Source organism: Pogoniulus pusillus, chromosome 14, assembly GCF_015220805.1.
Source record: "Pogoniulus pusillus isolate bPogPus1 chromosome 14, bPogPus1.pri, whole genome shotgun sequence".
NCBI lineage: Eukaryota > Metazoa > Chordata > Aves > Piciformes > Lybiidae > Pogoniulus > Pogoniulus pusillus.
Window position 1 is genome coordinate 1,674,380 of NC_087277.1, and position 139,037 is coordinate 1,813,416.

Genomic DNA, 139,037 nt, shown 5'->3' on the forward strand with positions numbered 1-139,037 from the left:
CCATCACCACTGTTTCCTTTTTACAGCCTATCCCCTAATTTCTCTCATTAGAAGGTTCCAATTAGCCTCACAGCAGCAGCCCAGTGTGGAGGAAGCAGCTGCTGCCTTGGTTAAGCTGTGCCATAGCAATAAACTCACAGCTTTTACAGAGTTCCCTTCCTTCCCTCCCTTATTTACGAGATCTTCTTCCTTAGGGCCAGAAAGGGTTACTCTTGCTGCACTCTCATCCCATGCTAACTGCCTGTGCTCTGGGAGTTGTCTGAGGAGCAGCTCCTTCCCTTTGATTCCTCGCCAAGGTGCTGACACAGCAACCGGTTGGTTTCCTGTGGAAAAGGAAGAGTAGTACAAAGGAACAGCCTTCAGATGTGCCAAAAAGCAAAGGGCTTTGAGGGCCTGAGGAACCCATAACCCAGCAGCCAGGCATGTAAGAGCCCATGGAGGCTCCACCGACAGCGAGCTGCAAAGCAGCGACCTGTGCCTTGCCAGCAGGGTGGCTGTTGGCTGCGGAGTGAGGGAGAGGAGGACCTGGCTGCAAGCTTCAGCTCCCCAGCAGCAGCGGCTTCATGGTCTCTGCCCCTCTGGTGCAGCTGGGGAGTATGTACTGAGGTGGCACTGCTACAGTTCAAGCTCAGAAGGTGTAATGTCACCTGCAGGACTGTCCACACGGTGTCCACAGTACGTGTTCATTCCACAGCCAGGCAAAGCTGGCCTCAGCTTGTGGAGAATCACTGAATCAACCAGGTTGGAAGAGAGCTCCAAGCTCAGCCAGCCCAGCCTAGCACCCAGCCCTGCCCAACCAACCAGACCATGGCACTAAGTGCCCCAGCCAGGCTTGGCTTCAACACCTCCAGGCACAAAGACTCCACCACCTCCCTGGGCAGCCCATTCCAATGCCAATCACTCTCTCTGACAACAACTTCCTCACAACATCCAGACTAGACCTCCCCTGGCACAGCTTCAGGCTGGGTCCTCTTCTTCTGTTGCTGGGTGCCTGGCAGCAGAGCCCAACCCCACCTGGCTACAGCCTCCCTGCAGGCAGCTGCAAACAGCAATGAGCTCTGCCCTGAGCCTCCTCTTCTGCAGGCTGCACCCCCCCAGCTCCCTCAGCCTCTCCTCACAGGGCTGTGCTCCAGGCCCCTCCCCAGCCTTGCTGCCCTGCTCCAAACACCTTCCAGCACCTCAACATCTCTCTGCAATGGAGGAGCCCAGAACTGGACACAGCACTCAAGGTGTAGCCTGAGCAGTGCTGAGCACAGGGGCAGAAGAACCTCCCTTGACCTGCTGGCCACACTGCTCCTGAGCCAGCCCAGGATGCCATTGGCTCTGCTGCCCACCTGGGCACACTGCTGCCTCCTCTTCAGCTACTCTCTACCAGTACCCCCAGCTCCCTCTCTGCCTGGCTGCTCTCAGCCACTCTGTCCCAAATGTCTTGAGTGAGAGAAGTGGGAAGGAAATCTGTCCTTGGCAGATTGTTTGGAACAAGCAGTTTTAGATTGCCATGGATGCCTGCTGGGGGAAAGAATAAGGTGGAGGGAGAAAGCAGAAGAGTGGTGTCACAGGCCAGGACTGAGCTGTGCTGCCAGCTGTATTAATTAGCCTTGCTTGCACACTCCTGCATTATAATCAGTATTATTCAGCTTTAATTTGATTTCCACTAACTTTTGCAAAACACCCACATGTTTGGAGACAGAGAAGTATGTCTGGGCACTGCTGCACGGGGAGAGAGAAACAATTTGCTCACAGTCAAAGAGCAGCTTGAGAAAAGGCACCATGGCTAATCAGCAGCCTGTTCTTCAGCAGCTATGAGCAGCTGTCAAACCCAAAAGGCATTAAAATATTTATGGTCATTTGCACTTGCTCATGCAGGGCAGAGAGAGCTTTCCAGGTCACACTTAGTGAGCAGTTTAATTTTGGGTTTGCTGACTGACTCAAGGGCTGATTTGAACCTTAAAACACCAGGTGTTGAGTCTTGCTTGTGTCCCTAAAGCACTGCAGTGCTGTGACATTCACCTGACCCTTAGATTTGTTCCCCCCAGAACTCCTTTTTCACTTCATCCAGGCTATTAATATGATACAACTTCTGCTGCCTGTCATTAGAAATGTTATAGAACCATAGAATCAAGCAGGTTGGAAGAGACCTCCAAGATCATCCAGCCCAAACTAGCCCTGGCCAATCAACTAGACCATGGCACCATGCAGCCAAGCACTCCTGTGACCAACATTTGCTGAAAAGCTGTGTCCCAGCTCTTTCTCCCAGAACTGCTCCTCTGACTCAACCACCTCTGAGTTGAGCACATCTCGTGACAGACACAAGTGATCCACACTCACAGTCTCTATGTCCTCCTTGGAAGATCCTGCAGTGATTCAAATGTGCCTTTTTCATCCATCAGAGAGCCTTCCACTGGTCACTGCAGCACACAATTTACATTGCAAAGCACTGAGAAGTTACCTCCAGGAGGTCAGTCATTAGGAACCAACAATGTTGGCACATCTAAAATCTTCATATTTGAATTATCTGCTGGAACATTGCACCAAGGTTTGTCTTAACATCACTTAAATGTTACAGATTTGTCAATTAGATAGTTGCTGATTTACAATAATTTGAAGCAGCACCAGAGAAAGGTCAGCAAATTAGCATCACATTAACTGAAATGTTAACAATACCTCCAGTGCCAGGTTAGCAAAGTACTTACACATCTGAGTAGCTGCATCCCTAACCAGCAACACATTTGAGCACATGCTTCAAGCACTTAAAGGATATTAAAAGGTGAATTGCTAGATACCAGTGAGAGTGCTCACATTCCTCACTCTGGTTAGTCAAGACCTTTGTAGAGCCAGAAACAAATATATTTAGATCACAGCTCTGAGAACCAACCTCTGGAATAACTTGTTTAGTGAGTAGGGTGGGAGCAAAGCAAGCCCATTAATAAGGTGATTGAAGAAAGGGCTTTCCTTTTCTCTGCCTTTTCCCATCATGTAAACATAGTAGGAGCATTTTTGAGCAGGAGAAACAATGTTAGTTAGCCATATCTGGCTTTCAGGGGTTTAATTTATATAGGAAAATGCTTTCTGGACACAGGAGGCTTCTGGGAAGAACTAAGCCATCACTTTATATATAATTTACATAGTGTGATACTTGAAGAGCTTACAGCTAAGGCTGCTACACTCCTCACAACAGCCTATTTTCAGGTGCTTGTTACTTTGCCAGAACCCAGCAGTCTGGCTGAAATCTCCACACCTTCTGTCTGCTTGTTGCAGGAAAATGTTCAGCTCTCATGAAGATCACATCGGTCAGGCTGGGTTTCCTATATCAAAGTTACAACAGAAGCTGAGGCTGAGAATTTGTCAGCCCCACACACTGCAGCAGAGGCTTTTCACCCGGTTCCAAAGAGCTCTGCTCTCTGCTTTTCCCATGAAAATGCCTGTAGGCTCAGTGGGTGAAACTAGAAGTTCAGCAGGAATCTGCTGGACTCTGAATCTGCGCTGAGCACGTCCTGTCCCTGCAAGGTTTCAGCATATCCAACAAACTGAAGGTGCTCCTGGAGCAGAGAGCAACTCAGCAACCTCGGCAGAGGCTGAGCAAGAACTTCCCTAGTTTGGCTTCTGCAGGTGTGGGGTGGGGAGACTCTTGCGTAGTCCTGGTGCCCTCACCACCAGCCCTGCAGAGTGTGTGCCCTCTCGGAGCTCATGAAAATAGGAATGTGCTGTTCCTAGGATGGCCAAAGAGCTACTGAGAGACAGCAGGGCAGAAGCCGGCTGGAGGATGGGAAAGGAAGCAATGACAAAGGGCAATCCAGGTGAGTGTTTTCTTACAGCAGAACACATTCACTTGCACAGCCTGCAAACAACGTTTCAGTTAGCAGCACCTGTGAAACCTGCTGGGAAAAAGTTAGTCACCTTCTGACTCAGCTGTTTGTGCACACAGCAAATTTAATGCCAGCTATCAAATTACTCCATTTGCCAAAATGGCAGAGATCTGTGGGTCTGCAGCAGGCAACTCTAATCCTCCTCATGACTCATGCAGGTGCTCAAACAGCAGTCTCAGGGGGCTTCGTCGTTCCGTGGGGTGATAGGAAATAACAGACCTGAGATCTGCACGAAGGGAGAATCTTTAGATGCTTGTGGTCTTCTGAACAACCCTGTGCAATTTCACACTCCCCACACCCATGGACAGATTCTCTGGGTAAATCTGTTTGCCTCTGCATGGACTACCCCGGGGCACAGCAGCAGAAAGGCAGCACTGCCTGAGCATTAGCAAAGCGTTCCTGGTTTGCATGTCTCGGCATCTGGTGTTTCCTGCTCCAGTCCTGGAATGCAGGGCAAGCTGCACGGCTAAAGAGCAGCCTGATGAGACCTTGGGTGGCTCCACACAGAGAAATTCAATTAAGTCTGCCTAGTAACCTTCAGCATTTCTGTTGTTAGGCCTCATTAGCTCAGGCCTGTGTTTGCAAACACAGCCAAGCACTTCTGTACATGTACCGGACTGGCATGTGTGGTGTCAGCCAGCAGACCTGGGCACAGCAGGACAGATCACACATCCTTGAGCCGGGTCTCTGGAAGACAACAGCAGCCTGAGCATCAGGCTGCAGGGCTCCTCCATCTGAACACTGCCTTCCATTTGTTCTCACCTCTGCATCCCTTTTCTGTGCAAATACCTGAAACGGCTTCCCTTTCTTTCAGTAAATTCACAGAATCACAGAACCACAGCACCATGCAGGCTGGCAAAGCCTCTCAGAATCACCAACTCCAACCTAGAACCCTACTCTACAAGATTCACCTTAAACCATAGCCCTAAGCACCACATCCAAACCACCCTTAAACACATCCAGGCTGGGTGACTCCACCACCTCCCTGGGCAGCTCATTCCAGTCCCTGACCACTCTCTCCATAAAAAACCTTTTCCTAATGTCCAATCTAAACCTCCCCAGCCTCAGCTTGAGGCCATTCCCCCTTGCTCTGTCTCCATTTACCTGTGAGGAGAGTCCAGCAGTAGCCTCTTCACAATGTCCTAGCAACGAGGTCTCCCCTCAGCTTCCTCTTTTTCAAGCTCAACAGCCGCATTCAGTTATCCCACACCGATTTGTGACGCCAGCCCTCTCCTCAGCCTTAGCCTCGTGTGAACAAGTGCTCACAGCTCTCATCTCATGAGCGTTCGGGCACTGGGCAGGACCACGGCGGTGCAGGGCGCAGCCGCCAGCTGCCCTCGCAACTCCCGCGGAGCCCTTGCCGCTACGGCGGAGCTCTCCCGCCTGTTTGCGGTGCCCTCCCTCGCTTTGCGCCTCCCGCAGCTGGCTGCGCCCCAGGTGGTTTCCTCGGCAGCAAGCCTCTGAATCGCTCGCACAGGCGGCACAAATGCCTCTTGCCATGCTTGGCGGTCTGCGAGTGGCATCAGTGCTTCATACAACGATAGAACGGTTTGAGTTGGAAGGGAGCTCCAGAGGCCACCTCGTCCAACCCCTCCGCAGTGTGCAAGGGCATCCTCTGCTACTAGATCAGGCTGCTCAGCGCCTTGTTGAGCCTGACCTTTAGTATCTCCAGGGATGGAGTCTGAACTACGTCCCTGGGCAGCCTGTTGCAGCCTTCCGCCGCCCGCATAGCTACTGGTGAGCGTTTCCGTGCGAGGCTGAGTGCCGGGCGTTGCGGGAAGAGCTTTCCACGCCTTTGCACCTGTGCGCTCAGCCGCCAGGACGCTCTCAGCCCAGCGGGAGCGGGGCCCGGCGGCGGCGGCGGGGTGAGGCGGGTCACTGCCCCCCGCGGCGGAGCCCGCGCCGGGACAGCCAGAGGGCGCGGGCCCGTTCCGAGAGGCGGAGCGGAGCGGCCCGCACCGTCCCGGCCCGCCCCCACCCACCTCCCACCTGCGCACGCCACATCCTGTCGGTGGCGCGGGGCGGCTGCCGCCATCGCGGTGGCGGCGGGGAGGGGGCAGCTGCTACCGGGCTGGCCCGGTGAGAGTGCGGCTGGGAAGGACACGGGTGAGTACCCGTCCTGCGGTCGAGCCGACTCCTCGGAGCGGCGCCTTGGGGCAGCCGCCCGAGGGGGTAAAGCGTCCCGCCGGGAGGCGGGTCCCGGTGAGGGGGCGGTGGGGGGCGCGTCCCGGGCGTGGCGGGGGATGCGGCGCCGAGGCCGCGCCCGGCGAGCCCTGACTGTTGGGCCGAGTTCTCGGCCGGCTGCCCGCCCGGCCCCGCGGGCGCCGCTTCCCAGGGCGGGGCTGGGAACCGAGCGCCGACGACGGGGGCGTTGGGAGCAGCGGTGGCTCCGGGGCCCGGACGGAAGCGGTGGGCGCGGCGGCGCACCGCGGGACGGGGAGCAGCGGGAGCGCGGCCCGCGTCCTGTCGCGGCCCCTGCGGGGTGTGTGGGAGCCGGGGCCGGCCGCGGGCGCTGCCTTGGCGGAGCGGAGCGGAGCGTGCGGCCGCGGTGCGAGCCCGGCGGGAGCTGCCCTGGTGCCCGAAGGCCTTCGGGGAGCCTGACTTGGGCCGTCCGAGCGGTGTTGGCGTCGTTCTGCTGGTAATTGCTCTGTCCCGTCTTTCCCTGCCTCCGCAGCGTGCGGGCCCGGGGAAGAAGGGGTTCAGTTCCATCGGGGTCAGCCAGCATGGGGAGATGCCGCCAGCCGCGGCGAGCAGCGTGACCGCCGCCTGCCTCACTGCCCGCTGGAAGGAGCGCAGGAAGATGCGAGGTTTGCTCCCTTCGCCCAGCCGCTCCGACTGACTGCGCAGAGAGCTGTGCGCTGAAGGTGGGGTCCTGGCAGAATGGGAGCGCTCACGTTCCTGGCGGCTTGCAGTTGGCTTCTGACTCTGGTGCGGGGACACAGCCTGTTCACCTGCGAGCCCATCACTATCGCCAGGTGCTCGGGAATGCCTTACAACATGACTTTTTTCCCCAACGTCATGGGACACTACGATCAGGACACGGCCGCGCTGCGGATGGAGGTAGGTCCCCTCCTGCTGCGGTATGTAGATGAGCGCTGTGAAAGAACCGGTTCGGGCGCTGGGAAGTGGTGTGTGGTGTCTGTCGCACTGCACGGCCAGACAGGTAGTGCTCAGTGACTGGGCGTTTAGCTCCTTTCGGAGTGTGCTGCAGCCGCTTGGCTGTGTCAGGGAGCTACAGACACCCTTCCTTCCTTTCGCCCCCTCCCTTCCCCGCTTGGATCGGGTGTTACAGAGGAATGAGCGCGGCGCAGCAGTGTGGCTGTTCAGAGCTCTTCGGCAGGGCTGGCACATCTAGCCCAGGCACCTCGCTGATAGGCAGAGCAATTCTTGACATTCTCTGGGGCCAGGGCTTGTGATCTCCTGGCCTGCCTCAACGCGAGCAGCGCAGAAATGATGTTTAGAAGTTGCTCTTTGATCCTTTCCTAGCTTAGGTCTGCTAAGGAGAGGTGCCCGAGCTTATTCTTAGCCCTATTCTCCATTATAGCTTTTGCATTCTGTTGTCTTCTGACTGCCTACCGAAACTTCTGACTGAAGCAAAACTTATTTATCATAGAATCAGTCAGGGCTGGAAGGGACCACAAGGATCATCTAGTTCCAACCTCCCTGCCATGGGCAGGGACACCTTACCCTAGATCAGGCTGGCCAGAGCCTTTCTTCTCTGTAACTGAGAACAAACACTTCTCCTACATGAACCACCTAACCTGTGTCTCCCTGGAGAATGGCTGTGCCACCCTGTGGAAAGGCTCTACCGATAGCAGTAGCTCCAAAGGGCCGGAGCCTCTCTGGGTGAGAGGCTTGTAAAACAAGTTTTAAACCTGTTTTAATGAAGGCTCCTCGGTGCTAAGAGGAAGGGAAACATCTTAGCACACGTCTCGAAAAGCTTACTGTTGTGCTGTGCAGAGAGTGAAAGAGAAGTGAGCTGAAAACTGGGAATTTTCTAGTTAAATCCCCGAAATTAGTTAATTATAGCTGGTATTAGAGGTAGCTTATTTGCATGTCCTTTCCTGAGCTTGGTTCAGTTACCCGAGCACACCTTTATTTATTTATTTATTTATGAATGAACTCCCTGCTGGGCCTCTAGCTGCCAGCCTGGAGTGGCACAGGCTTTTTTTTGGGGGGGGCGGGGGGCTTGTGTCAGGTTTCTCAGCCCAGTGGAGGTGTTAGCAAATTTTAAGACAATATGGTATGCAAGCAGCGGAGTTCTCTGCAGATCTTGGGTAAGTGGCAGGCGTTTGGAACGGAAGGCAAGCTGTAGGCTTTGACTGTAAACTCGGGAGGGTCTTTTCCTCTCCTCCTTTGTCAGGAATGCTTTTCACAGTGCTTTAACTTGCTGGGCACTCAGTGAGTTCTTACTTGATGTGTCTTAACTACAGCCTTTGTCAGTGTTGAGTAGCCTTTGTCGGTGTTGAGCAGCCTTTGTGGTGCCTTCCAATCCTCCTGCTGTCACCGCAGAGACCACAGAGCCATTAGTTTGCTGTGACCTTTGTGAACTGACAGTAACTTGTTCCTAGTTGTATCCCTTCTGCATGGAGAGACTTCCCTTTGTGGCTTACCTGTTTTCACATAGCTACTGGTGTGGTAGTGACAAGTTTTGCTGTTTCCATCCTGTCTGCGACTGGGGAGGAGTAATGAAGTGCACGTTGGGAGGTGATCTGCTGGAGGGCACCTGGGAATGGTGGTGGAGAACATCCATGGCACAGCAATGTGCCCTTGTGGCCAAGAAGGCCAATGGGAGCCTGGGGTGCATTAAGCAGAGTGTGTCCAGCAGATCAAGGGAGGTTCTCCTCCCCCTCTACTCTGCCCTGCTGAGACCTCGTCTTTAGTACTGCCTTCAGTTTTGGGCTCCCCCAGTCGAAGAGGAACAGAGATCTGCTGGAGAGGGTCCAGCAGAGGGCTATGAGGATGATGAGGGGACTGGAGCACTGCCTGGTGAGGAGAGGCTGAGGGCCCTGGGGCTGTTTAGTCTGGAGAAGAGAAGACTGAGAGGGGATTTAATAAATGTTTATCAATATCTGAGGGCTGGGGGTCAGGAGTGGGACAGGCTCTGCTCACTGCTCCCTGGGATAGGACAAGGAGCATTGGATGGAAGCTGCAGCACAGGAGGTTCCAGCTCAACACAAGGGGCAACTTCTTGACTGGAAGGGTCCCAGAGCCCTGGCACAGGCTGCCCAGAGAGGCTGTGGAGTCTCCTTCTGTGGAGCCTTTCCAGGCCTGTCTGGATGTGTTCCTGTGTGCCCTGAGCTAGATTGTGTGGTCCTGCTCTGGCAGGAGGATTGGACTGGATGATCTCTGTTGAGTCCCTTCCTACCCCTGTGATCTGTTATGCCACCTCAGCCACTGCAGTGGGTCAGCCAGCTGACTGCGTGGCTATGTGGAAGACCTGCATCTTGCTAAGATTTGCTTTCCCTGCCCTCTTTCATCTGCTTCCTTGGTGTCCTGTCATTGCCTCTGGCTGGCCTCTAATTTGGTATCACTACTCTAGTGCAGACATTTCTAACCTGCCTGATGTGCATCTGTGCTCATCTGCCTGCCTTCATGTATGATTCAGCAGAGCTGATTGACTGCTTGGTCAAACTGAGTTTTGTAGACAGCTGCTTTACTGGTGAAAGGGTAAGGAGGTCTCCTCCTGTTCTGTGAGTAGCTTGTGTTGAACCTGCTGTTGGACAGTTTGGTGACTTCTGGGTGGTTGTTGCTGAGACACTTTGTCTGAGGAAGAGCACTGTGTACCCATGCCCCTTACACATTTGGGTGAGATTCTACATGCTATTTGCCAGTGGTTCAGTGTAGTTTGTCTGTGCTTGATTGCAGCAGAGAACCTTGTTGGGATTGTTAAAGGGTTCACAGAATCAGTCAGGGTTGGAAGGGACCACAAGGAGCAGCCAGTCCCAACCCCCTGCCATGCCCAGGGACACCCTACCCTAGAGCAGGCTGCACACAGCCTCAGCCAGCCTGGCCTCAAACACCTCGAGCCATGGGGCCTCAACCACCTCCCTGGGCAACCCATTCCAGCCTCTCACCACTCTCCTGCTCAACAACTTCCTCCTCACCTCCAGCCTCACTCTCTCCACCTCCAGCTTTGCTCCACTCCCCCCAGTGCTGTCACTCCCTGACAGCCTAAAAAGTCCCTCCCCAGCTTTTTTGTCACCCACTTCAGATCCTAGAAGGCCACAAGAAGGTCACCTGGGAGCCTCCTCTGCTCCAGCCTGCACAGCCCCAACTCTTTCAGTCTGTGCTCACAGCAGAGCTGCTGCAGCCTCTCAGCATCCTCCTGGCCCTGGTCTGGACACTCTCCAGCATCTCCACAGCCCTCTTGTCCCAGGGGCTCCAGAGCTGGATGCAGGACTCCAGGTGGAGTCTCAGCAGAGCACAGTAGAGGGGGAGAATCCTCTCCCTGGCCCTGCTGGCCACACTTCTGCTGCTGCAGCCCAGGCTCTGCTTGGCTTTCTGGGCTGCAAGTGCACACTGCTGGCTCCTGTTGAGCTTCTCCTCCAGCAGCACCCCCAAGTCCCTCTCCTCAGGGCTGCTCTCCAGCCTGGCACTGCCCAGCCTGGATTTGTGCTTGGCATTGCCTCCACCCAGCTGCAGAACCTTGCCCTTGGTCTTGTTGAACCTCCTGAGGTTGGCTTGTGCCCACCTCTGCAGCCTGTCCAGTCCCTCTGGCTGGATCCCTGCCCTCCAGCCTGGCTGCTGCACCACAGCAGACACATTCTGCTGTTTTAGAGGAGTTGGATACTGACTTGGGGGATATTATTTAATACCACTTGGCAGTGGGCTGGGAGATGAAGGCAGACTTCTGTGGTTTTAAGAGCTCGAATTTTTCTGTAATTGGTAGTCCAGACTTTGTTCATGCCAAAGAAGGAATTTTAATAGTATGTTGGCTAAAACATCTTTCTTTTGATCCCCAGCAGGAATGCTTAAAGGCTTTGTTTTTAAATTCCATCTCAGTCTTCTCCCTCCCTCTTCACAGCCTGCTCCCAAGGCTGGGCATGGTCTTGGGATGTAAACACTGCCTTCTGAGATTGAGACTTGTAATATTTGCCTCACTAGGTTGCAGCTGGCTTTCAGCAAGCTGCTTAATCATACAAGCCTAGGGTACACGGTGGAGACCTCTTCTAGAAAGCCAAGTGTTCTGTGCAGAAGAGGCCTTGACTGGGGTCCTGGTTTCACAGAAAAGGTGAGGTTGGAAAAGCCCCTCAGGATGGCCAAGTCCAGCTGGTAACCCTGCTCTACAAGGTTCACCCCTAAACCATACCCCCAAGCACCACATCCAAATGACCTTTAAGCACATCCAGGCTTGGTGACTCCACCACCTCTCTCAGCAGCTCCTTCTGAGGCCTGACCTCTCTTTCCACGAAGAAAAAAGTCCTAATGTCCAGTCTAAATCTGCCCTGGTGCAGCTTGAGTCTGTTCTCTCTTGTTCAATCACCAATTACCTGTGAGAAGAGACCAGCACCAACCTCTCCACAGTGTCCTTTCAGGTAACTGTAGGGAGCTCTGTAGAGAATTGTAGAGAAGCTCTTTTCAGCTCCTGTCCCCTCTAGAAGGTTGTTTCCACTCCCTATTTGGAGTGTTCAGTCCCAGGATGAATGACAATTAATCAAAGGCACAGGTTTCACCTGAAGGTGAAGTTCACTCTCCAAAGTGATGGTGACTCTGGCCTGTGTCTCACTCTCAAGACTCTCCATGTGTAGCCAGAAGAGTTGCACTTTCCATCTGCTGCAGCACAGGACCTTCTGCACAGTGTCTCAGCTTTTTGGAGAGGTGTTGAACTGGCATTTGTGGAATGGTGTTTTCATAGTAGCACTCCAGGAGAGGATGATGTAGAGCCACTGTCACAGGTGGCTGTTGTCCTGCAGGAAGCCAGGTGATCCATGGCCTTGTATCTGTTGGAGAGTAGCAGAGCCCTGCAGAGGGACGTGGCCAGGCTGGATGGATGGGCAGTGGCCAATGGGATGAGATTGAACAAGGCCAAGTGCAGGGTTCTGCACTTTGGCGACAACAACCCCAAGCAGCACTACAGGCTGGGGCCAGAGTGGCTGAGAGCAGCCAGGCAGAGAGGGAGCTGAGGGTGCTGGGAGAGAGGAGCTGAAGATGAGGCAGCAGTGCCCAGGTGGGCAGCAGAGCCAATGGCATCCTGGGCTGGCTCAGGAGCAGTGTGGGCAGCAGGACAAGGGAGGTTCTTCTGCCCCTGTGCTCAGCACTGCTCAGGCCACACCTTGAGTGCTGTGTCCAGTTCTGGGCTCCTGAATTCAAGAGAGATGCTGAGGTGCTGGAAGGTGTTTGGAGCAGGGCAGCAAGGCTGGGGAAGGGCCTGGAGCAGAGCCCTGTGAGGAGAGGCTGAGGGAGCTGGGGGTGTGCAGCCTGCAGCAGAGGAGGCTCAGGGCAGAGCTCATTGCTGTCTGCAGCTGCCTGCAGGGAGGTTGTAGCCAGGTGGGGTTGGGCTCTGCTGCCAGGCAGCCAGCGACAGAAGAAGGGGACCCAGCCTGAAGCTGTGCCAGGGCAGGTCTAGGCTGGGTGTTGTTAGGAAGTTGTTGTCAGAGAGAGTGATTGGCACTGGAATGGGCTGCCCAGGGAGGTGGTGGAGTGGCTGTGGCTGGAGGTGTTGAAGCCAAGCCTGGCTGGGGCACTTAGTGCCATGGTTGCTTGGCCAGGGCTGGGTGCTAGGTTGGGCTGGCTGAGCTTGGAGGTCTCCTCCAACCTGCTTGATTCTGTGATTCTCTGCCTGATATCCTAAAAAGTCCCTCCCCAGCTTTTTTTAGGCCCCCTTAAGATATTGGGAGGCCACAAGAAGGTCTTGGAAGGCTCCACCTGGGAGCCTCCTCTTCTCCAGACTTGAAGGGCCCCAACTCTTTATTGAAACAGAAGTCAAATCCATGTGCTTTCAACATTTATCTTTTACCTCTGTCAAACTGGGATGCACTCCTGGTGTGTACTGAACTTACACACATGCACTATCTGAAATACTTTGCAGCTATCAGTGACTTTTAGTCCTCCAGGACTTGTGTTGTGGAGGGATTTTAACTGAGTTCAGAAAATACAGCTGCTGCTGACAGCAACAGTGAGTTACTGCCCACAGGTCAGGGTCAGGTAGTGGCATGGAATATGTGGGCTTCCAAATTCATCCATTCCATCTTGACTGGCAGCTTGAAGGGTGGTTGACATTGCACTGATGTCCGTGAGCTGCACCTGCATGAGCAGGAACTCCTTGCAGGCATGTAGTAACAAGACACCCACACTTAACCTGCCTTAGTCTCCTGCTAAGTAGTTCCTGAATCCTTACACACCAACTTAAAAATGCCTTTAACTTGCCTTTGATCTAGAGATCCACCAAGGTAACTTGCACTAGGAAGAACCTGCTCTTTCCTCAGCCCTGCTTTGAATCTAGCTGAAGGTGGAAAACATCACTGTTCCTTTGCTTTCCTGTGTTAGGGCTTCAGTTTGTCACCACTGAATACATTGTGCATGGATTAGAAGTCAGAGATTCTTGGCAGCAGATTGCCACCCTTGCCAGCCCATCTAGGAGTTGCATGAGGGCTTTAGCCTCTCTGGGTATCACAGTATCACAGTATCACCAAGGTTGGAAGAGACCTCACAGATCATCAAGTCCAACCCTTTACCACAGAGCTCAAGGCCAGACCATGGCACCAAGTGCCACATCCAACCTTGCCTTGAACTGCCCCAGGGACGACGACTCCACCACCTCCCCAGGCAGCCCATTCCAGTGTCCAATGACTCTCTCAGTGAAGAACTTTCTCCTCACCTCCAGCCTAAATCTCCCCTGGCACAGCCTGAGGCTGTGTCCTCTCGTTCTGGTGCTGGCCACCTGAGAGAAGAGAGCAACCTCCCCCTGGCCACAACCACCCTTCAGGTAGCTGTAGACAGCAATAAGGTCACCCCTGAGCCTCCTCTTCTCCAGGCTAACCAATCCCAGCTCCCTCAGCCTCTCCTCATAGGGCTGTGCTCAAGGCCTCTCCCCAGCCTCGTCGCCCTTCTCTGGACACGCTCAAGCATCTCAATGTCCCTCCTAAACTGGGGGACCCAGAACTGAACACAGTACTCAAGGTGTGGTCTGAGCAGTGCAGAGTACAGGGGCAGAATGACCTCCCTGCTCCTGCTGACCACACCATTCCTGATGCAGGCCAGGATGCCACTGGCTCTCTTGGCCACCTGGGTATGATGCTTCCAGTCCTGAGCCACTCTGTTGAAAGTGTAGGATGGAATCAGCCATGCCCTGCTTGTTTCACTAGTTTTGAGTGAAACAGATTAGCATTAGACAAGTGGCCAAAGGTACTGTGGAGATGAATTGTTAGCACAGCTCTGGTGAGTATAGAATCATAGAACCAAGCAGGCTGGAAGAGAGCTCCAAGCTCAGCCAGCCCAGCCTAGCACCCAGCCCTGCCCAAGCAACCAGACCATGGCACTAAGTGCCCCAGCCAGGCTTGGCTTCAGCACCTCCAGGGACAGTGACTCCACCACCTCCCTGGGCAGCCCATTCCAATGCCAATCACTCTCTCTGCCAGCAACTTCCTCCTAACATCCAGCCTAGACCTGCCCTGGCACAGCTTGAGACTGTGTCCCCTTGTTCTGCTGCTGGCTGCCTGGCAGCAGAGCCCAACCCCACCTGGCTACAGCCTCCCTGCAGGCAGCTGCAGGCAGCAATGAGCTCTGCCCTGAGCCTCCTCTGCTGCAGGCTGCACCCCCCCAGCTCCCTCAGCCTCTCCTCACAGGGCTGTGCTCCAGGCCCCTCCTCAGCCTTGCTGCCCTTCTCCTGACACCTTCCAGCACCTCAACATCTCTCTTGAATCAAGGACACAAGACTCAAGATATGGCCTGAGCAGTGCTGAGCAGAGGGGCAGAAGAACCTCCCCTGTCCTGCTGCCCACACTGCTCCTGAGCCAGCCCAGGATGCTCTTGGCTCTGGTCTCTCTTGAGACTCTTACACCACAGTTGACAGTGGCTGTAACACAGGAAGGCCATGGACCTGGTGGAGAAGGTCCAGAGGAGGGCCACAAAAATGATGAGAAGGCTGGAGCACCTCTTCCATGAAAACAGACCTGAGAGAGTTGAGACTGTTCAGCTAGAGAAGAGAAGGCTCCACAAAGACCTGATAGCAGCCTTCCAGTACATGAAAGGAGCCTCCCAGAGAGCTGGAGAAGAACAAAGGCAAATAGCAGTAGGCTGAGGGGCAGTGGTTTTCAACTAGACTAGATTTAGGTTGGGCATTTGGAATCAGTTATTTACTATGAGCATGGTGGAATGGTGGAAGACATTACCTAGGAAAGTGGTAGATGCCCCAGACCTGGAGATATTCAAAGCCAGGCTTGATGAGCCTCTGAGGAACCCAATCTAGTTAAAGATGTCCTCCTCTCTGCAGGGGGATTGGACTTTTAAAGGTCCCTTCCAACCCAATGTGTTGTATGATTCCATGAAATACCACCTATGGAAGTGTTGAGTGTGTGGTGTTTAGGTTTTGAGGTTACACTTCAATTCTATAGTGACCCTTACTGGACACTGCTGCTGGTTTAAGTTTGGCACTGTAAATTATTAAGCATTAATTGTGAAGTATTCATGATTCAAAAGTTCTGCAGGGGAGTTGGAGTTGATGATCCTTCCAGGTCCTTTCCAACTTGAGCTACTCTGTGGTTTAATGATGAATCCTTGGGGTAAGGTGTGTCTTCCTGTGGAGCAGGTAGAGATTCTTCTGAGTGGCAATGTGTATCTGCAGTAGAGGTAGGAGCCCAGTGCAGTCTGTCTGAAGAAAATTAGATTTAAGCCCATTTTTGCTTCCAAGATTGGCTCCATAGCTGTGTGGTATATGAGAAGAGGCTGAGGGAGCTGGGGGGGTGCAGCCTGCAGCAGAGGAGGCTCAGGGCAGAGCTCATTGCTGTCTGCAGCTGCCTGCAGGGAGGCTGTGGCCAGGTGGGGTTGGGCTCTTCTCCCAAGCACCCAGCAAGAGAAGAAGGGGACACAGCCTCAAGCTGTGCCAGGGCAGGTCTAGGCTGGATGTTGTTAGGAAGTTGTTGTCAGAGAGAGTGATTGGCATTGGAATGGGCTGCCCAGGGAGGTGGTGGAGTGGCTGTGGCTGGAGGTGCTGAAGCCAAGCCTGGCTGGGGCACTTAGTGCTATGGTCTGGTTGGTTGGGCAGGGCTGGGTGCTAGGTTGGACTGGATGAGCTTGGAGCTCTCTTCCAACCTGCTTGGTTCTATGGTTCTGTGTAAGGGACAAGGCTGTAAGGTTGCTCGAGATGACAATATTCAGATCAAACCCTGAAATGGATATCTTTGGCTCAACTCTGAGAAAGTTGATGTCTCTCATTGTTTAACTTCGTTAACCTCAGTGCTAACTGGGTTAACTAAGCTAAATGCTTTAGATTGATAGCCAGACCTCAGTGGTTAGGAGTGGGTAGGTTGTTACTGTCTTAAATAAGTGGCTTCAGTAACTTCAAGAGCTGTCTTAAGTAATCCTGCATCTGGGTGGAGGCAATGCCAGGCACCAATACAGGCTGGGCAGTGACTGGCTTGAGAGCAGCCCTGAGCAGAGGAACTTGGGGGTGCTGGTGCATGAGAAGCTCAGTCTGAGCTGTCAGTGTGCTCTGGCAGCCCAGAGAGCAGCCAGAGCCTGGGCTGCAGCAGGAGCTGTGTGGGCAGCAGGGCAAGGGAAGTGATCCTGCCCCTCTGCTATGCACAGGTGAGACCTCACCTGGAGTACTGCAGCCAGTTCTGGAGCCCCTGGGGCAAGAGGGATGTGGAGGTGCTGGGAGGTGTCCAGAGAAGGGCCACAAGGATGCTCAGAGGGCTGGAGCTGATCTGCTATGAAGAGAGACTGAGGGAGTTGGGACTGTTCAGTCTGGAGAGAAGGCTCCCAGGTGACCTTCTTGTGGCCTTCCAGGATCTGAAGGGGCCTACAAAAAAGCTGGGGAAGGACTTTTTAGGCTATCAGAGATTGACAGGACTGGGGGGAATGGAGCAAAGCTGGAGGTGGGGAGAGTGAGGCTGGAGGTGAGGAGGAAGTTGTTGAGCAGGAGAGTGGTGAGAAGCTGGAATGGGTTGCCCAGGGAGGTGGTTGAGGCCCCATGGCTGGAGGTGTTTGAGGCCAGGCTGGCTGAGGCTGTGTGCAGCCTGCTCTAGGGTAGGGTGTCCCTGGGCATGGCAGGGGTATTGGAACTGGCTGATCCTTGTGCTCCCTTCCAGCCCTGCCTGATTCAATGATTCAGTGGCTGAACAAAGGCTCTGCTCCCCTGTGTATCGCAGCAGTTCAAGGTGTTTCCTGTCTCACAGTCCAAGTGTGCTCCAGCTGACTGCCACAAAGACTTCGGTTCTTTGATCCACTGTTTTCCATAGCATGTAAATATTTATGTGGCCTTAGTCAGCAGAGTACAGGAGAGCATTTTGATTCCCTTGCCTTTGACATGGGTTAGTAGTTACTGTACATCCTCACCCTGAAGACATCTTTGGAATGAAGCTGTGATGGAGTAGGAGGCAACAACTGCCTCTGTCTGCTTGTTTCTGTTGTGTTTTGAGCCTGTCAAGCACAACCTCCAGAAGCATGCTGAGCATGAGATGTTTTTACCAGCTGAGCTGAGCTGGAGGTGAGAGGAAAGAGGCATTGACAGCAGCTGAGACCATTTCCTTATTTCAGAAGTAAACTCAGTTCCTGTAGAAGTTGTATATTACCACTCCAGGCAGTTATTATTCCATCCCAAGTGGCAGGAGGGACAGAGTTTACATAAACTAACTATTGGAGGAAGGAAAATGTAATGGAGAAGGAAACAAGCACCATCATTATGCAAAGGGAATAGAACTCATCTAGGCTTAACCCCTGACTGTTTTTTGTCATCTGAATCTTCACAGCATTTAGAGGACTGAGGGAGCTGGGGGGGTGCAGCCTGCAGAAGAGGAGGCTCAGGGCAGAGCTCATTGCTGACTACAACTACCTGCAGGGAGGCTGTAGCCAGGTGGGGTTGGGCTCTTCTGCCAGGCACCCAGCAACAGAAGAAGGGGACACAGTCTCAAGCTGTGCCAGGGCAGGTCTAGGCTGGATGTTAGGAGGAAGCTGTTGTCAGAGAGAGTGACTGGCATTGGAATGGGCTGCCCAGGGAGGTGGTGGAGTTGCTGTGCCTGGAGGTATCACAGTATCACCAAGGTTGGAAGAGACCTCATAGATCATCAAGTCCAACCCTTTACCACAGAGCTCAAGGCCAGACCATGGCACCAAGTGCCACGTCCAATCCTGCCTTGAACAGCTCCAGGGATGGCGACTCCACCACCTCCCCGGGCAGCCCATTCCAGTATCCAATGAAGGTGTTGAAGCCAAGCTTGTCTGGGGCACTTAGTGCCATGGTCTGGTTGCTTGGCCAGGGCTGGGTGCTAGGTTGGGCTGGCTGAGCTTGGAGCTCTCTTCCAACCTGGCTGGTTCTGTGCTTCTCTGTGGTTTAACAGCACTACAGGGACAGCCTACCTCGCAGACTCTCAGGGCATTTATCCAGAAGCTGCCTGGTGAACGTGGGCAGTTCATGTTGCACCCTATTCTTTTGAAATCTGGGGCTTTCCCAATAGCTTTTTGGGTATTTTAGTAGTGTCAAGTAGGAAGGATCAGAGTTGGATCGTTGAGGTTGTCCCAGGTCCCGAGGCAGGGGCTGGGCTGGCAGCGTTCGCGGAGCCTCTCGCAGCTCAGGCTGCTGCGCTTTGCTCTTTTCACAGCTGCTGAGCAAACACTATTTTCCAGCAAGTATCTTTTCAAACCTCCAGGGGAACAAACCTTAAGCCACAGTGGTGAAAGATAGTTTTGATGCCTTGAATTATCTTTTTTCCCTTTGGAAAAATGTCTAAGCAGAGCCTTTTCCTTCCCCACAGCCTTTTCTTACACTGATGAACCTTCACTGCTCCCCAGACGTCCACACGTTTCTGTGCAAAGCCTTTGTCCCTGTCTGCCTGGAGCAGGTGAATGTGATTCTCCCTTGTCGAAGCCTCTGTGAGAAAGTCTATTCTGACTGCAAGCAGCTGATGGACACTTTTGGAATCACTTGGCCTGAAGAGCTGGAATGTAGCAGGTGGGTTGGCTCTCGTGTTGAGGGATGGTGGGGGTGATATTTTCATACCTGACATAGACTGGGTTGAAAATCTAAAGGCAGGATGTGAAATATGACCTTGCTGGAGCTTCCTCCTGCACCTGGGAAAAAACAACCCTATGGAACAGGATAGGCTGGGGACTGACCTGCTGGAGAGCAGTGAAGAGGAAAAGGACCTGGGGATGCTGGTGGATGAAGCAAGTAACAATGATGCTTCTCCATCTGAAATACTGGAATGAATCAAGCCATTGGCTGCACCTGTTAAAAAAAGGAAGGAATGAAGACCTGAGCAAGCCTTACAGTGCCAGCACTTCTTATGGGCACTGCTGCTTCCAGATGAGAGTGTTCTCTCTCTTTTATTTCTTGATTATGTTGTTTTAATCTTAAATACTTCATTAATTTCACACATCTTTGGCTGCTCTGCTACCTCCAGATAGCAGGCTGGTTGGAGGGCAGTGAAAGGGAAAAGGACCCAGGGGTCCTAGTGGATGGAAGTTCACCATGAGCAGCAATGTGCCCTTGTGGCCAAGAAGGCCAATGGCATAAAATCATAGAATCAACCAGGTTGAAAGAGAGCTCCAAGCTCATCCAGCCCAACCTAGTACCCAGCCCTGCCCAACCAACCAGACCATGGCACCGAGTGCCTCATCCAGGCTTTGCTTCAACACCTCCAGGGACGGCCACTCCACCACCTCCCTGGGCAGCCCATTCCAATGCCAATCACTCTCTCTGCCAGCAACTTCCTCCTCACATCCAGCCTAGACCTGCCCTGGCACAGCTTCAGGCTGTGTCCCCTTGTTCTGTTGCTGGGTGCCTGGCAGCAGAGCCCAACCCCACCTGGCTACAGCCTCCCTGCAGGCAGCTGCAGACAGCAATGAGCTCTGCCCTGAGCCTCCTCTGCTGCAGGCTGCACACCCCCAGCTCCCTCAGCCTCTCCTCACAGGGCTGTGCTCCAGGCCCCTCCCCAGCCTTGCTGCCCTGCTCTGGACACCTTCCAGCACCTCAACATCTCTCTGCAACTGAGGAGCCTAGAACTGGACACAGCACTCAAGGTGTGGCCTGAGCAGTGCTGAGCATAGGGGCAGAAGAACCTCCCTTGTCCTGCTGCCCACACTGCTCCTGAGCCAGGCCAGGATGCTGTTGACTCTGCTGCCCACCTGGGCACACTGCAGTTAACTATACCGTGGAACTAAGTGCCTCACCTAGCCTCCTTCTAGGTACTTCCAGGGATGGAGACTCCACCACCTCCCTGGGCATCCCATGCCAATGCCAATCAGTCTTGCTGTGAAGAACTTCTTCCTAACATCCAGCCTAAACCTGCCCTGGCGCAGCTCGAGGCTCTGCCCCCTTGCTCTGTCCCTGGGTGCACATTTTGCAGTATCTGTGAAATTACAGAGTGCTTAGAAAGAGATTTTTGTCTTCTCCTGTTTCTCAGCAGTAGCCTCAGCTGGGCATTAAGGGCAGTAAGAGATTGCCTCCTGTGTTTACTGATGCAGGCTGACAGACTGTGATGAGACCGCTCCGGCCACCGCTGCTGTCACCGCAAACGTGCATGGAGCTCTGAGGACCCCGGGCCAGACGCGAAGGGATTATGGCTTCTGGTGCCCACGACACCTGCACACCACCAACGGGCAAGGCCACAAGTTCCTGGGCATCGAGCAGTGCGCACCCCCCTGCCCCAACATGTACTTCAAACCCTACGAGTTGGATGTCGCCAAGAGCTTCATCGGCATCGTGTCCATCTTCTGCCTCTGTGCCACGCTCTTCACCTTCCTGACCTTCCTGATCGATGTCAAACGGTTCAGGTACCCGGAGAGGCCAATCATCTACTACTCTGTCTGCTACAGCATAGTCTCCCTCATGTACTTCATTGGCTTCTTGCTGGGGAACAGGACTGCCTGTAACGAGGCGGACGAGAAGTTAGAAAGGGGAGAAACAGTCGTCCTGGGCTCGCAGAACAAAGCCTGCACTGTCCTCTTCATGGCTCTCTATTTCTTCACCATGGCAGGCACGATCTGGTGGGTGATTCTTACCATCACTTGGTTCCTGGCAGCGGGGAGGAAGTGGAGCTGCGAGGCCATTGCGCAGAAGGCCATGTGGTTCCACGCGGTGGCCTGGGGCACCCCTGGCTTTCTGACCATCCTGCTGCTCGCAATGAACAAAGTGGAAGGGGACAATATCAGTGGCGTTTGCTTCGTGGGGCTCTACGATGTGGATGCCTCCCTCTACTTTGTGCTCCTGCCCCTCTGCCTTTGTGTGGTTTTGGGTCTCTCCCTGCTTTTAGCTGGCATTATCTCTCTGAACCACGTCAGGCAGGTCATACAGCACGACGGCAGGAACCAGGAGAAGCTAAAGAAGTTCATGATCCGCATTGGAGTTTTCAGTGGTTTGTACCTGGTGCCGCTGGTGGCACTTCTTGGGTGTTATGGCTATGAACTGGTGAACAGGAAAATCTGGGAAACCACTTGGGTGTTCGACCACTGTGACCAGTACCACATCCCCTGTCCCTATCAGGTAAGCAGCAACTTCCTTTACAAAGAATACTGGCAAGTTAGCTCACAAAGAACCCCCCTCGTGCATAGAACCGTAGAATCAACCGGGTTGGGAGAGAGCTCCAAGCTCAGCCAGCCCAACCTAGCACCCAGCCCTGCCCAACCAACCAGACCATGGCACTAAGTGCCCCAGACAGGCTTTTCTTGAACACCTCCAGCCACAGCCACTCCACCACCTCCCAGGGCAGCCCATTCCAATGCCAATCACTCTCTCTGACAACAACTTCCTCCTAACATCCAGCCTAGACCTCCCCTGCCACAGCTTGAGACTGTGTCCCTTTCTTCTGTTGCTGGCTGCCTGGCAGCAAAGCCCAACCCCAGCTGGCTACAGCCTCCCTGCAAGCAGCTGCAGACAGCAATGAGCTCTGCCCTGAGCCTCCTCTGCTGCAGGCTGCACCCCCTCAGCTCCCTCAGCCTCTCCTCACAGGGTTTGTGCTCCAGGCCCCTCCCCAGCCTTGCTGCCCTTCACTCAACACCTTCCAGCACCTCAACATCTCTCTTGAATAGAGGAGCCCAGAACTGGCATTCATTTAGGAAGCTATTCTCACATTAATCACTTCAAGAACATGCAGCCATTAGTTACTGTCAAAGACAAAATCAGAGGTGTGATGCTTTGGGCTTTGATAGTTTTTGACTCATCAGACTGATGGCACTCAGCAATTAAACTCCAACTCACATCCACATCTCTGAGGGGAACACATAATCTTTATGATACTCGAGCTTCATCTTGCAAATCTAGCTGGGGGCGGGGGGGAAGATCAGTCTTCACAGTGTAGACTCATAGAATCATAGAGTGGTTTAGGTTGGAAGGGACCTCAAAGCTCATCCAGCTCCAACCCCCTGCCATAGACAGATATCTCCCACTAGAATAGGTTGCTCAAGGCCTCATCTAACCTGGCCTTGAACACCTTGAACAGCAGAAACTGAATGAGGCACTTAGTGCCAAGGTCTAGTTGATTGGACAGGGCTGGGTGATAGGTGGGACTGGATGATCTTGGAGGTCTCTTCCAACTTGGTTGATTCTATGATTCTATGAAAGACCTCCCTGGGCTACCTGTTCCAGTGTCTCACAGATTTTAACTCACTTTCCTCCTTCATTGCTTTGGAGGTTTTTATTTTTCATAGTGTAGAAGAAACTGCAAAACAAATTTCTGCTACATCTGTTCCTCAGTCCCTGTCATTTGCAGGCTGATTTTCAGTGATGTGAAGACATCTTTAAGGCAAACCTAGGCAAGCAAAGAGGAGATAGAAAACAAACAACCCTGCAGCACTTTGAATTGCTGAGGTGTTCATATTTAACATTTGACTCGTAACTAAAAACAACAAAACAACTTGGGAAGGCTTTTAAAGTAAATCTGCCCAGGGATTAAATCTTTTACAAGTACATAAACCATGCTGCAATTGCAAGGAATTTCCATTTAAGAACAAATATAAAAGCAGGCAGCAGCACTAAGAGAGGTGCAAGCATCTCATGTCATCATTCATTGCTCTGTGCTTGCCATCTTTGTTTTTACTGCAATAAACTTAGGGTTAAATGAAGAGAATCAGCACAGGCATTGTGGAATGATAAGGCTTGATCCATCTATGTACTTGCACATCCTCTGTGTCCTCTCTGTTGAAGGCAGTGTAAGATGAGAGCAGCACAGCTCACAGACTACTTCTCTTGTTCATGTTTGCTTCCATGACCATTCTTAACAAGTGCACTTGTTTTACACTGAGCTCTGGATTGACCTACATGGCCCAAAATATACAGAGTTTAACAAAACCAAACCACCCAAAAAAGGGCATTTGTGCTTTACTCAACCCCCTCCAGGGCAGCTAAGCATAAGAGCACAGAAGGAGCCTGTGCTCTCAGCCTTTAATTAACCAGTTGGAGAAAGTAAGCAGCAACAGGGAGTGCTAGGCAAAAACACACTTAATGGGATCTGTGCCCTAATAGCAGCCAGGGCTAGCTCCAAGTGGTGTGCTCAGCCTTGGCTTACCTGACTTAGCTTGTAGGCTTCTGTCACCTTGGCTGCATCAAACCCAAACGAAAACAAAGTGCAGCCTAAGTATCCAGCGTTCCCTGGCTAACAAAAGGAATGCCTTTCATGGATGGGGCTGGCAGCTAAAGCCAGGAGAGGTAAATTAGCTTTGTAGCGTGGGAGCAGGAGATAATCATCTTTCACTGAGTTGAATGCCTCAGCTCCTGTGATCCTGCTCTGCAAAGGGATGGATTAATTTTGCAACAAGCAGAGAACTGCTGTGCAGCTCCCTGCAGCTCCTCGAGGATGCTGTCTACGCTGTGATAAACTCTCCACTCATCCCCTTGCTGTGTCTCTTCGTTGCAGGGATAAACCTTCCAGACAGAAACCGTTCTCTGAAGAACAGGGTTACTAATTCCTGCCCCCCACCCCAGACTATCTTTCAATTTAAAAGAAAACTATTTCCTTCTGCCTAATCTCCTCTCTGTGTATTCAGCTGTAGGCATTAACAAAGCCTGACCTGACTGTACATGCCGAGGTTTGTCCAAGCCTGGACAGCAGCCAGAAGGAAAAGTCTCCCTTTTACATCGTTCCTTTGCTTTCTGTGTTGAAAAAAGCATAACTCACCAAGTATGTCCTCATCTTCACCTGTGTTAAACTTGGTTATCTTCTAGGCAAAAGCGCTGGCAAGACCAGAGATATTCTTGTTTCTGATGAAATATTTGCTGACGTTAATTGTTGGCATCTCTCCAGTCTTCTGGGTGGGAAGTAAAAAGACTTGCTCTGAGTGGGCCAATTTCTTCAACAGGAACCGCAAAAGAGAGTAAGAACAAATTCTTTTATTCCTCTATGCTTTAAACCAAGGTGGGTTTCAGATGTGTTTCTCTTAAAGTAGCACAGAATCAAACAGGTTGGAAGAGAGCTCCAAGCTCACCCAGCCCAACCTAGCGCCCAGCCCTGCCCAACCAACCAGACCATGGCACTAAGTGCCCCAGCCAGGCTTGGCTGCAACACCTCCAGGCACAGTGACTCCACCACCTCCCTGGGCAGCCCATTCCAATGCCAATCACTCTCTCTGACAACAACTTCCTCCTAACACCCAGCCTAGACCTGCCCTGGCACAGCTTGAGACTGTGTCCCCTTGTTCTATTGCTGCTTGCCTGGCAGCAGAGCCCAACCCCACCTGGCTACAGCCTCCCTTCAGGTAATTTTAGACGGCAATGAGCTCTGCCCTGAGCCTCCTCTGCTGCAGGCTGCACACCCCCAGCTCCCTCAACCTCTCCTCACAGGGCTGTGCTCCAGACCCCTCTCCATCTTCCTTGCACATAGCTCAGGTGATCAGTGCTGCCCTGAGCTTCTGGCTTTCTTTGGAGCCTAAATGCTGCCTGTGGGCAGCAGCAGAGCTCCACTGGACCCTGTGGAGGTTTTGCATGTGTAATGTCCTTTTTGGCTGCACTCATCAGAAGATAGGAAGTATTTTCCCCTGCTGATTTTTATCCTTTCCTAGAGCAGAAAACCTATTGTTGTTTACCACTGGCTAACACATCCCTGGTCAGATGAGAGAAGCTTCTTTCAGCCACCACTTTAGATCCTTCCACATGTTCTGGCTGCTTCATTTGGCAGGGTGCTTAGCTGTGTTTACCATCAGGCAATAATGACATCCTTTGCTCTTCTCTTCTGCCAGGCTTGTCTTCTTTTAAAGTTAATTTCCATTAACCTCTCCTTAGTGCTGCTTTCATTGTATGGATCTTTTGTTCCTTGTTTTTCTTCCTGAACAGAGTAATTCCACTTGAGGAAATGTATAGACATGAATTTAAACCTCTTGTTAATGTCATCTCCATTTCTTGCAGTTGTCTTTTTCTTTTCCTTTTTGTTCCTCGATTATTTCTTTCTAGATTATCTGTGTTACTCATACATTTCATTTCTTTGGACTTCCCAGGCCAGCAGCCCCTAAGCTCCTTTTATTTTATACATCTGCATTCCTTGGTGGTGAGCTTACAGCTTCCTTTCCCTCTCCCTTTTCTTCCCTCCCCTCCTTGTCCTGTGTCATGTTTTTCCACTTCAGATGTTAACTGCTTTCAGCTATAAGAATTTAACAATAATTAACCCAGCTTTATAATGCTTACCTTTTTTTTTCCACTTGAGCAGGGCTTACTCCATGTAATTTGGTGATGCAGCTGCTTATGATCTCATCCTACTTTCCTCTCTTACATAATTCATCTACTGAAGTCCTCTCCTCTTTTTTTCCCTTCCTTTTTCACTTGCGTTCATCACCAACCTTGGATGTGTTCAAAGGTGGTTTAGGTATGATGCTTGGGGATGTGGTTTAAAGGGTGCACTTTGGGGAGCAGGGCAAATGTTGGACTTGATGATCCCAAGGGTCACTTCCAGCCTGAATGAGTCTGTGATTACTGTCCAGCTCAGATCACAAACTCACAGGCTGTTAGAGGTTGGAAGAGACCTCCAGAGATCTATACAGTCCACCCCTCTCTTCCTGCCAAAAGCAGGATCACCCAGGAAAGCATCCAGGTGAGTTTTGAAAGTCTCCAGAGAAGGAAATTGCATCATTGGTTGCTTTTCCTTTTGTGTATGGAGCTATGTGCAGGTTTGGGAGTTTCCCTCCCCACCCCCCCAAACACACAGCTAGGAATTCACTCAGATTAACTCAGTTGGCTGGAAGTTAAGGAATGAAGCTGTATTTATAGCTTGGCACAATTTATAAGCAAAATATATACAATATATCCAGAGATTTACAACTATCTACAGTATTATACAAGTTAAAGGTAATACAGAGACACAAAACCCCTCCCAGCAGCCAGACTGCCCAGGAAGGGCTTCTGACCAACCTCCCACCTTCTATATGATCATAGAATGGTTTAGGTTGGAAGGGACCTCAAGGATCATCCAGTTCCAACCCCCTGCCATAGGCAGGGACACCTCCAGGGAGGTTGTGGAGCACAGAATCACCCAATGTGATCTTTGATCCCATTGGGTGATTCTGTGCTCCACAACCTCCCTGAGCAACCTGTGCCAGTGTCTCACCACCCTCGCTGCAGAGAACCCTTTCCTAACATCCACTTTCAATCTCCCCTCTGCCAGTTCAAACCCATTCCTCCTCATCCTGGCATTACCAGACCTTGTCAGTAGTCTCTCCCCAGCCTTCCTCTAGGTCCCTTTCAGACACTGCAAGGCCACTCCAAGGTCTCTTGGAATCCTTCTTTTCTTCAGGCTGCACAGCCCCAACTCTCTCAGCCTGTCCTCAGAGCAGAGCTGCTGCAGCCCTCCGAGCATCTTTGTGGCCTCCTCTGGGCTGGCTCCAGCAGTTTGATGTCCTTCTTGTGCTGGGGGCTGCAGAACTGTATGCAGTACTCCAGGTGGGATCTGAGGAGAGCAGAGGGGAAGCATCTACTATTTTCTTTCCACCCTCTCCCTTACCTCAGAATCCCCCTTGTGTGCCAGGAAAGCTGTGACAGGTCAGTAAGGGATGTTAGAAGAAGACTGATTTGTTCAGGTTATGCAGAGATAGTGAAGTAGGTGACAGCCAGGCAAAGACTGCCTGTCTTTGTTATGGTCTCTTGCTTTTACATCCCTGAGCAAAACCAGTGGCTAACGTAGACATCACTGTTATTTTCTTTTCACACCCAACGATCTAATATATCTCAGTGAAATATGCCAGTTAGCCTCAAACCAGCCCAAGCTATGTTACAGGCTAACTGAGCTGCCCCTTTCCATTTAGTGAGGTGCTTGTGTTTTCTTCCAGCCCAATCAGTGAGAGCCGAAGAGTGCTGCAGGAGTCCTGTGAATTCTTCCTGAGGCACAATTCCAAAGTCAAACACAAAAAGAAGCACTACAAATCACCCTCACGCAGGCTGAAAGTCATCTCCAAGTCAATGGGGACGAGTACAGGGGGCACAGCAAACCATGGAACTTCTGCAGTGGCCATCACTAATCATGATTATCTCAGCCAAGAAACTGTGGCAGAAATTAAAACCTCTCCAGAGACATCTGAGAAAGAGATGGAGGCAGATGGAACATCAGCCCGGAGAGTGGAGGAAGGAGAAACCAGCGGAGATCAAATGCTGCCTGCTTCTAAAGGGACTGTGGATCAGGTGGAGAAGAGGAACAAAGCAGACAGCCCATGTGAGATGAGTAGCCTGGCTGAGAGCATGAAGAGAGTGGGTGAGGGAAGGTAAGGCTCCTTGGCTCAGTCTTCTGCTTATGTGTGTAAGTACTTCTGCATGTTGTCCAGTTCCTCTCTGAGGAGTTGGGGTACTCATACTGCACAGTAGCTGCCAGGAGTGCTGTAGTTAGAATCATAGGCTCAGATTGGTGGCACTCAGCAGTTAAATTCCAACTCACATCTCTGAAGGGAGTGCATCATCTTTATGATACTTGAACTTCAGCTCACAAATCTTGCTGGGGTGAGGGGAAGATCAATCTTCACAGTATAGGCTCATGGAATCACAGAATGTTTTAGATGGGAGGGGACCTCAAAGCTCATCCAGCTCCAACCCCCTGCCATAGGCAGGGACACTTCCCACCAGAACAGGTCGCTCAAGGTCTCATCCATTCTGGTCCTGAACACCTCCAGGGAGGTCGTGGAGCACAGAATCACCCAATGTGATTCTTTGATCACATTGGGTGATTCTGTGCTCCATGACCTCCCTGGGCAACCTGTGCCAGTGTCTCACCACCCTCACTGCAAAGAACCCTTTCCTAACATCCATTTTTTAAGTCTCCCCTCTGCCAGTTCAAACCCATTCCTCCTCATCCTGTCATTTCAAGACCTTGTCCATAGTCACTCCACAGCCTTCATATAATCCCCCTTCAGATACTGGAAGGCCACACCAAGGTTTTCTTGAAGCCTTCTCTTCTCCAGGGTGAAAAGCTCCAACTCTTGTAGCTGACAGCAGAGCTGCCCCAGCCTCTGTTCTTACAAACTATTTTGTCTGACCATATATCTGGAGCATGTGGGCTGCTTTATGCTTTTGTAGGGTTCTTCTTTTAGTGCTGAATGCTGGAGCTTTGTCTGGGAGGGTGTTCTTGTGCTGTTGAATCATAGAATCAGTCAGGGTTGAAGGGACCACAAGGATCATCCAGCTCCAACCCCCCTGCCATGGGCAGGGACACCTTGCACTAGATCAGGCTGTCCAGAGCCTCAGCCAGCCTGGCCTTAAACACCTCCAGAGATGAGGCTTCCACCACCTCCCGGGGCAACCCCCTCCAGGCTCTCACTACTCTCATGTGAACAACTTCTTCCTAACATCCAGTCTCAACCTACCCATTTCCAGCTTTGTTCCATCCCCCCAGTCCTGTCACTACCTGCAGCCTTCCCCAGCTTTCTTGTAGTCCCCTAATATACTGGAAGGCCACAAGAAGGTCACCTGGGAGCCTTCTCCTCTCCAGACTGAGCAGCCCCAACTCCCTCAGCTTCTCCTCGTAGCAGAGCTGCTCCAGCCCTCTGAACAGTGAGCCTGAAGAATTCTATGGCTGCAGTGCCATCGTTGGCAGAGGTGACAAGTCTGCAAAAGAACAGTGGTGGTCCTGAGCTTGGAAGAGTGTACAGAACTGTACCACAAAGTCACAGAACTTGGGAGGTTGGAAGGGACCTCCAGAGATCATCCAAACCCACCCCCCTGCCAAGGCACCATCACCCAGGGTAGTTCACACCGGAGCGCATCCAGGCAGGTTTTGAAAGGCTCCAGGGAAGGAGACTCCACAACCTCTCTGGGCAGCCTCTCTTCACAGGAAGGTAGCTTTAAACACAAAAAGGTGTTTTGTTTGTGTTTAGCCTCTCCAGTGCAATGCAGTGTGCTTAGAATTCACCCCTTGCCTTTTGTTTTTCATCCCTTACAGAACAACTCCTAAAGCCGATTTCATTGAGTCTCCTTCGTTCCAAAGCAGCTGTTCCCAAACCCCTGAGGTCTCCCAGGCAGCCTCTCTACCATTGCTTGTCTACTCTGCTTCAGACACCAGGAGAGAGTTGGATTCAGGAAACAGTTCAAACCTTTGAAAGGTGGACATTTTTGGTGCCTAAGGCTGGTAGGGATTCTGTGTCCCACAGGATATTCTGTGCCTTATGAAATTACATATCTTGCTTTGCACTTAAGGAATGTAAGTTTGGTCTCTAAGTACTGTATTGTAATCCTAACCCAGGAATCATGGAAGTTAAAGCAGGACACAGCAGCAACTGAGGAAAAAGGTGAGAGAAGCAAATATTATTCCAAATATAAAGACCACTTCCTGGTGAATTGCATTAAAATAATGCTTAGAAAGCACTGCTACTTTTCAAGGCATAAAAGTTCCATTTTTAAACTATTTGTTGGAGGAAAAGAATTTATCTTTTACATTTTTATTCTCTCTCTTTTTTTTTACTGTCTTAAAGAGCAGTATCACTTAAATAAGGGATCCAGAAATGTAGAGTTCTAAATGATGTGTGGTGAGGTATGGGTTATAGCACTGTCTTTGGGTAGCTTGTACACTGAGTGTGAAAGGGAAGGTGGAGTTCCACTGATGTATCTGGTACACAGAAGTGGGTTTTGTAAATAGCTGACTGCATCAGGTCAGTATTTAGAACTGCTGTGGTGTATGCACTGTGCCACCCCAGGAGAGTTACCCTGCTTGCATTAAGGTTGTTACTAAACCAGGCTGGCCTGTAGTGATCTGACAGTCGACAGAATCACAGGTTGGATGAGACTTGCAAGATCATCCAGACCAACCTTCCACCCAGCACTGAAGGGTCACCACTAAACCATGTCTCTAAGCACCAGGTCCACACAGTGCTTGAACAGGGGTGGTGACTCCAGCACTGCCCTGGGCAGACCATTCCAATGTTTGAGAACCTGTTCAGTGAAGAAGTATTTCCTAGCATCCAGCCTGAACCTCTCCTGCTGCAGCTTGGAACTAGCTCCTCTTGTCCTGTTGTTTGACACCAAGGAGCAGAGGCTGCCCCTCCCCACTCCTGCCTCCCTTCAGGGAGCTGTGGAGAGCTATGAGGTCTCCTCTCAGCCTCCTCCAGACTGACTGCCCCTGGCTTCCTCAGCCCCTCGTCGTAGGGCAGGTGCTCCGGGCCCTCCATGAGCCTCCTTGCCTTTGTCTGGACACACTCCAGCACCTCAGTATCCTTCCTACAGTGAGTGGCCTTTGTCACTTAGTTCTGAGTAAAGCAGATTATCCCTTTCTGTGTAGCCTGCACCATGCACTCTGCATTTTGGGGCAAGACTGCTCAGGCATCTGTGCACCTTGGTGCAGGGATAATGTGTTAGATGCAGCACTGCTTCAGAAAGATGCTTCCTGGAGCCCCTCCTGCTGTGCTGTTCCAGTGCATTGTGCCAAAGATGGAAGCACTTCATACCACTGGTGGCTTTGGGGGCACAACCTGTGTTTTGTACTGAGCTGCAGGGAGGTTGTTTCACCTTCTATGCAAGTAACCAATTATCTAAACTGTAGGGAAATCTCTTGCAGAAGATAAACTGCTGAATTATTCTTAAGCAAGCCTATGCATTAAGATGTTAGTTAAAAAAAGGCCTTCATACTTTTTCTACCAAGCTTAAATTTCTATATGCTGCAGCAAACTATGTTCTTTGAATCCAAAAAAGGCCTTAGTACAGGTGGGTGGCTCTCAGGAGTAAATACTACTGACAATGGTTAAAGATTTCAGTCTTTGGCTGGTAACAAATCCTGGCTCCAGTGAAGTCAATGTCCTCTGTTACTTGAGGTAACCAAGCCAGGATTTGGCTGTTTCCTAAAGCTATGCATTTTGTCAAACTGTCAGCATCTTGCATGTGATCACTGAGAGAGGATTTCTCACTATTGGGATAGCTATGCAGAGAAATTGTTGTTTTCCAGCTGGGACAGCATTCATGGTAGTGCTTTGAGCAACCAAGCACAACTGCGTGGCGCAAAGGTCAGGTAAATGCTGAACCAGCAGGGACTGCAGAGAAACCAAAGTTATTTAGGATCATCTTTTTCATCCTCTTCCTTGCCTTGGAGGCTGCACTTAGAGAATCATAGAATGGGCTGGGTTGGAAGGGACCTCTGAAGGTGATCTAGTCCAGCCCCCTCTGCACTCAGCAGGGACATCCTCCACTAGACCAGGTTGCCCAGAGCCCTGTCGAGCCTCACCTTGGATATCTCCAGGGATGGAGCCCCAACCACCACCCTGGGCAACCTGTTGCTGTCTTCCACTGCCCTCGTGGTGCAGAACTTGTTTCCTCTCATCCAGTGTTTTATCTACCATGTCTTAGAAATGGAGTGCATTTACCTTTATGTTACAGCATCTGGATGTCAGCATTTGTAGTGGATTGCCTTCAGCAGAACATGCTGCTTCTGTTCCAGTTTCCTCAGTAAAGATATGCAGAGCTCTTGCTGCTGAGGACAGTGAGAGGATGTGCATTTCTCACAGGAGGCTTTGAGGTCTTGGGAGCCACTATGCACACGTTCAGCAGCTTTGTTATTGCTGTTATTGTTAGTAATAAACCACACTATTGTGTAGTAAGAGCCTCTTGAGTTCCTGTTTCTTACTAACCAGATGGAGCATGTTTGTTGCTCTGTCGCTGCTGTGTTTTTGCAGCTGAACACTTGAATGTTTCTTTTTGTTGTTTGATTTTGGTTTGGTTTTGTGTTGTTTTTTTCCTTAGAGCTGTGTGAGGGAATAAGCATTGCAATGCTTTTATCCCTCCTGTATAAGTGAGAAACTAAGACAAAACAATGCTGGGAATTGTTGACATGGACACAGAGTTGTGGAGGGGTGAGAAGCTGCACCAGTTCTTTAGCCTAACATTTAGAGCATTCTTTCTTTCATGACTTCTGGTGAAAGACCTCCTTTGGATCACACAGACTCTGTACTTGCACAAGCTGTAGCATCACAGTGTTTTCCTTGGCAGCTGTTAATTGATTTACAGAGAGTCACAGAATCAACCAGGTTGGAGGAGGTCTCCAAGCTCATCCAGCCCAACCTAGCACCCAGCCCTGGCCAATCAACCAGACCATGGCACTAAGTGCCCCAGCCAGGCTTGGCTTCATCACCTCCAGGCACAGTGACTCCACCACCTCCCTGGGCAGCCCATTCCAATGCCAATCATTCTCTCTGCCAACAACTTCCTCCTAACACACAGCCTAGACCTGCCCTGGTACAGCTTGAGGCTGTGTCCCCTTCTTCTGTTGCTGGGTGCCTGGCAGCAGAGCCCAACCCCAGCTGGCTACAGCCTCCCTGCAGGCAGCTGCAGACAGCAATGAGCTCTGCCCTGAGCCTGCTCTACTGCAGGCTGCACCCCCCCAGCTCCCTCAGCCTCTCCTCATAGCTGCAGGTCCTTTAGCCTTGGTTTAAAGGCAGTCAGATCCAGTTGAATTTCAGAAGAAAAAAAAGATAAATAAAGAAAAAGCAACCAACCGACCCAAACCCAACAACAAAAAGCTCCATGAGCATTTGAAAGGTTTGAAGCCCTTTAGGAGGAACATGTTTAGCCTTCTGCAAAGCACCCAAGAATGCCGGAGCTGAGCAGCAGGAGGAGCCGCGTTTCCCTTTGAAGTCTGACCACCCGGTCTCAACGGTGCACATCAAAGGAGAAGGCTGCAGCCCTCCCTCCACACTGGCCACTCGTGGAAGCAGTCTCTGAAGGTATCTCGCAGCTCTGCTTGGCTGCCTTCGCTGCTGGAGAGCGCCGCTGGCATTAACCGCTGGTATTTGCAGTAACTCGGATGGCTGGCACCGAAGGGACTTCAGAGTCTCACCTGGAAAGAAATGGTATTTCCTCTGCCTGCCTTTCTTCTGCACTTATTCTTCCACTCTTGCTTTTGTGCCTTAGCAGACTCTATTTTTCCTCTAATTGAACTAGAGTTTATCATTGAAACAAAAAAAACCATTGAGCAACTGCTACCACACCTTCATGAGCTGTCTGCTTTGGCTCTCTGGAAGCAAAGCTCGGGGTGCCTTTCTGATGTGCAGCTGTGAAATCCACTTCTGTGTATTTAACCAGGTTTTAATTCCTATTTAAAAGCACTTGAGATGCAAAGTGTAATTAAAAGATTAAAAACGTGCCTGGGCACTTTAGATCTGATCTCTTTCATGAATGCTTATTCTCTGTGTTTCAGCTTTTCTTCATCAAAAGTTTGCTCTCATTTCAGGTCTTGCTAAGGTGGTGAGAAACATGAGGTATCTTTAAGCATACAAGGATCTACCTTCTTTAGATGGCTCAAGGCTGGTTTCTCCACATGAACAGGAGCTGGGGCAGTGAGTAGTTCCTGCAAGAGGAGCTGTGTGCAATACAGCAGGGTTTATGTGGAAGTGCTAAATGGGCACTCAGTGCTGGGTGTAGGTGAGCTGGAGGCTCACAGCTCTCCAGCCTAGGCAGCATACTCTCAGGGCAGTCAGGAGAGAACATCAGGGGGTGTGGAGTGGAGCGGACCACACTGATACTTTAGGACTCAACATACAGAGTGAGGAGAAACAGCAAGAACCCTGTACCAGATTTCCCTGAGCTCTTACTTGGGTTCTCTTCCACAGCAGCACAGGCAGCTCTTTGTCTCCTTAGTCGGGCAGGCTGCAAAGAGTCACTCAAGAAATTCAGCAGTCTTGTGTCTGATCTCAGCCTTTTAAGCCAACTTAAAACTCACTCTAAAATATCGATTAATAAACAAGACCTAAACACTCCACAGTTAAAAGCACCAAAGGTAGGTCAGGAAAGATGCTGAGCATTGTGGTGCTGAGTAGAATATTGCTGAGCCTGAGCTCTCTGCTGCTTAGCCCAAGGTATGCATGTGTGCCCCAAAGCAATGCGTAGACAGGACTGGCAGGCAGAGTTCTCAGATGTCACCAGAACAAGCAGGAAGACTTAAAAGCAGATGAAAGGTCCAGGTCTTGGCAGTTACCTTACTGGGCCTCTTTTGGCTCAGGGTCCTCAGCCTTGAACTCTCTGGAGTATTTTGACACTCCTGCCTGGTTTTCCTGGTTGTGAAAAGCCACAAGAAACACAGCTCCCAGCTGAGAAGAATCTGTTAGTGAGTGGTTAAAGCTTCTCCTCACTGTGCAAAAAGACTCTTCCACCAGATCTTGGTCATTTCCACCAGATTTGAAATCTTGGTGTGGTCTCTGATCCCAGGCTCTGAATTAACCATGGGCTGTGAGTTCCCATGACAAGCTCCTGATCTCTCCTACTGCAGTTGCTTTAAGAAGACCAAGGAATTAATGGCAATCACTTGCTGGTGAATTGAAAGGACTGCTCTAACAAATAGCATTTACAGACTGGAAGAATGTGCCCAAGAGGAGTGGAGAGACCCCAGCAACCCAGTGGGCAACTGCCTGAACTGAAACACTTTATAGCTGAGGTGAGTGGAAACACCTGCATAGGAGCACACCCCCCTGCACGTTTGGGTGGCTGGTTTGGGGGATGCTGAGAGGCTTTGCAGGAGAGCTCAACTCATATCAGAGGCTCCACTCATGAGCCCAGCCTGGTGATGTGAGATCTGCTGCATGTGAGGCACTGACAGCACCCATGAGCCTGCCCGGGCTGTGCAGCAGCAGTCTGATGGTGTGGAAGATCTCAGTGGCATTTAAATGGTGGAGGTAGGCAGATCATCACCTTTGCTGATGTTTGTAAAGCTACATATGAAGGATAAATCCTATAGCATATGGCAGTAAGGGTAAGAGGAAGGAACTGATAGTTGACTTAATACAGATCCTGGTTTGAAGATGCTTAGGTAAGTTCATGAAATCAGCTCCTTTTATCGGGGAACATTTAAGGCAGAATGTATCAGTACTTTTGGTTCAAGTACCTCAGCAGCATGCAGCAACAGTTGCTGCCCTCAGAAGCATTTAAATGCATCAAAACCCCACAGAACATAAGCCTAGCAGATGGCAGGGCTTGCTTGGACTGAAGCAGGCTAAGGAGGATGTTGCTGTTCCTGTTTTCCAGATGGTAATGCACATTGCAAGTCAAATGAGCACTACAAACCGCACGGTGCCCAAAGCAGATGTCCCACCAGCATCTGCTGAGACCTTTTATAGAGTTCCTTAGCTTGCTTCCCCTGGCACAACCAGCCATTTGGCCTTGAAAGCTTCTGGCCTGGACTCGAACTCCAATAGTGAGCAAAGCCAAGTGCAGAAATGTGTATGAGGCTACCTGCAGATTTTCTTGCCCAAAAGACAGAGGAATTGAATGAGGAAGGTGCACGGCGCTGTGTGCTTCATCTGCAGCACCTTGCCTGAAGAAATGGGCTCTGTGATACAGAAGCTTGGCAGTCTGAGCAGGAATGTGCCTTAGCCCACTTTGGTGCTGGGGATCCCCAGCCCCTTGGCAGTGATGCTTGTGTGAACCTGCATGTTGCAGGGGGGGCTGGACCAGATGATCTTTCGAGGTCACTTCCAGCCCCTGACATTCTATGATTCTATGCTGCAGTCCACAGAGCAGGAGCCCACAGCTGGCTGGTGTCAGCCCCAGGGTTGATGGGAGCAGTGTGACCTGTGGTGCAGCTCTCATGTCACTGCTTCATTCAGGAAGTATGGATGTGGAAAGGGGATTAAAGACAGAAGCACCTTAAAGTGTAGAGGTAACTTCAGTCAGAGCAACACAAAGAGGTTTAGGTTAAACAAAAAATGGGGTTCTGCATTGTCTGGCATGAATGGCCCAGCAGTTTGGAACATAAATTCCTATGGGAAAATGTGGGTTTGTTGTATTGGAGTTTATCTCCCTTTCTGGAAATTCCACCTCGGCAAAGATCTAAAAGGTCGGGAGGATGGGGCTGGGCTCTCTTCAGTGGTGCCCAGTGAGAGGACAAGGGGCAGGGGGTACAAGCTAGACCACAGGAGGTTTCACAGAATGATAGAAAGGTCTGGGTTGGAAGGGACCTCTGAAGGTCATGCAGTAAGCAGAGGCATCCTCAACTAGACCAGTGTTTTGCTTGAAGGTAAGGAAAAGCTTCTTTACTTTCAGGGTGCCAGAGCAGTGGAACAGGCTGCCTAAGAGAGGTTTGGAGTCTCCTTCTCTGGAGTCACTCAAAACGCATCTGGATGCATTCCTGTGCAGCTTGAACAAGGCAAACCTGCCTTAGCAAGGGTGGTGGACTAGACAGTCTCCGGAGGTCCCTTCCGACCCCTGCCGTTCCGTGAGTATGTGAAATCCCAGGAGGATTGCAGCATGCAGAAGTTATCTTTCAAGGACTTGTTATTCTCATTTGTAATGTTCGGGGCCGTCCAGCACTCCTGATTTGCTAGTGCTGCCAGGTCTAGTATGGGGTAAAGGAAACCATTCTTCTCAAGGGCAGCAGAACAGGAGGCGCTAGGCTGGCTCGCCGAGGTCTTTGCTCGCGTTACTAAGCCGACAGTGTTCATCGGGACAATACTAAGTTCTTCGATGGAAGCCCAAACACCGCTGCCGTTTGGAGGTTTTCGTGCCCTTTTGTTGTGCTTCTGTTCAAACAAAGCCTGCGGCTTAAAGCCGTCTGCTGGTTTATCTCACGGTGCGGCAGGCTCCGGCTGTGGCTCTGGTGATATGCTGGCAGCAGGACTCCTGCATCAGAGAGGGGCCCGCACAGCAGCTCCCGGCAGACCCGAGGAGGGCTGCGTGGTGCTCCGAGGGGAGGTGTCTGCAGCCCCTTCAGCCTTGTTGCCTCTCGGCACGGCACGACCAGGCCTGCTGGCACAGCCCGGGGAGAGCTCGTCGGGGCTCGGCCCGAGGGGGCGGGAGCCCCCCGGCCCCCGTGCCAATGGCTGCGGGGGGACGGCTCTGTCTGGACGTTCCCGCTCGGTTAGGGGATGGAAATTCCCGGCCTCTCCGGGGAGGGAGCTTAGGCGATGCTCTGAAAGGCTCATTTATCCCCGCGCTGCCGCCCAGAGCGGCGGACACGGGCCCCTTCGCAGCAGCCTCCCCTCCGCCCGCACCATGCTCCGCGTCCCGGCCGCCGCCGCCGCCGTCGCTCCGCTGCTGCTGGCGCTGCTGCTGGCGGCCCCTCCGGCCGGCCGCTCCGACAGCCCCAAGGGCAAGCAGAAGGCGCTTCGGCAGCGGGAGGTGCTGGACGTGGTGAGGGCGAGCGGCGGGGGCCGGGAGCGGCAGGGCGGGCGGAGGGCAGCGCGGGGATGCTTCATCGCAGGGCGTGGGGAAGAGCGGAAAGGCAGCGGGTTTGGGGGAGCCGGCTGCGGCCCGGGCGCCCCTTCCTTACGCTGCCCCCCGGCCCTGCTGAACCGGCAAAGGGCTGAGCTGGTGGGACGGGCTCTGGCTGCGACCGCGGCGGGTCGGCTGCTGGGTGCCTGTCTCCGTGGTGCTGTCGCTCGGCTCCGAGCCCAGGGGTGCTGCCGTTACAGCCGGTGCGGGCTCGGGCTGCTCCCGCATCGCCGGGGAGGCGTCGCGACGGGAAGCTCTGCGCCCAGCCCGGCTCTGCCTGCGGCCCGGGCAGCGCTGGAGCGCACAGCTGCTGCGGCAGCATGGGCGGTAGGAGCTGCTTAGCTCCTGCCGGGCTGGTGGAGAGATCACAGACCACAGAAAGAGCCGTGGAAGATCTGCTCTTCAGGTGCTGCGAAGGCTGTGTCTGCTCCTCGGATTTCCATTAGTGCAAATCCCCTTTGGCTCCTGGGCTGCGTACCTCTGTTTGCACTTCTGTTGCAACTGGAAACGTGACCGCGTTGGGACTATCCCGTCTCAGGGACAGCAAAAGGAAGGAGATTTTTTTCCAGTCATTGGAATGTAGAAAGCAGCTGTGAATCTCGTTCCATGGGCTGCTGGATGGTTGTTCATCTCCTGTGGATGATGAGTGACATGGCCATTTCTTCCATGAGCTGCAGAGAGATCCCCTAAAGTGATGTGCTGGAAGTGCCATGGCTAGCAAAGTTCCTTCCCTTCCACACTACCTTTTCAGTTGCACTGTGGGAATTGAATTGCGTCGAAGGAAAGGTGCCTGCACACATGGAGGAGCTTACATTTTCTGTGGGAGTGGTGATTTTGGGGTCTCCCTTTTCTCTTGCGTTACTCCATGCCTTTGGGTGCAGCAGTGAGCAGCAAAGTGCAGTTAAACGGACGGCGGCTGAGTCAGGCACAGCCTGGTAGCACAGAGAGCTTCAGCCTCCCAGGGCAGAATGAAGGCATGGCCCAGAGGGGATCCTGCCTGCAGCAGACACTTTGAAATGTTTCATTTCCAGCTTAAGAAAAGATGAAAAAGGTTTGGTTTAGCAAGCACAGATGCATTTAGTTGGCGTGGAGCCAACATGAGAGTTTTGGGGCGTGCGGTGGCTAAGCTGCGCTGCCTAAGGAAGCTGTAGGGCTGGTGGGGGCAGCGCCTCTTTCCGAGTAGCCCAGAGGGACAGGGAGGTGGCAGGTCTGAGCCTCAGCCGGCTCCAGCTTTCGCTGATTCCACGTCCTCAGGATTTCTGCGGTAACAGTGACTGCTCCTGCGGTGAGCCAGGCACTGTTGCAAATCCAGCCCGGCTGGAAAACAGCAGCGGGAGCAGATCAGCAGCGCTGGGTGAGGCAGAAAGCTCTCTGCGTCGTTCCCGCAGCCCCTGGGTCGCTGTGTGCCTTGCCAAGAAGCTTTGTCTCCAGCTAACTTCTGTCGAACGTAGCCATCTTGCTTACAGTATCCCACTTTCCACTGCTCCTTGCCAACACTGTTTTCCTTGGTGCAGGCAGAGTCCAGCTCTTGTCTTTCATCTTGCTTGACCTCTTTATACAGTCACCAGTTTTATTTATGGAGTGCCTCCCGTGGAGCCTGTGATGCCCATGCTGGGTTTTCACAGAATCACAGCACCAGCCAGGTTGGAAAAGGCCTCTAAGATCATTGAGTCCAACCTATCACCTAACCCTTCTAATTAACTAACCCATGGCACTAAGTGCCTCATCCAGCCTCTTCTTAAACACCTCCAGGGATGGGGACTCTACCACCTCCCTGGGCAGCCCATTCCAATGCCAATCACTCTCTCTGCCAACAACTTCTTCCTAACATCCAGCCTAAACCTGCCCTGGCACAGCTTGAGGCTCTGTCCTCTTGTTCTGTTGCTGGGTGCCTGGCAGCAGAGCCCAACCCCATCTGGCTACAATCTCTTTTCAGATAGTTGTAGGGAACAGTGAGCTCTGCCCTGAGCCTCCTCTGCTGCAGGCTGCACCCCCCCAGCTCAGCCTCTTCTCACAGGGCTGTGCTCCAGGCCCCTCCCCAGCCTTGCTGCCCTTCTCTGGACACCTTTCAGCACCTCAATGTCTTTCTTAAATTTTGCACCAAAGCACAAAGGAACAAGCCCAGAAGAAGGACGTTCTTCAGTCTGGCAAAGGAGAGAGGGCAGGGGCAGCAGCTCAGGGCTCCTGTGGTGCAGCTAGTGGCATGGCTTGCAGGGGAACAATGGTTGAAAGAAATGGCTGTGAGAAAGGGGAAGAGCAGAGTGTGAAGAGCTGCCATGGAGGTTGGACTTCATGATCTCTTTGGGTCCCTTCCAACCTCTAACATCCTGTGATCCTGTGAAGGTTGGAGAAAGCTGTCAGTCACCTGATGGAAGAGCATTTAAAGTGAAAGCTGTGGCAGGTTCCTGCTCGACCTTTCTGTGCCTCCTCCACCAGCTCCCTACGTGGGTGCTCGCCCTGGCATTCAGCACAGTGCCACTGTGCTGCCCAGGAGCTCTGGGCTGCCCAGATCTCATATGATGTGAAGGCAATGTGCATCAACATGCAAGCTGGGAGTGCAGTGCTTGACCTTGCCCAGTGGTGTGATGTTAGGGAGGGCGTTGCTGTGCCATCCTCCCATGTGTGCTTTCGTACTGCTGCCAGAAGGGATCCCAAGTTTGGGGTGATTCTGGGGTGCAACTTCCCACATTCCTATTAACACCAACACACTGGGTGAGATCTGGAGTCTGACTTTCATGCCTTGACTGTTGTGATGTGATTCTGTCCCAGAGGAGTGGCAACAGAAAACTGATACAGACCTTGGCTCTCTAATGACTTGCAGAAGCTTCTATTATCATCACCATTATCATTATAACTGGTACAGGACATCAGTGGTTGGAAGGGACCCAAAGAGACCATCGAGTCCAATGTCCAATTACTACTTCTATTATTATTACTATTATTATTGGATATCAGTGGTTGGAAGGGACCCAAAGAGACCATCGACTCCAACCCCCAATTATTGCTTCTATTATTATTATTGGATATCAGTGGTTGGAAGGGACCCAAAGAGACCATCGAGTTCAACCTCCAATTACTACTTCTATTATTATTACTATTATTATTTGATATTAGTAGTTGTATTATTGGATATCAGTAGTTGGAAGGGACCCAAAGAGACCATCGAGTTCAACCTCCAATTACTACTTCTATTATTATTATTACTATTATTATTTGATATTAGTGGTTGTATTATTGGATATCAGTAGTTGGAGGGGACCCAAAGAGACCATCGAGTCCAACCCCCAATTATTGCTTCTATTATTATTATTATTGTTGTTGTTATCATTTTGTTGTTGTTGTTTTAATGAAAGCTTCTACTAGCTGAGACAGTTGCAGAGCTATCAACGTGTAACTGAGGTTTTCCAACAGGTTTTAGTCCTTGGACTAGGGCAGTCTTTTGTTTCTAGGCTTTATGCCTCTTCTGCTAAAATCGTTAGGTTGTTAATTTAGCGCAAATCCTGCTGGCACTGCTTATCTTTGCGACGTTCTCTTTACGTTTGCTTTTGCTCTGTGGGATCATTCTCTCGGGGCTTCAGCCCAGCAGCCTCTGTCTCCGCAGGGGGTTTGTGCGCTGCTGCTGCCTGTGCCCAGCTGGGGCAGCCGCCCAGCGAGCAGCGGTAAGCAGCCAGGGCTGTTCTGTGTTTCAGTACAACGGTGTGTGCCTGCAAGGCCCCAGCGGTGTTCCGGGACGGGATGGAAACCCGGGAGCCAACGGGATCCCGGGGACACCTGGGATCCCGGGGCGGGACGGGCTGAAGGGGGAGAAGGGCGAGTGCATGCGAGAGAGCGTCGAGGAGGCCTGGACGCCCAACTTCAAGCAGTGCTCGTGGAGTGCGCTGAACTACGGCATCGACCTCGGGAAGATAGCGGTGAGTTGGCTGCGCCTGGGCTGCTGCGCTTCACCCCCGCGGCAGGCTCTGCTCTGCCTCCCTCACCTGGGCAGTGCCCTCGCACGGATCTCCTGCTGGAAGCCTTTTCCTGCGCGTAAGGCTGGCTCAAAGGTTTAGCTGCCCTGGGTATGTCTCAGCTGTGCTTCCCAAGCCCGTTGCACTCCTGTAGCAGCACTTCAGCAGGGTGCTGTGACTGTTCCAAGAGTGCCTTCACAAGATCTGGTCTCTAACTGGAAGGCTGCAAGGCACAGCCAGAAATGGACTTCCATCTCCCCTTCCCTCTCCCTCTGCCCTTCCCTCTCTTCTCCCCTTTCCCCCTTTCCCTTTCCCCCTCTCCTTCCCCTTTCTCCTTCCCCTTTCTCCTTCTCCTTTCTCCTTCTCCTTCTTCCTCTTACCCGTCTTCTTCCCCTTCTCATCCTCCTTTGCTCTTCCCCTCCCTCCCCTTTCCTTCTCCTTCCTCTTCCCCCCTTCCCCCTTCCCCTCTCCTTCCCCTTCCTCTTCTCATCCCCCTTTGCTTTTCCTCTCCCTCCCCTTCCCCCCTCCCTTTCCCCTCTCTTCCCCCATCCCCCCTTCCCATCTCCTTCCCCTTTCCCCTTCCCCCCTCCCTCCCCTTTCCCCCTCTTTCCCCTTCCCCCCTTCCCCTTTCCCCATCCCCTCTCCTTCCCCTTCCCCTCTCCTTCCCTTCCCCTTTCCCCATCCCCTCTCCCCTTCCCCTCTCCCCTTCCCCTCTCCCCTTCCCCTCTCCCCTTCCCCTCTCCCCTTCCCCTCTCCCCTTCCCCTCTCCCCTTCCCCTCTCCCCTTCCCCTTCTTTCCCTCCCCTGCCCCTCTTTTCTTTTCCCAGCCGGGCGGCCCTGGGCAGTTTGGCCGCAGCGTTCTCGGGGAATTAGCGATCTCTTGGGCGCGTTAGGAGCGCGGCAGCGGCGCAGCTGCCCCGGTGGCTAGCGCAGCGCTGTGCCTCCCCGCAGGAATGCACCTTCACCAAGATGCGCTCCAGCAGCGCGCTGCGGGTGCTCTTCAGCGGCTCGCTGCGGCTCAAGTGCCGGAGCGCCTGCTGCCAGCGCTGGTACTTCACCTTCAACGGCGCCGAGTGTGCCGGGCCGCTGCCCATCGAAGCCATCATCTACTTAGATCAAGGAAGCCCAGAGCTGAATTCTACTATCAACATACACCGAACGTCTTCAGGTAGGTGTGCCAAGAGGTGGAGCAGCAGAGCCTGGCAGATCCGGACAGCAAATGCAGAGGACAGGCTGCCTTAGAAAGGCAGAGGGCAGAAAGAGGAGGTTACAGAGTGGCCAGCTGACACTTGGCACCCTCACTCTGCTGTCCCACAGGTTACTAGGAATAGTAGCAGTGTTAGCATTATGAAGAGGGACTTAATTACTGTGGTACCTTTCATAGAATCAACCAAGCTGAAAGAGAGCTCCAAGCTCAGCCAGCCCAACCTAGCACCCAGCCCTGGCCAACCAACCAGACCATGGCACTAAGTGCCCCAGCCAGGCTTGGCTTCAACACCTCCAGGCCCAAAGACTCCACCACCTCCCTGGGCAGCCCATTCCAATGCCAATCACTCTCTCTGCCAGCAACTTCCTCCTAACATCCAGCCTAGACCTGCCCTGGCACAGCTTGAGGCTCTGTCCCCTTGTTCTGTTGCTGGCTGCCTGGCAGCAGAGCCCAACCCCAGCTGCCTACAGCCTCCCTGCAGGCAGCTGCAGACAGCAATGAGCTCTGCCCTGAGGCTCCTCTGCTGCAGGCTGCACCCCCCCCAGCTCCCTCAGCCTCTCCTCAGAGGGCTGTGCTCCAGGCCCCTTACCAGCTTCTTTGCCTGTCGCTGGATGAGCTTGGAGGTCTCTTCCAACCTGGTTGGTTCTATGATTCTATTCTATGATTCCATCTGGCCTTGTTTTTGTCTTTAACCAGTGGAAGGTCTGTGTGAAGGGATCAGTGCTGGCTTGGTGGACATTGCCATCTGGGTTGGGACTTGCTCAGATTATCCACGGGGAGATGCTTCTACTGGATGGAATTCAGTCTCCCGGATCATCATTGAAGAACTGCCAAAGTAACTGTCCCCTTCTTTTTTTTTAATATATATATATTCTTTTTTTTTTTTCCCCTTTTTTTGGGTACAATTGTCTTCAGAATGTATTTCTGTAGCACTGGGTGGAAGCATCTGACTGAAAGGCACCAAGCGCTTGCATCTGTAGTCTTCGCCTAGCTTTATTGGTTTGTGTTGTGTTGCACAGTGCAGAGGCTTTTCTATAGTCCTCCTTTCAGAACAGGAGTGTCAAACCCCAGTGCATTAAGGTTTGGAATATACCTCCATTTAAAGAACCAACTCTAACTACTTTTTTTTTTGTATCAAATAAATAAGACCTTTTACAAGAAGAAAACCTATAAAAATCCAGGCTATTTTATTGATCACCAAACTGTTTTCAGGTATTTTACAGGAGTTATGAGACATCATTGATTATGTTACAAGACTTCATAGACAGTGCTAAGTAACCTCAAGTCTTGGTTTTAGTCTTTGGAAACTGTATGTAACATCTGCTCCTGTCAACCTGACTGCACAACAGGATGCTCTGCTGGCACAGCCTCAAGTCTCTTAGCAAGCTCCTGATTGGGGACTGACCTGCTGGAAAGCAGCATAAGGGAAAGGTAGGACAGGTACTTGACAGGTCTGGTGGACAGAAGGGTGCCCATGAGCCAGCAATGTGCCCTGGTGGCTAAGAAGGCCAAGGGCATCCTGGGGTGGATCAGAAGGGCTGTGGTGAGTAGGTCAAGAGAAGTTCTCTCTCTCTACTCTGTTCTGGTGAGGTCACATCTGGAATATTGTGCCCTGGTCTGGGGTCTCAGTTCAAGGACCTTGGGGAACTGCTTGAGAGAGCCCAGCCCAGAGCCCCCAGGCTGCTGCAGGCAGAGAACATCTCCTGTGAGGCCAGGCTGAGGCAGCTGGGGCTGGCAGCTGGCAGCAGAGCAGCCTGAGGGCTGCCCTCAGTGTGTGCTAAAGCTGTGCAGGGCAGTGTCGGGAGGACGCAGCCAGGCTCTGCTCAGGGCTGTGCAGTGACAGCACAAGGGGCACTGGGGGCAAGCTGGGGCAGAGCAGGTGCCAGGGGAACAGGAGGGGGAACTTTGTTGCTGTGAGGGTGTGAGAGCCCTGGAGCAGGCTGCCCAGAGAGGCTGTGGAGTCTCCTGCTCTGGAGCCTTTCCAAACCTGCCTGGATGTGTTCCTGTGCATCCTGCCCTGGGTGCTGCTCCTCTGGCAGGGGGCTTGGACTGGCTCATCTCTGGAGGTCCCTTCCAACCCCTGACATTCTGTGATTCTGTGACTTAATTCTGACCTAGATGATGTGGCAGGAGTTCATTCTGAGTAATGCAGTAGAAAGAGACTATGCAAGGTCTCTTTCCCTAAGGCCTTTGATGGCTGGATTTCAGTAGCAACATTTCTTACTGCTCTCCATTACTACCATGCAGATGATAACTTTTCAGTTACAGAACTTTAATTGCTCTGAAAAAAAAATCGTTCTGGATTTAGCTATTCAGGTACATCTCAATGGTTTGGGTGTTAATTAAAAGCTAGGTAGAGCAAATAGTCTGGAGGATACAGAAATAAGGCAGGTTGAAATGCCTTTCAAAAAGGTGCTAAAGGGGAAAGATGATGTCACAGCTACTTGACTGCATCTTCCAGACTGGGCAAGTCTCATCACTGATCATGCCAGCACAGTTTGCTTCAGTGTTGTTAAGTATTTTCTTCCAAATGCTTTATTAAACCCAGCTGTCCAGATTCTGAAGGGGAACAACAGCCCTGTTTAGGTCACCAAGTCCAATTAAAATGAATGAACTAAACCAAAAACCCACAAGAAAAATCATGTGTAGCATGCAGAAATCTATATCCTTCCCAGAAACTGGAAGGGAAAACCCACTAAATCTGAGATGAGGAATTCACTTCAGCAATTTGTGATTGAATCTCAGCTTTATTTATGTATTAATTCTGAAGAGGTTGTAAGATTTTCTCTCACCTTGGTAGCTCTTGTCTGCAGCTTAAGGCTGAGAGAGGAGTGGAGCACACCTGCAGCTAGCAGAGCATTTTCAGGCTTTCCTAACTGCATGTCTGAAGTAGCTTGTGTGTGATAACTGCTGCAAGCCAGCAAGTCACACAGGCAGCATTCTGTATCTGAGGAGCTGTAATGTTTTCCTTGGCAGGGAGGAGAGGTTTGGAGGTATCTGAACACAAAGGAGTTACTGTGAGCTAAGCTGTAGTATGAATGCACAGAATGCCAGCTCACATAGAGTAACTGACTGTGTACATACAGAGAATCATAGAGGCAACCAGGACATGCTTGCAGCCTGCCTTTGCACTGATCCTGCTGCACAACTAAGCTGTTCTGGGCTAAGAGCAGACTAATCCAGGGCAGGAAGTGCTCAACTTTTAATCTTTCCTTTTAATTTATTCATAGGTCTTCAAAAGATTTTTTTGGACCCTGGGTAGCAGAGTTAACTTTTGTGTTCCATTAATCTCCTCCTGGGTACTGAGAAGCACAGAAACCCAAGGGAGCAGCCTGCAAAGGCAGAAATTAGTAGCTGCTGGGGAGCTGTGCAGTAATTTGCATGCTACACTTGCAGTAAATTTGCTCTTCAGCTAAGTGCAGGTGAAAACTTCCATCATAAACCCCAAAGCTAGCCATAATGACTGCATGCCATTTTCAGGTGAGATTGGCTCAAGGGCATAGGATCTCCTTCTCTGCTCTCCAGCACTAGGTGATATTTGGTCAGCTGTTTCAGTTACAGAGATGGATTCCTGCTCAGCGAGTGACAGAGAGGGCAGGCAGGGAAGAGGGACAAGGAATGAAGTAAGTGGCAGCTACGCATCCAAGAGACACTTTGGGTCTGGTGCTAAAAGCCAGCCAAAAACCCCAGTGGAAATCTGCCCTCGTGTGAGAGAAGAAGTGGGTTTCATCAGCCTGGCACTTACTCAAACCCAAGAATGTACAGCTGTGCTCCAACACGACTCCACTTTCCAAACGGCACCCCCCCACCGAGGCAGCATTTCGGTGTTGAATAAGCAATGGAATTCGGAGCATTCCATATCCAAGGATCTGACAACACAGAGGTGGGGTCAGAAGAGTGCTGTTAACAGCTACATACATACTTTCTTTATGAGGCTCAGATGAAGACTTTCAGAGAGCTCTGACAGCCCCCAGAGCTGCTTTCATCTATTTCCCACTCCTGCAGGAGTAGAATCTGGCCAACTGTTATCTTGAGGCTTGTCAAAACAGTTTGGTCTGCTATTCCAGGCAGGCCAGGACGAACTGAATTGCTGCACAGCTGCCTTCACCCAGTCACAGTGCTACTCTTTCAGTTGCAGAGACATCTGGTCCCAGCAGACACAGCTGATGGGGAGAGGAAGGCAGCAGAGCAGGAACACTGAGCCGAGGAGCTGTTGGCAGGGTGCTAGCGTCTCCAGGTTCTTTCCTCGAACCCACCAGCTCAGTTCCCAGGGTTGAAGGAGACTGCTGAACTAAAGCTCTCCCAGGTGATGAACAGAGCAATAAAAGATAGATTCCTCATGAACACAAGCCCACACCTTTTAATCATTTGCTTTTCTAAAAGCAAGTAGAAGAGAAGACACGTTCTCATAGACCACAAAGGTGATGCAGCAGGCAGGAGTCACTCTGATCACGTTGGGAACAATGCCTTTGTAAAATCCATGAAGTCCTTCTTTCCTTTAAAGACACAGAAAGAAAACCCCAACCAAAACCATTTAGTTTTAATTGATATATGTTCCTAGAAATCAGACAGAAGACAAAGCCTGACATTTTTCTTCTCCTACCCTCACTGGGCAGGGGACTTTAGGTTAGGAAGAATGATTGCAGAAGACTTTCTCACGCTAGTGTCTAAAGAACCATTATCTGCCAACTCTTAACCCATCATTTTCTCCTTTGAACACATAATAGTCGTCTGTAGGTCAGTTACTTAGCCTGGGCTTTGAGTGGGTTCTTTGCCAATTTGATTGTCTAAGTGGGAGGCAATTGGAAATGAAATCACTTGAAATTGCTGCAGCCTGCTCCAAAAAGCATTTACATATTTAAGCTCCCTGAAGGCTCCAAGGATCAGTGGTTCTGGGGCATGCAACAGAAAACAAACTGACAGTCAACATAAGTAAGCCACCATTTATTTTCAGGGCATTAAAGCTCCTCCTTCAGAATTTTGATTCCACTGCCAATAATTGAGAATCTTAACTTCTCCCAACTTGCATCTGAGTAGGGGCTATTAAACAGTTTCAAAGGCTTTTCATCTCAGCTCCCTATTTTCTGGCTTCACAGAGCAATGGAGTAATGAGTACAGTTAACACTGGGAAGTGCTGGGGTGTGGCTTATGCTAAGCCCTTCACCCCAGGGCTCTAGGCTGCACTTGTTTCACAGCGAGTACAGTAGTGGCCCCAGAATGACTGCAGTCACACTTTATCAGACCTATTAAGCCTTCCTGCAGAGTGCAGCACTGAAGGGCAGAGTGCTGAGACATCAGAGCTATTTTCATTTCGAATTAGCTTCAGACAAAATGGTTGCACTGCCTCTGAGCCAGGGCTGGTCCTGGAACAACTCAGCCTTGGTCGCTCCTCAGGTGGCATCTCTTAATACCTCAGGAATTAGCTGACTCCAGTCACATCTTTCTAGCAATATGCTGCAACCCAGAAACTGTCCAAAGCAGGATCAGCACTGGCAGCATCCTGCACAAGTTGGCCAACTCTAGTCACTACAGGCTCTGGACCAAAGCTCCCACATGCCCTGCAGGGCTGAGGGAAGAGGGTTTGGTGGGAGCTAACAGTTCTCCCAGGGTTCTATGGATGCTGGGACTAGACCACAGATGCAGTGAGGTCCCAAGGTAACCCAGGGACATCAGAATAAACAGCTCTGGCCAGCTCACTTCCTCCTGCCAGGAATCTGCATTAGTCACAACTCCCAGCAGCACAGTGCTGCTGTCTTATATGATAATCTAAAGCAGCTGAAGTGAGACTTCATTGTTTAAGAGCCCAAAATAATCAACTCAGTGTTGTTTGTTTAACCTGTAAGTGAAGTTTGCTAAGGAAGAGAGAAGGGAGACAGAATAAACAGAAGCTTGCAGGCTACCATTGACCCCCTCCTAGCTCCTCCTTTGTCTTTAGATTATTGCTGTCAGTGGCATCTTGCACAGAATGGCTTTGTACAGCTGCCCTTTGGGGTGCTCAGTGGCACCTTGCACAGAATGGCTTTGTACAGCTAACATTTGGGGTGCTCAGTGGCATCTTGCACAGAATGGCTTTGTACAGCTGCCCTTTGGGGTGCTCAGTGGCACCTTGCACAGAATGGCTTTGTACAGCTAACATTTGGGGTGCTCAGTGGCATCTTGCACAGAATGGCTTTGTACAGTTAACATTTGGGGTGCTCAGTGGCATCTTGCACAGAATGGCTTTGTACAGCTGCCCTTTGGGGTGCTCAGTGGCACCTTGCACAGAATGGCTTTGTACAGTTAACATTTGGGGTGCTCAGTGGCATCTTGCACAGAATGGCTTTGTACAGCTGCCCTTTGGGGTGCTCAGTGGCACCTTGCACAGAATGGCTTTGTACAGCTGCCCTTTGGGGTGCTCAGTGGCGCCTTGCACAGAATGGCTTTGTACAGTTAACATTTGGGGTGCTCAGTGGCATCTTGCACAGAATGGCTTTGTACAGCTGCCCTTTGGGGTGCTCAGTGGCACCTTGCACAGAATGGCTTTGTACAGCTGCCCTTTGGGGTGCTCAGTGGCATCTTGCACAGAATGGCTTTGTACAGCTGCCCTTTGGGGTGCTCAGTGGCATCTTGCACAGAATGGCTTTGTACAGCTGCCCTTTGGGGTGCTCAGTGGCACCTTGCACAGAATGGCTTTGTACAGCTAACATTTGGGTGCTCAGTGGCACCTTGCACAGAATGGCTTTGTACAGCTAACATCTGGGTTGCCCTGAGCTGCACTGGTTCCTCAAGTCAGCATGGAAGCCAGCAGTCAGAAACCTGATTCTGCAAGCCTTCCTTTCCAAGCTGCATGCCTACCTCCAGGTCCTGCTGATCACATCAAAGACACCAGAATAGACATTGTGCTGATCCTGGAGACGAGCTCGCACCACCTGATAGGGGTATGTTGCTGACACAGCAAATATTTTGGATACAGCTGCCATCATTATGTATTCCACAGTGCTCTAAAAGCAACAACAACAAAAACATCAGCAGGCTTGCTTAAGTGTGGTTGAAAGCAGCCAATTTGCCACTCTCGTTTGACTTTTAAGTGTTGAACTAATTAACACCCAGATTAAAATAGCCATGGCAGCATTGGTTAACTGTGAAATGTGTGCTGGGCCCTCTCATTCCAAAGGTAACCTGGCCCAACTAGCCCTTGACTAGTTTTCCATGGAAGTGTTTAAGACCACCACCCATGACTCCATAAAGTAAAGCAAAGACACATTCCACCCTCTAACATTCTCAAAACACTTGCCAAAATAAGAAGGAAAATAACATTAAGCAGTTGCTTGTTCCTAAAATATGGAAAGGAATTGTTCTGTATGTCCTACATTCCAATTAGTGCATCAGTGGTTTGGAGAGTTCATAGAGTCCTCAGGTTTGGAAGGGACCCCCCTCAAGGATCATCCAGTTCCAACCCCCCTGTCATGGGCAGGGACACCTCACACTAGATCAGGTTGCCCAGAGCCACATCCTGCCTGGCCTTAAATACTTCCAGGGATGAGGCTTCTACCACCTCCCTGGGCAACCTGTCCCAGTGTCTCACCACCCTCAAGGTGAGACCTTCTGCTTATGAACAAGCCACAAGACACTTTTACTCTCAAGAGTCATACCAGTTTTGTATCTGACATTCTGTTCCTGTATTTGTTGTATCTCAGTTTCAAATCCTCATATGCCATGAACTGAAGTGCTCCATGTGAAGTTCCAAAGAGACCAGGCACAAATCCCTGTTAAAACAGTAATGGAATAAGCCAAGGTTAAATAGTAATGCACAAAAACTGTGTGGCTTGACAGAGCTCAGCTCACAGGCGTATGGATGTCCTCTGGTACTCAAAGACTCAAAGCCATTCTGAGCTGCTACTCCTAATGGCAGGAATCATAGAATGGTTTAGGTTGGAAGTGACCTCAAGGATCATCATAGGCAGGGACACCTCCCACTAGAACAGGTTGCTCAAGGCCTCATCCAACCTGGCCTTGAACACCTCCCTGAGCAACCTGTGCCAGTGTCTCACCACCCTCACTGTTAAGAACCCTTTCCTAACATCCACTTTCAATCTCCCCTCTGCCAGTTCAAACCCATTCCTCTTCATCCTGTCATTACCAGACCTTGTCAATAGTCCCTCCCCAGCCCTCCTGTAACCCCCTTTAGATCCTGGAAGGCCACCCCAAGGTCTCCTGGAAGCCTTCTCTTCTCCAGCCTGCACAGCCCCAACTCTCTCAGCCTGTCCTCAGAGCAGAGCTGCTGCAGCCCTCTCAGCATCATCTGACTCACACCAAAGGTCCACAGGTGGTACTGTTCTTGCAGTGGCATGCAGGCTAAAGGCACCTCATGAGTGACACAAATCAAGACAAAACAAGTGGCCTAGGGACTCCACAGACCATGAGCCACTTCATCCACCGTGGTGGATGTGATTCAGGACTGTAAGAACACAAATCAAGCTGCAGTCTTGCAAAGGTGCTAAATATGCTGCTGACTGCCTCTCACCTTCTGCAGAGTGGAACTGAGCTCTTCAGCCTCCAGCAGAGCCTGGCAAGGCAATACCTTCCCCTGAGTCGTGTGCACTACAGCTCCTGCAACTCAGGGCAGCTGACAAAACTTAAGGGATTGAATTACAAACAAAGCCAGAAGAAAGAAAAAATGAAAACTCCCCCAAAAGCAGAAAATGGAGGAAGGCAAAAGCATGGAGAAGTCAAAGGGACAACTGAAAGAAACTGCCTCAGCAGAGACAAGGCTGGGAGAACTCTGCTGTCTAACTGAAGGTGCTCAGCATGCAGCTATGTAGGTCACTCAAGACCTATTTAGGTCACTTTTCTTGCAAATTTAAGCAAGTAATTTACTCTTTCAAAGCAAGTAACTGGTTCAGCTCCCCACTTGCAGATTAACACTACAAAGAGTGTGGTGCCAAAGGCAACACATGCTCCATGCAGGGATAATCTTAAAAGTAACTCAGTGGAAGGAGAACTTAGGCCCTGAGAGATGCAAGAGATAAGGGTTTGTCTACGTGGAACACAGCAGACAGCTAGGCAGACAAACCAGAAAGCCTGACAATTCCAACCTAGGGATAAGGCTGGTGCCTGATGCCAGAATTCAGCATTCATTGGTTTGTGTCTTTCCACTTAGGTAGACTTAGGTAGGATTGTATTCATCATACAATCAGCCAGGTTGGAAGAGAGCTCCAAGCTCAGCCAGCCCAACCTAGCACCCAGCCCTGCCCAACCAACCAGACCATGGCATTAAGTGCCCCAGCCAGGCTTGGCTTCAGCACCTCCAGGCACAGCCACTCCACCACCTCCCTGGGCAGCCCATTCCAATGCCAATCACTCTCTCTGACAACAACTTCCTCCTAACATCCAGCCTAGACCTGCCCTGGCACAACTTGAGGCTGTGTCCCCTTCTTCTGTTGCTGGGTGCCTGGCAGCAGAGCCCAACCCCACCTGGCTACACCCTCCCTGCAGGGAGCTGCAGGCAGCAATGAGCTCTGCCCTGAGCCTCCTCTGCTGCAGGCTGCACACCCCCAGCTCCCTCAGCCCCTCCTCACAGGGCTGTGCTCCAGGCCCCTCACCACTGCACTATTTTTCACTGCAAATAAAGAAGCTAATGTTCAATAATCAAGCCATAATGTCCTTTTACTACAGCATTATTTGGAGGAGGAGAGCCAGACTGGACTAAAATAGGTTTCTTCACACCTTCCCGGCTCTGATGTCATGGCCTGAAGGAAGGAGGAGGCAAAATCCAAATCCAGTTGCCATCTGCTTCTCTAAATTAAAGAGAATAAAAAACCCACACATATGCAGACCATGGTTAGAAGTCTGCATATTTTATGGCTCTAGAGATGACAGATTACAGACCTCTGCTGCCAGAGGGCAAATGAGCAGTTGTGAAACTGTCCATTGTGGAAGAAAAGAATAGCAACGACTTTGGTCCTATGTTATGTTCCACAAGCAGCCAGCAAGACAAGGAATGAAATGGAAGAAAGGAAGCAGCAGGACAGATTTCACTGCTGCTGCCCCCCTTATCCAAATTGTAATTCTAAGAAGGCTCCAAGCCATTGAAGAGCAGCCTGTAGTACACTCTCATATCTGCACTCCCACCCAACAGAAGATGGCTCAGCCATAAGCTTCTGCTCTTCAGGCACTTCCTACACTGCAGCAGTCCAGTAGCTTTGCCTGTGATTAAATCTTCTTGCTTCAGTTCTTGAGTGGGAAAAAGGATTCACAGCATGAAGGTAAGTGAGCTAAAGCAGAAATCCCTTGCCTCTGTTATTTCAGGCAAGTGTTTAGAAGTCTCACTGTGCTACTGAGCACTGCCAGGCGAGCCTGGCACTGGTCTGGGACTGGCTTACCTTATACAAGCCACGCACGCCCTCTGCCCGGTAGATCTTCACCAGGGCATCCAACATGCCTCTGTACTGCCGCTTCGAGGGATCCACTCCAGCGTTGTACTGCAGCACAAGCCGTGTCTTGGTCACCCAGATTGGGTTGGTGATACAGAGAGTCATGGCTCCTAGGAACACAGGGAAGTTAGCCTGATCCTTATGCCAACTCCAAAGCTTGTCCCAGTTGGCTCAGCAAGTGATGCAGACTGGTACAAGGACAGAACTGCTTACCCTACATGAGTACTCATGTGACTACAACAGGCCAAGTTTATGCCTGCCACTGTTTCCTCTCTCTGCCTTCAAAGCTCACAGGGCTTGGAAAAGATCTCTGGAGATCTTTGAGTCCAACCCCCCTGCCAGAGCAGGATCATACAATCTAGCACAGGTCACACAGACAGGGCTGGAAAGGCTCCAGAGAATGAGACTCCACAGCCTCTCTGGGCAGCCTGTGCCAGGGCTCTGTTGCCCTTGCAGTCAAGAAGTTCTTCCTCATGTTGAGGTGGAACTTCCTGTGCTGCAGTTTCCATCCACTGCCCCTTGTCCTATCCCAGGGCACAGGTGAGCAGAGGCTGTCCCTGTCCCTTCCTTCCTGACTCCCAGCCCTCAGATATTTACAGACACATTGCTCAGATCCCCTCTCAGCCTTCTGCTCTCCAGACTGAACAGCCCCAGGGCTCTCAGCCTGTCCTCCTGCTGGGGGGTACTTCTATAGAGCATAGAGCTTATTGAATATTCCTAATACACTGCTTTTTTTGGCCTCACCTTTCCACAGTTGATTGTGTAACCTGTAATAGATAGGAAAAGTAATTTCTTAACATGCTCCTGATAGTATCTTTGGGTATACAACTGTCTGCAGTTGAATGGACACCTCACTCATGCCTCCTGACAGGTTAACAGAAGCAACCTGTCATAGCTTTATAGGTTACTGAAAACACAGTTGTAAGTAATCCATTACTGGTTTTCACATCAAAACAATCTGCCTTATGTTTCAGTGTTAAAGGAATGCTGCAGCAGTCTCTAACAGTCTTAACCTAGATTAGATACAGCACAGCATCAGGTACAAGAACCTGCTGGAAAGGACATGCTAAAAGTCCTGCTGATGGAAGCTGTATTTTTATCTCAGATCTTTAGTTTCCAATGTTTCAGTGTTAAAGGAATGCTGCAGCAGTCTCTAAGAGTCTTCTCAATTACCAAAATTAGACACAACACAGCATCAGGTGCAAGAACCTATGCAGGAAAGAACATGCTAAAAGTCCTGCTGATGGAAGCTGTATTTTTATATCAGATCTTTAATGTTTCAGTGTTAAAGGAATGCTGCAGCAGTCTCTAACAGTCTTAACCTAGATTAGATGTAGCACAGCATCAGGTGCAAGAACACACTTTGGAAAGAACATGTTAAAAGTCCTGAGATAAAAATACAGCTTCCATCAGCAGATCTTTAGTTTCCAATGTTTCAGTGTTAAAGGAATGCTGCAGCAGTCTCTAAGAGTCTTCTCAATTACCTAGATTAGATACAGCACAGCATCAGGTACAAGAACCTGTTGGAAAGGACATGCTAAAAGTCCTGCTGATGGAAGCTGCATTTTTATCTCAGATCTTTAGTTTCCAGTGTTTCAATGTTAAAGGAATGCTGCAGCAGTCTCTAAGAGTCTTCTCAATTACCTAGATTAGATACAGCACAGCATCAGGTACAAGAACCTGTTGGAAAGGACATGCTAAAAGTCCTGCTGATGGAAGCTGCATTTTTATCTCAGATCTTTAGTTTCCAATGTTTCAGTGTTAAAGGAATGCTGCAGCAGTCTCTAACAGTCTTAACCTAGATTAGACACAACACAGCATCAGGTGCAAGAACCTATGTAGGAAAGAACATGCTAAAAGTCCTGCTGATGGAAGCTGTATTTTTATCTCAGATCTTTAGTTTCCAATGTTTCAGTGTTAAAGGAATGCTGCAGCAGTCTCTAAGAGTCTTCTCAATTACCTAGATTAGACACAGCACAGCATCAGGTACAAGAACATACTTTGGAAAGGACATGCTAAAAGTCCTGCTGATGGAAGCTGTATTTTTATCTCAGATCTTTAGTTTCCAATGTTTCAGTGTTAAAGGAATGCTGCAGCAGTCTCTAAGAGTCTTCTCAATTACCTAGATTAGACACAGCACAGCATCAGGTACAAGAACATACTTTGGAAAGGACATGCTAAAAGTCCTGCTGATGGAAGCTGTATTTTTATCTCAGATCTTTAGTTTCCAATGTTTCAGTGTTAAAGGAATGCTGCAGCAGTCTCTAAGAGTCTTCTCAATTACCAGAATTAGACACAACACAGCATCAGGTGCAAGAACCTATGTTGGAAAGAACATGCTAAAAGTCCTGCTGATGGAAGCTGTATTTTTATCTCAGATCTTTAGTTTCTAAGAAAATTTGGGCTACAGGAATAGATTCTCAGAGACCAGTGACCAACTCAGTTTTTCTATGTAGCTTCAGATCTTTCTTTTCCAGGTCTCAGTGTTAGACATCTAAGGAGCATACAGGCAGACTGATACTGTACCAAATAGAGTACTAAATGTGGAAGAACTTTGCACACAATGAAAACAAGACCAAAAGGTTATTTTGGCAACTGCTAATCCTGAGCAAAACTGAAAGGTGATCTCTATTCATCTTAGGTATAAATAATTTATTTAGAGACAATAAATGATTGTATTTGGACTGAAACATGGACACTTGCCACCTGTAAGAAAAAGGACACACAAAGCTGGAAGCAAAACATGAATCTTCTTTGTATTCAAACTCACCTGCCTCTGCAGCTGACACTAAGTGTTCAGATGCACTGAGACTTTCCAGCTTCCCTTCCTTCTTGTAAGCTTTGATGGCATTGTAACTGGAAAATGCAAAATGCATTTTGGTGAAGGTGAAAACAAAAGCTGCATCACTGAAAAATCCCACCCCACACTAACAAAATGCCTCACCTGTGATGGAAAACAGGTGGCACACAGCCTCTGGAAACAGACACCTAAGGCAGCTATCTGTGGTTAGTTGATTAATTGACCTCTGAGCAGTTTGCTCTTTAATGTGAGCTATGGTAATACATATTTCAACTGCTACCTGTACTCGTTTTGTCTCTTATCTCCTCTAACTACATTCCAGTCCATACCAGAAAGCTTTGCTTATGTATTGTAGACTTCATCCTTCACTGAGTGTGACAGAACTCTCATTTTATGGAATCATAGAATGGTTTAGTTTGGAAGTGACCTCAAAGATCATCCAGTTTCAACCCCCTGCAACAAGCAGGGACATCTCCCACTAGAACAGGCTACTCAAAGCTTCATCCAACCTGGTCTTGAACACCTCCAGGGAGAGAGCAGCCACAACATCCCTGGGCAACCTGTGCCAGTGTCTCACCACCCTCACTGCAAAGAACTTCTTCCTAACCTCTAGTTTAAATCTCCCCTCTTCCAGTTTAAACCCATTCCTCCTTGTTATTTCATTACCAGACTTTGTCAATAGTCCCCCCCCAGCCTTCCTGTAGCCCCCTTCAGATACTGGAAGGCCACTACAAGGTTTCCTCAAAGCCTTCTCTTCTCCAGGCTGAGGAGCCCCAACTCTCATACCCTGTCCTCACAGCAGAGCTGCTGAAGCCCTCTGAGCATCTTTGTGGCCCTCCTTACCCTGAAAGGTTGGACTGGATGATCCTTGAGGTCCCTTCCAACCTGGTACTCTATGAATCTATGAATGAATCTATCTATGAGACTGCACCTTGGCACAGTTATTGGATCTCAAGATCTGACTTCTCAAAGAAACTGAGCAGAGGGCCTCCTTTTCATTGAGAGCAGTGAGAGCAACACTGAGCTTTCTTTTCTTGATCCAGCCTCTGCTTTTTGTGGACTGAGAAACTGTCAACATAGCCTCAACTGCCACTAGCAACTGTGCTGGTTTGAGGTTAATTGGAATATTTTAATGAGAAAAACTAGATGATGAGTTGTGAAAAGGAAACAATGGTGATGGCTACTTCACTCACAGGCTTGCTGAGATGTATAAAAGCAAGGACAGAAACACAGATAAGACAGTTTCTATCTGTTGGAGTCAGTGTCTGTGTTTTCTCTCTGGGCTTCTGCTGCTCTGCCTGGATCTGTGTAACCCAACTAAGTATTCTGCTTCTAACCCACCCTGCTGATCCTTCCAGCTCACCTTGCATGTAAGACAGGCTCTGGGACAAGGTAGAAGGGTGGAAAGAAGGTGGAAGGGTGGTTGGGAGCCCCTCCTGGGGCCTCTGATTTGTGGGTATTGGTGTTTCTGTATTGCTTCTAACTTGTCTCTTGCTGTTTATAGCTGTATATATATTGTAACTACCTGCTTGTACATTGTGCTCAGCCTGAGTATAAAGCTTCAGTCCTTAACTTCCAGCTGGGTGAGTCTAGTCTGGGTGATTTCATTGTGTGTGGGGGTCAGGTAACTCCCAAACCATCACAGGAACCTATAACAGAGCTTGAGGACTGAAGTACAACAAAAGCAGTCTACACAACTGACAAGTGAGGTTTGCACAGGCACAATAACTAACTACTCCCTAAAGACTTTCAACTGGTTAGAATCAGCTGATCTAAATCAGGTCACAGTTAAGTCTAGTAAAGGTCAAGTCCAATAAATTAGAAAGGTCATTAAAACATGAGATGTATAAGCAAAGTCCATCAACTCACAAAACCAAGGGGAAAAAATTCTCACTAAAACTATTAAAAATCAGTGAAACATTCATCTTTAGTACAAAACTTCCTCACAGTCTCCAACTCTTAACACATCAGCTGAGGTTTTCTGGTTGGTGTGGTTTTTAACACAGTGTGTCAGCACTCATAGAGGATTCTTCACAGCATCAAGGGAATGCACTGTCCTTGGCAAAACAACAGGTCTCTGACTCAGAAATTCTCCAACAGCAAACCATCATGCAGAGAGCAACAGAGCCAGGCTGACTGCAGGAATCCCAAGGTTAGAAGCCACTTGGCACATTTTTGTACCCTCCCAGAAGATGCAGTGTACACCGGAGTGCTGCAGTGCCCAACATATGACACATTCTATGCTTCTACTCACAAGAAAAAGTAAAGCCCCCAGGAAGCTCCTGCTCCCAGCATGTTTGGAGTCACTCCTTGATACAAGCCTCGGAGTCCTTCATGCTTCCAGACAGTGCTCATGCAGTGGAGAATGCCATTGTATTTCGGCCTCAGCTCCAAGCCGTCGCTGACTGGGAAAGGAAGAAGTTATGCTGGAAAATGTTTCAGGAATTATATAGCTCAGCTGTGTAAAAGCCACCACAGGAGTACACAGCCTCCAAAGCAAGCTGCAGATGGACAAGAAAGCTAACTCATCAGCTCTGTTTTAAAAGCATTCTGTCACAACTGTGCAAGAATGGAGCCTTACAGCTTTGTAAGTCTGGGGTTAAAAACTTGAAGGAAAAACCAACCAACCAACCAAGCAAAAAACTTCCCACTCTGCAAGAGGAAAGTCCCCATCATTCTGACATGACTGCTGTGCTTTTGGTGAGCAGCAGCTTTAACTGGCTACTGGGATGGGCTGCCCAGGGAGGTGGTGGAGTTGCCGTCCCTGGAGCTGTTCAAGGCAGGACTGGACGTGGCACTTGGTGCCATGGTCTGGCCTTGAGCTCTGTGGTAAAGGGTTGGACTTGATGATCTGTGAGGTCTCTTCCAACCTTGGTGATACTGTGAAATGGAGGGGGCTTGTCTCTTCTGCTTAGGGCCCCTGCAGTTTCACATCACAGAATCACAGAATCAGTCAGGGCTGGAAGAGACCACAAGGAGCATCCAGTTCCAACCCCCCTGCCATGGGCAGGGACACCCTACCCTAGAGCAGGCTGCCCACAGCCTCAGCCAGCCTGGCCTTAAACACCTCCAAGGATGGGGACTCAACCACCTCTCTTCACAGAGAGAGTGATTGGCATTGGAATGGGCTGCCCTGGGAGGTGGTGGAGTCATCGCCCCTGGAGGTGTTCAAAAGAAGACTGGATGAGGCACTTGGTGCCATGGTCTGGTTGATTGGATAGGACTGGGTGCTAGGTTGGACTGGATGAGCTTGGAGGTCTCTTACAACCTGGTTGACTCTATGACTCCCTTGGGCAACCCATTCCAGCCTCTCACCACTCTCATGCTCAACAACTTCCTCCTCACCTCCAGGCTGACCCTCTCCACCTCCAGCTTTGCTCCATTCCCCCCAGTCCTGTCACTCCCTGAGAGCCTAAAAAGTCCCTCCCCAGCTTTTTTATAGCCCCCTTCAGATCCTGGAAGGCCACAAGAAGGTCCCCTGGGAGCCTCCTCTGCTCCAGCCTGCACAGCCCCAACTCTTTCAGTCTGTGCTCAAGCAGAGCTGCTGCAGCCCTCTGAGCATCAAGTTGCCTGAAGAGGCATCTTTGGAGCTACTCAGAACTGGAGCAGACAAAACCCAGTCTAAGCAGACTGTACCTGAGCAGGGGAGAGTTCCAGAGATCTCTTCTGACCTGCCTTGCTCTGTGAGGCCAGCATAGCAGCAGCTTCCTTTCCTAACACAGGCTTAGGTCTTGATTGGCATTTGATGGAAAACTAATCTCAAAGTCCTAGAGCCATTGTAGTTTTTGTGTCCCCATCACAACGAATCCTGCTAATTTCAGATGGGTTTTTGTTGTTGTTCAGTGCCACATTTATCACTCTTTCTCCTCTGAACTTCATGCATTGTTTGCTGTGACATGCCTCAGCACTGAAGACAAAATGCTTTTTCTGAGCACACTCAACACCTTGACAGTCACTCAAAATCAGGACTCAAATTTAATGCTTCTTTTTTCTCTCCTGAATGAACACTGCTAGACCTTTCCCAAGGACTTCCTTGCACTTTCTTCCACCATGCTGTCATGGGATCAGGATTATAAACACATTAAACAACGTGGGAAAACAGAGACACAAATGTCTGTCTGTCCCTGGCGCTGCTGAGAGCCTCTCCACCACACTGACTTCTGGTATCACTCCCTGGTTGCTGACAAAACACAGGAATCCTTATTTTCAACCCAAACAAGCCTGTGAAAGTAACCTTCAGAGGTCATTCAAGCCAATCCCCTGCTCAGAACAGGCTTAACTAGATCAGGTTATTCAGGGACACATCCAGTTGGTTCCTGAACTTTCTCAAAGGTGAAGAGATTACACCTGGCTAACCTCTTCCACCACTTGGCCACCTGCATAGTGAAAAATCACCTTTCCTAATCAATAACCTGCTTTTAACATGTTCCTGTTTGTGCCTGTTCTGTCTTGCAGGTAGGACAAGAAGAATCTGGCTTTGCCTTCGCTGTGGTCTCTAATCACAGAATGGTTTAGGTTGGAAGGGACCTCAAAGCTCAGCCAGTTCCAACCCCCTGCCATAGGCAGGGACACCTCCCACTAGAACAGGTCGCTCAAGGTCTCATCCAATCTGGCCTTGGACACCTCCAGGGAGGTTGTGGAGCACAGAATCACTCAATGTGATCACATTGGGTGATTCTGTGCTCCAAAACCTCCCTGGGCAACCTGTACCAGTGTCTCACCACCCTCACTGTTGTGAAGAATCATGCATACACAGACTGCAACAGTGTCTCCCCTCAGCCTTCTCTTCCTGATGTTGAACAGATCACAGTCTCACAGTATCATCAGGGTTGGAAGAGACCTCACAGATCATCAAGTCCAACCCTTTACCACAGAGCTCAAGGCCAGACCATGGCACCAAGTGCCACGTCCAATCCTGCCTTGAACAGCCCCAGGGACGGCGACTCCACCACCTCCCCGGGCAGCCCATTCCAGTGTCCAATGACTCTCTCAGGGAAGAACTTTCTCCTCACCTCCAGCCTAAATTTCCCCTGGTGTAGCCTGAGGCTGTGTCCTCTCGTTCTGGTGCTGGCCACCTGAGAGAAGAGAGCAACCTCCTCCTGCCCACAACCACCCCTCAGGTAGTTGTAGACAGCAATAAGGTCTGCCCTGAGCCTCCTCTTCTCCAGGCTAACCAATCCCAGCTCCCTCAGCCTCTCCTCGTAGGGCTGTGCTCAAGGCCTCTCCCCAGCCTCGTCGCCCTTCTCTGGACACGCTCAAGCATCTCAACGTCCCTTCTAAACTGGGGGGCCCTACTCCCGTGGGCTCCAGCCTCTTCACCATCCTGGTGGCCTCCGCTGCCAGCATGCCAATGTCCTCCTCGTACTGGTGAGCCCCAAACTCGACATGAGACTCCAGATGCATTCTTACAAGTGCAAACTACAGAGGAAGGAGCACTTCTGCTACCTGCACTCTACAGAGCCCAGCCCAGGGTGCACTTAGGGTAGAAGGTGGCAGGGAAGTGTTCAGACCCAACTTTCCCTAAAGCCTGCTAGGAGATGTAACGCTTTGAGCTTTGTACTATTTCTCTGTGCCAGTTCGCTACTTGTTTTTGAGACCTTGGAACGCCCACTCGACTTAGCAATCCAAAGATACAGCAAAACATTTCGGCCTCTTGTAAAAGAGAGCATGACAGGAGGGCAACGTGTTTCCTGTACCAGCACCAGCAAAATCAGCCGGGGGACGCCGACGTTCCTGCCCGTGGGCAAACGAACACCGCCCCTCCGCGGAACAGCGGCGCCGCCGTTAGCGACCGAGATGATCACAAAGCTGCTGTTAGGCTCGGAGCGTTTGGTAGCTTTGGCCTAAGGGTGAACTTTGAACAGAAGCACTCCGCCCGTTAAAGCCACCGTGCTGTGTCCCTGTGGTGCTGGCAGGGAGGGAGGGAGCTGTCCGGCTCTCCAACGTGCCCAAGCCGGCCCTTGAAATGACAGCGCAACCGAGCTTTGGCACAAGGGGCGGAGAGAACCGGGCACCGGTCCTTTCGTTTACACCGAGCTGCAGGGCTGCCCTGCCATCGCCTTCTGGCAGTGCAGCCTCGGGTAAAAGCACGCCCAGCTGTAGCCCCCGGCGGGGAGAGTTGGGCTGAGTGGGCCACTGCTGGGAGCTCGCCGGCATCTGCGTACCGGCAGCACGGAGCATTCAGCAGCAAGCTGCGGGGACGGCCGGGGTCAGGGGAGCTTTCCTTGGCGGCACAGCTACCACCTCTGCTGGCCACTCGTCCGTGCCGCGGCTAGCCCCAGCCCGGGGTACCGCGGCCTTGCGGACCGGGGCCAGCAGCCTCCGCGACGCGAGGTGCACAAAAGCGGGCGGGCCGCTCCGGTCTCACCTGCGAAGCGGATCTTGACCAGGTCTAGCGGGTGGAGCACCAGGGTGGAGACGACGCCGCCGCTGAGCCCCGCCGCCAGGTTCTCCAGCTGTACGTGGCGGAGCAGGGACCGCAGCGGGGACGGGGACGGCGCCTCCCCGGCGCACGCGGGCCGCGGGGCGCTCATGGCTCGGCGGCGGCGCGCGGGCAGGGGGCGGGGCGGGCGCGCGGGCAGGGGGCGGGGCGGGCGCCGCGCGAGGCCAACAGGGCCTGGCGCCGCGAGGGGCAAGGTCGCGCGAGAGCGGCGCGGGCGGCGCATCCGGTGACGTGCGGGCGCGCGGGGCCGCTGCCGGCGGCGCCAGGATGCGGGTGAAGGTGCTGAGCCGCAACCCGGACGACTACGTGCGGGAGACCAGGCTGGACCTGCAGCGCGGTGAGCGGGGCGGGCGGCAGGAACGGCGCGGCCGCGGCGGAAGGAAGGCGCTCGGGCCTCTGCCTGCCCGTCCGCCCGCCCCCCTCGCGCCTCAGCTGCCGCTCGGGAGGCTGCCGGCCGGCTGCGAGCCGCCCACCACCCGTCGGAGGAGGGGACCAGCCGGCTGCCAGCCGCCCGCCACCCGTCGGAGGAGGGGACCAGCCGGCTGCCAGCCGCCCGCCACCCGTCGGAGGAGGGGACCAGCCGGCTGCCAGCCGCCCGCCACCCGTCGGAGGAGGGGACCAGCCGGCTGCCAGCCGCCCGCCACCCGTCGGAGGAGGGGACCAGCCGGCTGCCAGCCGCCCGCCACCTGTCGGAGGAGGGGACCAGCCGGCTGCGAGCCAGGGAGCTCCGAACCGGCGCTGGCTTTCTCCCTCCGTCCCGCGGCGGGGCCGGGCGGCAGGGCAGGCGGCGGTGACGTCTGCGCGCGTGCGCTCGAGCGGCCGCCTCAGCGGCTCGGCCGGGCCGTGAGGCTCCGGGCTCGGCCGGGAGCCTGTTCCGCCGGCTGCTGGCAGGGCCGCCCGGTGGCTGTCGGTCCCGAGCGGTGCTCTGTGTGTGTGGTATTCGTCTGCAGAGAGCGGCGCTCGCTGCCCGGCCAGCGGGCCTGGCGGCTGTAGAGACTGAGCTCTGTACGTGCCAGAGCATGGCTTGGGAACGCTTCCGAGCTGGGGTTTAGTCACCGTCCTGCTCCTCCCGAGTTTCCGTGTAGTGTTACCTGGGTTACTCTTGGCAGTCGTTAGCACTTCCTTCTAGTTCTTGCCTGTTTTTAACAGCTTTTCCCCTCTCTTGCATATCCCTTCTTAGAACTGGCACAAGTCTTGTAGATGTACAGGTTTGCAGCTGGTAGATGGGAGGCTGAGGTCCACACTGTGGTCTGTGCATCCTCCGTAGAACTCTGACGTAGAGATGAGGTTTAGTTTCTAGAAACCTGGTGTCAGAGGTACGTTTTGGGAAATGGCCACCCTTTGTCACAGAGCAGGCATCAAAGGCTCGGTTGTGCTAAGATAAAGTGTTTGGAGCAGGACAGCTGTGGGCTGGGAGTTACCTGCCCCCCCCAACTCTAATGAAATCACCCAGACTAGCCTCAGCCAGATGGAAGTTAAGGACTGAAGCTTTATATTCACAGCTGAGCACACTATGCAGGCAGGTATTTGTGTTACAAATATTTACAGCTGTATACAGAAGTAGACAAGGTAAAAGTAATATAGAAACACAGCAGCCCTCCCAGAAACCACAGCCCCCAAGAGGGGCTCCCAACCACCCTTCCACTTTCCACCCCTCTACCTTATCCCAGAGCCTGCCTTATGTGCAGGGTGAGTTTGGAGGATCAGGAGGGGTTAGAAGCAGAATTAATTGGGTTACACAGCAAAAGCCCAGGGACAAAAGCACACTCACTGACTCCGACAGATAAGGACTCTCACACTCTCATCTACATTTGTGTCCTTGCTTTTATACATTTCAGCAAGCCTATGAGTGAAGCAGGCATCACCATTGTTTCACAACCTATCATCTATTTTTTTTCTCATTAAAATATTCCAGTTAGCCTCAAACTGGCACAGTTAAGCATCAAAGTAGTCTCTGGAAACCAGCAGATGGAATTGGTTGGTTTGGAAAAGACCTCAAAGATTGTCATGTCCAACCAACAAAGGAAGACCACTGTGTCTTGGAGTGCCATGCCCACATGGGTTTTGAGCACCTGGTGGTGACTCCACCACCTCCCTGGGCAAGCTATTGCAATGCCTGAGCACTCCTTTCATAAAGAGATTTCCTAATATCCAGTCTATACCTCTCCTGGCACAATTTCAGGCCATGATTCTACCACCTGATACTAGGGAGAAGAGACCAAACCCTGCCTCATGACAACTTTCTTCCAGGTAGTTTTAGGGAACAATGAGTTCCTGTTCTCCAAACTAAACAAATCTTCTCTCAGCACCTCCTCATAAGACTTGTTGTCTAGACCCTTCTGCAGCTTTGTTTCCATTAACAAATATTAATATGAACAAAGCATCATTTCTTACTGAGGGATCTGTTGTCAGTTGCTGTATTGACTTTTCAACCTTTTTGCCTGAAATGAGAGAGACAAAACCCAGGAGCACAATGTCAATACCTGCTGTCTTCCTCAATTTACTGCAAGGTATCTGTGCAAGCAGGTGAAGAGAGACACTTGCTTCAAGCTTGTTGGATATCACACTCCTGTCTGGGAAGCCAGGTAGAGAGTTAGCAGAGGACTCAAGGTAATGAAACAAATGAGTCTCATTTTTGAGCTTGCAGCAGACTGAGCACCAAGTGAGCTAAGTTGCCTCTTTGCATGTCCATGTAGCTGTGTCCTTTCTCTGTGTGTTAGCATTTAGTGGCAGGAAGTTTTGGAGTGAAGTGTGTAATTTTTTTCATTGTTGTTGTCTTTGGAAAAATAAGAGTTAGAAGATAGCTGTAACTTGCAGTTCATTCTCTCATTATTAAATGAGCTTGTTAGATGAGCATACTGCTGACCTCACAGACCAGTGGCATAACATTGGTCTGAACACCTTGAGTACTGTGTACAGCTGTGGGCTCCTCAATTCCCTCAATGGGATGTTGAGGTGCTGGAAGGTGTCCAGAGAAGGGCAGCAAGGCTGGGGAGGGGCCTGGAGCACAGCCCTGTGAGGAGAGGCTGAGGGAGCTGGGGCTGTGCAGCCTGCAGAAGAGGAGGCTCAGGGCAGAGCTCATTGCTGCCTGCAGGGAGGCTGTAGCCAGGTGGGGTTGGGCTCTTCTGCCAGGCACCCAGCACCAGAAGAAGGGGACACAGCCTCAGGCTGTGCCAGGGGAGGTCTAGGGTGGATGTTAGGAGGAAGTTGTTGTCAGAGAGAGTGATTGGCATTGGAATGGGCTGCCCAGGGAGGTGGTGGAGTCTTTGTGGCTGGAGGTGTTGAAGCCAAGCCTGGCTGGGGCACTTAGTGCCATGGTCTGGTAGATTGGCTAGGGCTGGGTGCTAGGTTGATCTTGGAGCTCTCTTCCAACCTGGTTGATTCTATGAGCACAGTAGGAGGAATAAAAAACAGAAGGTGCTGCAGAAAATCTCTCATAGAAATAAAATCCAAGAGAAGAGCTTTTGAATTCACCTTACCTTGAACTGTACCATGGTGTTCTAATGTGCATGTTCTCTGTTTGCAGTTCCCAGAAACTATGACCCTGCACTGCATCCATTTGAGGTTCCCCGGGAGTACACAAGGGCTCTGAATGCAACCAAGCTAGAACGTGTGTTTGCAAAACCATTTCTGAGTTCACTTGATGGCCACAGAGATGGAGTTAATTGCATGGCCAAACATCCAAAGAGTTTGTCAACAGTGCTGTCTGGAGCTTGTGATGGAGAGGTAAGCTGCAGTTATAAGCCACAACAAACAAGGTACCTTTCTTCCTCCTTTTCTTTCTTTTTCTTTCTTTTAGGTGTTTGCCTTTTTCCTCCCCTTAAAGAAGTTAAACTGCTGTGCTTTCACATTGTAATTAATTTTCAGGGAGGGAATGATTAGGTAGGGCTAACAAACTTTGGCCACTGCTCAAGCCAGTTCTGCCATTTCACAGAATCACAGCCATGTGCAGGTTGGCAAAGCCCCTCAGGATCACACCAAGTCCAACCTAGAACCCTACTCTACCAGATTCTCCTTAAACCATAGTCCTAAGCATCACATCCATACCACCCATAACATATCTAGGGTGGGTGACTCCACCACCTCCCTGGGCAGCTCATTCCAGTCCCTGACCACTCTCTCTGTGAAAAATTTCCTAATGTCTGATCTAAACCTCCCCAGTCTCAGCTTGAGGCCATTCCCCCTTGTTCTGTCTCCAGCTACCTGCGTGCAGAGCCCAGCAGCAGCCTCTCCACAATGTCCCTTCAGGTATCTGTAGACAGCCATGAGGTCTCCCCTCAACCTTCTCTTCCTCAAACTAAACCCCCCCAGCTCCCTCAGATTATTCTTCAGGCCCTTCTCTGGACCTACTCCAGCACCTCCACATCTCTCTTGTCTTGTGGTGCCCAAAACTGAAAACAACACTCGAGCTGTGGCCTCACCAGAGCCCAGCCCAAGGGGACAATCCCCTCCCTGCTCCTGCTGGCCGCAGCATTTCTAATCCCAGCCAGGATGCCATTGACCTTTTTGGCTGCCTGGGCGCACTGTTGGCTCATATTCAGCTGCCTGTCTATTACAACCCTTAGATCCATTTCATGACACGTTTAGTCTCTTGCACTTGAGTTGTGGGCTGTAGGAAATTGAAATAACCAGAGCATACCTTTGTGGTTCGTGCAGGTTAAGATCTGGAACTTGACCAAGCGACAGTGCGTTCGGACCGTACAGGCCCACGAAGGCTTTGTGCGCGGCATGTGCGCTCGCTTCTGCGGGACGTCCTTCTTCACGGTAAGTGGGGAGTGGTTTTGGAGTGTCCCACTCCCCCACAGTTCACTGGACTAACTCAGCCAGCTGGGAGTTAAGGAATGAAGCTATGTTTACAGTGTGGCACAAATATACAGGCATGTATATACAGATATTTACAACTGTATACAATGACATACAAGTTAACAGTCAGACAGAACTACAAACCCCCTCCTGAACAGCAGAGCCATCCAGGAGGGCTTTCAAACTAACTCCCCTCCTCCTTTCCACCCCCACCCTTATATCAGAAGTTTTATGTGCAGGGGTGAGATTGCCAGGTAAGGAGTTAGAAGCAGAATGATTAGTTGGGGTTACACAGGTTCAGACAGAGGTAGATCACAGAATTAACCAGGTTGGAAGAGACCTCTAGGGTCATTAAGTCCAACCTATAACCTAACCCTTCTAATTAACTAAAGCATGGCAAATAGTTACTGTAGCAGCCAGAGTCACACTGAGTGACTTTGTTTATGTTTCTTGGGTGTGTATCTCTCAGCAGAACCTATGAGTGATACAAACATCACTATTATTTTCTTTTCACAACCAGTGATCTAATTTCTCATTAAAATATCCCAATTAGCCTCAAACCAGCACAAAGTATGATGAGTCTCCTTGGTGCAGGGTAGCCTGCTCCCCATCTGTTTTCCAGGGATCATATTTTCCTCTGACATGCAGTACATAAATATTGCTTGAACACAAGTATTCAATTTGTCAGTGAACCTGACTCTTCTGTTTCTGAAGATTTTGGGCTTTTTTTGGTGCTGCATTCTGGATGTTAAGAGTATGGAAGAGATAAATACCAGAAAATTGCTGACAAATGTTTGTGCAGTTAGAACTTGAGGAGTTCATGAAAGCAGCAGATTATGGTCATTGATGTGCAGCACTTCAAACAGTAGCCATTTGCATGTGCTGTGATTAAAGACAAACTGATTAAATCAGGACAGTTCCATGTTAACTGTTACTGATTTACATTAACCACAGCTAATTCACTTGCATGTAAAGTGTCTGAAAATAATAGGTCTTCCTGTTGGCATTAAAGATTGCCAACATTAAATGATGCAATAAAAAGAATTAGTTTTGAAGAGTGTCCTGGGGTTTTGCTTCTTTTGAGCTAGACATTGAAGGGGCTCAGTGCTGTGTGCAGGGGCTCCCTGCTCAGCAGTAGCCAAGACATTGGCTAAACCAGTCCTGATACAAGGCACCATATGGGCTGCTATGAAGAACGTTAACTCCATTCCAACCAGATGATGTATGTGTGCCTTTTCAGTTCCTAGTGAAACACTGTGACAAGGAGATCTAATCTTCAGCTTGGATCTCTGAAAGGGAGCTGTGACTGGGCAGAGCTGAGTGCTTCTCTGTGTCATAGATCATTTTCTTTTGAAGGCTGGCTGTACTCGATTGCAGAGCACACATAGCAGAAAACCCAGAATGTATTTACATATGCTTTCTGCAACATTTCCAGGTTGGTGATGACAAAACTGTGAAGCAGTGGAAAATGGAGAGCCCAGAATATGGAGAAGAGGAGGAACCTATTCATACAATTCTTGGGAAGGTAGTCTATCTTAAGTTTTGATTGTTCCCACATCTCTTCAGTTAGTTTTGAACCAATTCTTCTGTAGCTTTTGGGAGAGAAAGCAATAATTTAGTATCACCTGTTATCATAATGAGTTCTAAGGTGTTGGCACTACATTTTATAACAGCACTTCTAAAGTATCTTTGAGTTTTCATTATACTTAGCTTACAAATAACCAGACAGGAATATCTCAGATGCCATCAGAGACTGCCCAGCTCTATCTCTACTGATAATCCCTTTCCTGTGAACTGGTCAGATCATTCTGTAGTCTCTGTCTCTTCAGATGTGTCTTGTCTGCATTAAATCATTTTCTTTTCAGTACCTTGCAGCCATTCAATATAAAATTTCACCTCCTTTCTTTTTGACAAAAGCAGACTGAAAATGCATACATCAGCACTTCAAGTTTATTGTAAGTTTGTTTGAAGAGCAACATCTTTTAACATGGGTATTTTGAAACTTTGATAATTGTGATGTCTGTAGAATCTGCTCAGGTCCTCACTGAGAATTTACAGTTGTATCCTAAAAATTTCTCACTTGCTCTAAAGTCAGCCAGGAAGTTGTAAATGGGTTTGCAGTGACTCCATTGGGATCTAATGAGAAATGCAGACATGCACATGAAATGAGTACACAGGAAGCTAATCTATTTCCTAAGGGCACACCTTACAAGACTTGATCTCTGGTGCCAGTGGTGACTTGCTTTACAGTCAGATAAATGAATAAAGAGATGGCAGACTTCTTATGCAGCCTGCAACAGACTGCCCAGGGGTTTTGGGGAGTCTCCCTCTCTGGAGATGCCTGGGTGCATTCCTGTGTGATATGCTCTGGGGGATCCTGCTCTTGCTGAGGGGCTGGACTGGATGAGGTCTCTTCCAGCCCCTAACATTCTGTGGTTTGTTGATCTTTGTTGTGACAGAACATACTGAAAGCACGTTTGTGTGTACAATTGATTTGTAAATAGTTTTCTTTGGCTTGTGTTTGGTTTTTTTGTCTCTTAAAGACAGTGTATACAGGAATTGATCACCACTGGAAGGATCCTGTTTTTGCCACTTGTGGCCAGCAAGTGGACATTTGGGATGAGCAAAGGACAAGTCCCATGTGTTCTCTGACATGGGGGTTTGATAGCATCAGCAGTGTAAAATTCAATCCCATTGAGGTAGGTGATGTTTCCATTATCTTTTGTACATCATTGTTTTTTTTGATCTGTGTGAGGTCTGGACTCCATCATCACCACCTTCAACAGCTTCTTCCAAAGTTAGATTTGGACAGGTGTGATTTATGGAAGTGTATACATATATATTTATGGCTAAATGGATATGTGGCCCATATTGGATATTGTGGCCAAGAAGGACAATGGGATCTTGGTGTGTTTTAGGAAGAGTGTGTCCAGCAGATCAAGGGAGGTTCTCCTTCCCCTCTGCTCTGCCCTGGTGAGACCTCATCTTGAGTACTGCCTTCAGTTTGGGGCTCCCCAGTTTAAGAGGGACAGGGATCTGCTGGAGAAGATTCAGTGGAGGACTACGAGGATGATGAGGGGACTGGAGCACTGCCTGATAAGGAGGGGCTGAGGGACCTGGGGCTGCTTAGTCTGGAGAAGAGAAAACTGAGAGGAGATTGAATAAATGTTTATAAGCACCTGAGGGGAGGGGACAGGCTCTTCTCAATTGATCCCTGGGATAGGACAAGGAGCAATGGATGGAAGCTGCAGCACAGGAGATTCCACCTCAACACAGGGTGGAACTTTTTGACTGGAAGGGTCCCAGAGCCCTGGCACAGGCTGCCCTGAGAGGCTGTGGAGTCTCCTTCTCTGGAGACTTTCAAGGCTTGGCTGGATGTGTTCCTGTGTGGTCCTGCTGTGGCAGGGAGGTTGGACTGGATGATCTCTTTGGGTCCCTTCCAGTCCCTAATATCCTGTGATGTGCAAGTTTTGGGGATGTGTACATCTGTTTTTCTGGCTGTATGGATATGTGTGGCTTAGGGAGCTATGTACACATATGTTTTTCTGGCTACCTTGCTTTGGGATATGGTACTGTATACTTTATTTCTCTCTGTTAGTAAGGGAGGGGAAGAAGAAAAGTAGAGCCTGCTGTTGTGCCCACAGCTACTCATATGCCCTACCTCAATCATACAGTCAGCAGTTATGTCTGTGTGGAGCTCTTACCTCTTCCACTCCTGTACTCCCTGTGATCAAGACCTCTCCCCCTCTCCCTGACAAAACAGTTGCATTTGATCTTCTCAAGCAATTCCTATGTTCCTCTTGGCTGGGCTGAGTTTGCAGATGTAGTGTTCATTAGGAATTGCTTGTTTCTTCTGAGAGGACTGGGTGACAGAGGCAAGCTACTGAAAATGTTTGTGCTGAATAATTGGCTGCACTTAAAGAACAACGATCTGAAGGGGGCCCACAAAAAAGCTGGGGAGGGACTTTTGAGGATACCAGGTAGTGACAGGACTGGGGGGAATGGAGCAAAGCTGGAGGTGGGGAGAGTCAGGCTGGAGGTGAGGATGAAGTTGTTGAGCATGAGAGTGAGAGGCTGGAATGGATTGCCCAGGGAGGTGGTTGAGGCCCCATGGCTGGAGGTGTTTAAGGCCAGGCTGGCTGAGGCTGTGTGCAGCCTGCTCTAGGGTAGGGTGTCCCTGGGCATGGCAGGGAAGTTGGAACTGGCTGCTTCTTGTGGTCTCTTCCAGCCCTTACTGATTCTATGTATTTCCCTGATTGAACAAGGATCTGTTTAGCTGTCAGCTTTGTGAAAGAGGTTAGAAATCTGATGTAAACTGTTAACCATGCTCTAGAAGTGTAGAGAAGACCACAGACATGTTTTTTTTGTCCTTTCTTTGGTTTTCTTTTTCAGACATACCTTTTGGGAAGCTGTGCTTCTGACAGAAATATTGTGCTGTATGATATGAGGAAATCAACTCCCTTAAAGAAGGTAACCTTTGTCTTCTTCACAGCAGCATGCAGCACTCATTGCACTGAACACCTAAGTAGTCTGTAACCGTTGGTGATGCTGAAGGGAAGCTCTGAACTGTGAATTTGCTTGAGTTTTCATCCTCTAATTTTGAGTCTTTTAATGGACTTGAATTAATGTTGGGATTTAAAGCGTGCAGAACTAGGAGAGCCCTTTTCTGCATTCAGGCAGGCTGTCATGCTCACTCTCTTGTAATTCTTCCTAAAGTGCCTGACCTGACAGCAATTTCACAATAAGAACTTTATGTTCCTGTGTTGCCTTCTCTCTATTTTTAAATTTTTATCCTTCATGCTAGAAGGCAGCAAGGGAACTTCGAAGGCATTTCCTTTCCACCCTTAAGAGCCTTGCTCTGCTCTCTTTGAAAGATGTGAAAGATGCTTTCCTTTTGCATGGAGATAAATCCTTATGCACCCAGCATAAACATTCAGAACTGCAGTGCAATCAGAATTGTTTGTGTGTGGAATTCACCAGTGTCCTGTCTGTGTCTTTCAAAGAATGATGGATGAGAGGGTGAGGTGCTGCCTAAGTGCAAAATACAAACTAGTCTAAAAAGAGCTGGGAAAAGATGCAGGGAACTCCTGCTGCATGTCAAAAGGATATTTTATTCCATTTATTCACAGAGAGAGTGGTTGGCATTGGAATGGGCTGCCCAGGGAGGTGGTGGAGTCACCATCCCTGGAGGTGTTCAAGACAAGACTGGATGAGGCATTTAGTGCTACGGTCTAGATGACTGGATAGGGCTGGGTGCTAGGTTGGACTGGATGATCTTGGAGGTCTCTTCCAACCTGGTTGATTCTATGATTCTAGGTCAGTACAGTTTAAAACTCATTCATTCTTGTGCAGCCTCTGTGGTTGCAGGAAAGCTTAGGATGTTTTCATGATAGACTTGGGCATTTAAACACCTGACAGGAACTGCTTTGTTCCTTTTGCTAGCAACATTTGCAGCAGCTCATCCAAACACCTCGTAGGTGGTAAAGGTGGACAGAAGAATTATTTGGGTGATCTAGTTTTGCACTGAAGAAAGCTCAGAATCTCCAGGCTGACACACTGTAAGCAAGTGCTCACAGTTAAAATAGATTAACTAAGAGAGGAAGGCTTCAGGGACATCACAGCTTTGGTTTGTCGTAACAAGGACTTTTTTCTTAGGAAATGACTTAAGTGCATCTACAGTTGATTTAAAGAAGTGTCAGAAAGATGACTGATGCAGGTTTAGAGAGTTCTGAAATGCCATCACTTACATACTAAGGGCATTTAAAACACTTCCAGCCCAGGTTGCCTTACCTGTTTGTCATTGAATATAAATCCATAGCCGTAACAGAGGATCCTTAGGCACTGTTTTCACTCCAAGTGCCACTGCTAAAGTAAACTGACTGCTTGTGAATTTGGGTAAGATATAGTGAAGCAAGATGTGGAGCGTGGCCTTTGATCAAACATGATCAGTTTTGACAAAAGGCTTGCTCCCTGTCTGCCCTTCTCCTGCGGGGGCCCAGCTGCCCTCCATGATGGGGACATCAGACATAGAGCTTCTTTATGCCTCTTGTCTAATCCACTGTTAGTAAAGCAGAAGGGTCTTACTAGGCTGTCACCAGCTGCCTTCCTCCCACTTGAAGGCAAACTGGCCTCTCTGCAGCTATCTGCTTACTAGCAGGAAGCCAGTCTTTATGAATGTGTAGCAAATGATTCACTGCTGAAACAGTGATAGTGGTGAGTTTACAACACAGTGACTTCTACACACTTTGCTTTTAGCACTTCAGCTGTCCTGGGGTGTTCATGAACTGCAATTAGAGATAAGCTAATGAAGGGATAGTAATAACATCAAAGTGTTAGAGTCACTTTGCAAGTGCTGGTTCACAGCATCCATTAATGACTATATCCCTTGAAATAACCATTTAGTTAAACATTCTTATGGGTTGCTTAATTAGAGGTTCCTGTAAATATGATGGAGAAGTTAGACTTGGCAGAAGTGCCTGGTTTGCATGTTGGGCAGTAACCTGCTGGTGTGGTTTACCTCTTCAAGAACCACTTGGAAGAATTTGCCTCTAAGATGACTTCCATGAGAAGATTTGATTGCCAATGAGCCTATGAGAAGGGACAGGAAGTTCTTTGAGTTCCAGTTCTAAGATTGCCATTGACATAGTTCTGTGTCTAAAAAGTGCTTGTGTCCAGGGATGTGGGAAGCTCTGAACTGTAGCAAGTTATTTTACTGCCTGTAAGAGGGTAGCAATGTGTAAATAAATATCTTTCAGGTTATCTTGAACATGAGGACAAATACACTGTGTTGGAACCCCATGGAAGCTTATGTTTTCACAGCAGCCAATGAGGACTATAAGTAAGTGTGAGCTTGCCTTTTGATAATCCTGACCATGTTATATGTTTTTAATGTTTATCTTGACCATTTCTCATTGTGTTAACATAATTAAACTCTAAATTCGAATCACTTCAGTAATATTTTAATGAGAATATTTCTTAAAGAGAAGAATCTTTAGTGAAACATTTTTGGAGGCTGCAGTTCTTTATCCTTTCAGTGTCTCAGAGCAGTTTTTTACTTGTGAACAATACTACTCAAGTGGATAGCTAATCTCACATTGAAAAAGCTCTCTCTTCAAAACTAGGCCACTGCAAAATGTGCTCCATATCCTCTTTTTCCAGGAAGCTGGTGGTCTAACAATAGATCACTGTTGCCTGCTAGAGCATAGGGATTTTATCATGCACTTTACGGCTGTTTTTCCAAGGAAGTGGATTCTGGCCCAGAGATTGAAAGTGTTGTATCCTATTGCTTTTTACCAGTGTTTGGTGTGGTAGGGCTACAGGGCTACCTAGCATGTTAGATGGGTTTGGTTTTTTGGATGATTGTTTTTCTCAGTAAACTATTGACTAAGAGACATTGAACTATTCCACTTACGCTTTCTTCTGCAGTAAGGAGAGTGAGAAGCCTGCTAAGTTATGTATTTGTAATATGCTGTTTAGCAGGCTGTATTGAACACTTTGTCTGTAAAAGTGCCTTTGCTCAGTTACATTGCCTTGCTCTGTGTCCATGGGCATGTTGATTCAAAGAGGATATATGTTGATCTCATCTGAGCCTTGAAGTGCTTAAGAGCAAACCAGCTGTGGTCCAGCAGCTGTGTGTTTGGTTTGAGTGTAATGTGATAGTTTGCCCTGCCGCACCAGTGCCCCCATGGATAAAGGACCAATCTTTCCTTAGCCTTCTGTGTTGCCTGATCTTGGAGGTGGTTATGTAGTAGGATGAGATGCCACCAAATGGGAATTTCACAGACTTCCTGGGAGTTCCCAGTATGGGAATGTCTAGAGATTGATACGCTTGCCACAGTGCTTCAGAGCCACTTGCCCACGTTCAGATTACTCCATCTTTAGGTACAAGTATACAAAGGAGGACATTGTGATGGCTGGAGAAGTGCTTGGTCAGTGACCCATGAACAGATGATAAAGGGAATAGTGGAGACTGTCTTGGTTCTTTGACATCACAGGCTACCACTGTTCTTTTGACAGTGAGCGAAAAACCTAGGTCTGAGCCAGTGACAAAAGCCTCCGACACAAACCTTTGTCAAGCCTTTGTTTTGAGCAGTTCTAAAGAGACCCCTCTGCAATATGGATCCATCCTTAAGTGCAGTGTATGTCTGATTGTGATGGTTTGGGAGTTCCCTCAGTGAAATCACCCAGACTAGATTCAGGTGTCTGGAAGTTAAGGATTGAAGCTTTATATCCACAGCACAATATACAAGCAGATGTTTACAATATATTACAAGTATTTACAGCTGCATACAGAAATAGACAAGTTAAAGGTAATGGAGAAACACAGCAGCCCTCCCAGAAAGCAGAGTCCCCAGGAGGGGCTCCCAACCACCCTTCCACCTTATTTCCACCCCTCTACCTTATGTCAGTCTGCTTTATGTTCAAGGTGAGCTGGAAGGATCAGCAAGGGGGATTAGAAGCAGAATGATTAGTTGGGTTATACAGATCCAGGCAGAGCAGCAGAAGCCCGGGGAGAAAACACAGACTCCAACAGACAGAAACTGTTTTATCTGTGTTTGTGTCCTCGCTTTTATCCATCTCAGCAAGCCTATGAGTGAAGTAGCCACTGCCATTGTTTGCTTTTCACAGCCTATCATCTAATTTCTCTCATTAAAATATGCCAGTTAGCCTCAAACTAGCAGAGTGGTTAACTGTTCAGCCAAGATGTGCTTCTTTGGGAGTTGTGAAGCCCTGAAGCTACTGCTGTGTTTGTCTTAAAGCTTATACACTTTTGATATGCGCTACCTGGAGTCACCTGTGAGGGTGCACATGGATCATGTCTCTGCTGTTCTGGATGTGGATTACTCACCCACTGGAAAGGAGTTTGTCTCTGCCAGCTTTGACAAGTCTATCCGCATTTTCCCTGTGGAAAAAGGTCACAGCAGGTGAGTGACATTTCTGCGCCTCTTGGTGCCATTCTTTCCTCAGAACTCTGCTTTCATTTGCCAGCAGCTTTACTGGGGCGTTCACTTCCTGTTGTGGTACTCTGAGTTTGAATACTGAAGTCATAGAATCATAGAGTGTCAGGGGCTGGAAGGGGCCTCAAAAGATATCATAGAATCAACCAGGTTGGAAGAGACCTCCAAGCTCAGCCAGCCCAACCTAGCACCCAGCCCTGGCCCAAGCAACCAGACCATGGCACTAAGTGCCCCAGCCAGGCTTGGTTTCAACACCTCCAGGCACAGTGCCTCCACCACCTCCCTGGGCAGCCCATTCCAATGCCAATCACTCTCTCTGCCAACAACTTCCTCCTAACATCCAGCCTAGACCTGCCCTGGCACAGCTTGAGGCTGTGTCCCCTTCTTCTGTTGCTGGTTGTCTGGGAGAAGAGCCCAACACCCACCTAGATCATTGCTAAAGACATGATGACGACCTCCTCCTCTGTCAGTGTCTGAATGGTGTAACTATTTATGTGTTCCTGTATTGCATTAAAGATTGGACCAGAGAATCTAGCACAGGTCACACAGGAACACATCCATACAGAGCTGCAAAGGCTCCAGAGAAGGAGACTCCACAATCTCTCTGGGCGGCTGTTTCCAGTGCTCTGTGTCCCTTACAATCAAGTTCTTCTTCATGTTGAGGTGAAACTTTCTGTGCTGTAGTTTATTCCCATCCCTCCTTGTCCTATGTCTATATTTATATCTAATGTACAAATAGTTTTCATTTTTCTTCCTGTCTTGCTGTAAGTCTTCAAATGTAATTAGGTATTTCAGCTCCTCTGTGGGGTTATTTTGTTTGTTTTCATTTCTTTCAAGTTCTTGTATTATGAATCGTTATGGTGACTTCTTTTGGGAACAGGATGCACATCCCATTGAGGCATGCTCTGCTCAAAGAGTTAATCTGGCTCTAGGTGGTTCTTTCTCAGTCTAACCATCACAGTTTGTTTATAGGTCTCTCTAGATTGGAGTTCAGCACAGAGTTTCAAAAATAAAAGTCCATTTTTTAATAACAAAACCAAGCAAAAGTGAAAAAAGAAAAGGGCTGGAAGGAAATGCTGTCTGCTCTTTGAAAGGTAATGGTGGGAGAAATGATGCTAGGTCCTTGCCTGTGTTTCAGGGAGGTGTATCACACCAAACGAATGCAGCATGTCATCACAGTGAAGTGGACTTCAGATAACAAATACATCCTGTGTGGCTCAGATGAGATGAATATTCGTCTGTGGAAAGCTAATGCTTCTGAGAAACTGGGAGTGGTAAGAGTTGTGCTTTTTGCTCTTTTATCATAGAGTGGTTTAGGTTGGACGGGACCTCAGAGCTCAGCCAGTTCCAGCCCACTGCCATAGGTGGGGACAGCTCCCACTGGAGCAGGTTGCTCAAGGCCATATCCAGCCTGGCTTTGAACACCTCCAGGGAGGTTGTGGAGGATAGAATCACCCAATGTGATCTTTGATCACATTGGGTGATTCTGTCCTCTACAGCCTCCCTGGGCAACCTGTACCAGTGTCTCACCACCCTCACTGCAAAGAACTTCCTAACATCCATTTTAAATCTCCCCTTTGCCTTCTGTCTCCTGCTGTCCTTGTGCTGGGGGCTCCAGAACTGCCCCCAGGACTGCAGGTGGGGTGTGAGGAGAGCAGAGCAAAAGGGCAGAATCCCCTCCCTTGCCCTGTTGCCCACACTGATCTTGCTGCAGCCCAGCACAGGGTTGTGTCTGGGCTGTGCTCACACTGCAGGCTCCTGTTGAGCTTTTGCATCAGCCCAGACCCCCAGGGCCTGTTCCTCAGGGCTGCTCTCAGCCATTCCCCACCCAGCCTGGAGCTGTGCTTAGGATTGCCCCCACCCAGGTGCAGGACCTTACAGCTTTGCAGCCTGTGCAGGTCCCTCTGGATGAATCCCTGCCCTCTAGGAAGTCGACTGTGCCACACAGCTTGGTGCCATCTGCACACTTGCTGAGGGTGCAGTGATTGCTCTGTCCATGTCACTGACAAAGATGTTAAGCAGCACTGGTGCCAGCACTGACCCCTGAGGGAGCCACTTGGCACTGTTTCCAGGTGGACACTGTGCTGTTGATCACTGCTCTCTGCCTGCCACCATCCAGCCAATTCCTTACCCAGCAGTGCTGCACCCAGCAAGTCCATATCTTAAAATACAATGTGTTACAAGATGTTAGCATTCTATCAGAAGTACAGTGACCTTTGGGTGAGTCATTCAATCAAATCTTCTCAGCAAAGAAAAACAGCAGAGCCAGCAACTAAGCACTCAGGATATTCTGACACTTTCGACAGAATTACTGAATGTTCAGCTTTGAATATTCAGAGTGTTCAAAAAATAGCCACAGAGCAGGGAAGAACTGGACACTTCTAAAACCAGCAAGCATATGTCCCTGAAGATAAGAGCACCAATCCTCTGAAAAAGCAGCAGTAGCTACAGTGGAACAGCAGGGAAAGCAGTGGGACCTGATAAATAGCCATTAGCAGTGGCACTTTGAGAACCAGAGAAGCTCTCCCAGGCTGGATTGAGCAAGGGTTCACAGAGTTACCTGAATCCTAGCAGCATTCATAGAATCAAGCAGGTTGGAAGAGACCTCCAAGCTCATCCAGTCCAACCTAGCACCCAGCCCTGCCCAATCAATCAGACCATGGCACTAAGTGCCCCAGCCAGGCTTGGCTTCAACACCTCCAGCCACGGCGACTCCACCACCTCCCTGGGCAGCCCATTCCAATGCCAATCACTCTCTCTGCCAACAACTTCCTCCTGACAGCCAGCTTAGACCTACCCTGGCACAGCTTGAGGCTGTGTCCCCTTCTTCTGTTGCTGCTTGCCTGGGAGAAGAGCCCAACCCCACCTGGCTATAGCCTCCCTTCAAGTAGTTGTAGACAGCAGTGAGCTCTGCCCTGAGCCTCCTCTTCTCCGTTTCCAAGGTATATCCAAGAACATGAGCATAAAGATTCCACTCTAAGGTCTTGTTGGCAACAACTACTCCCTAAACATCTGAAAAACGAAACCCCTGTGGCTAGGGGTTGGAACTGGATGATCTTTGAAGTCCCTCCCAACCTAATCCATTCTGTGAGTCTAAGATGGGTGTTTTGGGTGGGGGTAGATAGAAACCATCATTCTGACAGAGAAAATAAAATAACAATCTAACATTTTTGCCCTTTGGTGAGCACCCAGTGCTGGTTGGAGCATTGCTGAGTTCCTAGGAAGTTACAGCGAATATGTAGTGCTTGTGTCATGGCTGAGGAACATTTATCCAGTTGGCAAGCTGTACTTTCTGAACTGTGGCTACCCTAGCAGCCATCACTTCTGACATGCTTGTTTCTTTTGGGTTTTAATGTCTTTGGCATTGCACTCATTATTCAAAATCAGTGAAACACTGAAGTGAGTATGAAAGTCTCTGGAGGAGCCAGAGGCATGCAGTGTCTCCACAGACAATTAAGGCTGTGTGGGTTTACACAGAGGTAATGAAACTCAAATCTCTATGTTGGACCTACTGCAGAAATGGCTTTTAAATGATTAGGAATATTTAGGGAGGGGGGTAATAAAAGTGTGTTTATTTATTACATAGGAGTTAATTGTTCTTTTCAGAGCAGTAAATCACAGAATCACGCAGGTTGGCAAAGCCCTGTGGGATCACCAAGTCCAACCTAGAACCCTACTCAACAAGATTCACCTTAAACCATCTCCTGAATCACCACATCCAAACCACCCTTAAACACATCCAGGGTGGGTAACTCCACCACCTCCCTGGGCAGCTCATTCCAAGCCCTGACCACTCTGTCAGTGAAAAACTTCTTCCTACTGTCCAAAAATATCTAGCTCTACACCTAGCCTGGCTGGGGCACTTAATGCCATGGTCTGGTTAATTGGACAGGTTGGACTGGATGAGCTTGGAGGTCTCTTCCAGCCTGGCTGATTCTATGATCCTATGAATGCTCACTAACATTACTTCTGTGAGTAACAGCTTCAAAACTTGGCAGGGTACTTAGGAGTTGGAGCAAGGGGCAGTAGAAGAACAAAACTTTCTGCCTGGGAATGGTTGTATTTCAGCATAACCAGGGTGAGGAGTGATAGTAGAGTTGAGGTTTGCTGCCTTCTTACAGGATGGAGGAATAATGATAGGGTTTGAGTGAGGGCTGAAAGAGATAGGAGAAAGTGCAGTCCCAGGTGTTGTTTTTAGCTAGCCAAGTGCTTTAGCAGGAATGCTTGAAACCTGTCTGGAGTAATTGCAGATCCTTTCAGTCTGCAGTTCCTTTCTGTGAGCTAGGTACCAGACAGAGAGTGAGGTGGCATTCTGGCTTTAGCGCTTGGGTTTGTGCTTCAGTGCATGTGTCACTCCATCCCTTCAGCTCTGGTTTGTACTCTTAGCATCTGCATTGCCTTTCTTTTTTTTTCCATCTATGTAGATGTAAAGATGCAGTAAGTTTTTGGTCTGTGGAAACAATGAGCAATAAACTTAGGAACTGTCTTCAGCAGGACAGTAGGAGGGAAAAAAATTAAAGACAGACAAACTTGGGTGTAGAAAGCTGCTGGGATATGCTTGCATTCTAAAAATACATTATATCCCTGGAGGTGTTCAAAAAAAGACTGGATGAGGCACTTAGTGCTATGGCTGGGTGCTAGGTTGCACTGGATGAGCTTGGAGGTCTCTTCCAACCTGGTTGATTCTATGATCTGTGCTCTTGTCTGCCCTGGTCCAGAAGGGCAACCTGGACAGGGCAGATAAACAGCCCTTCTGTATTCTTGTGCTGAGTTACAGGAGTTTAAAGTACTGCACAGTACAAATCCAGACTTCTCTAAAAGGAGAATATTCTGTTAAAGGTGGTTTTAACTTCTCAGGGCTCTGGTAAAATGCTTACCTTCCTTCTGCTTAGGGGCTGGTTGTTCTTTGCACGTGGAGAGAGGCACACAGGCAGTTGACTCCAGGGCACATTTTCTTATTGCTGATAGCCGTGTTGCTTTTTAGAGTTCTTTTCTTCCCCCCCTTCTTCACTCCAGGTGTTTGCTGCAAGGTGCTGCTGTGGTAAGGGCAGGTAACTCTTGTTTCCCTCACATAGGAAGGCAGTTGCTCATTTACTTGTGGAAGAAAAAGGGCCATACATTGTTTTTCAGCATGTCCTCCAGTTAGGCTGTTATAAATCCTGATATATTATAGAATGGTAAAATGGTTTAGGTTGGAAGGGACCTCCAAAGGTCACCTAGTCCAACCCCTCTGCAGTTAGAGAGGACATCTGCTGCTAGAGCAGGTGTGTTGTAGATGTCCCAGTCCCTATAAATAATCTCTAATGCTGCTAAATGATGCTGTTTACAACATCTCCAGCTTAAAACAGCTCTGTGTGCTGACCTCCTGTAAAAGGACTTGCAAGGGAGGCTGGAATTCAGGACAGTGCTGCAGTTGCTTTCTTAGCTGTCTGCTGTCCCCCCACGGCAGGGAGGTTGGAGTAGATGCTCACTGAGGTCCCTTCCAACCTAAGCCAGCCTGTGGTCCTGTGCTGCCTGTCATAAGCAAGCATTTATTTGTCATTATGGCACATTGGCTGCTTTATTTGTCATTCTTACCATCATGTGGATGGGTGTGCACTTAGGATGTGGGTTTTGAACGTGTCTAGAGAAGGAGACTCCACAGCCTCTCTGGGCAGCTTGCTCCAGGGCTCTGGCACCCTTGCAGTGAAACCATTTTTCCTGATGTTTGCATGGAACCTCTCCTGCTCCAGCTTGCCCCCAGTGCCCCTTGTCCTGTCACTGGACACCCCTGAGCAGAGCCTGGCTCCAACCTCCCAACACTGCCCTGCACATCTTTATCACAGCAATGAGGGCATCCCTTAGGCTCCTCTGCTCCAAGCTAAGGACCCCCCAGCTCCCTCAGCTAAGCCTCATAAGGGAGGTGTTCCACTGCCTTAATAGGAACTGAACTTCTCACTAGACTGAAATGCAGCTGAAATTCCCAGAGATTTGAGCAAACCCAGAGCAGAGAGAGGCTGATGCTCCTGCTACAGCAGCAGATGCTTTAAACAGCAACCCTGCAGGCAGAGCTGGTTTTGGTTGGCACCAAAGGAAACATGCCTAGCTGAGAAAAAATGGCCCTGTGGGGTAGCTGCCAGGAGAAGGCATTTCTCACTTTCAGTGCTGTTAGTAGTGGCTCAGAGGTAATGTTAAACATGGATAACAGACTCCAGTGGCAACAGCAGCTCACCTCTTTCATGTGCTTGGGATGCTAAGGTATTTTTAGCTGCCTGATGAAAGCTGGAGCTCCCTGTGTGCCACACACTGAGTCAAGCTAATACTTGAAAGCTGGTACATGCACTGTGCTTCCTAATGGATCAAGGCACTGGGTGAGATTTAGGCCACCTGCAGAGCTGTCTGCAAAGCTGTTCACGAAGACAACTCATTTATAGCATTTGTACTTACACTAGCTGGTGATTAAAGTGCCTTCAGATCATTGTTTCACAGCAAAAGTTGATCATCATCAGAGGTTAGGAAAGGAAGCAGAGTCTGATCAAAGAGATTTTACTGTCAAGCTGTTTCTACTCCCTCTTCTTCCTCTACAGCACGTTAAAATCTGATTTGCAGGGAGCAAATTGAGCTGCTTCACTGAACTTTGAAACTGTGGCAACATTGTGTGTTTGGAGCATTGGGGTACTGTTGAAATGGACCTACTCTGCTCTGAACCTCCTGGAGCTGGAACTGGTAATGATTAGTGCTTGGAGCATTGGGGTACTGTTGAAATGGACCTACTCTGCTCTGAACCTCCTGGAGTTGCAACTGAAACTGATGATGTTTAGTGTTTGGAGCATTGGGGTACTGTTGAAATAGACCTACTCTGCTCTGAACCTCCTGGAGCTGGAACTGGTAATGATTAGTGCTTTGAGCATTGGGGTACTCTGCCCTGAACCTCTGCTTGCTAGAAGAAAACCATTGGAGTGAGAAGTTCAAGTTGGGCTTTGTGGAGAAAATGGTGGCAGTTAAATCTCTGCTCTTCAGTGACACGCTCCTCTGTGTTGTGTTCCCCACAGCTTGCACCCCGAGAGAAGGCAGCTATGAATTACAACCAGAAGCTGAAGGAGAAGTTCCAGTATCACCCAAAGATCAGACGCATAGCTCAGCACCGGCACTTGCCCAAGAGCATCTTCTGCCAGGTTAAGGAGCAGCGCATCATGAGAGAGGCTCGCCGCAGGAAGTAAGCTGTCCTCTTCTGCCTTGCCTTTCTCTTGCTCTCGGTGGAATGCAGCACTGCAGGGCTGGGGTTACAGTGTGTGGCAGTGACAGGGCTACAGTGTGTGAGAGAAACAAGTCTGAGCTACTTCTGGCATCTGAGTACTCCTGGACTGGTTAACATTTGACTAGAAGGAAAATGCAGACAGCCTGGCAGAGAGGCACCTGGCAGTGCTGGGTGATAACTGGCTGGGCATGAGCCAGCAGTGTGCCCTAACAGCATAGAAGGCCAAGGGCATCTTGGCCTGTACCAGGACTAGTGTGGCCAGTAGCACTAGGGATTTAATCCTGCACCTGTGCTTGGCACTAGTGAGGCCTAACCTCGAGCACTGTGTGCAGCTCTGGGCCCCTCACTGCAAGAAAGATGCTGAAGTGCTGGAGCTGGTCCAGAGTAGAGTGAGACTGGGGAAGAGACTGGAGGGGAAGGCTGCTGAGGAGAGGCTGAGGGAGCTGGGCTTGGTTAGCCTGGAGGAGGCTCAGAGGGGACTTTATCACACTCTACAACTACCTGCACGGAAGCTGTAGTAAGGTGGTGGTCAGGCTCTGCTCTCAGGCAGCTTGTGGCAGGACAAGAGGACATGGCCTGAGGCTGTGCCAGAGAGGGTTAGGTTGGAAGTTAGGAAGCACTTTCTCAGGGAAAGGGTCATTAGGCACTGGGATGGACTGCCCAGGGAGATGGTGGAATTGCTACCCTTAGATGTGTTTAAGGCAAGCTTGGCTGTGGCACTGAGTGCCATGGTCGATATGATGGTGTTAGGTCATAGACTGGACTTGATGATCTCAGAGGTCTGTTCCAGCCTCAGTAATCCTGTGAGTGCCAGTGAGGACTGACTGCTTCCCAGAAGTACCTTAGGAAGTAGGAGCAAGCACTGTGGTGGAAGGAGAGGGCCACAGTTGTCTGACAAGTGTGATGTGATGCAGCATTGCAGTAGAAACAGAACGGGCTGGTTTGAGTGTGCAGAGGTTTTTTGGCTCTCTCTTGGTTGTGGTTGGGGGTTTTTTTGTGGCTTTGTTTGGCTTGTGGGGGGTTTTTAATGCCAGACTCCAAGGTAGGTGTTTTCCATCACCTGGATTGTCGCTATTGGAATTTGTAGGAGCAGATGGCATATGTTGTTGTGGCCATGAACAGTAGAACTGAAAGGTGGTGGGGGTGGGTTGTAGTCATCATTCTCAACTGAAAGACTACAAACTTGAGTGAAGTTGATTTAAAACTTGTATAACTTACCCAGTTTTATTTTTCAAAGGGACAGTCCTCCTCCAAGGAGGAAGTAGATGGCTTCTGATTGATAAAAGCACAACCATTCTGTGATAGTTTGGGAGCTACCTGCCCCCCACTCTTATGAAATCACCCAGACTAGACTCAGCTGGCTGCAAGTTAAGGAATGAAGCTTTACATTCACAGCTTAGCACAAGATACCAGCAGATGGTTGCAATCTATTACAAATATATACAGCTATATACAAGTTAAAGGTAGTACAGAAACACAATGCCCCTCCCAGAAATCAGTGTGCCCAGGAGGGGCTCCACCTTCTTCCCACCCCTCTACCTTATCCCAGAATCTGTCTTATGTGCAAGGTGAGTTTGGAAGATCAGCAAGGGGGGGTAGAAACAGAAGGATTAGTTAGAAGCAGCGCAGGGCACCCACTGTGACAGAGACACACACACAAACTGACACTGTCTTACCTGTGATTTGTGTTCTTGCTTTTGTACCTCTCAGCAAGCCTATGAGTGAAGTAGCCATCAGCATTGCTTTTCTTTTCACAGCCTACTGTCCAATTTTCCCAGTGAAATGTTCCAGTTAGCCTCAAACTAGCACAAATTCTGAATTTTTGGTTCACTTTTTTAAATCCTAGGATATGCCCATTGGTAGTTTAAGGGAAGACTAATACTAGTTAAACCTTTCTGCTAGCTCCTGAGCTTCATTTTCCTGTTTGTCTTTGTTTGCTTCTAGGGAACTGAACCGTCGTAAGCACAGCAAGCCAGGATCTGTGCCAGTGGTGTCGGAGAGGAGGAAGCATATTGTGGCAGTAGTGAAATAGTTGTGCTCCCCTGGACAAAATGCCTCTCTTCAGTGAGCCAGGACAAATTTGATGGACATTGGTAAGACAGTGTAGACATGGCCTTTCCTCCAAATACATGCTTTGGTTTCTCAAGCTCTCTGCTTTCCACAGTCCTTAGAATTGGCCCTTTAATCTTCTACTGCCATTTGCCTGCCTGATGGCAGGCCAAGGCCTTGCACTGCACTTGAGTTTGACCCTTTGGAGATAAGCCAAACACTTGGCAGTTGGTGGAGAATACCTGTGCTTCCAATCCTGTTCCTTGGTGCCTTTGCTACAAAAGAAGGATGAAACAGATTCAGCTTTGTCAGAGGTAAAAAAAGCTCCATCAGGGTTTTAAAATCACCTCTCCTTTTTTGTTTGTTTGGTTTATGGCTTTTGTTGCTTTTGTTTTAAACCTAATAAAGTGAACAAGTGATCTTTTTAAACCTAACAAAGGGAACAAGCGATCTTAAGGCTCTGGAGACCAGATCTTGATTATTCCAGCTGACAAATTTACTGCTTTCCATTCAGTACAGCAAAAGGTATTTTTCTATTCAAAACTCAATGTGATTCTCAGCCATCTGTAAACAGGTTTGTTCTGACTTAAATGCTGTCTGACTTGGCAAAACTTTAGACTGTTGCAGTTGCTAATATATGATGACATAATTGAATAAAGATCTTTTCTCTTTAGTGTGTTTAAACCTTCTAAAATCTGGATGGAAGATGACATAAATTGTACAAAGCACAAACTTTAAGGTGAGATTTCTCATGAGCCTTCTATTTAAAGTTTTATATATATAAAGAATAAAAGCTTCATGTTTCACAAGGTAAAAGCTTGAACACAGAAGGTTTCACCTCAGCATGAGGAGAAACTTCTTTACAGTGAAGGTGACAGAACATTAGGGCAGGCTGCCCAGAGAGGTTGTGGAGTCTTCTTCTCTGGAGCCTTTCAGAACCTGCCTGGATGTATTCCTGTGCCACCTGCCCTGGGTGATTCTGCTTTTGGCAGGGGGGTTGGACTCGATCTCTGGAGGTCCCTTCCAACCTCTAACATTCTGTAATTCTGTGGTTCTGTAGCCCAGAGTTCTTGGAGTGTCTGTCTAGGAAACAGTCTGCAGCTCTTCCAGCAGAACAGAGTTAGCTTTCTACTAAAGATCTTGAGATCTTGAAATTCACCAGGGCCTCTAGGCTGAAGGCTTCTCTTGCAGCAACCTAACTGTAAGTTTTGCTTAACATCTTCTGTACAGAAGGACTTTTTAAAGCCTTTGCACTACTCTGCAGACTGTGACTGCTCTGAATTTGTGCACAAAAATAATTGTGTGAGGTTGGATTCAAATTTGCAGTTGAACTTTTTTTTCAGTCTGGCAGTTGAGCACTTTGAGCCTTCATATAACTCCCTGCTTAATGTTTCTACTGGCACTGCTGACATCCACATGCATTTCTAGTTCTTACCTTTTCCAGCACTGCTTGGGCAAGGTTCCTGGATCATCATGGCAAAATGATGGCTTTTTGGTGATAAGAGGCTAATGTGTCTTTCACTCTCTGGATCACTTAGCTTATGGAGCAATGCAGGAAGAGCAGCAGATCTGAAGAGCTGTAAGTAGGATGCTGAGGAGCAGTGGAACAGATCAGGGCATGGGCTGATGCTGGCTGTGTGCCTGTTGTACTAATACAGTGCACTCTGTGCCAAATCCAGTTTATTTCTTTCCTGGAACAGAAAATCGAGGGAGGATGTGCAGCCCAAAGCATGGCTGTGGCACAGCTGTAGTCAAGTCTTGCACAATTTGCAAAGCCAGACTAATCTTCTGGAAGGTGATTGAAAATGTTCAGGCTTGTCAGTTTAGCTTGAGTTGCTGTAGTTGGTTGTTGATTTGTTGAGTCATGATAACCCCTGGTGTGAACAAGCCCTGCCACTTGGAATTTGTTAGTTTTGATGCAGAGCTCTGTAACTAGAGAGCTTTCAGTTCTGAAGTTAATTTGGTTACAGCGTGCTGCTGATGTGAAGCTCTGCTGCATGACCTCTTTATGCTCAAAGACCTTTGTGTACTATTGCTTTCAGGCAGTGGAGCAACTGAAAGGATTAGGGTTGGCTGAAAATTTTGCTAGAGAAATCATGATAGCATGCTGAGAAAAGGGGGTTTAAAGTTAGGAGAGTACTCAGAGGCTATTTGGATATCAAGACCTCTTCCAAGTCCAGTGACCTTGTACAGAGGTCTTAGTCTTGTCATCAAGTGGAGCACTCTAAGCATTCCAGAAAGAGTCTGCTATCCAAATTAGATGTAGGCTGTGGCTTTCTGGTTGAAAGTTGTTTGAAATCATGCAGGTGGTGTTCACAGGCTGGATCAGAAGATCCCATGTTGGTTTTCCACTTCTGGAAGCTCTTAACTGTTGCTCTCCAATGCTTCCTTTGGCTATCCACTAAGAAATATGGAATTCCACAATAGCCAGGGTAGGGATTTTTAATTCAGGGGAGATAACTGTTTGTTTTAGGAGACGTTTCTCCCATCCTTCAGACATGTATGTTCATAGAGCCAAGCAGGCTGGAAGAGACCTCCAAGCTCATCCTGTCCAACCTAGCACCCAGCCCTATCCAGTCAACCAGACCATGGCACTAAGTGCCCCAGCCAGGCTTGGCTTCAACACCTCCAGGCATGGCCACTCCACCACCTCCCTGGGCAGCCCATTCCAATGCCAATCACTCTCTCTGCCAACAACTTCCTCCTAACATCCAGCCAGGATCTGTCCTGGCACAGCTTGAGACTCTGTCCCCTTGTTCTGTTGCTGCTTGCCTGGCAGCAGAGCCCAACCCCACCTGGCTACAGCCTCCCTTCAGGTAGTTGTAGACAGCAATGAGGTCTGCCCTAAGCCTCCTTCTCCACCCAGCACACCCCCAGCTCCCTCAGCCTCTCCTCATAGGGTTTGTGTTCCAGGCCTCTCCCCAGCCTTGCTGCCCTTCTCTGGACACCTTCCAGCACCTCAACATCTCTCTTGAATTGAGGGGCTCAGACCTGGACACAGCACTCAAGGTGGCGCCTGAGCAGAGTTGTGATTTAGAACTTGGTTTATTTTGTAATGAGCATGGTGATGGGAAAGGTGTCTTGGTAACTTGTGACTATCCAAGTTTGGTGCATGCAGAGAATATTAAATTTAAGATGAGCAGAACCAGCAGTGAGTGAACTCTGTCTGGAGCTGCTTGTCTGCTACTCAACACCACAAAAAGACTAAAAACATCTGAAGGGAAATGAATGAAGTTCTGTAACTGAGCTTCTGCTGATCCTGGTTTGTGGGAAACCTGAGGAGCTCCATGTTTTGCTAGCCAAAGATGGGAAGCTTTTGAAGAGGGACTTGAAAAGGCTGATGTGCTCACCTAGGACCTCTGGGGCTTTAGAAGATCTGTGAGGTATTCTAGCACAAAATCAAAGATCACAGTTCAGAAACCACCAGCAAAAAACTGCTGAAAGAGAAAAATGCAGACTTCCTCTGAGTCTCAGATGTTCTGCATGTGCACTTTGAAACTAGCAAAAGGATTTCTTTTCAGAAGTGATTACTCTCACACTCACATGAAGCTCAGCTGCCACTTTTTTCAGTGCCCTGAAAGGTTGATATGGGATCTCTGTGGATTTTAGGATAAGAAGGACATGGAAGTGTTGGAGCCAGTGCAGAGGAGGGCCACAAAGATGCTGAGAGGGCTGCAGTAACTCTGCTCTGAGGACAGGCTGAGAGAGTTGGGGCTCTGCAGCCTGGAGAAGAGAAGGCTTGGAGGAGACCTTGGAGTGGCCTTCCAGGATCTGAAGGGGGCTACAGGAAGGCTGGGGAGGGACTATTGACAAGGTCTGGGAATGACAGGAGGAGGAGGAATGGGTTTGAACTGGCAGAGGGGAGGTTTAAACTGGGTGTTAGGAAAGGGTTCTTTGCAGTGAGGGTGGTGAGACACTGGCACAGGTTGCCCAGGGAGGCTGTGGAGCACAGAATCTCCCAACGTGATCAAAGATCCCATTGAGTGATTCTATGCTCCACAACCTCCCTGGAGGTGTTCAAGGCCAGGTTGGATGAGACCTTAAGCAACCTGTTCTAGTGGGAGGTGTCCTTGCCTATGGCAGGGGATTGGAACTGGCTGAGCTTTGAGGTCCCTTCCAATCTAAAGTGGAAGGCCTTGGGCTTTGATGTGTTTTCTTGTGTTAATGTAGTTGGTGACTTCACTTTGTCCAAGTCTGGAGCAGCTTGGCAGGTGCAGTGTGCTCTCAGTGGGTGGATGGATATGATCAGGAGTTTATAGCATATTCCATCACTTTTTCTCCTTCTAGGGCTTCTGTGGGCAAAACCAAAGATGTTTCAGCAGACAAAGGAGCATTGCTGATTATTAAGCAGATAAATGGATGGAGAAGGTATTTTGTCTGTCAGAAATGTGATTAAAACCCACAAGGTGATAGAAACCTTCAGATTTGATATAGATGTAGCAGACATATTCATGTATCCAAGCCTCCAGCTTGTGTGCAAGCAGAATGAAATTACTTGAAGACCTGACTGTTTTCTAGGAGCCTTGTTGTAGAAGATGATGATATTTTGGGCAGTGTCCTCAAAAATACCTTTAATTGACAAACCAGTGCATAAAGCTGCCATGGATGAGGTCATTCTGCCCCTGTACTCACTGCTGCTCAGGCCTCACCTTGAGTCCTGCGTCCAGTTCTGGGCTCCTCAATTTAAGAAAGTTCTTGAGGTGCTTGAACATGTCTGGATGTGTTCCTGTGTGACCTGAGCTAGATTGTATGGTCCTGCTCTGGCAGGGAGGTTGGACTGGATGATCTCTTTGGGTCCTTTCCAAGCCCTGATAACCTGTGAGCCTGTGATCTCTCTGGGTCCTTCCAAACCCTAATAACCTGTAAGCCTGTGATCTCTTTGGGTCCCTTCCAGCCCCTGTCATCCTGTGATGCTGTGATCTCTTTGGGTCACTTCCAGCCCCTGACATCCTGTGATGCTGTGATCTCTTCCAGCCCCTGACATCCTGTGATCACTTTGTGCCCCTTCCATCCCCTGACATCCTGTGATGCTGTGATCTCTTCCAACCCCTGACATCCTGTGATCCCTGTGAAAGGGGAAGGATTATTGCTGGGATGCCACAAGGGTTTGCACACTGGCCAGAGGGATGGGATTTGGCCTGGCAGGAGTTGGAGGGAGCTGCCAGGCACAGATGGGAAAGGAAGGAGCAATGTCAGCAGTTGCTCACTGTGTGAGTGAAGGCCACAGGGCCAAATCAATCTCCTACACTCTAGAATGCAGGACGAAAGATCTAAAGTGCCAATGTTTGGGGGTTGGGTGGTTTTCTCCCCCCCAAATGAGATAATCCAGCATTTTAAGTCCAAAGGCAAAGGATTCATTGGCTCAGCTGGATATCTAAAGGTATCATATTTATAGAGCAGCTATTTCAGGACTGGAGCCTGTGTTCTTTTTGCATCACTTCAGGCAAGATATAACCTTGGCAAACAAAACCCAGGGGCGGTGGTTGCAGTTGCGTCACTCTGGAGCGAGGATTTACCACCAGTACAACGTTAGGATGTTCCTGAGCAGCCACTGCTCTTTTACATAATCTTGTCAGTTTTGGCTGTCCAGGGCCTGAGGCTCAGAATCTTGAGGAGATAAACGTTCCCTGTCATAAGTTAAAAGCAGCATGGAGTAGGTAAATGGATTATGGTGCTGATGCAAAACTGTGCAATGAAGGGAATACAGCAATTAGGGGTCTGAGTGGGATGAGATTGAACAAGGCCAATGCAGGGTTCTGCACTTGGGCCACAACAACCTCAAGCAGTGCTACAGGCTGGGGCCAGAGTGGCTGAGAGCAGCCAGGCAGAGAGGGAGCTGGGGGTGCTGGGAGAGATGAGCTTAACAGGAGGCAGCAGTGTGCCCAGATGGGCAGCAGAGCCAATGGCATCCTGGGCTGGCTCAGGAGCAGTGTGGGCAGCAGGACAAGGGAGGTTCTTGTGCCCCTGTGCTCAGCACTGCTCAGGCCACACCTTGAGTGCTGTGTCCAGTTCTGGGCTCCTCCCTTGCAGAGAGATGTTGAGGTGCTGGAAGGTGTTTGGAGAAGGGCAGCAAGGCTGGGGAGGGGCCTGGAGCACAGCCCTGTGAGGAGAGGCTGAGGGAGCTGGGGGTGTGCTGGGTGAAGAGGAGGCTCAGGGCAGAGTTCACTGCTGTCTGCAGCTGCCTGCAGGGAGGCTGTAGCCAGGTGGGGTTGGGTTCTGCTGCCAGGCGAGCTGCACCAGAAGAAGGGGACACAGTCTCAAGCTGTGCCAGGGGAGGTTCCAGGCTGAGTGTTAGGAAGAAGTTCTGCAAAACAAGAGTGATTGGCATTGGAATGGGCTGCCCAGGGAGGTGGTGGAGTGGCTGTGGCTGGAGGTGTTGAAGCCAAGCCTGGCTGGGGCACTTAGTGCCATGGTCTGGTTGATTGGCCAGGGCTGGGTGCTAGGTTGGGCTGGCTGAGCTTGGAGCTCTCTTCCAACCTGCTTGGTTCTATGATTTGAGACTAAGGTTTAAATAGAGAGGGGTTTCCTCCCCCAGGAATAAATAGCATAAAAATGAGGATCTGGCTTAGTAACAGTTCTTTAAGTTATGAACAAGGTGTAGGAATTTGCTTCCAAAGACAAATACCTTCATTCTGTGGAAAGGCTTTTATCTGTCTGCCCCAGGAAGATTCTGACTGAGCTCTGCACATTGAAGAAATTGTGGAATCATAGAATGGTTTAGGTCAGAAGGGACCTCAAAGCTCAGCCAGTTCCAACCCCCTGCCACAGGCAGGGACACCTCCCACTAGAACAGGTTGCTCAAGGCCTCATCCAGCCTGGCCTTGAACACCTCCAGAGAGGTTGTGGAGCACAGAATCACCCAATGGGATCTTTGATCCCATTGGGTGATTCTGTGCACCACAACCTCCCTGGGCAGCCTGTGCCAGTGTCTCACCACCCTCACTGCAAAGAACTTCCAACATCCAGTTTGAATCTCCCCTCTGCCAGTTTGAACCCATTACCTAATGTCATAATCAGGTTGTCACACTAAGTGATGTATTTATGATGGGAGAGCAGATCAGAACTAGCCCCTCCCCCCCCCAAAAAAAAACCAACAACCCAATCAGATCTAGTGTGAAGTGTCCCTGCCTATGGCAGGGGGTTGAAACTAGGTGATCCTTGTGGTCCCTTCCAACCCTGACTGGTTCTATGAGGTAGTGTGCAGTGGGACACTAACCAGTGAGGTCTTTCAGCAAGAGCTACCTGCAGCTCAGTCAGGTTCTCCTTTTGTCTGTCTGCAACACAAGTGTGGTACCAGCAGTGTGAGAGTTGAGCTGCTTTTAATGCTGCTGTGCTGTCAGCAGCTGATGCCTTCACAGGCAATTCTGGCAACTTCTTTTGCACAGCTGCTCCAACAAACACTCTGCTGACAATGTCCACTTGGTTTGGCTTGGGGCATGCCAAAGTTCCTGTGTCTTGGGCCATGATGGGTGATGATGTCCTTATTAGATAGAGAGGGGAATATAGTGACAAAGGATGAGGAAAAGGCAGAGGTGCTTAACACCTTCTCTGCCTCAATCTCCAGTAGTGGGACAGGCTGTCTCCAGGACAGCTGGACTCCTGACGTGGTGGATGGAGTCAGGGACCAGTACAGTCCCCCTCTAATCCATGAGGAAGCAGTAAGGGACCTGCTGAGACATTTGGATCCTCACAAGTCCATGGGACCGGATGGGATCCACCCTAGAGTGCTGAGAGAGCTGGCAGCTGAGCTGGCCAAGCCACTCTCCATCATTTATCAGCAGTCCTGGCTCACTGCAGAGGTCCCCAATGTCTGGAAGCTGCCAGTGTGATACCCATCCACAAGGAGGGTTGTAAGGAGGAGCCAGAAAACTACAGAGCTGTGAGCCTGACCTCAGTGCCAGGCAAGGTGATGGAACAGGTCATCCTGAGTGCCATCACACAGCACCTACAGGATGCCCAAGGGATCAGGCCCAGCCAGCATGGGTTTAGGAAGGGCAGGTCCTGTCTCACCAACCTGATCTCCTTTTATGATCAGGTTCCCTGCCTGGTGAATGTGGGGCAGGCTGTGGACATAGTCTACCTGGACTGCAGCAAAGCCTTTGACACTGTCTGCCACAAGCAGCTCCTGGCCAAGCTGGCAGCTCATGGCTGGGACAGATTCACTCTGTGCTGGATCAAGAACTGGCTGGATGGCAGAGCCCAGAGAGTGGTGGTGAATGGTGCCACATCCAGTTGGCAGCTGTTACTAGTGGTCTAGTTGATTGGCTAGGGCTGGGTGCTAGGTTGGACTGGATGATCTTGGAGGTCTCTTCCAACCTGGTTGATTCTGTGGTTCTATGATATGATGTGCCCGGTAAGGAACGGGCTCTGCTTTGTGCTGTGCCGCTCTGCCTCTGGGTAACTGAGGGCAGTGCCAGTGCTGGAAGCAGTTCTCCATCCATTCCTTCCTGCCCTGCAGCTGTATGTTTAATGCATGGCTACAAAAGACTTCTGGCTTGTTGTGGAGGGCGTTAGATTTCCCTGCTGGAGGCCAGCCATGGCAAAGCAAAGCTTCCCACTTGAGTCCTTTCCTCACAGATGCAACCATGCAAAAGCTGCTGTTTGGTAAGTGAGCTAATAACACTGCTCTGGACTACACTCTTACAGAGCACTGCAGCCACCCCAGGTCATGCTGCTTTTCACCACCTCCTCTGACTTTCTGATTTCAAGACATTTAATTCAATTCTGACAGTTCACAGGCGGCTCACAGGATGTTAGGGTTGGAAGGGACCTCTGCAGAGCTTCCAGACCGACCTCCTGCTGGAGCAGGATCATACAATCTAGCACAGATCACACAGGAACACATCCAGACAGGGCTGGGTAGGCTCCAGAGAATGAGACTCCACAACCTCTCTGGGCAGCCTGTGCCAGGGCTCTGTCACCCTCACAGTCAAGAAGTTCTTCCTCATGTTGAGGTGGAACTTCCTGTGCTGCAGTTTCCATCCACTGCCCCTTGTCCTATCCCAGGGCACAAGTGAGCAGAGGCTGTCCCTGTCCCTTCCTTCCTGACTCCCAGCCCTCAGATATTGAGAGGCATTGATCATAGAATCACAGAATGTCAGGGGCTGGAAGTGACCTCCAAAGCTCATCCAGTCCAACTCCCTGCCATAGCAGCATCACCCAGAGCAGATCACACAGGAACATGTCCAGGCAGGTTTTTAATATCTCCAGAGAGGGAGACTCCACAGCCCCCCTGGGCAGCCTGTGCCAGGGTTCTGTCACCCTCACAGGGGAAAAAACTCCTCCCCATGTTTAACTGAAGCTTCATCTGCCTCGGCTTCCACCCTTGCCCCTTGTGCTGGCACTGGCATCACCCAGCAGAGCCTGGCTCCAGCCTCCTGCCACTCAGCCTGCACATCTTTATAAACATTGATGAGGTCACCTCTCAGTCTGCTCCAAGCAGCACAGCCCCAGCTCCCTCAGGCTCTCCTTGTAAGAGCGATGTTCCATTGCCTTCAGCATCTTTGTGGCTCTGTGCTGGACACTCTCAAGATCCCTCTCAGCCCTCTCTCCAGACTAACCAGTCCCAGGGCTCTTAATCTCTCCTCATCAGGCAGTGCTCCAGTCCCTTTAGCATCCTTGTAGCCCTCCATTAGACTCTCTCCAGTAGATCCCTGTCCCCCTTGAAGAGGGGAGCCCAGAACTGGATGCAGTATTCCAGCGGGGGGCCTCCCTAGGGCAGAGCAGAGGGGAGGAGAACCTCCCTGGATCTGCTGGACAGTCGTGCATGGCATGTGCTTTGTCACTGTCTGCAGCAGACAGATGCCCCCAGCAGCGTGCAGACACGTGTGTGTGCCCTGACGGCAGCCTGCTGCTGTCTGGGAGATCTGTCACCTCCCAACCCACAGGAATTCAGCATGCACTCCAAACCACCTGCCCAGAGATCTTGGCTTAGCTGCTGTCTCAAAGGAAACCACAGCAGCTCCTGGATGCTGCCTGTCAGAGGTCCTCTTGTGAAAGCTGAGGGCAGAAGCCAGGTGTGTCTGCATCTCAGGTGCTGCTGAGGTGCTTTGGTGGCTCAGTGGCAGAGCACAGCCTGGGAACACAGGCAGGGCAAGAGCAGGCTGCCCCAAGCTATCTGCTATTCTTCTGAGTACCTGAAGGTGCAGTGATGTTGTTGCAGTCCTCACTCACTGTCAGTATCCATTCAGTGTAAGGTTTGAAGATGACACCAAGCTAGGAGCAGGAGTGGAACTGTTGGAGGGTAGCAGAGCCCTGCAGAGGGACCTGGCCAGGCTGCACAGATGGGCACAGTCCAATGCCAGGAGTTCTAACAAGCTCTGGTGCCAGGCTCTGCACTTAGCCACAACAACCCCAAGCAGAGCTACAGGCTGGGGACAGAGTGGCTGAGAGCAGCCAGGCAGAGAGTAGCTGAAGAGGAGGCAGCAGTGTGCCCAGGTGGGCAGCAGAGCCAATGGCATCCTGGGCTGGCTCAGGAGCAGTGTGGGCAGCAGGACAAGGGAGGTTCTTGTGCCCCTGTGCTCAGCACTGCTCAGGCCACACCTTGAGTGCTGTGTCCAGTTCTGGGCTCCTCCCTTACAGAGAGATGTTGAGGTGCTGGAAGGTGTTTGGAGAAGGGCAGCAAGGCTGGGGAGGGGCCTGGAGCAGAGCCCTGTGAGGAGAGGCTGAGGGAGCTGGGGGTGTGCTGGGTGGAGAAGAGGAGGCTCAGGGCAGAGCTCATTGCTGTCTGCAGCTGCCTGGAGGGAGGCTGTAGCCAGGTGGGGTTGGGCTCTTCTGCCAGGCAGCCAGCACCAGAAGAAGGGGACACAGCCTCAAGCTGTGCCAGGGGAGGTTCCAGGCTGAGTGTTAGGAAGAAGTTCTGCAGAACAAGAGTGATTGGCATTGGAATGGGCTGCCCAGGGAGGTGTTGGAGTCCCCATCCCTGGATGTGTTTAAGAGGAGGCTGCATGAGGCACTTAGTGCCATGGGTCAGTTAATTAGAAGGGTGAGGTGATAGGTTGGACTCAATGATCTTAGAGGCCTTTTCCAACCTGGCTGATTCTGTGATTCAGTGATACAGAAGTTTTTGAAGAGGGCTGTGACGCTGTGTCAGTTTTATGGGTGCTGAAAGTGTCTTTGAGGTAGGTCCTGTGAAAGTCTGTTCTCATTTCTGTGCAGGGCACTCATCCTCCTGTGTGCAGCTGAGGATTCAGGACATGCCTTTTGTTGCTTTGGAGCAGATCTGATCTGCTTTACCCTGCACTGTGCCTTCCAGCTCTGCTTTAAACTACTTTCAGCTTAATGCAAGATGCTATTTTTCTGTTTGGATTATCCAAATAGATATTTTGGGGGGGGGGGGAGGGGGGGGGGGATGGCAAAGCTGTTTCATTATGCAGTGAAAGTCTCCTTCCCCTTTTTTAATAGCAATAATATTTTCTCCCATGGCTTTGATTAATTATTTCTGGTTGTGATTCAAATCCCCTGCAAGCACTTTTTGGTCAGAAGACAGTCCCCAGGTGCCTGCTTTTTTGCTGCTTGCCCATAATTGGCTTTCCTTTATAAACATTTGTTCTCTTTTCCCATTATTTTAATGGTATTTTGGCCTGAGATTCATAGAGTCACAGAATGGTTTAGGTTGGAAGGGAGCTCAAGGATCAGCAAGTTCCAACCCCCTGCCATAGGCAGGGACACCTCCCACTAGAACAGGTTGCTCAAGGCCTCATCCAACCTGGCCTTAAACACCTCCAGGGAGGTTGTGGAGCACAGAATCACACAATGTGATCAAAGATCAAAGATCACATTGAGTGATTCTGTGCTGCACAACCTCCCTGGGCAGCCTGTGCCAGTGTCTCACCACCCTCACTGCAAAGAACCCTTTCCTAACAGCTAGTTGGAATCTCCCCTCTGCCAGTTCAAACCCATTCCTCCTCATCCTGACATTACCAGACCTTGTCAATAGTCCCTCCACAGCCCTCCTGTAGCCCCCTTCAGATACTGGAAGGCCACTCCAAGGTCTCCTCCAAGCCTTCTTCAGGCTGCAGAGCCCCAACTCTTGTAGCTTGTCCTCAGAGCAGAGCTGCTGCAGCCCTCTGAGCATCTTGGTGGCCTCCTCTGCACTGGCTCCAACACTTCCATGTCCTGCTTGTGCTGGGGGCTCCAGAACTGCCCCCAGGACTGCAGGTGGGGTGTGAGGAGAGCAGAGCCAAGGGGCAGAATCCCCTCCCTTGCCCTGTGCCCACACTGCTCTTGCTGCAGCCCAGCACAGGGTTGTGTCTGGGCTGCACTCACACTGCAGGCTCCTGTTGAGTTTCTGCTTTGCTGGTCCTTCTGCTGATGGCACTCCATAGTGTTGCAGTGTCCCACTCCTCCTCTTTCTAGCCACTGAACAAAAATACCTGAAAATATTTAGTTCCACAAACATGTTCAACTCAAGGTGCTAGAAATGCCCATGGAAGCTGGAAATGCTGCCTGTCTGTGGAAACGTTGGGGATTTGTAGGAGCTGCCATTTCAATCCCATACTTTGGAGAGGTGGTTTTCTTCTTTCCTGCTTCTGCAGAGTTTATTTTCATGCCAGCAGCAGGTGTGTCCTCCTCACTGTCAGCACATGCAGCTCACATGCCCATTCAGAGGTAAAAATAAAAGCTTAGACTCGTGGAAGTGTCAGAGCTGGAAGGGACCATCAAGGATCATCCCAGTTCCAGCCCCCTTGCCATGGGCAGGGACACCTCACACTAGATCAGGCTGCTCAGAGCCACATCCAGCCTGCCCTTAAAAACTGCCAGGGATGAGGCCTCCTTTGTGAGGTTAACCCCCAGGGTGCTGTGGTTCTGTCACAACCAATCTGGTGTGGTTTTGTGGGCAGAAGATGATAACTACATCAGTAGATGATGTAGTTATCAAACTTGGATGAGTTCTTCATCAGGGCTGCTGTGTGAATGGATTCCAGGGACCAAAGTCATGTTCAGTCCCTAATTAGTTGTCTCTACTCTGGAACCAGGCTCCCCAGAGGGCTTGTGGAGACTCCTGCTCTGGAGACTTTCAAGGCTTGTTCTGGATGCATTTCTCTATGACCTGATCTAGGTTGTGTGGTCCTGCTCTGGCAGGGGGGTTGGACTGGATGATCTCTTTGGGTCCCTTCCAACCCCTGGCATCCTGTGAGCCTGTGATCCATTCTTGCTCAGCCATGTCATAGAATCAACCAGGTTGGAAGAGACCTCCAAGCTCATCCAGCCCAACCTACCAATCTGTCACCTATCCCTGTCCAATCAACCAGACCATGGCACTGAGTGCCCCATCCAGGCTTTACTTCAACACCTCCAGAGATGGTGACTCAACCACCTCCCTGGGCAGCTCATTCCAATGGCAAATGTCAGCAAGGGTGTGCTAATGAGGCTCTGAAAGATGTTTTAGAAAGCAGTTTTGTATCGTGGTAGCACTTGGAGGGTTTTCATTCTCACCTCCTACCACGAACTGTGTCCCTGCTCCTTTGCTGTTCATTGGTTTCCCGTCTGTGTCACTGAGCTCATTGGATGGTGTCACTCCCAATCAGTGCAAGTCTCTCTTGCCCTCCAGCTGGGGAACCCAAGTAGTTCATGATTTTATTATTGTTCTTCAATTTGATACAATCTGTTCCTGCCCATCTGCACCCACTCATGCAGAGAATATCAATACTGTAATTTTCCATCTCCCTTCTAACTTGAGCTGATTTTTCCGGCTTGCGGCGTTGCCTTTAGGTGCCAGGGTCTGGTCTGTACCATGGAGTGCCTCTGGAGCAGCAGCCACTTCCAGCTTTGAGCTCCTTGCTTGTTGCACAGATTCATTTGGGTCTCTTCTCTAAGCCAGGACACCGAGATGGAAGTTGTCATGGAGAGAAAGTGAAGACTTGGCCAGGAATGTTTTCCAAGAGGAAGGTGCTCAGCCTTGCATCCAGTTCCCACGCTTGAAGAATGAAGAGGAGTTTCTGTCTGGCCTCTCTCTTTGATCTAGCTCCCCTTGGTTGACCTGGTGGGAGCTTACATTACCCTGCTGACCTAACTCTTTGGATCAGACTCTCCTAAGCAACCCAAGACAAGAAGGTACTAGTTCCAGGAACAGGGAAGAGGGCAGGTTTGCCTCTGTGTGTGTATGTATGTGTGTGTGTGTGCACTCTGTGTGATTCTAATACACTCACAATCAAGCAGGTCAATTTAGCTTTTCCTCTTCTCCCCCCCATGCCTGGTGCATAGAGGATTTTGAAAATCCTATTCTCAGCCATCCACTAATTTCATGTCCATTGAGAACACTGCAAAGGTTCAACGTTTCTGCTTTGTCTGCTTTCTTCAACTTTATTTTGTGTATTTCTTCAATTTCTTTGCCAAATGCTCCCCCACCCCCGTGAACTGCCTTGAAGTAAAATGCTTCTAAATGGCATGTGGTTAGAAATCTGATCAAGGAGGTCCTGTCAGTATTTAATTACTCCTTCAGGTCAGAGAGTCAACCAGACCTCCAAGCTCAGCCAGTCCAACCTAACACCCAGCCCTGGCCAATCAACCAGACCATGGCACTAAGTGCCCCAGCCAGGCTCTGCTTCAACACCTCCAGGCACAGCAACTCCACCACCTCCCTGGGCAGCCCATTCCAATGCCAATCACTCTCTCTGCCAGGAACTTCCTCCTAACATCCAGCCTAGACCTGCCCTGGCACAGCTTGAGGCTGTGTCCCCTTGTTCTGTTGCTGCTTGCCTGGCAGCAGAGCCCAACCCCACCTGGTTACAGCCTCCCTTCAGATAGCTGTAGCCAGCAATGAGCTCTGCCCTGAGCCTTTTCTTCTGCAGGCTGCACACCCCCAGCTCCCTCATACCTTTATATGTGTGTGAGAAGATGAGGAAAAAATGAAAGTGCACAAAGGACTACAAGAAGAGGTTTCAGTGATGTTATAAACCACAGGAGTGAAGTTCAAATAGTTTATGGTCCAGTTAACAGAAGCTCTCCAGAGAATTATGTTTCTATACATCCACATTTGTCCCTGGCTTATTTTCTCTCTGTGGTTCTGACTCATGAATCTGTGCCCTGTAGAAATGTCTCTTCCTTCTTGAGTCATGCAGATGTTGCCTCCTATCACCCCACATCCTGCTTTTTCCACTGCTCAGCTCTGCTGCACCCTACTCTGTGGTGTGGGGTTTTTTTCATTCATGTAATGTCAGCCTTTGGGAGGGAAGTGTTGAGTGATTTATTTTCTTCTTTTGCTGAAAAGAATGCAGAATTCCTTAGACCCAAACTGCAGAAGACACTGGCACAGGCTGCCCAGGGAGGTTGTGGTGCACAGAATCACCCAATGTGATCAAAGATCACATTGGGTGATTCTGTGCACCACAACCTCCCTGGAGGTGTTCAAGGCCAGTTTGGATGCAACCTGTTCTAATGGGAGGTGTCCATGCCTATGGCAGAGGATTGCAACTGGATGAGCTTTGAGGTCCCTTCTAACCTAAACCATCCTGTGGTATTCCTCCCTGAGGAAGTATTTAGTCAGGTAGTGAACAGGTTTGCTTTCTCCTCTTTAAGCTGTTCTGGAAAGGATAAAGCAAAGCTGAGACCTATTTGCACATGCTTCTGATATGGAAAAAAATGAAGCAATGGAGTGAAATAATTGCTGGATGTGGAATCGTGGACAGTAACAGTCCATGAGGTGGTGGAGCCCAGGGAGGTGGTGGAGTCACCAGCCCTGGATGTGTTTAAGGGTCATTTGGGTGGTGAGGGATCTGGAGCACAGCCCTGTGAGGAGAGGCTGGGGGGGTGCAGCCTGCAGCAGAGGAGGCTCAGGGCAGAGCTCATTGCTGTCTGCAGCTGCCTGGAGGGAGGCTGTAGCCAGGTGGGGTTGGGCTCTTCTGCCAGGCAGCCAGCACCAGAAGAAGGGGACACAGCCTCAAGCTGTGCCAGGGCAGGTCTAGGCTGGATGTTAGGAGGAAGTTGTTGGCAGAGAGAGTGATTGGCATTGGAATGGGCTGCCCAGGGAGGTAGTGGAGTCTTTGTGGCTGGAGGTGTTGCAGCCAAGCCTGGCTGGGGCACTTAGTGCCATGGTCTGGTTGGTTGGCCAGGGCTGGGTGCTAGGTTGGACTGGGTAAGCTTAGAGGTCTCTTCCAACCTGCTTGACTCTATGATATGGTGCTTGGGGTATGGTTTAAGGTGAATCTTGTAGAGTAGGATTCTAGGTTGGACTTTGTCATCCTGAGGGGCTTTGCCAACCTGGGTGTTGCTGTGATTCTGTGACTTTGGGGCAATAGTGACTGCATAAAACCCTGAGATTCTGCACCAGATGGAGCAAGTCACAGGAAGCAGCTAGAAATGAAAGGGTTCCTTGTGAGAGAGGCAGCATGTTCTGCTGGCTTTCAGGATGTGAGTCAGCAGTGCTGTCACTCGCTGGCCTGCAGTCACCTGCTGCTATGGCAGAGCTGCAGCTCTTTGGTGTGTCAGTGTGAGCCTGCTTCTGCCACAGGATAGAAGAAGTTTGACTTTGTCTTTGCTAGCAGGAAGGTTGAGGTGTTGAGCAGTGGAAATGGCAGCCTGTCATTTTGCAGTGAGGTTGCCAATGTTGTGCTGCAGACAGTGGTCTTGATGCCTTCTTTTCGTGTCGGAGTGGCTGTCTTTGGAGCCAGATCAGATGGCCCAGCTGGTGGTCAGAGAAAGGCCAGGAAAGCTGGTGAAGGGCCTTGTGAGAAGCAAGGAAGGACTTTGGGCTTGTCTGGTTGGGAGCAAAGGAGGCTGACAGGTGACCTCATTGCTCTCTACGTGTCAGAATGTCAAAGATCTGCTCGTATCTTATCTCTCCTCTTCCATCCCTTCTTTCACCAGCCAGTTCTTCAAAGAGAAGGCCTTTTTCCTTCCCTCTGTGATGACAGACAGTGTGTCCTGTCCAAGCTGCTGCTTCTCCTACCTCATTATCACTAGAAAACCTGGAAATAAAACCACAAAGTTGTCATCCATGGAGGTTTGAAATAGCTTTTCTGTCTGCCAGCCATCCTGCCACACGCCTGTAAGATGCTCTAGCCTAGGGAAGGTGATAGCTGTGCTAACACTGCTGAGGAAAGCCAGCCAAGCTTCTGTGCACATCAATCCCTTCTCAGACTGTTTTGATTTCTTACTTATTAGGAAATCATGATGAATGTAATTACGTTCATGTAGCTAGTGAGAGAGTCTTGCTTTAATCATAGCTGTGCTTCTGAGAATGGCAGAATCCTGCTCTGAGGAGCAGGAGACAGAGCAGGCATTGCCGCGTTACCGTGCGTTTGCTGACTCTCCTTTGGCCTAATGTAATTTTCCCCTTAGCCTAGTGGAATGCCAGAGTTGATTAAAGCTGATTAATACTCTTCTTCAGAAACTTTTCATGCTGCACAGCGTGATTTTATTTGAGGTGTGTCAACTGCTATCACTGGGAGCTCTTTCAGCAAAGGAGCGCTGGAAAGTGTCAAATTAGTGCTAATGATCTCAAGGCACAAGAAAGAAATTGTTTGCCAATTAGACTTCAGCTTTTGTCATTCCAGTGCCTGCTGTCTCTGGAGTGTAAAATGAATGTTCACAACAATCCTGGCTCTTTTCTTCCTGTGCTACAGCTTGCCTGAATTAAACAGGGAAAAGGAATTAAAACTTGCCTGTACCTTTACTCAAGCAGTTCAGCAGCTCCACCACTTCTGCTTTTACCTATTATGTGAATTAATTGAACTTCCTGATTAGTTTTCCAGTCATTTAGCAGCTATGTAGCCCAGGTAGGTGATTTCTAGGCAGAAAATACCATAGGCTAAGCTTTAATTATCATCCCTTTCAGGTATGTTTTCAGTTTCAGAGCCTCTACAATTAACCTGAGTTGAAAATCCAAACAGCTAAAGTGCAGCTGCCTTTGGATTTTGAGAAGCCAAAACAGTGCTTCCTTTTCCTTAGACTGAGTGCAATGTAAGAGAGCCTTCAGTCATGGGCTGGTTTTGCATGGATGGATGCTACCCTGGGACCTGCCTGCTCATGCAACACCTTGGGAAACCCTTGAAAGCTCTTCTCTAGCAAGGTCCTGCTGCCTCCAAAACCCTCTCTGTTTATTTTTCTTCAAAGACTAATTCAACCTCCTATTATGACAATGTCTGTGAAAAAATAGCTTCCACTTATTCAGTGTTGCTACCTTTATTTTATTGCTGTCTTCTCATCTTCACCTGCTGCTTTTCATCTGAGTTGCCCACCCGTTGCATTCTGTCTGTGGCAATGGCTGTTGCCTGTGCTGTTTTTCCTGCCATTATCTGGGGCACTTAGACTATTCCTACATGATTAGGTTTTCTAAGCATCACTGTAATGATGATGATGATAATAATAATAATTATTATTATAATTATTATTCTTCAGGATTTTGGAGGTGTTTAAGGCCAGGCTGGATGAGGCTCTAGAAAGCCTGATCTAGTGCAAGGTGTCCCTGCCCATGGCAGGGGGTTTGAAACTGAATGATCCTTGTGGTCCCTTCCATCCTCCTCCTTCCGTCCTCCTCCTTCCGTCCTCCTCCTTCCGTCCTCCTCCTTCCGTCCTCCTCCTTCCGTCCTCCTCCTTCCGTCCTCCTCCTTCCGTCCTCCTCCTTCCGTCCTCCTCCTTCCGTCCTCCTCCTTCCGTCCTCCTCCTTCCGTCCTCCTCCTTCCGTCCTCCTCCTTCCGTCCTCCTCCTTCTTTTAATCATGAATAATGAATTGAGAGACAAAATCACCTAGTAGAGTCCATTAAGAAGAAAGAAAAAAGAAGGGCAAACAATCATTTCTATCTTGTATAAACCCAAGAGATTTGGGCCTTTTATTTTTGGGCTGCCACTACAATAGAAGTGAATATATTCCTGAGGTGTGGTACAGGATACTCTGTACCAACTCTGAAGGACACTCTTCTGACTGAACAAAGAAAGCCCAGTCACATGGTACTTAAGAGCAGTGGTGTTCCTGCTGGAGCAGCTTGAGTTTCAGAAAGGGAGGAGAGGTCGTGGAAGAAGGATAAGATGGCAGCAAGCAGGGGAGGCAGTGCAGCACTGGAAAATGTTCTAAGCACCTGCTGTGCTGATGTCAGGCTGTGCACTCTGTGGTGAGCAGTGTCTGTGTGCTCATTGGTTTGGATTTTGAAGCCCCTGTAGAGAAGAGTTAAACCAAACTGCCCGAGTTGGGGACAGATTTTATTACTACTGAAGGTATTAAGCAGCAGTGAACAGTAACCAACAGAAACAGACTCTTGTATGGGTTTGGTAGGATTCTTGACACTTAGCTGGACAGTTGCTGCACTGTTGAAAACAAAATCCTTGGCTTTATGACTCACAGAATCATGGAATTCTCAGGGTTGGAAGGGACCTCAAGGATCATGTCATTCAAACCCCCTGCTATGAGCAGGGACACTTCCCACCAGGCTGCCCAGAGCCACATCCAGCCTGGCCTTAAAAACTTCCAGGGATGGCACTTCCACCACCTCCCTGGGCAACCTTTTCCAGTGTCTCACCACCCTTACAGTGAAGAACTTTTCCCCAACATCTAATCTAACTCACTCCTCTAGCTTGGTGTGATGGTTTGGGTATTACCTCCCCCCCCTCCCCCCCCCCCCCGGCTAAAATCACCCAGCCTAGACTCAGCCAAGCTGGGAGTTGAATGAAGCTCTCTATTTACAGCTTAGCACAATTACCAAGCAGGTATTTACAATCTACCTACAGCTATTGACAGAAATAGAAAAGCTAAAAAGTAGTACAGAAACACAGCAGCCCTCCCAGAAAGCAGAGTCCCCAGGAGGGGCTCCCAACCACCCTTCCACCTTCTTCCCACCCCTCTACCTTACCCCAGACTTTGCCTTATGTTCACAGTGAGTTTGGAGGGTCAGCCAGGGGGGTTAGGAAGCAGAAGGATTAGTCAGGCAGCAAATCAGAGACAAAAGTGCAGCCCAAAGCCCAGAGAGAGGCTCTGTTATCTGTGTTTGTGTTCTTGTTCTTGTACATCTCAGCAAGCCTATGAGTGCAGCAGCCATCACCATTGTTTCCTTTTTGCAGCCTAGCATCTAATTCTTCTCACCAAAACACTCTAGCTAGCTTCAAACTAGCACACTTGGATCCAATCCTCCTCTGCTGGGGGCTGTTACAGTAGAGGAATTAATTTACTGCCCACGTGTTCAGAAGCATTGGTGGTGAAGGTCAGGAGTCAAACAGAAATGTATAACCAAGTACTGGAGGTTTTCAACCACAAATAGGGTTTTCATTTTCTCTGTTCTCCAGTCCTTAACAGGCTCATTTCAAGGTGTTTTATTGTCCACTACATAAAGATGTTTTCCAACTGAAGGTTTTGATTTGGGACAAAAAGAGAAGTAATTCTGCTGGACTTCTCCCTTGCACAAGGCATTCTGAAGTAGATGCTTGTGCTACGTTCTCAGGGGAGTATTACACTTGGCATGCTTAAATCATGAAGCTATGAACTCATTTAAATCTTGCAGTTGTTATGAGGAAGGAAATAGAATCATAGAATCAAGCAGGTTGGAAGAGAGCTCCAAGCTCATCCAGCCCAACCTAGCACCCAGCCCTGGCCAACCAACCAGACCATGGCACTAAGTGCCCCAGCCAGGCTTGGCTTCAACACCTCCAGGCACAGTGACTCCACCACCTCCCTGGGCAGCCCATTCCAATGCCAATCACTCTCTCTGACAACAACTTCCTAACAACATCCAGCCTGAGCCTCCACTGGCACAGCTTGAGGCTGTGTCCCCTTGTTCTGTTGTTGGCTGCCTGGCAGAAGAGCCCAACCCCACCTGGCTACAGCCTCCCTGCAGGCAGCAGCAGGCAGCAATGAGCTCTACCCTGAGCCACCTCTGCTGCAGGCTGCACCCCCCCAGCTCCCTCAGCCTCTCCTCACAGGGCTGTGCTCCAGGCCCCTCCCCAGCCTTGCTGCCCTTCTCTGTACACCTTCCAGCACCTCAACATCTCTCTTGAACTGAGGAGCCCAGAACTGGACCCAGCACTCAAGGTGTGGTCTGAGCAGTGCTGAGCACAGGGGCTCAAGAACCTCCCTTGTGCTGCTGCCCACACTGCTCCTGAGCCAGCCCAGGATAGTGAGACCCTTAGTGAAAGTGCAGCGATATACAAACCCAGGTTATGTAACCACCATTTCCTTCAGAGCCTCTCTTGTCTAACAGAGCTGGAAAGGAACAGGAAAGCAAAAGGCTATCAGCAAAGTTACACTGATAGTCCTGACAGTGCAAAAGCATTTTGTAACTTAGAGAAGCCACCAAAAAAAACCCCAACAGCCCACAAGCCAAAATAAAAAACCAAACCAAAGAAAGCAGTGTCACAGGATATTATCAGGGGTAGGAAAGGACCCAAGGAGGTCATCAAGTCCAGCCCCCTATGTACCTTTGATACCGGAGTGAATGTTCAGTTGCAGATTATACAGCAGGAGGCAATTCCTACAGAGGAATGTAAGCCAGGGATGAGAGCTGAGATGAACAGAAAGGGCAAGCACCTGGAAAGGTGTAAATGTGGAGGACAGAGTTTGTAGTTGTTTCACTACAGAGGGAATTACAAATGAGCACTCCTTAGAAATAGGTCTCATAAGCGATCATGATAACAGCTTGTGTTGTTGGTTTTGTTGCTCCTGAGCAGGTAGAGAAGTCTGTGCTCTGTATTTTCATCCATGTGTTACCTGGGCAATGCAAATACCAGTTAGTGTGAAACAGCTCTGGGCAGGCTAACAGGGATGTGAACAAATGTTTCAGTGTAACTGCTGGAGATAGGTGAGGAATGATAGGTGGAACTGATGAGGAGAAAGGCAGGCAGAAGCATAGAGAGGTCAAGTCGAACTGTTTCTTCAGTGAGTCACAGGATGTCTTTGCCCCGAGTCTGCTCTCTTTTCAGTGCAAATAGATAATATATGGGGATTACAGTTCCTGTCCCTGGATTTGTCTGTTTATAGTTGCCCACTTAACAGTACAGGACTTAGTGGGAACAGGGCAAACACCAAGGGGAAAGGAAAGCTCTTGAAATTTGGCGCTCATGCTGAGGGCTGGTGTTTGTATCACAGTATCATCAGGGTTGGAAGAGACCTCACAGATCATCAAGTCCAACCCTTTAGCACAGAGCTCAAGGCCAGACCATGGCACCAAGTGCCACATCCAGTCCTGCCTTGAACAGCCCCAGGGACGGCGACTCCACCACCTCCCCGGGCAGCCCATTCCAGTGTCCAATGACTCTCTCAGGGAAGAACTTTCTCCTCACCTCCAGCCTAAATCTCCCCTGGTGTAGCCTGAGGCTGTGTCCTCTTGTTCTGGTGCTGGCCACCTGAGAGAAGAGAGCAACCTCCTCCTGGCCACAACCTCCCCTCAGGTAGTTATAGACAGCAATAAGGTCACCCCTGAGCCTCCTCTTCTCCAGGCTAACCAATCCCAGCTCCCTCAGCCTCTCCTCGTAGGGCTGTGCTCAAGGCCTCTCCCCAGCCTCGTCGCCCTTCTCTGGACACGCTCAAGCATCTCAATGTCCCTCCTAAACTGGGGGGCCCAGAACTGAACACAGCACTCAAGGTGTGGTCTAACCAGTGCAGAGTACAGGGGCAGAATGACCTGTGGATGAAAAATCACAGGCACATTGAAAGGATTACAGAAGCAGGTACTGTAAACCCAGAAAGTTCAGAGGTGAATATCCTCCAGGGGAGGAAGGCAGTGCACAAAGGACTGTAGTGATCTCCTGCAACCAAACCAGGACTCAGAATACTTTTATGGTGGAAGTATTTGTGAAACAGCTGCGTAACCTGGTGGAGTGGAGAGGCTGCTTTCAAATGGTCTGGTTCTGTTTAATTACTCCTAGAAGGGACTGAGATCTTTCTCTTCCCTCACTTCCCCAGGATCCTGTAGTTTCCCAGAGGAACTGGTCCTGTTAATTCTTCCATTCAACATTTTTAGATTGATAAGGACTGTCCTATCTTTGCTAATCTGATGACACACAGTTCTACATTTCCTCCTCTTTTTGACTTCAGTGCCAGACTTATCTAGTGCCTGGAAGAAACAAGGAACTGGGTGCCAGCCAGCTGGCTGGAATCCAGACCGAAAGGTGAAGGTGATGAGGACTGGAGGAGCAGAACGTGTTCAGGACTCGGAGAAGAATCACCTAGTCTGTTTTACAGGGATATTTGTTTGAATCTACTGTGTTCAGTTTCTCTGCAGTGGTTTCTGTAGAACAACACAGGCTCTCCAGTGCAGCACTTCCCACCTTTTTGGCTAAGGATGCCAATGAGATTTCTTAGATAAAACCTGTGCCTAATAATAGGTGTGGATTACTGTTGTGACTTGCTTTACCTATCATGTCCTCCCGGCGATCTGTTGCTGCTTGTTTTCCCAAAGGGGTGGGGACTCCAGCCCAGTGTCAGGTGCAGAACTCTTCAGCTAGTGGAGCTGCATGCTAGAATTTATTCTCTGTGGAAATGCAACTAATTGGAACCAAGGTATTTTCAGGAAGGTGCCTTCCCCCTCCCCCTGGCCTTTGCATCTGGTTATAAGTTGATGTCATAGTCGATTAGACATAGTGCCAGCTCCAGGGGTGTATGGTCTGCGTCAGAGGTTTCAAACTGTTCACACTGAACCTTGCAAACTCACTTCATTATTGCTGCACCCACTCAGGTGCTACCTGGCACTGATGTGAAGTGTGGGGGGGTTACAACCTCACGCTGAGAGAGAACAGCAGGTAGAACTCTACTGTCTGTAAAGATCCTGAGAGCCTGCAGTTTTGGTTTGAATTCTTTGGCATTCCTGGATATGTTATTTCCCAGGTAGCTGGGCTGGATGGCATTTTGGGCAGGGTTAATTTTCCAGGAATTATTTCTTGCCATCAAGATGACTGCTCATGGTGGGGGTTCAGAAGTGGCAAAACCATTTGGAGATATTTATTCCATCACCAGCCGGGTTCCAGGGCAAGAGAAGGGCATCCTGCCCTACCCTTCTCTCATCGGTGTTACATCCCTGCTTTTCTGGGTTGGTGCAATCTATACGGACAGGCACTGAGGCGAGTGGTTTGCCACGGGCATAGGCTGCCCAGGGAGGCGGTGGAGTCGCCGTCCCTGGAGGTGGTCAAGAAGACTGGCTGAGGCATTTAGTGCCATGGTCTGGTTGCTTGGCCAGGGCTGGGTTGGGCTGGAAGATTTTGGAGGTCTCTTCCAACCTGGTTGATTCTATGATTCTATGACTTGCACTGGCGAAGGACCCTCCAGCAGGTTTTTAGGTAGGCCATCGCGAAGCAGCAGTTCTGTTGGGCCAGACCCACACGGTTGAACGGCGGCACCATTCCCAGTCCTTGGAAGCCAAAGCCCCGCCCGGCGCCCGCCTCGCCGCTCCCCGTGCCCTTCTCTTGGCTCAGCCTGAACTGCAGACCGCGCCTTCGAGGGGACGGGGCTGGGGGGGCCCTGCCGCCCTCTCGGCTCGCTTCCTCCTCACCTTGCCCGCTGCCTCCATCAGCTCTTACCACCCCGGGGCTGTTCTCGGCGCCGGGCCCCGCCGAGCGGAAGCTTCTCCTCCGCCCGCCCCCTCGGGCAGCCCCGGCGGCGGGAGCAGCGGGAGCGGCGAGAGCAGCGGGAGCAGCGGGGGCGGCGGCCGCGCAGCGTCTCCCCGCCCTCCCCCTCCGACCGCCCCTCCGCGGCCGCCGAGCTCGGTCCTCCCAGCGCGTCGCTGGCGCCTTAGCTCCTCCTTGTCCTTCCTCGCGTGATTTTTATCGCGTCCATTTTTTTGCGCGGGCATAAATAAATAAATAAGGACAGCTGCCGCCCGGCCCCGCCGCCCCCCGCCCCCCGCCCGTCAGCGGCGGCAGCCAGGCCCCGCGCCGCGCAGGTGGGGCAGGCGGTGGGACGATGCGCAGCCCCCTCCCGTGACTCCGGCTCTCCGCCATGCCATGGGTTAGGCGGACTCCATCCAGAAGCCGAGAGGGCACCAGCCAAGCGAGGCGGCGGCAGGAAGCGGCGCGGCCCGGCCGAGGAGCGGCGGCGGGAGGCGGCGGCGGCGGGAGGCGGGCGCGGAGCCCCGCGGCTCCCTCCATGGACAGCGGCGAGGAATTATGAGCCGCGGCAGGCGGCCGGGACTGGCGCTCGCCCGCTGGGGCTTCCCCTCGCTGCACGCCCCGGAGCACCGGGGCTCGGTCTCGCACGCCCCCCGCCTAGTCCCCCCGGCAGCCTCTGCCCCCGGCTCCTGCCCCCCCGCCGCTGGCCCCGTCCCCCTTCTCCCCGCTGGGTGCTCGGGGTTAGGATAATCTCGCTCGCACCCAAACCACAGCGCTCCGCAGCTAATCCTGTCCCTTCCCCTCTCCCTCCCCACCCTGCCTCCGGCCCTTCCTCTCCTGGCGCTGTCCTCTTCTCTTCCCGCTCGCCCTCAGGCCCCTCCGTCCCCGTCCTCCCCGCTACCCCGCGGCGAGCCGGCGGCCGGGCGGGTGGGTGCGAGGTCGGGGCTGCCGGCCACCCCGCCCCTCCCCGGCGGGGCCGTCATTAGGCTGCCGGTTGATTACAGGGTATTGATTTGTATGTGCTTCTCCCGGCGCCGGCGGTGGCCGCTCCCGCTGGTGCCGCCACGGCCGCAGGAGTTAGGGCAGCGCTTCCCGTAGCAGCGGTGAGCTCCCACCAAATATGTCGGCTCCCGCCGGGCCCCGGGGCGGCCCCGCTCCTCCTCAGCCTCCTCCGGCTCCTCAGCCCGAGATGCCCGACCTCAGCCACCTCACGGAGGAAGAGCGGAAGATCATTCTGGCCGTCATGGACCGCCAGAAGAAAGAAGAGGAGAAGGAGCAATCCGTGCTCAAGTAAGGGTGTGCGCATCCCTTCCGCGTCCTCCTGGCCCACGGGCGCGGAGGTCCCTTCCCGGCCTCAGAGGCGCCATGGCCGGGGGCAGAGAGGGGAGCCGGGCGGCCGAGGGAGGGCAGGGGTGGCTCTTGTCGCCGGCCATGTCCCGGCTGCTGCTCGGCGCCGGGCGAGTGTGGGGCACGGAGGGGGGGACCTGCCACGGCGGGAGCGGGCGGAAACGGGGCCGGGAGGCCGCCGGGCAGGCAGGACGCCGCGGCCCGCACCTTCCGCCTGCCCAGCCGCCCTCCACGGCCCCGCACGCCCCGGCCCCGGCTGGGGCAAGGCGCCCAACATGGCCGCACAGGTGCCGTTCGCACCCGGCGTGTGCCATCGGGAGGACGGGGGGGGGTGGGTCGAGGCGGCGGTTGGCGCCGCCGGAGGGGGCGGATCGGCGGCATCGGGCTCCGTCCCGGGGGCGCGGCGGGCTCCGGGCTGGCGGCGGCAGCCTTTCCCGGCGTTGTCGCGGCCGCCCGGGGCGGAGCGGGACCGCTGGGGCCTAGGCTCCGGCCGTCTCGCTGGGTGGGTTTGCCACCGCCGCCATCTTCCCCCGACAACGTGTCTGCCGCCCGCCCCCGCCCCGCTGCTCTTTCCCGGCGGGAGCCGGGCGCCGGGGGAGCGCAGCGCCTTGCCGCCCTCCCGGCGCGGCCGTGGCAGGCAGCGGCCGCCCGGCTTCGGCCGCCCGGCTTCAGCCGCCCGGCTTCAGCACCGGCAGCTGTCCGCGGCCGCGCGGTGCCAGCACCGGGAGCTGTCCGCGGCCGTGCCGCCGCTGCGGCCGTGTGCGAAGCCAGGCGGCCCCGGCCCGGCGTCGCGGGGTCTCGTCCTGCTACTGCTGCCCGGGCACGGCGTGAAGCAGTGTGGGGCGGGAGAGCTTGAGCTTTCCTCTTGCTTGAGCTGTGCCCCAGCGCCCGGGGGAACCGGGTCCCGCAGAGCAGTGTCCTTCCCCGCCGTGCCAGCTGGGCAGGCAGCAAAGCAGAGCTGACTGCTCTCCCTCCCTGGCGGGGTGACCACGCTGACTTCCAGCAGCTTACAAATCGGCAGAGCTGCTGCTGTGGTGGCCCTCACTTTTATGAGTGCGGTGAAGCTGAAGCCCTAAGGCTTTTTTATAACGAAATCAGTGCTGTGTCTTGGAGATACTACCCGCGGCTCAGCACAGGGGAGCTGCCTCCTGAGCTCTAGGGGCTGACTTTGGGAAGTCTGTTTCCAAGGTGCATTGCATTGCGTTGTCGTCGTAACGAAAACTTAAGCTCCTGTTCGTGCGGCAGCTACTAAACTGCGAGGGGACGTCCTGAGAGCGCTTCTGTGTCCGTTTGCAAAGGCGGCTTGGTTTTATCTTTGATGCTGGGTGAACGATGTGAAGAGCATCATGTGAGCACTCGGAGTGCCACATCTGAGCCGCACACACCGCTGGCTGGCGTGGTGCTTCTTATCCCAACGCCATTTAGGCTCCTTTGCCTTGCCGAGTCTTGTGACAGATGAAAAGAAATGCAGGGCATTGGGGTTTGAGGTTTTTTTTTTGCACTCTTAAAATTCAGTCACAGAAATGGGCATGGTGATTTAGTCGAGCTGTGATTTGAATGTGTAACAGCAGCGTTATGGTTCTAAGGAAGGCTCCTGGCAACTTTTGGTGCGGACGATGATGTTTAATGATGCAACGTGAAGCAGGGCTTCAGTATCATGATAGGATGGGCTTGAACTGCTAAGCCTACAAGTGAACAGGCAGCTGGCCTCAAGTAGTGGCAAGGTAAACCCAAGTGAAAACAAAACCCATCAAACAGAACTGTGTCCTTTTGTGATCTTCAGGATCTCTCAGGTGGCCAGCACCAGAATGAGAGGACACAGCCTCAGGCTACACCAGGGGAAATTTAGGCTGGAGGTGAGGAGAAAGTTCTTCCCTGAGAGAGTCATTGGACACTGGAATGGGCTGCCCGGGGAGGTGGTGGAGTCGCCGTCCCTGGAGCTGTTCAAGGCAGGACTGGACGTGGCACTTGGTGCCATGGTCTAGCCTTGAGCTCTGTGGTAAAGGGTTGGACTTGATGATCTGTGAGGTCTCTTCCAACCCTGGTGATACTGGGATGCTGTGATCTTGGAAGCAGACTGTGGCCTTTCTCAAATCTAAACTATTAAAGTATTGAATTCCACATGAGGAAAATGGTAGGGCTTAAAGTCTGTGCACAGAGGGTAGCCTAGGGCAGCTCTCCCAGGGAAATGCTGCTGGCAGTGCCATTTAGAGAGGGGGCCCTCAGTATTTCACAGCGTACCTAAGAGCGATCCAGTGCCAGATGAGCAACTGTGGAGTGACTCCTTGAACCACCAGGTACATGTTTATTCTGAAGGTACCTACAGCTTCATTGTGCCTAACCCTCCACCAAAGTCATACCAGTGCTCAGTCTGCATTTTTAGGTAGGTATTATTGAGCTCAATTCTCTTGGCAGATGGTTTTCCTTCTGTCAAGAGAAGAGAAAAAAGAAGAAAGAAATCTCCCCCCCCCCCCCGCCCTCATATTTATATGAATGAACTACTGTTATTGCACAGAGATAAATATAGAGCTAAATCCTGCAGCCTTTGTGCAAGTGTAATTCTCCTCGAAGGCAAGCTGCTTTTGAAGTGGAAGGTATTTTTGTCTGACTAAGCAATAAAATGGTGTCACATCATTCTGTGGAGAAGCACAGTGGGGGTGTGGGGGTGTGTGGTGCTGGTGGGGGTGGGGATAAATAAAGATGCTGAAGAGAAGGGTTGGCATTTAGCGATATTAACAGGAGAACTGCTGTGGTGGTGTAGAAAGGGTGAAGCATGGGTTTCCCCTGGTTAGTTTCTGTTTAATCTGGTGATTTCTAGTGGCTGAGTGTCAGTATGAATGGTTGGGCTCTGGGCTCTGCTCCCTTGCCCCATTCTGTTGCCATTTGGTGCTTCTCAGATTCTTCTGCTGTGCCCATCGCTGTGGTGTTTGAGCATCTTCCAAAAGTGCATTAAGTAGTGTGACTCACATCTGTAATGTGGACTATTTATTCTTCTCCTTTTCACTCCCTGGGGTAAATATGTGTGGATTTAAAATAGATACAGAACTTCTCCTTATGCTGGTTTTACTCTTTCTGGGGAAAGGAAATGCAGATGGTATTGAGTTGTAATCTGTAGCAAGTAATAGTGATCAGGTCAGCATGAATTCTTGCCAGGATTTGCTGGAACATGATGGCATGGAAAGCAGAAGCTTTCCAGATTTGCTCTCTCCTTTGGCCTGCTTTGGTCTCTGAAATACACCAGCTACACTTGTGCACTGTGTGCCTGTGGCAGAGCTGGAAGGAGGAGGCTGAGCAGCAAGCTCTGCTGCTTTGACTGTCTCTCTTCTGGAGTCTCTGGGACTCTTGGAGTGTACTGTGAATGTCATGTACTAAGAAGGTGCCTTTTTGGCAAGGTAACTGCACATATATTTTGCATGACATTTAATAGGCATAGTGCATGGCATTCAGAGAGAATGAATTGATGTCTGTGCAGTGAATTGAAGTCCTCTGCTGCTACAGGAATAATTATGTATGTTCAACTCTCATCTTGGTGGAAGTTTTACTCTCTTGGATATAGCACAGAACTTTTGTCAGTGGCTTTTCCTTTGTATTATGCAAGTCCTTCCTCTTGGCAGTTTCAGTTTTGTGTGTGCAAGCTTTCTACTAGGTTTTAGATAGCACATTGCCTCCATATAGAATCATAGAATCAACCTGGTTGGAAGACACCTCCAAAATCATCCAGTCCAACCTAGCACCCAGCCCTATCCAGTCAACCAGACCATGGCACTGAGTGCCTCGTCCCTATAGATTGATGCATGGGGTCAGACTTGTGCCTTTTCAGTTTTCATGTGTACTTTGTTTCCTATAGCCAAGGACTGGATTGAGAGAATGCACACAGGAAAAGAAAGGATTTGTAGAAGGTGTTAGGGTGCTGATATGTGTAAAGATCTCTGTTTCAGCCTGGGAGGTGTGCATGTACACTTTCCTAGTTGCAGTATCCTGAGTTTCCAGCTTCTTTGCCTAACTGTTCTAAAGATAAAAGGCTCTTCTTGTAAAGTCAGATTCACAGCTCTGAAAATGCCTGCATTTTGGCTTTCTGTGGGTGTGGACACTCTGGCCCAAGAGAAGACAAGTTTACCCAAGAGGAATTTCATTATGAAGCCATTTAGCTTTTCATATGTTTACTGCATCCAGTTCTGGAGCCCCTGGGACAAGAGGGCTGTGGAGATGCTGGAGAGTGTCCAGAGCAGGGCCAGGAGGATGCTCAGAGGGCTGCAGCAGCTCTGCTGTGAGCACAGACTGAAAGAGTTGGGGCTGTGCAGGCTGGAGCAGAGGAGGCTCCCAGGGGACCTTCTTGTGGACTTTCAGTATTTGAAGTGGCCTACAAAAAAGCTGGGGAGGGACTTTTGAGGCTATCAGGAAGTGACAGGACTGGGGGGAATGGAGCAAAGCTGGAGGTGGGGAGAGTGAGGCTGGAGGTGAGGAGGAAGTTGTTGAGCATGAGAGTGGTGAGAGGCTGGAATGGGTTGCCCAGGGAGGTGGCTGAGGCCCCATGGCTGGGGGTGTTTGAGGCCAGGCTGGCTGAGGCTGTGTGCAGCCTGCTCTAGGGTAGGGTGTCCCTGGGCATGGCAGGGGGTTGGAACTGGCTGATCCTTGTGGTCCCTTCCAGCCATGACTGATTGTGTGAGTCTGTGATATCAGTGAAGCAGCACAGCTTCACCACGAGGTCCTTACAGAAGGTCTCTCCTGCACGTGTGTGGGGCTGAAATCAGCTGGCATCGTCTGCTGCTTTCTGCAGGTGGAGCTGGGGAAGGGTGGTTCTGTGTCAGGCACCGTTGCTAAGTCCAGAGTAAGCTTTAAGGAAGTGCAGCCGACTGCAGGCTTGTGTGTGCTCCGTTACTGTGCCCATGGGTGCAGAGCTGTGGCAAAAACTGGGCAGATGAGATGACTGAAACAAAATCTCTGACAGACAGACCTCAGATAAGCTAAACTGTGTGGGCTCTGTGTGGCACTGTGAGTGGGTGAGGTGTGGGGCAGGATGCTGGGCCTGGGGGAGAGGAATAGCAGCAATGTGCCCTGCTGGCCAAGAGGCCAATGGGGTCCTGGGGGGCATTAAGCAGGTCAAGGGAGATTCTCCTCCCCTTCAGCTCTGCCAGGCTGAGACCTCATCTTGAATACTGCCTTCAGTTCTGACCTCCCCAGTTGAAGAGGGACAGGGATCTGCTGGAGAGGGTCCAGCAGGGCTGTGAGCATGATGAGGGGACTGCAGCACTGCCTGGTGAGGAGAGGCTGAGGGACCTGGGGCTGCTCACTCTGGAGAAGAGAAGACTGAGAGGAGATTGAATCAATGTTTATAACTATCTGAGGGCTGGGGGTCAGGAGGGGGGGACAGGCTCTGCTCACTGCTCCCTGGGAGCAGCAATGGATGGAAGCTGCAGCACAGGAGGCTCCACCTCAAGAGGCAACTTCTTGACTGTAAGGGTCCCAGAGCCCTGGCACAGGCTGCCCAGAGAGGCTGTGGAGTCTCCTTCTGTGGAGCCTTTCCAGGCCTGTCTGGATGTGTTGCTGTGTGCCCTGAGCTAGATTGTGTGGTGCTGCTATGGCAGGGGGGTTGGGCTCAATTATCTCTTTGGGTCCTTTCCAACCCCTGACATCCTGTGAGCCTGTGGAGGAGCAGACGAATGGCTGTGAGTCAGGGCAGTGCAAGTATCTGCCTCACAAAGCTGTTGTGCAGTTTTATAAGTGGCTATCCTGCATTACAAACAATAAGTCTGATTTGCACTGCTATGGAAGCTTCATACATTTAGGATTCAGACTTTGGGGTGGGCAGGATGAGAGATGTAGGTGATGATTATTGGCTTTGGGTTTGGTTTTCTGTTTGAAATAGAGACATGTATGTGGGAATGGTCAAAGTCTGCAGGGTGATGCCAAAAGATTTGCACACGCTGGGACTCAAGGTGGTTTTTAGTCATCTTAAGTTAGGCTTCCATAAATGTGCACTGCCCTTTGTCTGATTCTAGAGTGCTGATCAGAAGAGTTCGTTGCTACACCCCTCAACAATTTGCTCTTCTTGCAGTATTTAACATAATAAGAGAAATTGTTTCCATGTTTGAAGTAAAACATGGTCAAGGTGGCCTGGAAAGTCAGAAGCCTCTGCAGTGAAAATAAGAGGTAGTTACACAAAAATATACAGTTGAGAAAGATAGTTACCCCCTGCCCTGCTTTCTTGTTGGAACTAGGTGAGCTTTGAGGTCCCTTCCAACCTAAACCATTCTGTGCTCGATGTGGGAGGTGTCCCTGCCTATGGCAGGGGGCTGGGACTGGATAATCTTTGAGGTCCCTTCTAACCTAAACCATTCTATGATTCTTCTCTGCCCTTTTCCAGGGCAGAGCTCATTGCTGTCTGCATCTACCGGAGGGGAGGCTGTAGCCAGGTGGGGTTGGGCTCTGCTGCCAGGCAACCAGCAATAGAACAAGGGGATACAGTCTCAAGTTGTGCCAGGGCAGGTCTAGGCTGGATGTTAGGAGGAAGTTGCTGGCAGAGAGTGATTGGCATTGGAATGGGCTGCCCAGGGAGGTGGTGGAGTTGCTGTGGCTGGAGGTGTTGAAGCCAAGCCTGGCTGGGGCACTTAGTGCCATGGTCTGGTTGGTTGGGCAGGGCTGGGTGCTAGGTTGGGCTGGCTGAGCTTGGAGCTCTCTTCCAACCTGGTTGATTGATTCTGTGATTCTCTCCTGTCTGATAATGTTCTTTATCATCTCCCCTTTCTTCTGCTTTAGCAGTTTGTGCTGCTTTTTGGGCCTCTCTCAAAACTGTCATTAGTCCTTTCAGCACTCAGACATTGCATACTGTAGGTGGCATTTGTCAGGGTGCTGGGGCTCATGCCATTTGCTCTTCAGGAAGACCCAGTGTTTGCATCTAGTACACTTTTGGGCACTGTGTGCACATGGCAGCAGCAGGGCTTCCTCTTAGTGACTAAGCAGAAGGTATGTGGAGGCTATGGAGAGTGGCCACTGCACTAATTAGTGGGCTGGCTAATGACAATGCTACACTGAGTAATATTTCAGGGGGCTGAAATAGTGCTGATGTTCCTGCATTCAAGAGAGGTGGTTCTTCCCCTTTGCTCTGCTGAGATCCCCCCTCAAACACTGTGTCCAGTGCTGATGTTCCCATCATAAGGACAAAGAGCAGTTGGAGGGTCCAGAGGAGGCCACAAAGATGCTCCAAGGGCTGGAGCAGCTCTGCTGTGAGCACAGGCTGAGGGATCTGGGGGTGTGCAGCCTGCAGAGGAGAAGGCTCCAGGGGCACCTCAGAGCTGCTGCCAGTGCCTGAAGGGGATCCTGCAGGAAGGCTGCAGAGGGACTGCTCCTGAGGGTGTCTGAGACAGGCCAAGGGGGAATGGTTTGGAGCTGAGGCAGAGCAGGGTTAGAGTGGAGCTGAGGAAGAAGCTGTTGAGTGTGAGGGTGGTGAGAGTCTGGCCCAGGCTGCCCAGGGAGGCTGTGGCTGCCTCCTTGGTGGGGGTGTTCAAGGTCAGATTGGATGAGGCCTTGAGCAGCTGAATTTAGTTGAGAGGTTCCCTGCCCATGGTGGGGAGGTTGGAGTGGATGAGCTCTGAGATCCCTTTCAACCTGAGCCATTCTCTGGTGAGTTGCATATAGTTATAGTAAGACCTGAAACCACACAGGGCCGGAAAGGAGAAAAGCTGATACAGGATTTAGTTAACAGAGAACTTGCAGAACAGGTATTAGACACCAGCATCCTGAAATCTTGTACCACAGCTGCTTTTGCTTTCTTTGAAACCAAAAAAGTAGGGAACAAAGAATTTTACACCTTCAAGGCATGAGTGTAGATCATACTTCAAGGCATTGGGACTGTATAGACTCCTAGAGTGGTTTAGGTTGAAAGGGACCTCAAGCATCATCCAGTTCCAACCCCCTGCCATAGGCAGGGACATCTCCCACTAGAAAAGGTTGCTCAAGGCCTCATCCAGCCTGGCCTTGAACACCTCCAGGGAGGTTGTGGAGCACAGAATCACCCAATGAGATCAGAGATCCCATTGGGTGATTCTGTGCTCCACAACCTCCCTGGGCAACCTGTGCCAGTGTCTCACCACCCTCACTGCAAACAACTTCTTCTTAGCATCCTGTTTAAATCTCCCCTCTGCGAGTTCAAACCCATTCCTCCTCCTCCTGCCATTACCAGACCTTGTCAATAGTCCCTCCCCAGCCCTCCTGTAGCCCCCTTCAGATATTGGAAGGTCACTCCAAGGCCTCCTCCAAGCCTTCTCTTCTCCTGGCTGCAGAGCCCAAACTCTCTCAGCCTGTCCTCAGAGCAGAGCTGCTGCAGCCCTCTCAGCATCTTTGTGGCCTCCTCTGCACTGGCTCCAACACTTCCATGTCCTACAAAGTCCTGAGTGCTGAAATTCTGGTGAGGTTAGGGAGCTGAGTGCTCCATTCTGCCTTTTGTCTGCATGCATCTGTGAGCTGAGTAATGTCTAAATAACTGAGGATGGCAAAGGAATGATTTTTCCACTGAAACAACTGCTTAATTAGTGTGTGTACTGCAAGGGCAGAAATACACAGAATCATAGAATCATAGAATCAAGCAGGTTGGAAGAGAGCTCCAAGATCATTCAGTCCAACCTAGCACCGAGCCCTGCCCAACCAACCAGACCATGGCACTAAGTGCCCCAGCCAGGCTTTTCCTGAACATCTCCTGGCACAGTCACTCCACCACCTCCCTGGGCAGCCCATTCCAATGCCAATCACTCTCTCTGCCAACAACTTCTTCCTAACATCCAGCCTAGACCTGCCTTGGCACAGCTTGAGGCTGTGTCCTCTTGTTCTGTTGCTGGGTGTCTGGGAGAAGAGCCCAACCCCATCTGGCTACAATCTCTTTTCAGATAGTTATAGGGAACAGTGAGCTCTGCCCTGAGCCTCCTCTGCTGCAGGCTGCACCCCCCCAGCTCCCTCAGCCTCTCCTCACAGGGCTGTGCTCCAGGCCCCTCCCCAGCCTTGCTGCCCTTCTCCAAACACCTTCCAGCACCTCAACAGCTCTCTGCAATGGAGGAGCCCAGAACTGGACACAGCACTCAAGGGGTGGCCTGAGCAGTGCTGAGCACAGGGGCACAAGAACCTCCCTTGTCCTGCTGGCCACACTGCTCCTGAGCCAGCCCAGGATGCCATTGGCTCTGCTGCCCATCTGGGCACACTGCTGCCTCCTGTTCATCTCCTCTCTAACAGCACCCCCAGGTCCCTCTCTGCCTGGCTGCTCTCAGCCACTCTGGCCCCAGCCTGTAGCACTGCTTGGGGTTGTTGTTCAGTTTTGGGCACTGTAAAGAAGAGAGCTGTGGAGGTGCTGGAGCAGGTCCAGAGGAGGGCAACAAAACTAGGGAAAGGCCTGGAGAATAAATCTGATGAGGGGAGACTGAGGGAGCTGGGGATGGTTAGTGTGAGGAAGAGGAGGCTGAGGGCAGATCTCATTGCTGTCTGCAGCTACCTGAAGGGACATTGTTCAGAGGCTGCTGCTGGGCCCTGCTCACAGGTAATGGAGACAGAACAAGGGGGAATGGCCTCAGGCTGAGGCTGGGGAGATTTAGATTGGACATTAGGAAAAAGTTTTCCATGGAGAGAGTGGTAAGGGACTGGAATGAGCTGCCCAGGGAGGTGGTGGAGTCACCCAGCCTGGCTGTGTTTCAGGGTGGTTTGGCTGTGGTACTCAGGGCTATGGTTTAAGGTGAATCCTGTAGAGTTCTAGGTTGGAGTTGGTGATCCTGAGGGGCTGCATGGTGCTGTGATTCTGTGTTGGAAGTGCAGAATCAGTGCCGAGTTAGGAAGCTACTCCTGTGTATGATATTTGCTTATTTCCCACATTGTTTCTCCAGGGCATTATCCTGAAGCTGCAATGGGATCAGTCAGGACTGAGGTTATGGGAGTTAATGTAACAGGACAAGATCATATGGGGGAGAAGACTGGATGAGACACTTAGTGCCATGGTCTAATTGACTGGCTAGGGCTGGGTGCTAGGTTGGACTGAATGAGCTTGGAGGTCTCTTCCAACCTGATTGATTCTATGATTCTATGATTTAAGAAGTTAATAAGTGTCATTTTGGGGAGAGTGAGAGTCTGGAGTGATTTCATACTGTTCCCTGCTGTTTCCATTGAGGGTGGAAGGCAATTCTCCTGTGGTTCTTCAACTCAAGGATGCTCTGGCATCACATTTGCCTGCCCGAGTGTGTTTGCAGAGTGGTTTTAGTTGCACTTTGATAAACTGAAATGAAATCAATTAGTTCTGATCATTTGCACCAGGCTGCTGTATTCATCTGTCAGAACTCTGAAATTTCCATGTGAGAGCCTGAGGAGCATCTTTGCTGCAGACTTTGTTCTTTTGATTCAGCCTTTGCTCTTTCATAAAAATCATAATGAGATACCCTGTGTGTCCTAGCAGGAGTTAGTGAGAGCTGAGCCTGTGTGTGCCTATTTAGGCAGTTCAGAGAATCATAGAATGAGTCAGGGACAGGGCCTCAGCCACCTCCCTGGGCAACCCATTCCAGCCTCTCACCACTCTCATGCTCAGCAACTTCCTCCTCACCTCCAGCCTCACTCTCCTCATCTCCAGCTTTGCTCCATTCCCCCCAGCCCTGTCACTCCCTGACAGCCTAAAAAGTCCCTCCTCAGCATTCTTAAGATGCTGGAAGGCCACAATAAGGTCACCTGGGGGACTTCTCTCCAGACTGAACAGCCCCAACTCCCTCAGTCTCTCCTCACAGCAGATCAGCTCCAGCTCTCTGCTCATCCTCGTGGCCCTGCTCTGGACACCTCCCAGCACCTCCATATCCCTCTTGCCCCAGGGGCTCCAGAACTGGCTGCAGTACTCCAGGTGAGGTCTCACCTGTGCATAGCAGAGGGGCAGGATCACTTCCCTTGCCCTGCTGCCCACACTGCTCCTGCTGCAGCCCAGGCTCTGGCTGCTCTCTGGGCTGCCAGAGCACACTGACAGCTCAGACTGAGCTTCTCATCCACCAGCACCCCCAAGTCTCTCTGCTCAGGGCTGCTCTCAAGCCAGTCACTGCCCAGCCTGTATTGGTGCTTGGCATTGCCTCGACCCAGATGCAGGACTTTGCACTTCAGAACTGAGTGCTGCAGTGTGTCAGCAGGAAACCTTTTCCCATCTACTGTTGCTCTGACTCCTGGTGCATTTGCACTTTTTTTCTCTTTACTTAAAAGAGGAGTGAGCAGAAGCAATGCTTTTAGAGCTGCTTAAAGCCCACATAATACATACACTAAGAGAGAATAGGGCTGGTCAGGACCTTCAAAGGTCTTCCAGTTCACCCTTTGCCTCAAAGTGTGGCCAAATCTAAGATATTAATTTCCCACACTTGTTTGTCTTATCTAACAATGCCCAACTGTAAGGGCCTGCCTAGGCAGTGGGAAGAAGCCATGGAACTGATGACACACAGAATGTCAGCATCTCTGCAAGCTCCTGCACAGGAGAAGGCAAGGGGGTCATAGAATCACAGAATCAGCCAGGCTGGAAGAGAGCTCCAAGCTCAGCCAGCCCAACCTAGCACCCAGCCCTGCCCAACCAACCAGACCATGGCACTAAGTGCCCCAGCCAGGCTTGGCTGCAACACCTCCAGCCACAGCCACTCCACCACCTCCCTGGGCAGCCCATTCCAATGCCAATCACTCTCTCTGACAACAACTTCCTAACAACATCCAGCCTAGACCTGCCCTGGCACAGCTCTATCCCCTTGTTCTCTCAGGGTAAAGCTGTTGGATCCAGCATGAAGCTGTAACCTTTTTCCCCTCCCTTTTTTTCTTCTTTCCTTATCTTTTCACATGCTACTTTGCTATAGAAAGGTGTAAGAACAATAGATCCAACTCTTGACCTAGCCTAGGGTTCCTTGAACTCTCTGTGTTACCTTTCTCAATTAGTCAGAAGCATTACCCCTACCAATAGGTTTTTCTTTCCTGCCATTTGCTACTTATTCTCTCCTCAATGGAAATGCAGAGCAGTCCTGCTTTTCTGTTTGCAGTGACCTTGCATGCCTTTCACAGGTAGAATCATATAGAATCACAGAATCAATCAAGTTGGAAGAGACCTCCAAGCTCATCCAGTCCAACCTAGCAGCCAGCCCTATCCAGTCAACCAGACCATGGCACTAAATGCATCATCCAGTCTCTTTTTCAACACCTCCAGGCACAGCCACTCCACCACCTCCCTGGGCAGCCCCTTCCAATGCCAATCACTCTCTCTGCCAACAACTTCCTCCTAACATCCAGCCTAGACCTCTCCTGGCACAGCTTGAGACTGTGTCCCCTTCTTCTGTTGCTGGGTGCCTGGCAGCAGAGCCCAACCCCACCTGGCTACAGCTTCCTTTCAGGTAGTTGTAGACAGCAATGAGGTCACCCCTGAGCCTCCTCTTCTCTAGGCTGCACACCCTCAGCCTCTCCTCGTAGGGTTTGTGTTCCAAACCAAAGTGCAGAGGGAAAAGCCAGGGCCAACCTAACAGCCTGTGCCTTGCACAGCCTGCTCTGCTCCTGCAGCCAGTGCTGCTTGTGCTTGGGGTTTTAGTTGAGATACAGCACAAAGGGCTCGTGGTCAGCTTCTGATCTGCGCTGCTCTAGAGTGCTGCTGTTGAATCAACCTTTCCTCCTTTTGTGTTTTGAAGTTGATCACCTCAGCCTTGCAGAGTGTTTGTCTTCATCCCCACTGAGTTGTGCTCTGTCTGTATCAGATGCCTTATGAATTTTGCATTAAAGTGCTTAAATAAAATGCACAAACAACCCTTGGAGCAGGAGCGGGGATCTGCCTCTGGAGAGTATCCTAATCACAGAGCCATTTAGACTTCCTCTTGCTTGTCCATACATTCACATTCTTGGCTGCACAGCTGCACAACTCCAGTGGGAGGCTGCAGAATAATCTTGTTCCAGTTTTGCCCATAGATTGTTTGTCAGATGAAAGAGAAGTGGGTTGAGATCTCCTGAAGCTGAGAGGGGTCTACAACACAGATCTTGCACCAACCTGGGTAACTGACATGCTAAGAGATCCCCTTATAGTAAGGGAAATAGTTACATCCTCTGCAATATTTGCTCAGTCCCTGAGAGCTGTTGGTTGGTGTACAACAAATATGACAAAATGCTATCCCAAAGATACTTACTTACCAAGGGTCTAATGGAAGTAGTAGATGGGTAGGGGAAAGGGATTGTCCTATGTTCCTGGATGTGGAAAAGTCTGCTCCCAACATTCATAGAATCATAGAATCAGCCAGGCTGGAAGAGAGCTCCAAGCTCAGCCAGCCCAACCTAGCACCCAGCCCTGCCCAACCAACCAGACCATGGCACTAAGTGCCCCAGCCAGGCTTGGCTGCAACACCTCCAGCCACAGCCACTCCACCACCTCCCTGGGCAGCCCATTCCAATGCCAATCACTCTCTCTGACAACAACTTCCTCCTATCATCCAGCCTAGACCTCCCCTGGCACAACTTGAGACTGTGTCCCCTTGTTCTGTTGGTGGGTGCCTGGGAGAAGAGGCCAACTCCACCTGGCTGCAGCCTCCCTGCAGGCAGCTGCAGACAGCAATGAGCTCTGCCCTGAGCCTTTTCTTCTGCAGGCTGCACCCCCCCAACTCCCTCTGCCTACAAAAGAGTCTTTCTAGGAAACAACCAATCATAGACACAAAACCGGATCAATCCAGGCTCAGCAGCTACAGAACTGCTTGGCTAACAGAGTTATTGCTTCAGTTTAGGTATCTTTTCCATTCCCACCTTGCAACACTTAGAGCTTGGATCAGGAATTGAGCCCAGACACTCTGTGATTCTGTTGACCACAATGTAAGACATCTGAAATGGCTTCATTTCAGTTTAAAGCAAATGGAAATGAAGGAGTGCCTCTGAGATGTGATCCATCTTATCTTAAATTAGCCGTTCCAAATAGGCTGGAGGAACTGCAGGTTCTATTTTTGGCTAGGGACTTAAAAAAGAAGATAGAGTGACTGTGTCAGATGTCTGGGTCTACCTCGTAGGCATCTTGGGTTAGGTGAGTTGAATCTCACACTCAGACTTCTGCCTTTGACAGTAACTCAAAGGCAGATCCTGTGTCATCTGGTCTAGGTGCTCCTGCTCTGGCAGGGGGGGTTGGACTGGATGAGCTTTGGAGGTCCTCTGTGACTGTGAACTCTTACGTGTGTGGTCCTAGAGGAATGCCTTACTCACCTCCCCTACTTGCACTGCCTTTGGTGGTTGTTGAGATTTCTTTAGAAGCCTGTTTGTCAATCTGCATCTTTTCCTTCTCTTTCAATCAATTGTTAACTGAGGCATGGTCATTTGTCCCTAGGGGTGCTTTTCATAGAATCAAGCAGGTTGGAAGAGAGCTCCAAGCTCAGCCAGCCCAACCTAGCACCCAGCCCTGGCCAATCAACCAGACATGGCACTAAGTGCCCCAGCCAGGCTTGGCTTCAACACCTCCAGGCACAGCCACTCCACCACCTCCCTGGGCAGCCCATTCCAATGCCAATCACTCTCTCTGACAACAACTTCCTCCTAACATTCAGCCTAGACCTGCCCTGGCACAGCTTGAGGCTGTGTCCCCTTGTTCTGTTGCTGGGTGCCTGGGAGAAGAGCCCAACCCCACCTGGCTGCAGCCTCCCTTCAGGCAGCTGCAGACAGCAATGAGCTCTGCCCTGAGCCTCCTCTTCTGCAGGCTTTTGGAGACTCACTGCTGGGAACCTAAGTATGTTTCCCTTCTACTCCAAGGGTAGTCTTAGGCTTTGGTATATCTCTTACACTAAATTCAGAGAGCTTTCTAAGAGTGAGGTGTGAAAGAAGGCCTTGGAATACAAGATATTGCCAGCCTTTGGGATTAAGCATTCCCATTGCAAAGAAATCCTTTACCTGCCTTTCATCAATGGTTCTAAGGCAGAAACTAGACTCTCATAGCTGACACTGCTCTGATTGCTAGATGAAGAGTTAGAAACACAGGGTTTGTCTACTAGTAATCTTCAACCAGTGTCACTGTGAAACTCAAAGAAAACTCTGTGAACTCAAATTAAATGGATAATTTCACACACTGTGTCTTAGATTGGACATTAGGAAAAGGTTTTTCATGGAGAGAGTAATCAGAGACTGGAATGAGCTGCCCAGAGAGGTGGTGGAGTCACCCAGCCTGGATGTGTTTAAGGGTGGTTTGGATTTGGAGCTTATGGTTTAAGGTGAGTGTTGTAGAGCAGGGTTCTAGGTTGGGCTTGGTGATCCTGAGGGGCTTTGCCAGCCTGCATGTTGCTGTGATTATCTGTGTTTGTTCTCTACCAGTGGAAGTCTGCTTTCAACATCTGCTTTGAATTCCTTCTATGCTTTGAATTTCCTTTTTTCTGTCAGCTAGCCACTGCTGTACCATTATTTATTAGCTATTTATAAGCTGAGAGCTCACTCCTGACAGCAGTCTGACAAAACCACCACTGAATGTCTGTGCCTTCTGAAGCCAGCACTGCTGTGCTGTAAAAGCTTGGGTGAGCAGGTAGTGGTGGAAGGTGTTGTCTGGTCTAGAAATCATAGAATCTTGGAGTGATTTAGGTTGGAAGAGACCTAAAAGCTCATCCAATTCCAACCCCCTGCCATAGGCAGGGACACCTCCCACTGGAACAGGTCACTCAAGGCCTCATCCAACCTGGCCTTGAACACCTCCAGGGAGGTTGTGGAGCACAGAATCACCCAGTGAGATCAGAGATCCCATTGGGTGATTCTGTGCTCCACAACCTCCCTGGGCAGCCTGTGCCAGGGTCTCACCATGCTCACTGCAAACAACTTCTTCCTAACATCCACTTTCAATCTCCCCTCTGTCAGTTCAAACCCATTCCTTCTCCTCCTGTCATTACCAGACCTTGTCAATAGTCCCTCCCCAGCCTTCCTGTAGCCCCCTTCAGATCCTGGAAGGCCACTCCAAGCTCTCCTCCAAGCCTTCTCTTCTCCAGCCTGCACAGCCCCAACTCTCTCAGCCTGTCCTCACAGCAGAGCTGCTGCAGCCCTCTCAGCATCTTGGTGGCCTCCTCTGCACTGGCTCCAACACTTCCATGTCCTGCTTGTGCTGGGGGCTGCAGAACTGCCCCCAGGACTGCAGGTGGGGTGTGAGGAGAGCAGAGCCAAGGGGCAGAATCCCCTCCCTTGCCCTGTGCCCACACTGCTCTTGCTGCAGCCCAGCACAGGGTTGTGTCTGGGCTGCACTCACCCTGCAGGCTCCTGTGGAGCTTTTCATCAGCCCAGACCCCCAGGGCCTGTTCCTCAGGGCTGCTCTCAGCCATTCCCCACCCAGCCTGCAGCTGTGCTTGGGACTGCCCTGACCCAGGCACAGGACCTTACACTTGGCCTTGTTGAATGCGCTGAGGTTGGCCTGGGCACAGCTCTGCAGCCTGTGCAGCTCCCTCTGGATGCATCCCTGCCCTCTAGCAATTTGAGGGATGGTATCCAGATGAAAGACATTTTTGCTGATTCAAGGCCTGAGCCAGTTTGGGAGGCTGGCTTTTGATTCAGCATGCTGCCATTAATTTGGTTAGTCATTGCCATTATGATTCATTTCACTCTGTGTAACCGACTGCTGCACAGCAAGTGACAGCTGAGCCATGCGTTATCTAACAGCTGGGCAGATAGCACCACTGTCACGTTCACCAGGCTGAGGGTTGTGCTGTCACTGGACATGTGTTTTATCACAGAAGGGCAGGGGCTGGAAGGGCCCTCAAAAGCTCATCCAGGCTGAGCCCCCTGCCAGAGCAGCATCACCCAGAGCAGATCACACTGGAACGCATCTGAGCGTTGAATATCTCCAGAGAAGATGCTCACAACCCCCCTGGGCAGCCTGTTCCAGGGCTCTGTCACCCTCACAGGGAAAAAAACCTTTCTTCACGTTTCCATGGAGCTTCCTATGCCTCAGCTTCCACCACTGCCCCTGCCCTGTCACTGAGCATCACCCAGCTGAGCCTGGCTGCAGCCTCCTGGAACTCACCTTGCACATCTTCATAACCATGAGTGAGGTCATCTCTCAGGCTCCTCCTCTCCAAGCAGCACAGCCCCAGCTCCCTTAGACTCTCCTTGCAAGGGAGATTTTCCATTGCCTTCATCATCTTCGTGGCTCTGTGCTGAACTCTTTCAAGCAGTTCCCTGAGGTCCTTCTTGAACTGGGGGGCCCAGAACGGGACACAATATCCCAGATGTGGCTTCACCAGGTCATAGGGGGATGAGAACCTCTCTCAACCTACTAACCTTTCTAATACACCCCAGGATGGCTCTTGGCCTTCTTGGCCACCAGAGCACACTGCTGGCTCATGGGCATCCTCCCATCCACTAAGACCCCCAGGTCTGCCCAGGTGCCTGCAAACATACTGTGGAGAGCCCTGCAATGGCACTGAGCCAAGAAAAGGTATTTCCAGGGTAGCACACAGAGAAAATAATGGGCATTGAAAGTGTTGAATTTTGCTGGCTGCTTGCTATCTGAACATGCAGGTGGCCTAGAGATGAATGAAATTGAATGGGCTGCAGCTGAGCACTGCTGTGCATTGATACATTTCAAATTATTTAGGCATGGTTGGAAGAGAAGTGTTTTTAGCTGCTGCGTGGTGCGGCGGCCACGGAGTCTGCTGAGTGCTCCCCTCCAGTATTTGGTCTGAGTTACAGATCTGAGAAGTCTTTGTAGCACAGATACTCTCCTGTCTCAGGGCAGGCTTTACTTGGAGAGAGGCAAACCAAACGTTCAGGTAGAGTTTTATCTCTTAGTGGGAATGCTCTTACTTGTTCTGCACAAACCAGGGTGCTAATACCTGTAGAGTTAGGCCAGGCTCTGATGCTTGTGCCCCAGCTTCGCTTCTCAGGCATGAAGTGTTTCCTAGCACTGATGCTTCTGCCCCAGCTTCACTGCTCAGGCATGAAGTGTTTCCTAGCACTGATGCTTCTGCCCCAGCTTCCCTTCTCAGGCATGAAGTGTTTCCTAGCACTGATGCTTCTGCCCCAGCTTCACTTCTCAGGCATGAAGTGTTTCCTAGCACTGATGCTTCTGCTCCAGCTTCCCTTCTCAGGCATGAAGTGTTTCCTAGCACTGATGCTTCTGCCCCAGCTTCCCTTCTCAGGCATGAAGTGTTTCCTAGCACTGATGCTATTGCCCCAGCTTCGCTTCTCAGGCATGAAGTGTTTCCTAGCACTGATGCTTCTGCCCCAGCTTCACTTCTCAGGCATGAAGTGTTTCCTAGCACTGATGCTTGTGCCCCAGCTTCCCTTCTCAGGCGTGAAGTGTTTCCTAGCACTGATGCTTGTGCCCCAGCTTCACTTCTCAGGCATGAAGTGTTTCCTAGCACTGATGCTTCTGCCCCAGCTTCACTTCTCAGGCATGAAGTGTTTCCTAGCACTGATGCTTGTGCCCCAGCTTCCCTTCTCAGGCATGAAGTGTTTCCTAGCACTGATGCTTCTGCCCCAGCTTCCCTTCTCAGGCATGAAGTGTTTCCTAGCACTGATGCTTCTGCCCCAGCTTCCCTTCTCAGGCATGAAGTGTTTCCTAGCACTGATGCTTCTGCCCCAGCTTCCCTTCTCAGGCATGAAGTGTTTCCTAGCACTGATGCTTGTGCCCCAGCTTCACTGCTCAGGCATGAAGTGTTTCCTAGCACTGATGCTTCTGCCCCAGCTTCACTTCTCAGGCATGAAGTGTTTCCTAGCACTGATGCTTCTGCCCCAGCTTCCCTTCTCAGGCATGAAGTGTTTCCTAGCACTGATGCTTCTGCCCCAGCTTCGCTTCTCAGGCATGAAGTGTTTCTTAGCACTGATGGTTGTGCCCCAGCTTCCCTTCTCAGGCATGAAGTGTTTCTTAGCACTGATGGTTGTGCCCCAGCTTCCCTTCTCAGGCATGAAGTGTTTCTTAGCACTGATGGTTGTGCCCCAGCTTCACTTCTCAAGCATGAGGTGTTTCTTATCACAGCAGGGTGATAAGGGTTGGAAAGGACCTCTGCAGATCCTTGAGTCACAGGATCACAGGATGTTAGGGTTTGGAAGCAACCCAAGGAGATCCTCAAGTCCAACCCCCTGTCAGAGCAGGACCAGAGAATCTAGTGCAGGTCACACAGGAACACATCCAGACAGGACCTGAAAGGCTCCAGAGAAGGAGACTCCACAGCCTCTCTGGGCAGCCTGTGCCAAGGCTCTGTCACCCTTACAGCAAAGAAGTTCTTCCTCATGTTGTGGTGGAACCTCCTGTGCTGTAGTTTCCTTTCACTGCCCCTTGTCCTGTCCCAGGGCACAGGTGAGCAGAGGCTGTCCCTGTCCCTTCCTTCCTGACCCTCAGCCCTCAGATATTTACAGACATTGCTCAGATCTCCTCTCAGCCTTCTGCTCTGCAGCCTACACAGCCCCAGGGCTCTCAGCCTCTCCTCCTCAGGCAGTGCTGCAGTCCCTTCAGCATCCTTGTAGCCTTTCATTGGACTCTCTCCAGTAGATCCCTGTCCCAGAACTGGATGCAGTATTCCAGGTGGGATCTCACTAGGGCAGAGTGTTCAGTAATGAAAAGGAATATGGGTTCAAGCTGTGCCTTTGTTTAGACATCCTGACTTTGCCTAATGACGCTTAAAAATCTATTTAAACCCCAGACATTCACTGAAAGCTGAAGTTTCACTCTGGGACTTGAGTCTTTAATAGTCAGGGGGGGTCTAGATTTGTTTTTTTATCCACTGTGCCTGTAAAGAATGTCCAATGTTGCACTTAGGTTGGATGTTAGGAGGCAGTTCCTCAGGGAAAGAGTCATTAGACCCTGGAATTGGCTGCCCAGGGAGGTGGTGGAGTTGCCACCCCTGGAGGTAAGGCAAGCTTGGCTGTGGCACTGAGTGCCATGGTTGGTGTGATGGTGTTAGGTCATAGACTGGACTTGATGATCTTGGAGGTCTGCTCCAGCCTCACTCATGCTCTCATTTTGTGATGTACTCTTTAGAGAGAAAGGCTTTCCTGGACACTCAGCAGTCCAACTCCTTAGCTTTGTGGGCCACCAAAGAAGTAAACCCACCCTTGCTTGCTTGGTGGTTGTTGTTATTACTGCATGCTCTGCTCTTTACTTGCTTGGTGGCTTAAATAAAGCAGAGTAGCTCAGAACTGGCAGCATTTTTTTTTTTGCCAGTCCTCATGGCCTCGAGGTTTTTCCTTTGACAAGGGCTTAGGAGTGTTTTATTCTAGTAATCCATGAGAAATTTGTCTTCCAAAGGGCCTGCTGTTCCCAGCACAAGTAAGACTAAGCAGTTCCTTAATAATGATGACCTATTTTAAAGCAGCTCCTGCCTCCCGTTGGCACTGCTGCATGTTCAGTAAAGCTGCCCAAACCAAGGGTGATAAAGAGGGAAACTGCCATGAAATATCTTCTAACTTGGAGGTAAATAACTTCTAGTCAGTGTTTATAAAGTCACTGACTGGGATTATCATGATGGAGAAGGACTTTTATACAGGAGTCCTGTGGTGCATTTCCTTTGCTTGGTATATTTGGTGGTTCCTTATACTTGTCTGGGGGCATGATTTGAACTCCTACACAGCTTTGATGTTGGCATTCCTGAAGTGAACTCTAGCCTTAGTTTCAGTGCAGTGGAGGGTTTTTTTCTGGGAAAGATTCCTCTGTGTGTGAAACAGAAGGAGGAAGGGATTGTTACTGAAATCCCAGAATGTTAGAGGGTGGAAGGGACCTCCAGAGATCATCCAGTCCAACCCCCCTGGCCAAAAGCAGGATCACCCAGGAGTGCATCCAGGGGAGTCTGGAAAGCCTCCAGAGAAGGAGACTCCACAACCTCTCTGGGCAGCCTGCTCCAGGGCTCTGCCACCCTCACTGTACAGAGGTTCCTCCTCATGTTGAGATGAAGCCTTCTCTGTTCCAGTTTGTATCCATTGTGCCCTGACTTACTGCTGCAGAGCACTGAAAAGAGCTTGGCCCCCTCCACTTGACACCCACCCCTCAGATATTTGCAGACACTGATCAGATCTCCTCAGTCTTCTCCAGACTAAACAGCCCCAGGGCTCCCAGCCTCTCTCCATAGGGAAGATGCTCAAGTGCCCTGATCATCCTTGTGGCTCTCTGTTGGATTCCCTCCAGCAGGTCCCTGTCTCACTTGACTTGGGGAGCCCAAAACTGGACACAGTATTGCAGTTGTGGTCTCAGCAGGGCAGAGTAGAGGGGGAGAAGAACCTCCCTAGCCCTGCTGGCCACACTTTTCTTGGTGCACCCCAGGATGCCATTGGCCCTCTTGGCCACAAGGGCACATTGCTGCCCCATGCAAAACAGAGTGTTACAGACTGACCATAACAGCTATTCCCTATCCACCTGCACTGCCCGAGGAGGGGAGGCAGAAGATCCAGGAGTGAAGATGAGGCTGGGAAGAAGGAAGGGGTGGGAGGAAGGTGTTTTTAGCTTGATGCTCATTATTCTGTTCTGTTATTATTTCCCCATAACTTGAACTGATCTTCCCAAAGTGCAGTCTATTTTGCCTGTGATGGTAGCTGTCCTTATCTTGACTCACAAGCTTTTCCTGGCTCAGGAGCAGTGTGGGCAGCAGCACAAGGGAGGTTCTTCTGCCCCTGTGCTCAACACTGCTCAGGACACACCTTGAGTGCTGGGTCCAGTTCTGGGCTCCTCAGTTCAAGAGAGATGTTGAGGTGCTGGAAGGTGTTTGGAGAAGGGCAGCAAGGCTGGGGAGGGGCCTGGAGCACAGCCCTGTGAGGAGAGGCTGAGGGAGCTGGGGGTGTGCAGCCTGCAGCAGAGGAGGCTCAGGGCAGAGCTCATTGCTGTCTGCAGCTGCCTGCAGGGAGGCTGTAGCCAGGTGGGGTTGGGCTCTGCTGCCAGGCAACCACCAACAGAACAAGGGGACACAGTCTCAAGCTGTGCCAGGGGAGGTCTGGGGTGGATGTTGTTAGGAAGTTGTTGTCAGAGAGAGTGATTGGCATTGGAATGGGCTGCCCAGGGAGGTGGTGGAGTGGCTGTGGCTGGAGGTGTTGCAGCCAAGCCTGGCTGGGGCACTTAGTGCCATAGTCTGGTTGGTTGGCCAGGGCTGGGTGCTAGGTTGGGCTGGCTGAGCTTGGAGCTCTCTTCCAACCTGCTTGATTCTGTGATTCTGTATGATCCCATCTGATTTTCTGCCTTGTCCTGCTGAGGAAGGGGAGTAAGAGGACTTGGTGAGTGTCTGGCAACAAACCAAGGTTAACTCATCCCAGTAGTTCTCAGCTATATTGGCAAGCTCTAACTTGAGCCCAATAGCTCCACTCTTTCTGGGTAGCCTGCAGAATCAACACTGCAAGAGGCAGAGACACTTCTCTAGAAGGCAGCTCTGAGGGGCTAAAGGCAGCCCCAGAGCCCCAGGCAGTTCTCTGCTGTCAGTGCAGCACAGGCAGCTCCATCAGCAGCCCAGATGCTCTTTCCTGCCTCCGTCCCACCGCCCTGGCTCTGGTGCCAGTGTCATCTGTCTGGTGAAATTGCTTCAGGGAAGTTAAGCTAATGGAAAATCTTTTCCCCCTTCACCATTTTGGCAGAGCCCTTTTTTAAGCTTCAGGAGGGAACCAATTTGGTTTAGTGCACAGTCCTGCAAGCTGCTGAGCTGGCACAGCTGAAATGCTGGGAGAGATTAGCTGCAGTGCTTCTGGAGCTTGTAGGAGCAGAGTACTTGACCCACCGTTATTTCCACAGGCTGCAGTGAGTGGTCAGGTTGCAGTCGTTGGGAATAGCAGCAGTGTGAAATAACCTCTCTTTGTGAAGGTGCTGCTGGAGGTCTGTGATCAGCACAGCCAAAATCAGTGTTTGGAGCTTCTCTCATTAAGAAAACAAAGGGAATGCTCCTAAAAATTGCTGCTGAATAAGTGGAGCTGGAAGACCATTGCTGGTGCTAGGCCAGGCAGAATTAGGTTTTGTGTCTCCATTCCAAAGAGCAGATGCAGATTACATTTCTGCCCCAGACATGGTTAAGCTGCTGATTTTCTGACCTAATGGAATAAGTTTGTGCAGCTCACAGGATTGGAACTACCTTCGATGAAGCTGGCAGCTGAACGGGCTCCAGAAGGCTGAGTCACATTTCTAGTGTGACCTGGGACATAAATAATGAAGGATGTGTAGCTGAAGCCCTGCTTGTAATTGCTGCACACGCAGGCTCTTGTGTTTTCACAGGGGCTCAGGCAGTCTTTTTGTTGTCTGAAAACATGGGAGGGCTCTCCCTCTGCTCTGCTCTGCCCTGCTCTGCTCTGCTCTGCCCCCACCTGGAGTCCTGCATCCAGTTCTGGAGCCCCCATTGCAAGAGGGCTGTGGAGATGCTGGAGTGTGACCAGAGCAGGGCCAGGAGGATGCTCAGAGGGCTGCAGCAGCTCTGCTGTGAGCACAGACTGAAAGAGTTGGGGCTGTGCAGGCTGGAGCAGAGGAGGCTCCCAGGTGACCTTCTTGTGGCCTGCCAGGATCTGAAAGGGGCTACAAAAAAGCTGGGGAGGGACTTTTTAGGCTGTGAGGGAGTGCCAGGACTGGGGGGAATGGAGCAAAGCTGGAGGTGGGGAGAGTGAGGCTGGAGGTGAGGAGGAAGTTGTTGAGCAGGAGAGTGGTGAGAGGCTGGAATGGGTTGCCCAGGGAGGGGGTTGAGGGCCCCATGGCTGGAGGTGTTTGAGGCCAGGCTGGCTGAGGCTGTGTGCAGCCTGCTCTAGGGTAGGGTGTCCCTGGGCATGGCAGGGGGTTGGCACTGGCTGATGCTTGTGGCCTCTTCTAACCCAGGCTGATTCTCTGATTGCATGGTTCCATGATTCCATGAGCTGCTTTGCTCCTGGTGGTTCAGGCTTTGCACAGAGCTAAAATCTGGCTGTTCCAGTTGTGTCATGGCTGTGGCTCTGAATTGGTTTGCAGTTCACTCAAAGCATAGGTAGGCTGTCTGTAGTTTGAAAGAGAGGGCAAGTCAGTGGTTTTGGCTGTGATTCAATCATCACATGTTGTGGAACATATATGGAACACAATCATAACAGATGCCATGGAGCATCTCTCATACGAGGGGAAGGCTTCTCCTCACTTGTGCCCTGGCACAGGACAAGGAGCAAGGGATGGAAACTACAGCACAGGAGTTCCTCCTCAGCATCAGCTCTCTGCCCTAGTGAGATCCCACCTGGAATATTGCATTCAGTTATGGTCACCCCACTTCAAGAGGGACAGGGATGTAGTGGAGAGAGTCCAAGGGAGGGCCATAAGGATGAGGAAGGGACTGGAGCACTGCCTGAGGAGGAAAGGCTGAGAGCCCTGGGGCTGCTTAGTCTGCAGAGCAGAAGGCTGAGAGGAGATCTGAGCAGTGTCTGTAAATATCTGAGGGTCAGGAAGGAAGGGACAGGGACAGGCTCTGCTCACTTGTGCCCTAGGGTAGAACAAGGAGCAAGGGATGGAAACTTGGGATACAACACAGAAACTTGGGGTGGAAAGAGATACAGCACAGGAAGTTCCACCTCAACATGAGGAAGAATGTCTTGGGTGTAAGGGTGGCAGAGCCCTGGCACAGGCTGCCCAGAGAGGCTGTGGAGTGTCTTTCCCTTAGCCTTTGCAGCCCTGTCTGGATGTGCTCCTGTGCGACCTGTGCTAGATCCTCTGGTCCTGCTCTGGCAGGGGTTGGACTGGAGGATCTGCAGAGATCCCTTCCAACCCCTAACACCCTGTGAGCCAGGGTGGGAAGGGCTGAGGGGGCTGGGTCTCTAGCTTGGAGCAGAGGAGCCTCAGGGCTGCCTTCATGCTGATAAAGCTGTGCAGGGCAGTGTCAGGAGGACAGAGGCAGGCTCTGCTCAGGGATGTCCAGTGACAGGACAAGGGGCAGTGGGTGCAGGCTGGAGCACAGGAGGTTCCATGTGAACATAAGGACAAACTGAGGGTGAAAGAGGCCTGGAGCAGGCTGCCCAGAGAGGCTGTGGAGCCTGCATCACTGGAGACACTCCAAACTCACCTGGATGTGTTCCTGTGCACCTGTTCCAGGTGATCCTGCTCTAACAGTGGGGTTGGACTGGGTGATTTTTGGAGGGCCTTCTGTGATTCTGTGTTAATAAGACCTCATTTCAAACAGTGAATCCTGCAGATGACAACAATTCTGATGGAGTTTAAGTATTCTCAGAGTCATGAACTAACCAACATTTGGGACCACACAGAGAAGCTCCAGGTGTGAAGTTACTGTTCCCATCTGTGCCAGCACATCAGAAGTAATCATAGACTCACAGAATCAGTCAGGGTTGGAAGGGACCACAAGGATCATCCAGTTCCAGCCCCCCTGCCATGCCCAGGGACACCTCACACTAGATCAGGCTGGCCACAGCCTCAGCCAGCCTGGCCTGAAACACCTCCAGGGATGAGGCTTCCACCACCTCCCTGGGCAACCCCTTCCAGGCTCTCACCACTCTCATGCTGAACAACTTCTTCCTAACCTCCAGTCTGTCTCTCCCCATTTCCAGCTTTGTTCCATTCCCCTCAGCCCTATCCCTTCCTGACAGCCAAAAAAGTCCCTCCCCAGCTTTCTTGTAGCCCCCTTCAGATACTGCAAGGCCACAAGAAGGTCACCTGGGAGCCTTCTCCCCTCCAGGTCTTGCTTCCAAGCATATAATTCTTTTCTAACTGTAACAGAAGTGATTGACTGTGCTAAGTTATGGACCTGCCTCCTGACTCCTGCATCTGAGACGTGGCCTCTCTGCCAGCTGCCCTCACTGAAGAAGAACTGCCTGAGAGACACAGCCCATCCAAAATATTGCCCTGCCAGGAGAGACTTTCTCAGTGCCCACCTAGCCAGCCAATTTTTAAAGCAAGGCTATATTTAGAGGGACATTTCATTCTTCCAGAAGAGAAAGGAATCTATTAAGACTGAGACTATTATGTAGGACTATTAAATATTCACATATTTTGTGCTACTTGGTTGCTAATATTAGACCAGAGTTCATTAGGAGCTGCATTCCAGTACTGGTGAGGAGTTCCCCCCCCTCCTCCCTGTCTTTCTCTTGGGTTGCTGTAGCAGTCACCTTTGATCTGCTTTCTTATTGAACACAAAAACATCTGTCCCCTTTCTGGTGGCTACCCTCAGGACTGCTGGGTGAAAGGGCTACAAAAGCAGTGCTTGGACACCTTAACACAGTATCACAGTATCACCAAGGTTGGAAGAGACCTCACAGATCATCAAGTCCAACCCTTTACCACAGTGCCCAAGGCTAGACCATGGCACCAAGTGCCACATCCAACCTTGCCTTGAACTGCCCCAGGGACGAGGCTCAGGGCAGAGCTCATTGCTGTCTGCAGCTACCTGAAGGGAGGCTGTAGCCAGGTGGGGTTGGCCTCTTCTCCCAGGCACCCACCAACAGAACAAGGGGACACAGTCTCGAGCTGTGCCAGGGCAGGTCTAGGCTGGATGTTAGGAGGAAGTTGTTGTCAGAGAGAGTGATTGGCATTGGAATGGGCTGCCCAGGGAGGTGGTGGAGTGGCTGTGCCTGGAGGTGTTGAAGCCAAGCCTGGATGAGGCACTTAGTGCCATGTTCTGGTTGGTTGGGCAGGGCTGGGTGCTAGGTTGGGCTGGCTGAGCTTGGAGCTCTCTTCCAACCTGCTTGATTCTGTGATTCTATCCCACTGCCAGCTGAGTCTGCTGTACCTCCTTCCAGAACCCAGACCCACTCTTCTGGAAATGATTTGCTGGCCCCAAATAGGAATAAATGCCAAATCTTTAATATGTATAATTGAATAAATCATGCATTTCAGAATGTCATACTGGCTCAGAAGGCAGCAGTTCTCTTGCAGTCCCTTCCTTTGGAGCTTCTGGGCTTCTTTGAATTGTTATATTTGCTATAAATATCAGGCACAGGTTTCTGGAGGGCACAGTAAGATTTCACTTTTTTCTCAGGTTAATACTGACACTGAAGGTGTCCAGAGCAGAGCAGCAAGGCTGGGGAGGGGCCTGGAGCACAGCCCTGTGAGGAGAGGCTGAGGGAGCTGGGGGGGTGCAGCCTGTAGCAGAGGAGGCTCAGGGCAGAGCTCATTGCTGCCTGCAGCTGCCTGCAGGGAGGCTGTAGCCAGGTGGGGTTGGGCTCTGCTGCCAGGCACCCAGCAACAGAAGAAGGGGACACAGCCTGAAGCTGTGCCAGGGGAGGTCTAGGCTGGATGTTAGGAGGAAGTTGTTGGCAGAGAGAGTGATTGGCACTGGAATGGGTTGCCCAGGGAGGTGGTGGAGTGGCTGTGCCTGGAGGTGTTGCAGCCAAGCCTGGCTGGGGCACTGAGTGCCATGGTCTGGTTGGTTGGGCAGGGCTGGGTGCTAGGTTGGGCTGGCTGAGCTTGGAGGTCTCTTCCAGCCTGCTGATTCTATGATTCTGTGGCTGTTGTCATAATCACTGTAGAGGCTTCCAAATGCTTTTGTGTTTACTGATAAATTCTGCTTGAGCTAGAGGTAAATGCACTGAGAACAGGGGGTGGAGATTGGCTGCTAACAGCTTGCTGATGTCTTCATTATTCTTACTTAGGGAGCTGTTGGCTGTTACTTTCTTCAAAGGCTGCTAATGCTTTCCCTTCTTAGAAGTGGGCAGACATCATCATGTTATAGAGGCCTGCCAGTAACCGAAGGGCATCTACAGGAAGGCTGGGGAGGGACTAGTGATGAGGTCTTGTAATGACAGGACCAGGAGGAATGGGTTTAAACTGGCAGAGGGGAAATTGAAACTGGATGTTAGGAAAGGGATTCTTTGCAGTGAGGGTGGTGAGACACTGGCACAGGTTGCCCAGAGTTTGGAGAATCAGCAAGGGGAGTTAGAAGTAGAAGGATTAGTTACACAGAAAG

The 139,037-nt window shown here is 50.6% G+C and overlaps 5 protein-coding genes across 48 annotated transcripts in view; 4 read left to right on the forward strand and 1 right to left on the reverse strand.

The window, feature by feature from the left end:
* The first annotated feature begins 6,236 nt into the window (after positions 1–6,236).
* Positions 6,237–33,567, forward strand: FZD6 (frizzled class receptor 6). Of its 2 annotated transcripts, XM_064154063.1 has the most exons (6): positions 6,253–6,926; positions 18,779–18,975; positions 20,490–21,507; positions 24,184–24,332; positions 27,270–27,698; positions 29,366–33,567. In XM_064154063.1, exons 1-6 carry the CDS (start codon positions 6,747–6,749, stop codon positions 29,520–29,522), a joined length of 2,130 nt encoding a protein of 709 aa, XP_064010133.1. In that variant the 5' UTR covers positions 6,253–6,746; the 3' UTR covers positions 29,523–33,567. The 2 variants fall into 2 exon arrangements, with proteins under 2 accessions (XP_064010134.1, XP_064010133.1); XM_064154064.1 differs by lacking the exons at positions 24,184–24,332; positions 29,366–33,567 and having other exon boundaries at positions 6,237–6,926; positions 27,270–27,367.
* Positions 33,568–34,581: 1,014 nt separating this feature from the next.
* On the forward strand, positions 34,582–43,924 carry CTHRC1 (collagen triple helix repeat containing 1). Of its 2 annotated transcripts, none has more exons than XM_064154067.1 (4): positions 34,582–34,834; positions 41,295–41,516; positions 42,503–42,719; positions 43,455–43,924. In XM_064154067.1, exons 1-4 carry the CDS (start codon positions 34,760–34,762, stop codon positions 43,595–43,597), a joined length of 657 nt encoding a protein of 218 aa, XP_064010137.1. In that variant the 5' UTR covers positions 34,582–34,759; the 3' UTR covers positions 43,598–43,924. The 2 variants fall into 2 exon arrangements, with proteins under 2 accessions (XP_064010137.1, XP_064010136.1); XM_064154066.1 differs by lacking the exon at positions 34,582–34,834 and adding an exon at positions 37,124–37,524.
* Position 43,925: 1 nt separating this feature from the next.
* On the reverse strand, positions 43,926–62,512 carry SLC25A32 (solute carrier family 25 member 32). Its single transcript, XM_064154065.1, has 7 exons — positions 62,338–62,512; positions 58,225–58,375; positions 55,941–56,026; positions 53,120–53,280; positions 50,390–50,503; positions 49,593–49,738; positions 43,926–47,254 (listed from the first exon to the last, which is right to left on the reverse strand). Exons 1-7 carry the CDS (start codon positions 62,501–62,503, stop codon positions 47,119–47,121), a joined length of 960 nt encoding a protein of 319 aa, XP_064010135.1. The 5' UTR covers positions 62,504–62,512; the 3' UTR covers positions 43,926–47,118.
* A 107-nt stretch (positions 62,513–62,619) lies between these two features.
* DCAF13 (DDB1 and CUL4 associated factor 13) lies at positions 62,620–86,131 on the forward strand. Its single transcript, XM_064154068.1, has 11 exons — positions 62,620–62,749; positions 65,939–66,138; positions 67,069–67,176; positions 68,651–68,740; positions 69,759–69,914; positions 71,608–71,685; positions 73,971–74,053; positions 75,975–76,139; positions 77,311–77,446; positions 83,204–83,367; positions 85,354–86,131. The coding sequence occupies exons 1-11, from the start codon at positions 62,680–62,682 to the stop codon at positions 85,439–85,441; spliced, it is 1,338 nt and encodes a 445-aa protein (XP_064010138.1). The 5' UTR covers positions 62,620–62,679; the 3' UTR covers positions 85,442–86,131.
* A 23,905-nt stretch (positions 86,132–110,036) lies between these two features.
* RIMS2 (regulating synaptic membrane exocytosis 2) overlaps positions 110,037–139,037 on the forward strand; it is a 493,599-nt gene continuing 464,598 nt past the window's right edge. For 26 of the 42 annotated variants that reach the window (XM_064154116.1, XM_064154114.1, XM_064154086.1 and 23 more), the window contains exon 1: positions 110,049–111,210. In XM_064154116.1, coding sequence (XP_064010186.1) covers positions 111,041–111,210 — 170 coding nt within the window. In that variant the 5' untranslated portion in view covers positions 110,049–111,040. Of the gene's footprint in view, positions 111,211–139,037 lie in introns of all 42 variants that reach the window. The other 16 variants (XM_064154088.1, XM_064154117.1, XM_064154118.1 and 13 more) reach the window with 4 other exon arrangements.

Bases quoted from the DNA above. Each gene is read 5' to 3' on its own strand.
- CTHRC1 (XM_064154066.1), top strand. From the start codon at position 37,387: ATGCTCCGCGTCCCGGCCGCCGCCGCCGCCGTCGCTCCGCTGCTGCTG. The intron at 41,517-42,502 runs GTGAGTTGGCTG...GCCTCCCCGCAG, and splicing joins TCGACCTCGGGAAGATAGCG to GAATGCACCTTCACCAAGAT. The intron at 42,720-43,454 runs GTAGGTGTGCCA...GTCTTTAACCAG, and splicing joins CATACACCGAACGTCTTCAG to TGGAAGGTCTGTGTGAAGGG.
- FZD6 (XM_064154063.1), top strand. From the start codon at position 6,747: ATGGGAGCGCTCACGTTCCTGGCGGCTTGCAGTTGGCTTCTGACTCTG. The intron at 21,508-24,183 runs GTAAGCAGCAAC...GTTATCTTCTAG, and splicing joins ACATCCCCTGTCCCTATCAG to GCAAAAGCGCTGGCAAGACC. The intron at 27,699-29,365 runs GTAAGGCTCCTT...CATCCCTTACAG, and splicing joins AAGAGAGTGGGTGAGGGAAG to AACAACTCCTAAAGCCGATT.
- SLC25A32 (XM_064154065.1), bottom strand. From the start codon at position 62,503: ATGAGCGCCCCGCGGCCCGCGTGCGCCGGGGAGGCGCCGTCCCCGTCC. The intron at 58,376-62,337 runs GTGAGACCGGAG...TTCCTTTCCCAG, and splicing joins GGTCAAGATCCGCTTCGCAG to TCAGCGACGGCTTGGAGCTG. The intron at 49,739-50,389 runs GTATGACTCTTG...TGTTGCTTTTAG, and splicing joins GAATGTCAGATACAAAACTG to AGCACTGTGGAATACATAAT.
- DCAF13 (XM_064154068.1), top strand. From the start codon at position 62,680: ATGCGGGTGAAGGTGCTGAGCCGCAACCCGGACGACTACGTGCGGGAG. The intron at 69,915-71,607 runs GTAGGTGATGTT...TTTCTTTTTCAG, and splicing joins TAAAATTCAATCCCATTGAG to ACATACCTTTTGGGAAGCTG. The intron at 74,054-75,974 runs GTAAGTGTGAGC...TTTGTCTTAAAG, and splicing joins GCAGCCAATGAGGACTATAA to CTTATACACTTTTGATATGC.